This window comes from Anolis sagrei, chromosome 6, assembly GCF_037176765.1.
Source record: "Anolis sagrei isolate rAnoSag1 chromosome 6, rAnoSag1.mat, whole genome shotgun sequence".
In the NCBI taxonomy this organism is placed as follows: Eukaryota; Metazoa; Chordata; class Lepidosauria; order Squamata; family Dactyloidae; genus Anolis; species Anolis sagrei.
The window spans coordinates 134,323,283-134,442,311 of NC_090026.1; the positions used below are offsets into that span (position 1 = coordinate 134,323,283).

Here is a 119,029-nt window from a genome sequence, read left to right on the forward strand (position 1 = left end):
TCCTCCTAAAGACTGCCAGCGTTGGGGCATGCCTGATGTCCTTGGGGAGAGAGTTCAAGAGTCGAGGGGCCACCACCGAGAAGACCCTGTCCCTCGTCCCCACCAATCAAGCTTGCAATGCAGGTGGGATCGTGATCAGGGCTTCTCCAGATGATCGAAGAGATCGTGTGGGTTCGTAAACAGAAATGCGGTTGTGTGCTTCCAACTCATTTCAGACTTAGCCTGACCCTGAGCGAGGGCTGGGAATATGACCTTGGAGGGCCGTATCCGTCCCTCGGGCCTTAGTTTGAGGACCCCTGGTCTATAGAGACGAGGCAACTCCAAACTAAATAGACTTCAGGTTAGAAAACGACACACTCCCGAACCATCACCAAACAACATCAAGGAGGCTTCAGCAGGCGGCTTCCTTCCCGGTCTTTTCCTGTTAAATTAAAGCACTTAATAGCGTCCAAAGATTTATCCATTGAGGGGTGTGTGTGTGTGTCAGTCAATCTGCCAGAAGCCTCGGATCCTCGGGTGCGGAGGGGCCTCTCTCGCTCTTCCTTCCTTTCCTTCTGCCAGGAAGGCGGGCACCATTCAATCCCTCTCCACAGATCGTACAACCCTATTTATTTATTTATCTATTTACGACATTTATATGCCCGCCCTTCTTTCTCACCCCGAAGGAGACTCAGGGCGGCTTACAAGTAAAAAGGAAATACAATATATTATTGTTATCCTAGCACAATAAAAATATTATATATTACATTGTACTATAACATTATACTGTAATACTATTAGGAACATTACAATTAATATAAAATATAGAATCCTAGAATCAAAGAGTTGGAAGAGACCTCCTGGGCCATCATCCAGTCCAACCCCATTCTGCCAAGAAGCAGGAATATTGCATTCAAACCACCCCTGACAGATGGCCATCCAGCCTCTGCTTCAAAGCTTCCAAAGAAGGAGCCTCCACCACACTCCCTCCGGGGCAGAGAGTTCCACTGCTGAACGGCTCTCGCAGTCAGGAAGTTCTTCCTCATGTTCAGATGGAATCTCCTCTCTTGTAGTTTGAAGCCATTGTTCCGCTTCCTAGTCTCCAAGGAAGCAGAAAGGAAGCTTGCTCCCTTCTCCCTGTGGCTTCCTCTCTCATATTTATCCATGGCCCTCATCATATCTCCTCTCAGCCTTCTCTTCTTCAGGCTAAACATGCCCAGCTCCTTAAGCCGCTCCTCATAGGGCTTGCTCTCCAGACCTTTTATAATTTTAGTCACTCTCCTCTGGACACATTCCAGCTTGTCAATATCTCTCTTGAATTGTGGTGCCCAGAATTGGCCACAATATTCCAGGTGTGGTCTAACCGAAGCCGAATAGAGCATGGGGAGCATTACTTCCTTAGATCTAGACACTAGGCTCCTATTGATGCAGGCCAAAATCCCATTGGCTTTTTTTGCCGCCACATCACATTCCTGGCTCATGTTTAACTTGTTGTCCACGAGGACTCCAAGATCTTTTTCACACGTACTGCTCTCGAGCCAGGCATCGTCCCCCATTCTGTATCTTTGCATTTCATTTTTTCTGCCAAAGTGGAGTATCTTGCATTTGTCACTGTTGAACTTCATTTTGTTAGTTTTGGCCCATCTCTCTAATCTGTCAAGATCGTTTTGAATTCTGCTCCTATATTGTCTGATACCCAAACAGAGGATGGGCTAGAGAGGTCTCTGCCTTGATCCTTTCACTATTGCCTGCTACTTCCCAGCGGATGTCAGGTGGTGCAATGTCAGCTAAGCAGTGTAGTTTCTCCAGTGGTGTAGGGCGCAGACACCCTGTGATAATGCGGCATGTCTCATTAAGAGCCACACCCACTGTTTTAGCATGGTGAGATGTATTCTACACTGGGCATGCATACTCATCAGCAGAGTAGCCTAGCACAAGGGCAGATGTCTTCACTGTGTCTGGTTGTGATCCCCAGGTTGTGCCACTCAGCTTTCATATGATATTGTTTCTGTTGTTGTTCATTCGTTCAGTTGTCTCCGACTCTTCGTGACCTCATGGACCAGCCCACGACAAAGTTCCCTGTCGGCCGTCACCACTCCCAGCTCCTTCAAGGTCAATCCAGTCACTTCAGGGATGCCATCCATCCATCTTGCCCTTGGTCAGCCCCTCTTCCCTTTTCCTTCCACTTTCCCCAGCATAATTGTCTTCTCTAAGCTTTGCTGTCTCCTCATGATATGGACAAAGGACTTCTACTTTGTCTCTAATATCCTTCCCTTCAATGAGCAGAAGTATGGACTGGTTGGATCTTCTCGCTGTCCAAGGCACTCTCAGAAATTTCCTCCAACACCAAAATGTGTTTCTAGCACCCACTTTTTGCTTGATATTCAGGCAGTGCTTCTTGTAGTGCTTCATGGTCCAGAGTGACTCCAGGTATTTGGGTGCGCTGCCATGCTCCAGTGGGATTCCTTCCCAGGTAGTCCTCAGAGCTCGGGATGCGTGTCTGTTCTTAAGGTGAAAGGAACATGTCTGCGTTTTAGATGGATTAGGGATCAGCTGGTTTTCCCTGTAATAGGCAGTAAGAGCGCCTAAAGCTTCGGAGAGCTTCTGTGCATCTCAAAGCTCCCTGCTTAAGCAGTGATGGCACGATCATCAGCATAGATGAAACTATCTGTCCCTTCTGGCAGTGGCTGGTCATTTGTGTAGATGTTGAACATGGATGGAGCAAGCACACTTCCGTGAGGCAGGCCGTTCTTCTGTTTCCGCCATCTACTTCTCTGGCCCTGGAACTCAACAAAGAAGCTCCTGTTCTGTAGCAGGTTTCCTATGAAGCGGGTGAGTTGGTCGTCCTTTGTGATATTATACATTTTTCTCAGGAGGAGGCAGTGGTGGTTCACAGTCTCATAGGCTGCTGACAGGTCTATGAAGACAGCTCCTGTGATCTGCTGCTTTTCAAAGCCATCTTCTATGTGCTGAGTCAGGTTCAGCACTTGCGATGTGCAGCTTTTGCCTTTCCTGTAGCCAGCTTGCTGTGGGATCAGACAGGGGTCTATTTTTTCCATAATTCTATGCAGAATAAGTCTCTCCAGAACTTTGTAGAGGTGGCACAACAACAGGGAGATTGGTCTGTAGCTTTTTGGGTCGTTACGGTCTTTGCCTGGCTTCAAGATGGCGATGACTCTGGCTTTCCTCCAGATTTTGGGGATCTGACAGGATGCAGAGCAGTTGTTCATCAGCTCCAGCAGCCAGCGCCTTGCTTTTGGGCCAAAGTTCTTGACTTGTTCCATCCGTAGATCATCCAGGCCATCCCTCCCTCCCTCCTTCCTTCCTTCCTTCCTTCCTTCCTTCCTTTCTTCCTTCCTTCCTTCCTTCCTTCTGTTTGTTGAGTCACCTTTGAACCACAGAAAGTTTTTGTTTCTGTAACGTTCACTCAAAGCATCTGAATTCTTCCTTTGTTTTCATGAATCTGTGACTGCTTTGGCTGGTTTCCGTGTATGTCCTTGAGATACTTTATGCCTCTGTGTCTTGGATAATGTTGGAGGTAAAGGGGGTTTGGGGCTTCGTGTTTAACCTGTTGCTTCTCCTTTCTTGAGCAGGGCCTCATCCAGCCTCTGTTTAAAAGCCTCCAAAGAATCCTCCACTACACTTTGATGCAGAGAGTTCCAGTGCTGAACAACTCTTCTTCCTAATGTTGAGATGGAATCTCCTTTCCTGTAATTTGACCCCATTGCTGCGAGTAATCAGAAAGAGGAAAACAAAGGTGTCAGGTGTCCATATTAGAATTAAATGTGTATGACACTGTCAACATGGAGGAGAAAGCCTATACATGTATTAAATGTGGAAAGAGCTTTGCTCGGAATCAAAATCTACGTTTACATCAAAGGACTCACATTGGGGAGAAACCCTATAACTGCCTGGAGTGTGGAAAGAGCTTCAGTCTGAGTGGACACTTACGTTCACATCAAAGGACTCACACTGGGGAGAAACCCTATAACTGCCTGGAGTGTGGGAAGAGCTTTGCTCGGAGTGGAGCCCTTCGTTCACATCAAAGGATTCACACTGGAGAAAAACCCTTTAAATGCCTGGAGTGTGGACAGAGCTTCACTGAGGGAGGAAATCTACGTAGACATCAAAGAACTCACACTGGGGAGAAACCCTATACATGCCTGGAATGTGGACAGAGCTTTGTTCATAGTGCAAGTCTAATTTTACATGAAAGGATTCACACTGGGGAGAAACCCTACAAATGCTGGGAGTGTGGACAGAGCTTCACTCATAGTACAGACCTAAAAAGACATCAAAGGACGCACACTGGGGAGAAACCCTATAAATGCCTGGAGTGTGGACAAAGCTTCATTCGTAGTTCACGTCTACGATCACATCAAAGGACTCACACTGGGGAGAAACCCTATAAATGCCAGGAGTGTGGACAGAGCTTCGCTGAAAGTGGAAGTCTAGGTGTTCATCAAAGGATTCACACTGGGCAAAAACTCTATAAATGCCTAGAGTGTGGACAGAGCTTCACTTATAGATCACGTCTACATAAACATCAAAGGACTCACACTGCTCCCCAGTGTGGACAGAGCTTCACTTATAGATCACGTCTACAATCACATAAAAGGACACACACTGGAGAGAAGCCCTATAAATGCCTGGAGTGTGGACAGAGCTTCACTCAGAGTGCAAATCTACGTGTCCATCAAAGGACTCACACTGGGGAGAAACCCTATAAATGCCTGGAGTGTGGACAGAGCTTCACTCAGAGTGGAAGTCTACATAAACATCAAAGGACTCACACTGGGGAGAAGCCCTATAAATGCCTAGAGTGTGGACAGAGCTTCACTCGGAAGGGAAATCTACATTCACATCAAAAGATTCACACTGGGGAGAAACCCTATAAATGCCTAGAGTGTGGACAGAGCTTCACTTATAGATCAAGTCTACGATCACATCAAAGGACTCACACTGGGGAGAAGCCCTATAAATGCCTGGAGTGTGGACAGAGCTTCACTCAGAGTGGAAGTCTACATAAACATCAAAGGACTCACACTGGGGAGAAGCCTTATAAATGCCTAGAGTGTGGACAGAGCTTCACTCAGAGTGGAAGTCTACATAAACATCAAAGGACTCACACTGGGGAGTAACCCTACAAGTGCCTGGAGCGGTCGTTCTCAACTTGTGGGTCCCCGGATGTTTTGGCCTTACTCCCAGAAGTCCTTTCAGATGTAGGCCAAAACACCTGGGCACCCACAGGTTGAGAATCACTGGTCCTGAGTGTGGACATAGCTTCTCACAGAGTTCATATCTACATTGACATAGAATTCACACTGGAGGGAGTGGTGATAATTGAGATCAGAAAGTCTTTCTAACAAGTACAAAAGCAACACTTGAGGCTTGTGGAAGTGACTAATTGTTGGGAGGAGAAAGCCGCCTTGAGTCACTTTCATGTTCGAGAAAGGCAAGATAGAAATATCGTAAATAAATACATTTGTTTGTTAGTTAGTTCTCTTTGTGTGTCTATGTCGGTGTCTGTTTCATTGGCTTGTTTGTTTCTAATTTAGTATTGGACTTTATGTATTAGTTCGTTTGCTGTGTAGTTCAAGCATTCTATACAATTTCTGCTTTTTTTGAATTGTTGTTTTTGATGTCATCTGGGATTTATAGTTCACCTACAATTAAAAAGCATTCTGAACTCCACCAACTATGGAATTGAATCAAACTTGGTACACAGAACTCCCATGACCATCTGGGAGTTCTGGAGGGGTTTGGTGGGCATTGACCTTGAGTTTGGGAGTTGTAGTTCACCTACGTCCTGGCTAACGTGGTCCAAGTGTGGACTCTTTCTGTAACCATAAAGCATTGAACCAATAAACTGCAACCGTTCAGCGGATACTGCCTGTTCAGTAAATAAACCTCTTTCCCTGTTTGAATAACAAAACGTTTCCGTGTGCCTCACACACGTTCCGTGCATTACAGGAGAGAGCCTGTTGAAGTCAATTAAGTGGTGGCAGCGCTCGTGTATAAACATTATTAAAGACAAAGGGGCCAGCGCCCTCCCCATTTTGGGACCCCTGTAATGGTGGGATCCCCCAAGCTGCCAGGTCAGTCTTCCCTTGCTCGTCATAGGCTCCCTTTTGTATTTTTAGGATCTCTGTATACATTGGCCGTTTCCTCTGCCCCATTCTCTTCTTTGGGCGGCTTCCAAGGGCGAGACCCATAATGGAGTTTTTTGGTAGAATTTCGATTTGTAGCTTTCCCATATCTTGAGTAGGGACAATCGTAGAAAATGATTCCCAGTTTTTTTCTATTTTCTTTTTGTCGTACCACATGTACGCATGCCTTCCCCTTCTTAGGTCGAATCCCTCAAGTGACAGATTCTTATTATTGCTTTGGTTGGACCAATCTTTTATCCAGATGAGACCGCAAGCTTCATTGTACAACCTTTGTTGGGGAGTCCGCGTCTGGGTGCTCACCTCCATGGCCTCATTGCGCCCTAGTCTCCAGGGCAGCAGAAAGGAAGCTTGCCCCCTCCTCCTCCCTGTGACTTCCCCTCACATATTTATACATGGCCCTCATCCTGTCTCCTCTCAGCCTTCTCTTCTGCAGGCTAAACATGCCCAGCTCTTCAAGCCGCTCCTCATAGGGATTGTTCTCCAGACCCTTGGTCCTTTGAGTCGTCCTCCTCTGGACACATTCCAGCGTAGGGTCAACATCTCTCTTCGTTTGTGGTGCCTAGAATTGGACACAATATTCCAGGTGTGATGAATGTGATGAATGACTTTTCAATGACTTTGAAGCCTAAGTTCTTTTTATTGCAATTTCCAGTGTGGGAGGGTATATCAGATCACAGAAAAACATTTAGACAAAGAATGACATTGGACAGACAGACAGACAGATCCTATGCAACTACATTGGATTTACAATTACATTGGTTAACAAACATACAAAGGGGAACTACATTTTCTCTCACCATTCACACACATGTACACACATGCATGGGGAGCATGACTTCTCTGGATCTAGGCACTAGGCTCAATATTCACACACATGTGCACACATTCATCCACATGCGTCCAAATACTACCATATCCTTTTCTCCCTCCTTGGAGAAGCACCTGTTAGGCCAGACCCTGCTTTCGTGTATCCTGCAAAATGCATAGTTCCAAAACTTCCATAACGCCAAAAATTCAAACCATTTAAGTGCCGAAACCTCTTCCCTAAGAACAGTGCCAAGGACCAGATCTCTGTTTTCCATACAGCAGAATCCGAGTCCCTGCACATAATCCAAGACTCCAAAAGCGCACTTCTTCTTCCTCTTCCCTTGAGAAAGAAGCCCCAAAGGGACCAGACGGCTCCCCGTGAAGATCTGCCACTCTCCGAATACACCACCTCTCTCTCTCTCTCTCCTTCCCGTGGAGCAGAGCATGGCGGGTGAACCAGACTCCTCAGGTCGGTCACACTTTGAGCCCAATTAGACTTTTATAGGAATATTCTGCTGATGCCATCCCAAAGTTGTAAATGAATGATAGATGTCTTCCATCCTGGATCCACCTCAGTTTCCTGGCCAGATGTTGACTTCTTGATTGGTGTTGACAAACACAAGGCTTGTGTTGACTTCCTTCTTAACATAAGGAATGTTGCAAACATTTCCTTTATCACTCTCCCAGTTCGTATCACAGCTTCTCGTGAGCAAATCTAGCACGCAGGGGGACTCCTGTTCAACACCACAGCCTTTGACCTGTGGGGTTCCACAGGGCTCTATATTGTCCCCCATGTTGTTTAATATCTACATGAAGCCGCTGGGGGAGATCATCCGGAGTTTCGGGGTGCGGTGTCACCTGTACGCAGATGACGTCCAACTCTGTCACTCCTTCCCACCTGCTACTAAGGAGGCCGTCGAAGTCCTGAACCGGTGCCTGGCCGCTGTAATGGTCTGGATGAGGGCGAACAAACTGAAACTAAATCCAGACAAGACAGAGGTCCTCCTGGTCAGTCGCAAGGCCGAGCAGGGTATAGGGTTACAGCCTGTGCTGGACGGGGTCGCACTCCCCTTGAAGGCGCAGGTTCGCAGCTTGGGTGTGACCCTGGATTCATCGCTGAGCCTGGACCCCCAGGTTTCAGCGGTGACCAGGGGAGCATTTGCACAGCTTAGGCTCGTGCGCCAGCTGCGCCCGTACCTCGGGAAGTCTGACTTGGCCACGGTGGTACACGCTCTGGTCACATCCCACCTTGACTACTGCAACGCTCTCTACGTGGGGCTGCCCTTGAAGACGGCCCGGAAGCTTCAGCTAGTCCAGCGTGCGGCAGCCATGCTACTAACAGGAGCGGGACGCAGGGAGCATACAACGCCCTTGTTGTTCCAGCTCCACTGGCTGCCGATCTGCTACCGGGCCCAATTTAAGGTGCTGGTGTTATCCTACAAAGCCCTAAACGGTTCCGGCCCAAAATACCTTTCGGACCGCATCTCGGCCTATGAGCTCACGAGGGCCTTGAGATCGTCTGGGGAGGCCCTTCTCTCGATCCCGCCTGCTTCACAGGCACGTCTGGCGGGGACGAGAGAGAGGGCCTTCTCGGTGGTGGCCCCCCGGCTGTGGAACACCCTCCCTGTTGACATCAGACAGGCGCCCTCCCTTATGTCGTTTCGTAAGAGCCTAAAGACATGGCTATTTGAGAAGGCATTTAACTGAGTGTACATCATCTGGTAATGACAACTGGAACGGAATATGGATTACGAGTTTGGTTATGATTCTACGATAAGACGGAGCGGATTATTTTAATGTAATTATATTAGTGTGTATTAGTGATATGTTGATTTTTCGTCGTGCTTTATTGTAAACTGTCTTTTATATGTTGTACACCGCCGTGAGTCGCCCTAGGGCTGAGAACGGCGGTCAACAAATGCAGCAAATAAATAAATAAATAAATAAATAGTCCTTGCCGGCCTTAATATTATACTGGTGTTTCCAACATTATTAACTCCAGCCACACATCCTTCCATTCTTCCATTCATTCCCACACATCATATTAAATTCATATTTGCCAAATCTGCACATTTTCACAATTACAATGATAAATAACCATATCATCATCATTACAATTGAATGAACCATTATCCCCCGCAAACTTTGAAAACACTTCAAAGCGAAGGACTAAGGCTGGAAAAGGGTTTTTTTTTTTGGAAGAGACGGAGCTGGAGAGGGTTTAAGACCAGAACCTTCTGGGGGTGGGCTTTGGCTGTCGGTCAAAATCTGAGGCATTAACACTCCCGAAAAAGCTTAGTCCTGAAGCCAAAAGGAGACTATCTCTGGAGAACAGGTCGGAGAGGGCTTCCCCCCGGTCAAGGGAAGGTAGGAGCCTTGAGACATTTCCCACTAAAGACATGACACATTTTCCTGAGGAGCGTCTAGTGAGACGCCTTGGTGAAGCAACATTTACACCTGCTTCGCGACTGCTTGAAGGCCTTGCGCATGAAGGTCTGGCCTTGAGGTCCTCTAGTTCACCCCCCCCCCCCATCCAAAATACTGGCCAGGTGTTCTGGCCTTTACACCTGCTCCTCACCTCGCTGAGGGCTCCATCTATGACTACTTGTCAATTGGCCATGCCCCATCTTTTTTTCAGATGGCCAATTGAACACAGGGCACCTAATCTGTGCTGCAGAGCCTCTAAGAGAAGTAGGTCTGTGTTTGGGGATTCCTACGATCTCTGGGAGGGGGAGGTACGACGGTAGGCGCAGACCGAATACTAGAGGGAGGCTGAGTTGGCGGGAGACTCGGCCCCCCTCTGACCTGCGGCCAATCCCCAGGCACACCTGTGACAGGTGACCAGTTTCCTCCCCTCCTACTCTGGTGTTGGTGAATGCTAGGTCCATAAGGAACAAAACTGCTACCATCAGGGATTTTCTTAATGATCAGGGAGCTGACCTAGTGTGTATCACAGAAACTTGGATCCAAGAGGGGGATGAGATCCTACTCCAGGAAATAACATGCTTCCCTTCGGGAAGGCAAGATTCCAGCGAGCTTAAAACAAGCTATAATAAAACCGCTGTTGAAGAAACCATCACTGGACCCCACTAAATTCGACAACTATCGGCCAGTTTCCAATCTCCCTTTCTTGATCAAAGTCTTGGAACGTGTGGTGGCCTCACAACTCCAGGTATTCTTGGTAGACACGGATTATCTAGACCCGGCACAGTCTGGCTTTAGGCCGGGGCATGGTACCGAGACAGCCTTGGTCGCCTTAGTGGATGATCTGCGTCGGGAGCTCGACAGGGGGAGTGTGTCCCTGTTGGTGCTGCTGGACCTCTCAGCGGCCTTCGATACCGTCGACCACGGTATCCTTCTGGGACGCCTCGCAGGGATGGGTCTTGGAGGTACTGTTTTGCAGTGGCTCCGGTCATTCCTAGAGGGTCTATCTCAGAAGGTGTTGTTGGGGGACACCTGTTCAACCCCACAACCATTGTCTTGTGGGGTTCCTCAGGGCTCAATATTGTCTCCCATGTTTAACATCTACATGAAGCCGCTGGGGGAGATCATCCGGAGTTTCGGGGTACGGTGTCATCTGTACGCGGATGATGTCCAACTCTGGTACGGTGTCATCTGTACGCAGATGATGTCCAACTCTGTCACTCCTTCCCACCTGCTACTAAGGAGGCTGTCCAGGTCCTGAACCGGTGCTTGGCCGCTGTGACGGTCTGGATGAGGGCAAACAAATTGAAATTGAATCCAAACAAGACAGAGGTACTCCTGGTCAGTCGCAAGACCGAACAGGGCATAGGGTTACAGCCTGTGTTGGATGGGGCCGCACTCCCCCTGAAGACGCAGGTTCACAGCTTGGGTGTGACCCTGGACTCATCACTGAGCCTGGAAACCCAGGTTTCGGTGGTGACCAGGGGAACATTTGCACAGCTAAAGCTTGTGCGCCAGCTGCGCCCGTACCTTGGGAAGTCTGACTTGGCCACGGTAGTCCACGCTCTGGTTACATCCCGTTTAGACTACTGCAACGCTCTCTACGTGGGGTTGCCTTTGAAGACAGCTCGGAAGCTCCAACTAGTCAAACGCTCGGCAGCCATGATTTTAACAGGAGCGGAGCGCAGGGAGCATACAACCCCCCTGTTGCGCCAACTCCACTGGCTACCGATCTGCTACCGGGCTGAATTCAAAGTGCTGGCGTTGGCCTTTAAAGCCCTAAACGGTTCCGGCCCAAGCTACCTATCTGACCGCATCTCTGCCATCTCTGCGGTATGATGGCGGAGAGGTAACAGCTGACTTGCGGAGCGGTCTGGTGAGATTCTTGAATCCAACCTTAATCCCTTCCATCCAGAGCTCCCCCAACTACCAACTATCACCATTGGCAACCGAGGGTTCGAAGGAGCCCTCGGGGGGTCTTTTGGTGGGCTTCTACTTGAAAAAGGGGAGCTAAGAGGGAGAAAGAGAACGAGGAGAGGTAGAACGCTGAGGCCACTTCCATCTTGGCCTGGCAAGAGCGTTCCCCCCTGCCGCCTAACTGCTGACCGCTGACCGCTGACCGTTGATGCCTGACTGGTCTTAAAACCTACCGGTGGGCTGCTTCAGTGGGCTGCTTCGCCTACTCCATTTGCTCCCTTGCTGCTGTTCCGGCCCTGTTTCCAGCTGGCTAGGGCCCGTTGCCTGCTGCCGCGGGCCTCCGCCTCCGTCACCGCGCTGCCGCTGCCGCGCGCGTCGGTCGCTGTGCTGCTGCTGCTGTTGCTCCTGGCTGGGGGCTGCTCTTCTCGCGCCGGTGGACGCTTCGTCGGCGTCCCTTCGCTGGCGCTTGGTCGTCCCTTCGGCCCAGGAGCCGGCGTCCTCCTGGGTCTCCTGGCGGCGGCGCCATTGTTTGGAGGACCGTGGCCGCCATTGCCTGGAGGACTCGGGCGGCCACGGAGTGAGGACTTCCTGCTGAGCGCCGGCTCTCCGGCGCGCTGGCCATCAGGCGCGCCAGCTGTTTTTTCGGCGTTTTTCGGCGTGCCGGCCTCAGCGAAAACCGGTGCGCTGCTGCTCCTTGGCCCCCACGGCCCTGGGTCTTGCTGGGCGGGCCGCTGCGCCTGCTGCGAGCGCCACTTGGCTGGGCCCGGTCGCCCCGGACCGCTGCCATCTGGGCCTTTCATCGGGCGTGCTGTTGCCGAGGCCCATCCCCTCCGAGCTGAGGAACGAGCTGGGGCCTTCTGCTGCGGCTGAGGCCATTGCCGCTAACGCAGTGAGCGCGGCCTACCTATCCCAGCTAGGCCTACCACCTGGGCCCTTCAAGCAGGCCGCTGCGCCGTGAGCGCTGCTCCGGCCGGGCCCACACCATCGGGACCGCCACCACCGGGCCTGTACCAAACGCCTTGGCCGCTGGGCCCAACATCGTCCGTGTTGACCAACTCCGTGGACCATCCGCTGTGCAGATCGACCCTTGTGCCATCCGATTGCGCAACGCAAGCCGTGTGTAGACCTTTCTGTGTTGACCTCCTTTGTGTTGACCGATTCTGTGCTGCTCGATTGTGCAAGCAAGTGGATGTGCGACGCAAGCCGTGTGTAGACCTGTTTGTGTTGACCTCTTCTGTATTGACCGATTTTGTGCTGCCCGACTGTACAAGCAAGTGGATGTGCAGACCAACCTGTGCTGACTAACCGCCGTGTGTACCATCTCTGGAAAGACTGAGAGTTCCATCCGCTATCTTACACCAGTCGTCCATAGATTACATCTTGAATCACAACAATTTTTACTAACTGATACTGTTTGCCAATCTCCCTAACGCTGTGTTTATATATTGCTCTATGTTTACATACTGCTTAATGTACCACGCCTTGGTCACCTCTAGAATGGACTACTGCAATGCGCTCTACGTGGGGCTGCCCCTGAAGACGGCACGGAAACTTCAATTGGTCCAGCGGGCAGCAGCCAGGATGCTAACCGGGGCTCATTATCAAGAGAGGTCTACCCCTCTGTTTAAGGAGCTCCACTGGCTGCCATTTATTTTCCGAGCCCAATTCAAGGTGCAGGTGCTCACCTACAAAGCCCTAAACGGTTTGGGACCACCCTACTTGCGTGACCGCATCTCCATCTACGAACCCACACGCTCGCTCCGGTCATCTGGGGAGGCCCTACTCGTGATCCCGCCCACATCGCAAGCGCGCTTGGTAGGGACACGGGATAGGGCCTTCTCTGTGGTGGCCCCCCGACTTTGGAACACCCTTCCAAAAGATCTCTGACAGGCCCCTTCTCTAGCTGTTTTCAGAAGGAATTTAAAAACTTGGCTGTTCTGTTGTGCCTTCTCAGACTAGGAATCCCCACCCCAAGGCCTAATAGCACCTTAGCATAACTAATCGTCGCTGTACACCGCACTTTTAATCCTACGTGCCTCCTGCCATTTCAGCACTTTTAACCCTGTACCCCATTGCGCCGGCCGAACCAGTTTTTAATAATGTCTTGATGTACTGCCATTGTTGTTACTCTGCTTATTGTTTTGATTTGCTTTGCTATTGTTGTGTTATGTTTTTCTATTGTATTGTGTTTTGAGGCTTCGGCCTGTGTAAGCCGCATCGAGTCCTTCGGGAGATGCTAGCGGGGGACAAATAAAGTTAATAATAATAATAATAATAATAATAATAATGTAGCACTTTACTGTTCCTGGTCTAATTTGCTGCTAATTAGTACTAAGAACTCAGTTTAGCACTTTAAGGCGCCTGCCTCTTCTGCTGCTTAGTTGAGCTGGCATTTGTCTCCCTCTCCCTATCCCTCCATGCCGCACATAGATAGCACTTAGAGCTAGACTCAGGTACCTTGTTGCACTTTAGATCTTGCACTTTAGGAATCACCCAGTAGTACGCAGCTGGGACGCTATTGTACTTGCACCTTAAGACTCTTGCACTTTACGAACTACCAACTGCCGCAGCTGTGACACTGACTGCACTGTGCTACTATCAGTCTCACTGAAGTGTACTACCACTACCACCCATGTGGTTCCCTATTCCCCTATTTGTTTTGTCCTTGATATTAGTGACTTGCGGAAAGGGCAAGGGACGAAGCGAGCTGGAGGCCGGGGGTAACAATGAGGTGGGGAGGAGGGAGAAGGGGAATGTAGGAAGTTGGCAAGAAAAAACTCCAACAATCCAGACAACCATAAATGGAACAGATATTAAGACCTTGGATTCAGACTGCGGCATGGAGGAGGGGAAGTGTTCCACTAGCCGAGGGGTCCCCATAGAGGTTGTGGTGGGGAGGAGGAGATGCGGGAAAAGGAGACCACAAATTCGGCTTAATTCGGACCGCTTATCTACATTAATAACCCCAAACCGGTCTCCTAAGGTAAATTGGTGTAACCAGGTGAGCGGGCCTTCTGGATTGAAGGTGGTGCTGTTGAACGCCAGATCTGTCAACGGAAAAACGACCTTTATCCAGGATCTATCCTGGATGAGCGGGCAGATCTGGCGTGCATCACGGAGACCTGGCTGGATGAAGCTGGAGGTGTAAATCTTACCCAGCTTTGTCCTCCAGGCTTCTCCGTACAGCACCAACCGAGATCCGGAGGACGGGGAGGCGGGGTCGCAGTGGTCTATAAAGATTCCATCCATCTGACCAGGAGCCCCATCCCGCAGACCACAAATTTTGAATGTGTCCACCTGAGGGTGGGTGACCGGGACAGAATAGGGATTCTGCTAGTGTACCGTCCACCTCGCTGCACTATAGTCTCCCTACCTGAGCTAGCGGGGGTGGTCTCGAGCCTGGCGTTGGAGTCTCAATGGCTTCTTGTGCTGGGAGACTTCAATATCCATGCCGAGGCGACCCTCACAGGTGCGGCTCAGGACTTCATGTCTGCCATGGCAACCATGGGGCTGTCCCAACAAATATCTGGCCCCACCCACTGTGCTGGACATACATTGGACTTGGTCTTTTGCCAGGGATGGGAGCAGGGTGGCGGTGTGGAGGAGTTGTCCATCTCTCCGTTGCCATGGACTGACCACTTCCTGATCAGATTTAGGCTCACTGCGCCCCCTAACCTCTGCAAAGGTGGAGGACCCATTAAGATGGTCCGCCCCAAGAGACTTATGGATCCGAATGGATTCCTGACGGCTCTTGGGGATTTTCCCGCCACCTCGGCAGGTGACCATGTCGAGGCCTTGGTCACTCTCTGGAATGGGGAGATGGCTAGGGCAATTGACATGATCGCTCCGGAACGTCCCCTCTCAAGTAGCCGAGCTAAACCAGCTCCTTGGTTCACTGAGGAGCTGGCAGTGATGAAGCGAAGGAAGAGGGAACTAGAGAGCGTGTGGCGTTCGGATCCGAGCAAGTCAAATCGAGCACGGTTTGTGTCCTTTCTAAGGGCATATGCCGCGGCAATAAAAGCCGCAAAGAAAACTTTCTTTGCGGCTACTATTGCGTCTGCAAGGAACCGTCCAGCGGAGTTGTTTCGGATTGTCAGAGGTCTTTTAACTCCCGCCACCTCAGGTGGGAGCCCTGACAATTCGATCACGCGCTGTGAAGCATTTGCTCGGTTCTTTGCAGACAAAGTCGCCTTGATCCGTTCTGGGCTGGACACCATGTTAAATGCAGTCTCTGAGGATGTGACACGAGCACCTGCTTGTCCCATTTTGATGGATTCTTTTTAGTTTGTGAAGCCCAAGGATGTGGACAAGATACTTGGAGGAATGAGGCCCACCACGTCCATCCTAGACCCCTGCCCATCCTGGCTTCTGAAGGAGGCCAGAGGGGGATTGGCTGAGTGGGTAACGGTGGTGGTTAATGCCTCCCTTCGGGAAGGCAAGATTCCAGCGAGCTTAAAACAAGCTATTATAAAACCGCTGTTGAAGAAACCATCATTGGACCCCACTAAATTTGACAACTTTCGGCCTGTTTCCAATCTCCCCTTTTTGGGCAAAGTCATGGAAAGCGTGGTGGCCTCACAACTCCAGGTATTCTTGAGAGACACGGATTATCTGGATTCGGCACAGTCTGGTTTCAGACCGGGACATGGAACCGAGACGGTCTTGGTCGCCTTAGTGGATGATCTGCGCCGGGAGCTAGACAGGGGGAGTGTGTCCCTGTTGGTGCTCCTGGACCTCTCAGCGGCCTTCAATACCGTCGACCACGGTATCCTTCTGGGGCGCCTTGCGGAAATGGGCCTTGGAGGCACTGCTCTGCAGTGGCTCCAGTCATTTCTGGAGGGTCGCACCCAGAAGGTGTTATTGGGGGACTCCTGTTCAACACCACAGCCTTTGACCTGTGGGGTTCCACAGGGCTCTATACTGTCCCCCATGCTGTTTAATATCTACATGAAGCCGCTGGGTGAGATCATCCGGAGTTTCGGGGTGCGGTGTCATCTGTACGCAGATGATGTCCAACTCTGTCACTCCTTCCCACCTGCTACTAAGGAGGCCGTCGAAGTCCTGAACCGGTGCCTGGCCGCTGTAATGGTCTGGATGAGGGCGAACAAACTGAAATTAAATCCAGACAAGACAGAGGTCCTCCTGGTCAGTCGCAAGGCCGAACAGGGTATAGGGTTACAGCCTGTGCTGGACGGGGTCGCACTCCCCTTGAAGGCGCAGGTTCGCAGCTTGGGTGTGACCCTGGACTCATCGTTGAGCCTGGATCCCCAGGTTTCAGCGGTGACCAGGGGAGCATTTGCACAGCTTAGGCTCGTGCGCCAGCTGCGCCCGTACCTTGGGAAGTCTGACTTGGCCACGGTGGTACACGCTCTGGTCACATCCCGCCTCGACTACTGCAACGCTCTCTACGTGGGGCTGCCCTTGAAGACGGCCCGGAAGCTTCAGCTAGTCCAGCGCGCGGCAGCCATGTTACTAACAGGAGCGGGACGCAGGGAGCACACAACGCCCTTGTTGTTCCAGCTCCACTGGCTGCCGATCTGCTACCGGGCCCAATTTAAGGTGCTGGTGTTGGCCTACAAAGCCCTAAACGGTTCCGCCCCAAAATACCTTTCTGACCGCATCTTGGCCTATGAGCCCACGAGGGCCTTGAGATCGTCTGGGGAGGCCCTTCTCTCGATCCCGCCCGCCTCACAGGCACGCCTGGCGGGGACGAGAGAGAGGGCCTTCTCGGTGGTGGCCCCCCGGCTGTGGAACTCCCTCCCTGCTGACATCAGACAGGCGCCCTCCCTCATGGCCTTTCGTAAGGGCCTGAAGACATGGCTATTTGAGAAGGCATTCAACTGAGTGCTATGTTACTGGAAATGACAACCGGAATGAATTACGACTACGAGATTGATTATGATTCCACGATATGACGGAGCGGATTATTTTAGTGTAATTTAGATGTTGTGTATTAGTGATGTTAGTTTGCTGTCCTGATTTCTCTGTAAAGTGTCTTTTATGTACTGTACACCGCCACGAGTCGCCCTAGGGCTGAGAGCGGCGGTTAATAAATGCAAGAAATAAATAATAATAATAAATAAGATCGTGAGCAGGACCGGGCCCAGGAGGGAGCCCTGCTGATGGCACTCTGCTCATCGTGTCTTTCCAGGAAGAGGAGGAGGAAGCCTTGGGGAGAATCACCCTCTGGGTTCGTTCGCTTGACCAATCACAGATCCACCTCACTGTAGTTTTGGCTTGTCCACATTGGACTAGTTTCTTTGCCAGGAGGTTATTGGGGACCTTGTTGAAGGGAGGAAGGCCTGACTGAAATCCAGGTACGCTCCATCCACGGCATTCCCCGCATCTACCCAGCTTGTAGCTCTATCGATAAATCCGTGTTGAATATTAGCGATGACCACATTTGTTTCTAAGTGTTTGCAGACCACTTCCTTGACCATCTTTTCCAGAATCTTGCCTGGTATTGACGTGAGGCTGACCGGACATTGGTCATTGTTTGGGTCATCCTTTTTCCCCTTCTTGAAGATTGGGACCACATTGGCCCTCCTCCAATCTGCTGGAACTTCTCCCGTTCTCCAAGAACTCTCAAAGATGATTGCCAATGGTTCCGAAATGACTTCCGCTAGTTCCTTCAGTACTCTTGGGTGTAGTTGATCCGGCCCTGAAAGGGGACTTGGACTCGTTTAGAGCGGCCAGGTATTCCTGGATGACTTGTTTCCCAATTTGGGGTTGGATGTCCTCTAATCCCTTACCCTCTCCATGTTGCTGAAGTTGAGGATGGCTTTCTTTTTGTGAGAAGACCGAGGCAAAGAAGGCATTATATTGATTAATCCTTTTTAGTGATGAGTGTCATCTTGTTGATTTAATTCATTTCTGTTGTTATTTATTGACCTTGTTTATTGTTTTCACTGTTGGAAGGAAGGAAGATGCATCGTCTAAGTCAGGGATCCTCAAACTTTTTAAACAGAGGGCCAGGTCACAGTCCCTCAAACTCTTGGAGGGCCGGATTATAATTTGAAAAAAAACCCACGAATGAATACACTTAAAAACAACACAATAATTATAATGCAGAACAATTTTAGCAAATATGAACTTATTAGTATTTCAATGGTAAGCGTGTGCCTGCTTTTAGCTGATGAGATAGGATTGTTGTTGTATTGTCGAAGGTTTTTGTGGCCGGAATCACTGGGTGGTTGTAGGTTTTTCTGGGTTATATGGCCATCTTCTAGAGCAGTGGTTCTCACCCTGGGGTCCCCAGATGATTTTGGCCTTCAACTCCCAGCAGGCATGTAGCCGGGGGGGGGGGGACTTGGGGGGCTTCAGCCCCCCCCCCCCGAAATTTTCATGGTGGTTCGCGAAAAGGCCTTACTGGTGCATTATTTAAACTGTTATGTTTATTCATATCATGATCTGATCACCATACTCAATATATCCCATATGCATGATGGGGGTATTATTGGGATAATGATACAAAAGGTTTGCTAGGCTAGACCCTCTTTCACTCAGACTCAGCCCCCCCCCCCGAAACTCAGCCACCCCCGAAACCCCCCCTGAAAAAAAATCAGCCCCCCCCCTCCCCAAAACGAAATCCTGGCTATGGGCCTGACTCCCAGAAACCTGACAGCTGGTAAACTGGCTGGGATTTCTGGGAGTTGTAGGCCAAAAACATCTGGGGACCCCAACTTGAGAACCACTGTTCTAGAGGCATTTTCTCCTGATGTTTCGCCTACATCTATGGCAGTCTTGCATCTTGCCATAAATGCAGGCGAAGCGTCGGGAGGAAATGCCTCTAGAACATGGCCAGATAACCCTGAAAAGGCTACAACAACCCAGGATTGTTGTTGCTGTTGTGTGCTTTGAAGTCATTTCAGACTGAGGTTGACCCTGAGTGAGAGCCGGGTAAATGACCTTGGAGGGCCGCATCCTGTCCCCAGGGCATAGTTTGAGGACCCCTGGTCTAAGTAGACTGAAGACCGACAGGTTATAGGTTCGAATCTGGGGAGAGGCAGATGAGCTCCCTCTATCAGCTCCAGCTCCTCATGTGAAGGGGGCATGAGAGAAGCCTCCCTCCCATAAGGATGGTGGGGACGCGGGACAGGGCCTTTTCGGTGGTGGCCCCCCAACTCTGGAACACCCTCCCCAAAGACCTTAGACAGGCCCCCTCATTGGCTGCCTTCAGAAAGAACTTGAAGACCTGGCTTTTCCGATGCGCCTTCCCAGATTAGGAAACCTCCACCACCAAGTCCCAGAAGCACTTTACCAGAACCAAGGATTGTTGCGCTCTGCACATCGCACTTGCCCTGGAAGCCCCATAGACACTTCCTGTCACATCAGCACTTTTAATCTCTGCACCCGTTCTTTGGCTCGGCCCAGTTTTATTGTGTTTACTGTATTGTGCCTGTTGTTTATTTTGCTTTATTCTGTTTTTAATTGTCTGATTTGCTTAGATTGTATTGCTGTGTTGTGTGTTGAGGCCTCGGCCTGTGTAAGCCGCATCGAATCCTTCGGGAGAGGCTAGCGGGGGACAAATAAAGTTTAATAATAATAATGATGGTGATGATAAAAATATCGAAATCATCCGGGCCATGTCCCCTGGGCAATGCCCTTGCAGACGGCCAATTTTCTCACAACAGGAGCGACTTGCAGTTTAGGTTCTTGTGGGTTTTTCCGGGCTATAGAGCCATGTTCTAGAGGCATTCTCTCCTGACGTTTCGCCTGCATCTATGGCAACCAGACCTCACAACCTCTGAGGATGCTTGCCATAGATGCAGGCGAAACGTCAGGAGAAATGCCTCTAGCACATGGCTCTATAGCCCGAAAAAACCCACAAGAACTGAGTGATTCCAGCCATGAAAGCCTTCGACAAGACATTGACATGCAGTTTCTCAGGCCGAGCTGGAGAGCGGGGGGCGGGGCTTCACGGACGCAGCCAATGGGAGGAGGTCGAAGGCCGGCTGGAGGGAGGGAGGGAGGGGGGGAGGAGGGTGCTCCTTCGCGGGCGGGGCGCGCGGTGACGTCACTCCCTCCCCTCCTTCCTTCCCTCAGAGGCCGCCTTCTTTCTGGCCCCGCCCCCTCCTTGCAACCCGTGGATCAAAGCCGGAGAGCGGCAGCCAGCCGGCCAATGGGGGGCCTCCATTGGGCGGTGGAGCGTCACGGGCTCGGCCAATGGGAGGCGGGGGCGGGAGGGAGGGAGGGGCTTCTTCCGGGCGGGCCTTAGCAGAGCCGGGAGGGAGGGGGTCGCCTGATGCCGAGAGAGAGAGAGAGAGCGAGGTGTGTATAATATCTCTCTCTCTTCACAATCCGGGCCTTGCTTCCGGCACTCTCCCTCCCCCCCTCCCTTCCTCAGCGCCACGGGCTCAGCCAATGGGAGGGCGCAGGCCGGGAAGGGGCGGGGCTTCTGAGCGGGCGGCTCTCCTCACTCAGCAGAGCCCGCTCTTGGCGGGAAGGCGAGAGAGAGAGAGAGGCTGTCAATCACCCTGGCCTGACTCCTCCCTCCCTCCCTCCCTCCCTTCCCCTCAGTCGGGGGCTGACTGACTGACTCTCCTCGGCGGCGGAACTGAGGAACTTCCTTGCCCGCCTGCCCGGCCTCGGCGCTCTGGCTGGCTTCTCTCTCTCCCTCACGCCCCCCCCCCCCCCGTATTTTGAACTACAGCTCCCAGCATTCCCCGCAGCACCCGCCCCCCCCCCGGCTCTGAGGAGAATTGAGGGAGCTCAAGTCCGAAAGACCTCCTCAGGGAGGGAGAGAGGGGGGGCCCACGCCTGTCCCAAAGAGTCCTGAAATGAGTTGGCCTGTCCCCCCCCCGTCCCCCCCCCCCCCCCCGCTGGAAGTCTCTAGAGAGAGGAGCCAACTCCAGAATGAATAGAATGTATTGTTGAAGGCTTGGGTTGCTGTAGGTTTTGTCGGGCTATAAGGCCATGTTCTTAGAGGCATTCTCTCCTGACGTTTCGCCTGCATCTATGGCAAGCATCCTCAGAGGGAGTGAGGTCTGTTGGAACTAGGAAAATGGGTTTATCTATCTGTGGAATAATGTCTAAGGTGGGACAAAGGACTCTTGTCTGCTGGAGCTAGGTGTGAATGTTTCAACTCACCACCTTAATTAGTGGGTTGTTGTAGGTTTTTTCGGGCTGTATGGCCATGTTCTAGAGGCATTCTCTCCTGACGTTTCGCCTGCATCTATGGCAAGCATCCTCAGAGGTGGTGAGGTCTCTTGGAACTAGGAAAAAGGGTTTATATGTCTGTGGAATGACTTGGTGGGGCAAAGGACTCCTGTCTGCTGGAGCTAGGTGGGAATGTTTCAACTGACCACCTTGATTAGCACATAATGGCCTGACAGTGCCTGGAGCACACTTTTGTTGAGAGGCGATGAGATGTCCTTGTCTGCTTCCTGATCCTGAAGATGGCCACAGGATTGTATGGCCAAAGGCTTTCGTGGCTGGAATCACTGGGTTGTTGCAGGTTTTGTCGGGCTATAAGGCCATGTTCTAGAGGCATTCTCTCCTGACGTTTCGCCTGCATCTATGGCAAGCATCCTCAGAGGGAGTGAGGTCTGTTGGAACTAGGAAAAATGGGTTTATATATCTGTGGAATAATGACCAGGGTGGGGCAAAGGACTCCTGTCTGCTGGAGCTAGGTATGAATGTTTCAACTCACCACCTGCATTAGCATTGAAAGGCCTGGCTGAGCCTGGGGGAATCTTTTGTTGAGAGGTGTTAATCTGTGCCTGGTTGTTTCCTCTCTGCTGTTTTGCTGTTGTAATTTTAGAGTTTTTTAATACTGGGAGCCAGATTTTGTTCATTTTCATGGTCTCCTCCTTTCTGTTGAAATTGTCCGCATGCTTTTTGTGTATTTCAATGGCTCTCTCCTGACGTTTCGCCTGCATCTATGGGAAGCATCCTCAGAGGGAGTGAGGTCTCTTGGAACTAGGAAAAAGGGTTTATATATCTGTGGAATGATGTCCAGGGTGAGGGAAAGAACTCTTGTCTGCTGGAGCCAGGTGGGAATGTTTCAACTGATCACCTTCATTAGCATACAATGGCTTGACAGTGCCTGGAGCACTTCACTTCACTTCGGTGATCCCTCATTGGACGAGTAAGATGGTCTTCCATTATTTATTTGTTTGTTTGTTATCTAGACTTGTATGCGGCCCCTCCCTTCCCTGGGGCTCAGAGCAGCTTACAACAATAGCTAAAATCTAACAAAATTTAAAAACAATTTAAAACAATTTAAAAACAGCAATATCAAACATCAAAAGCCTGTCGAAACAGGTCTGTCTTCCATGCCCTGCGTTTCCTTGTGGGTTCGTAGGTGGCTGTGGGGCCCTATTCTTGACCCGCATCTTCTCCCACAGTGAGGAGGGCATCGGTTTCCAGGTGGAAGGTGATCTCGGTCAGGGTTGGCTTGACGCACCTTCCTCCTGGCACGTTTCTCTCTTTCACCCTCCACTCGTGCCTCCTCGATTCTGCAGCACTGCTGGTCACAGCTGACCTCCAGCTGGAGCGCTCAAGGGCCAGGGCTTCCCAGTTCTCAGTGTCTATGCCAGAGATTTTAAGGTTGGCTTTGAGCCCATCTTTAAATCTCTTTTCCTGCCCACCAACGTTCCGTTTTCCGTTCTTAAGTTCGGAGTAGAGCAACTGCTTTGGGAGACGGTGGTCAGGCATCCGGACAACGTGGCCGGCCCAGCGGAGTTGATGGCGGAGGACCATCGCTTCAATGCTGGTGGTCTTTGCTTCTTCCAGCACGCTGACGTTTCCCTGCTTGTCTTCCCAGGAGATTTGCAGGATTTTCCGGAGGCAGCGCTGATGGAATCGTTCCAGGAGTTGCATGTGACGTCTGTAGACAGTAGCCCCTCCCCCTGCTGGAGGTCTATAGACCAGCGGTCATCAAACTTTGTAAACAGAGGGCCAGCTGGTCACAGTCCCTCAAACTTTTGGAGGGCCGGATTATAATTTGAAAAAAAAAAGAATAAATTCCTATTTGTAGTGCAAAAGACATTTAAGAACAATACTAGAGGGGACGTGGTTTTAAGAAGGGGATTTTCAGGGGTGTTCCCCATGCCCATACGTCCTGATTTACTGCCATCTTGGCCTATTTCTGCAGTAGGCCTCGGTTTACAGGAAATGCGGATTGCTTGAGAAATCAGCGCTCCAGAAAAAGAAGTTACTATTTTCATTTTAATTATTGTGTTGTAGGGGCAAAGAAACCAAAATATTTCCCAAAAAAGGCAGAAGCCCCCTTTCCAATGGGAAGGTGGCTTCTGCCTCTTTTGGGAAATATTGTGGTTTCTTTGCCCCTACAACACAATAATTAAAATGAAGTACAATTTAAACAAACATACTCTTATTAGTATTTCAATGGGAAATGTGGGCCTGCTTTTGGCTGATGAGATAAGGTGGTTGTTGTTAATAATAATAATAATAATAATAATAATAATCCTTTATTTATACCCGACTACCATCTCCCAAAGGACTCGGTGCAGCTTACAAGAGGCCGAGCGCAAGCACATAAGTAAAAACAACAACAATAAATAAATTCATAAACAAAGCAGTAAACATTAACAAAACACCACGAAGCATTCAAACCTATGGCAGGGCCAAATGTAATTATTAAAATTTTAAAAATATGCTGGGCGTGACCAGGTGACATACGATAGGTGTTTGGAGAGGGGTGGGGCGTGCAGACAATCCCGGATCTCTAGTAAAGTGCATTTAGGGACATATTGCTTGGAGTTTCCTTATTCTGGGAAGGCACACTGGAACAACCACGTTTTCAGGCTCCTCCTAAAGACTGCCAGCGTTGGGGCATGCCTGATGTCCTTGGGGAGAGAGTTCAAGAGTCGAGGGGCCACCACCGAGAAGACCCTGTCTCTCGTCCCCACCAATCAAGCTTGCAATGCAGGTGGGATCGTGATCAGGGCTTCTCCAGATGATCGAAGAGATCGTGTGGGTTCGTAAACAGAAATGCGGTTGTGTGCTTCCAACTCATTTCAGACTTAGCCTGACCCTGAGCGAGGGCTGGGAATATGACCTTGGAGGGCCGTATCCGTCCCTCGGGCCTTAGTTTGAGGACCCCTGGTCTATAGAGACGAGGCAACTCCAAACTAAATAGACTTCAGGTTAGAAAACGACACACTCCCGAACCATCACCAAACAACATCAAGGAGGCTTCAGAAAGCGGCTTCCTTCCCGGTCTTTTCCTGTTAAATTAAAGCACTTAATAGCGTCCAAAGATTTATCCATTGAGGGGTGTGTGTGTGTGTGTGTGTGTGTGTGTGTGTCAGTCAATCTGTCAGAAGCCTCGGATCCTCGGGTGCGGAGGGGCCTCTTTCGCTCTTCCTTCCTTTCCTTCTGCCAGGAAGGCGGGCACCATTCAATCCCTCTCCACAGATCGTACAACCCTATTTATTTATTTATCTATTTACGACATTTATATGCCCGCCCTTCTCTCTCACCCCGAAGGAGACTCAGGGCGGCTTACAAGTAAAAAGGAAATTCAATATATTATTATTATCATAGCACAATAAAAATATTATATATTACATTGTACTATAACATTATACTGTAATACTATTAGGAACATTACAATTAATATAAAATATATTGGCTGATACCCAATCAGAGGATGGGCTGGAGAGGTCTCTGCCTTGGTCCTTTCACTATTGGCTGCCACTTCCCGGCGGATGTCAGGTGGTGCAGTGTAATTTCCCCCGTTGTGTAGGGCGCAGACACCCCATGATAATGCGGCATGTCTCATTAAGAGCCACACCCACTGTTTTAGCGTGGTGAGATGTGTTCCATATTGGGCATGCATACTCAGCAGCAGAGTAACATAGCACTAGGGGAGATGTCTTCACTGTGTCTGGTTGTGATCCCCAGGTTGTGCCACTCAGCTTTCGTATGATATTGTTTCTGTTGTTGTTCATTCGTTCAGTTGTCTCCGACTCTTCGTGACCTCATGGACCAGCCCACGCCAGAGCTCCCTGTCGGCCATCACCACCCCCAGCTCCTTCAAGGTCAGTCCAGTCACTTCAAGGATGCCATCCATCCATCTTGCCCTTGGTCGGCCCCTCTTCCTTTTTCCTTCCACTTTCCCCAGCAAAATTGTCTTCTCTAAGCTTTGCTGTCTCCTCATGATATGGACAAAGGACTTCTACTTTGTCTCTAATATCCTTCCCTCCAATGAGCAGAAGTATGGACTGGTTGGATCTTCTCGCTGTCCAAGGCACTCTCAGAAATTTCCTCCAACACCAAAATGTGTTTCTAGCACCCACTTTTTGCTTGATGTTCAGGCAGTGCTTCTTGTAGTGCTTCATGGTCCAGAGTGACTCCAGGTATTTGGGTGCGCTGCCATGCTCCAGTGGGATTCCTTCCTTCCCAGGTAATAATCCTCAGAGCTCGGGATGCTTGTCTGTTCTTAAGGTGAAAGGAACATGTCTGTGTTTTAGATGGATTAGGGATCAGCTGGTTTTCCCTGTAATAGGCAGTAAGAGCACCTAGAGCTTTGGAGAGCTTCTTTTCAACCATCTCAAAGCTCCCTGCTTGAGCGGTGATGGCACGATCTTCAGCATAGATGAAACTCTCTGTCCCTTCTGGCAGTGGCTGGTCATTTGTGTCGATGTTGAACATGGATGGAGCAAGCACACTTCCCTGAGGCAGGCCGTTCTTCTGTTTCCGCCCTCTGCTTCTCTGGCCCTGGAACTCAACAAAAAGCTCCTGTTCTCTAGCAGGTTTCCTATGAGGCGGGTGAGGTGGTCGTCCTTTGTGATATTGTACATTTTTCTCAGGAGGAGGCAGCGGTGGTTCACAGTCTCATAGGCTGCTGACAGGTCTATGAAGACATCTCCTGTGATCTGCTGCCTTTCAAAGCCATCTTCTATGTGCTGAGTCAGGTTCAGCACTTGCGATGTGCAGCTTTTGCCTTTCCTGTAGCCAGCTTGCTGTGGGATCAGACAGGGGTCTATTTTTTCCATAATTCTATGCAGAATAAGTCTCTCCAGAACTTTGTAGAGGTGGCACAACAGGGAGATTGGTCTGTAGCTTTTTGGGTCGTTACGGTCTTTGCCTGGCTTCAAGATGGCGATGACTCTGGCTTTCCTCCAGATTTTGGGGATCTGACAGGATGCAGAGCAGTTGTTCATCAGCTCCAGCAGCCAGCGCCTTGCTTTTGGGCCAAAGTTCTTGACTTGTTCCATCCGTAGATCATCCAGGCCATCCCTCCCTCCCTCCTTCCTTCCTTCCTTCCTTCCTTCCTTCCTTCCTTCCTTCCTTCCTTCCTTCCTTCTGTTTGTTGAGTCACCTTTGAACCACAGAAAGTTTTTGTTTCTGTAACGTTCACTCAAAGCATCTGAATTCTTCCTTTGTTTTCATGAATCTGTGACTGCTTTGGCTGGTTTCCGTGTATGTCCTTGAGATACTTTATGCCTCTGTGTCTTGGATAATGTTGGAGGTAAAGGGGGTTTGGGGCTTCGTGTTTAACCTGTTGCTTCTCCTTTCTTGAGCAGGGCCTCATCCAGCCTCTGTTTAAAAGCCTCCAAAGAATCCTCCACTACACTTTGATGCAGAGAGTTCCAGTGCTGAACAACTCTTCTTCCTAATGTTGAGATGGAATCTCCTTTCCTGTAATTTGAACCCATTGCTGCGAGTAATCAGAAAGAGGAAAACAAGTGTCAGGTGTCCATATTAGAATTAAATGTGTATGACACTGTCAACATGGAGGAGAAAGCATATAAATGTATGAAATGTGGAAAGAGCTTTGCTCGGAATGAAAATCTACGTCTACATCAAAGGACTCACACTGGGGAGAAACCCTATAAATGTCTAGAGTGTGGAAAGAGCTTCACTCGTAGTTCAGGTCTACTATTGCATCAAAGGACTCACACTGGGGAGAAACCCTATAACTGCCTGGAGTGTGGGAAGAGCTTTGCTCACAGTGGAGCCCTTCGTTCACATCAAAGGATTCACACTGGAGAAAAACCCTTTAAATGCCTGGAGTGTGGACAGAGCTTCACTGAGGGAGGAAATCTACGTAGACATCAAAGAACTCACACTGGGGAGAAACCCTATACATGCCTGGAATGTGGACAGAGCTTTGTTCATAGTGCAAGTCTAATTTTACATGAAAGGATTCACACTGGGGAGAAACCCTATAAATGCTGGGAGTGTGGACAGAGCTTCACTCATAGTACAGACCTAAAAAGACATCAAAGGACGCACACTGGGGAGAAACCCTATAAATGCCTGGAGTGTGGGCAAAGCTTCATTCGTAGTTCACGTCTACGACAACATCAAAGGGCTCATACTGGGGAGAAACCCTATAACTGCCTGGAGTGTGGGAAGAGCTTTGCTGAAAGTGGAGAGCTACGTGTCCATCAAAGGACTCACACTGGGGAGAAACCCTATAAATGCCTAGAGTGTGGACAGAGTTTCACTCAGAGTTCAAATCTACATTCACATCAAAGGACTCACACTGGGGAGAAACCCTATAAATGCCTAGAGTGTGGACAGAGCTTCACTCATAGTACAGACCTAAAAAGACATCAAAGGACGCACACTGGGGAGAAACCCTATAAATGCCTGGAGTGTGGGCAAAGCTTCATTCGTAGTTCACGTCTACGACAACATCAAAGGGCTCATACTGGGGAGAAACCCTATAACTGCCTGGAGTGTGGGAAGAGCTTTGCTGAAAGTGGAGAGCTACGTGTCCATCAAAGGACTCACACTGGGGAGAAACCCTATAAATGCCTAGAGTGTGGACAGAGTTTCACTCAGAATTCAAATCTACATTCACATCAAAGGACTCACACTGGGGAGAAACCCTATAAATGCCTAGAGTGTGGACAGAGCTTCACTCAGAGTGGAAGTCTATGTGTCCATCAAAGGATTCACACTGGGGAGAAACCGTATAAATGCCTAGAGTGTGAACAGAGCTTCACTCGGAAGGGACATCTACATTCACATCAAAGGACTCACACTGGAGATAAACCCTATAAATGCTGGGAGTGTGGACAGAGCTTCATTGAGAGTTCAGGTCTACGATCACATCAAAGGACTCACACTGGGGAGAAGCCCTATAAATGCCTGGAGTGTGGACAGAGCTTCACTCAGAGTAGAAGTCTACATAAACATCAAAGGACTCACACTGGGGAGTAACCCTACAAGTGTCTGGAGTAATCGTTCTCAACCTGTGGGTCCCCGGATGTTTTGGCCTTCAACTCCCAGAAGTCCTTTCAGATGTAGGCCAAAACACCTGGGCACCCACAGGTTGAGAATCACTGGTCCTGAGTGTGGATAGAGCTTCTCACAGAGTTCATATCTACATTGACATAGAATTCACACTGGAGGGAGTGGTGATAATTGGGATCAGAAAGTCTTTCTAAGAAGTACAAAAGCAACACTTGGATGTCAGAAATGCAAGCACAAAGTTGGGACATTTGATCAGATGTGGTGTATTGTAGACATTTTGAACTAAAATGCATTCCATCATGGAAACAATTAAGGCTAAATGAAAGCATCGTTGTATTTGTTCAGAATGCTGGACGATTGAGTAGAAAGAAACCGTGGGTGGTTACTATGATGATATTCCACAGTGCGAATTGACTCTGCGCGCAGAGAGGGAAGGGACGTCTTATTCCAACGGGAAAAGAATGGCTTTTGAAGATCCGCAAATTAGCAAACTGACAACAATGTGGGCAAATGTCAGCTGTAAGATGTATTAATTGGGAAAGCAGAAGTGTCATTACATTGCGTTATATAAAGGGAGTAGAATAATAAGGGATAAGGAGAGGGAATGAGGCTTGTGGAAGTGACTAATTGTTGGGAGGAGAAAGCCGCCTTGAGTCACTTTCGGGTTCGAGAAAGGCGAGATAGAAATATCGTAAATAGATACAATTGTTTGTTAGTTAGTTCTCTTTGTGTGTCTATGTCGATGTCTGTTTCACTGCTGTTTGTTTCTAATTTAGTATTGAACTTTATGTATTAGTTCGTTTGCTGTGTAGTTCAAGCATTCTATACGATTTCTGCCTTTTTTGAATTGATGTTTTTAATGTCATTTGGGATTTATAGTTCACCTACAATTAAAAAGCATTCTGAACTCCACCAATGATGGAATTCAACCAAACTTGGCACACAGAACTCCCATGACCATCTGGGAGTTCTGGAGGGGTTTGGTGGGCATTGACCTTGAGTTTGGGAGTTGTGGTTCATCTACATCCAGAGAACACTATGGACTCAAACAATGATGGATCTGGACCAAAGTTGGCACGAATACTCAATATGCCCAAATGTGTATACTGGTGGAGTTTGGGGGAAATAGATCAGAGTTGTCACATGCTGAATTCAGAATAACATTCTGAATTCCTCCAACAATAGACTTGGTCCAAACTTCCCACGCAGAACCCCCATGACGCAGACAATACTGTGTTTTGTGATGGTCTTTGGTGACCCCCCCCCCCCAGGGGTCCTGACCCCCAAGTTCAGAATGGCTGCCCTAGGGTGAGAGGGCTACTTGTGTATTAGGAACTTTTAAGACCGTTGATTCAAAGATTCCCGTGGGAAGGTGAAGGGTGTGTAACCTGGCTAACGTGGTCCAAGTGTGGATTCCTCCTGTAACCATAAAGCAGTAAATGGTAACCGTTCAGCGGATACTGCCCGTTCAGTAAATAAACCTCTTTCCCTGTTTGAATAACAAAACGTCTCCGTGTGCCTCACACACATTCCGTGCATTATAGGAGGGAGCCTGTTGAAGTCAATTAAGTGGTGGCAGCGCTCGTATATAAGAGTTACTAGAGACAAAGGGGCCAGCGCCCTCCCCGTTTTGGGACCCCTGTAATGGGTGGGGTCCCCCAAGCTGCCAGGTCAACCTCCCCTTGTTCGTCATAGGCTCCCTTTTGTATTTTTAGGATCTCTGTATACGTTGGCCGTTTCCTCTGCCCCATTCTTCTCTTTGGGCGGCTTCCAAGGGTGGGACCCATACTGGAGTTTTTTGGTGGAATTTCGATTTGTAGCTTTCCCATATCTTGAGTAAGGACGATCGTAGAAAATAATTCCCAGGTTTTTTTAATTTTCTTTTTGTCGTACCACATGTACGCATACCTTCCCCTTCTTAGGTCGAATCCCTCAAGTGACAGATTCTTATTATTGCTTTGGTTGGACCAATCTTTTATCCAGATGAGACCGCAAGCTTCATTGTACAACCTTTGTTGGGGAGTCTGAGTCTGGGTGCTCACCTCCATGGCCTCATTGCGCCCTAGTCTCCAGGGCAGCAGAAAGGAAGCTTGCCCCCTCCTCCTCCCTGTGACTTCCTCTCACGTATTTATACACGGCCCTCATCCTGTCTCCTCTCAGCCTTCTCTTCTGCAGGCTAAACAGGCCCAGCTCTTTAGGCCGCTCCTCATAGGGATTGTTCCCCAGACCCTTGGTCCTTTGAGTCGTCCTCCTCTGGACACATTCCAGCTTAGGGTCAACATCTCTCTTCGTTTGTGGTGCCTAGAATTGGACACAATATTCCAGGTGTGATGAATGTGATGAATGACTTTTCAATGACTTTGAAGCCTAAGTTCTTTTTATTGCAATTTCCAGTGTGGGAGGGTATATCAGATCACAGAAAAACATTTAGACAAAGAATGACATTGGACAGACAGACAGACAGATCCTATGCAACTACATCGGATTTACAATTACATTGGTTAACAAACAAACAAAGGGGAACTACATTTTCTCTCACCATTCACACACATGTACACACATGCATGGGGAGCATGACTTCTCTGGATCTAGGCACTAGGCTCAATATTCACACACATGTGCACACATTCATCCACATGCATCCAAATACTACCATATCCTTTTCTCCCTCCTTGGAGAAGCACCTGTTAGGCCAGACCCTGTTTTCGTGTATCCTGCAAAATGCATAGTTCCCAAACTTCCATAACGCCAAAAATTCAAACCGTTTAAGTGCCAAAACCTCTTCCCTAAGAACAGTGCCAAGGACCAGATCTCTGTTTTCCATACAGCAGAATCCGAGTCCCTGCACATAATCCAAGACTCCAAAAGCGCACTTCTTCCTCCTCTTCCCTTGAGAAAGAAGCCCCAAAGGGACCAGACGGCTCCCTTGCAAATCTGCCACTCCATAGTACACTATCTGTCTCCTTCCCATGGAGCAGAGCATGGCGGGTGAACCAGACTCCTCAGGTCTGCCACTTTGAGCATTATTAGACTTGAGTCTTTTATAGGAATATTCTGCTGATGTCGTCCCAAAGTTGTAAATGAATGGTAGACGTCCTCCATCCTGGATCCATCTCAGTTTCCTGGCCAGATGTTGATTTTCTTGATTGGTGTTGATCTTACGTTGACTTCCTTCTTAACATAAGGAACGTTGCAAACATTTCTGTTGTCACTTATCAGGGTTTCTCGTTAGCAAGTCCAGCAAGCAGGGAGTTAGTCACTGCAGGCCTTAATATTATACTGGTGTTTCCAAAATTATTAACTCCAGCCACACTTCCTTCCATTCATTCCCACACATCATATTAAATTCATATTTGCCAAATCTGCACATTGAATTTCTTATTACATATTCCCCCTCTTGCATATGGATTCCATTTTTAAATCTGTATGCAACATATAGCAAGGTAACTTCTAAATTTCAGTTGTACAAATCTCAGTTTCTTTAAACCAGAAATACATTTTCACAATTACAATGATAAATAACCATATCATCATCATTACAATTGAATGAACCATTATCCCATGCAAACTTTGAAAACATTTCAAAGCGAAGGACTAAGGCTGGAAAAGGGGTTTTTTTGGAAGAGACGGAGCTGGAGAAGGTTTAAGACCAGAACCTTCTGGGGGTGGGTTTTGGCTGTCGGTCAAAATCTGAGGCATTAACACTCCCGAAAAAGCTTAGTCCTGAAGCCAAAAGGAGACTATCTCTGGAGAACAGGTCGGAGAGTACTCCCCCCCCCCCCCCCCCCGGTCAAGGGAAGGTAGGAGCCTTGAGACATTTCCCACTAAAGACATGACACATTTTCCTGAGGAGCGTCTAGTGAGACGCCTTGGTGAAGCAGCATTTACACCTGCTTCGCGACTGCTTGAAGGCCTTGCGCATGAAGGTCTGGCCTTGACGTCCTCTAGTTCACCCCCCCCCCCCCATCCAAAATACTGGCCAGGTGCTCTGGCCTTTACACCTGCTCCTCACCTCGCTGAGGGCTCCATCTACGACTACTTGTCAATTGGCCATGCCCCATCTTTTTTTCAGATGGCCAATCGAACACAGGGCACCTAATCCGTGCTGCAGAGCCTCTAAGAGAAGTAGGTCTGTGTATGGGGATTCCTACAATCTCTGGCATTGCTAACAACAAGGCAGCAGGAGATGATGGGATCCCAGCTGAACTGTTTAAAATCTTAAAAGATGATGCTGTCAAGGTGATGCATGCCATTTGCCAGCAAATATGGAAAACACAAAAATGGCCATCAGACTGGAAAAAATCAACTTATATCCCCATACCAAAAAAGGGAGATGCGAAAGACTGCTCCAACTTCCGTACAGTGGCCCTTATTTCTCATGCCAGTAAGGTAATGCTCAAGATCCTGCAAGGAAGACTCCAGCAAGACATGGAGAGAGAGTGGCCAGATGTTCAAGCTGGGTTTAGAAAAGGCAGAGGAACGAGAGACCAAATTGCCAATATCCGCTGGATAATGGAGAAAGGCAGGGAGTTTCAGAAAAACATCTACTTCTGCTTCATTGACTATTCTAAAGCCTTTGACTGTGTGGATCATAATAAACTGTGGCAAGTTCTTAGTGGGATGGGCATCCCAAGCCACCTTGTCTCTCTCCTGAGGAATCTGTACCAGGACCAAGTAGCAACAGTCAGAACTGACCACGGAACAACAGACTGGTTCAAGATTGGGAAAGGCGTACGGCAAGGCTGCATCCTCTCACCCAACCTTTTTAACTTGTATGCAGAACACATCATGCGAGGATGTGCGGGGCTTGAAGAATGCAAACCTGGGGTGAAAATTGCTGGAAGAAACATTAACAACCTCAGATATGCAGATGACACCACTCTGATGGCCGAAAGCGAGGAGGAGCTGAGGAGCCTTCTAATCAAGGTGAAAGAAGAAAGCGCAAAAGCCGGGTTGCAGCTAAACGTCAAAAAAACCAAGATTATGGCAACAAGAATGATTGACAACTGGGAAATAGAGGGAGAAACCGTGGAGGCCGTGACAGACTTTGTATTTCTAGGTGCAAAGATGAGTGCAGATGCAGACTGTGGCCAGGAAATCAGAAGACGCTTCCTTCTTGGGAGGAGAGCAATGTCCAGTCTCGATCAAATAGTAAAGAGTAGAGACATCAGACTGGCAACCAAGATCCGCCTAGTCAAAGCCATGGTCTTCCCTGTAGTAACCTACGGATGTGAGAGCTGGACCTTAGGGAAGGCTGAGCGAAGGAAGATCGATGCTTTTGAGCTGTGGTGTTGGAGGAAAGTTCTGAGAGTGCCTTGGACTGCGAGAAGATCCAACCAGTCCATCCTCCAGGAAATAAAGCCTGATTGCTCACTGGAGGGAAAGATACTAGAGACAAAGTTGAAGTACTTTGGCCACATCATGAGGAGACAGGAAAGCCTAGAGAAGACAATTATGCTGGGGAAAGTGGAAGGCAAAAGGAAGAGGGGCCGACCAAGGGCAAGATGGATGGATGGCATCCTTGAAGTGACTGGACTGACCTTGAGGGAGCTGGGGGTGGTAACAGCTGACAGGGAGCTCTGGCGTGGGCTGGTCCATGAGGTCATGAAGAGTCGGAGACGACTGAACGAATGAACAACAACAACAACAATCTCTGGGAGGGGGAGGTACGACGGTAGGCGCAGACCGAATACTAGAGGGAGGCTGAGTCGGCGGGAGACTCGGCCCCCCTCTGACCTGCGGACCATCCCCAGGCACACCTGTGACAGGCAACCAGTTTCCTCCCCTCCTACTCTGGTGTTGGTGAATGCTAGGTCCATAAAGAACAAAACTGCTACTATCAGGGATTTTCTTAATGATCAGGGAGCTGACCTAGTGTGTATCACAGAAACGTGGATCCAAGAGGGGGATGAGATCCTACTCCAGGAAATAACATCTCCAGGTTATGTAATCACTCACCAGATGCGGACTGGGAGGCAGGGTGGGGGGTGGGGTGGGGTGGCTATGCTCTCCCAAGAAAGCTTCTCTCTTAGGGCAGTTCCTGTGCTGAACATTTCTGGCATTGAAAGTGTTGGCCTGGTGTGGGATTCCTCTGAGAGTATGGCCTTTCTGCTGGCGTACCATGCGCCTAGCGCACCAGCAGACAGCCTATCCCAGCTGCTGGAGACTGTGTCGGAGTGGTCCTTGAGGTTCCCCAGACTTATCGTCTTGGGGGATTTCAACATCCACGCTGATGCAGACTCTTGTTCATTAGCGGCTATGGACCTAGTGTCTACCATGGAGACACTAGGACTCTCGCTTTGTAGTACTGGGCCCACGCATCAGGCGGGACACACGCTAGATCTGATTTTCAGCGCAGGAATTCAAGTGACCCAAGCCTCCATGATAGAGGTTCCATGGTCGGATCACTGTGCCCTGAGAGTCTGGTTGGAGCATACCTACCCATCCTGCAAGGGCGCTGAGCTGATTTGGGCTCGCCCAAGGAGACTTATAAAACCCAGTAGGTTCCGGAATGCTCTGAGGGATCTGGAGCCTGCCAGCGACTCAATCGATGTGCAGGTGGACACATGGAACACCAAGCTATCCAATGCACTCGACGAGATCGCCCCTAGATGCCCTCTCCGACCCCACGGAAATCACTCTCCCTGGTTCACCGAGGAACTTCGACGATGAAGCGGGAAAAGAGACGGCTGGAGGGCGTGTGGCGAGAACTCCGTGACGGAGCATCGAGATCAGCTTATGAGGCATTCTGGGAGTCCTATGAGCATGCTATTGATATCGAGCTCTTTTGGGTCTCCCCAGTGGAGGAGATCCCTGAGGACCGCTCAAAAGGGCCCTTGAACCTTGGTGAGGCCAGCGGGAGCCAATCAGAGCCGCGAGGAATATTAAAATAATAAGACCTCAGCAAAGCGGAAGAAGTTCAGCGACCAAGGCGTTTATTTAGCGATTCAGCTGATATCGGATGCATTGCAGGAATCATTCCACCGCAAGCATGGTGTTACAGAATTTCCAAGCATTTTTATAGCATACAGACAAAGGAAGACAGTTTTGAAATTCCCGCCCGCCCTCTGCCGGCCGGCTTCGCGCTGATTGGCTGGCGGCGGAACAGCTGGGAGGAGGCTTGGCGGCCCGCCTTGCCTCTGGACCAATCAGCGAGCTCCGCCGCCTCTGGGAGGCCAATCAGTGCCTTTCTAGCGCTTCCGAAGATGGACCAATCAGAGGCTAGGAGTTGGGACAAAGCTTGACAATGGCTGAGGAAATGATAGGTTTTGGGGGCATCCGCCAGCTGGAATGCGAGGCTTTTGTCCTCGCTGGCGGGGTGTGATTGAGAAGGACAAAAAGGGTCTTCCTGTCCTTGATGAGCTTTGGGGGAAAATATGAATGGCTATTTCGGCATCGGACCTCAGGGGGGATCAACGATGCCTTATGCAAATACAATCTTTTTATTCCGAGTGTGCACAAGTCCCCTGATCCCATCAGACATGCTCAGAGAATGGGCAGGGTCCATTATGACTATTGGTTCCATGCAGGGTGAATTGATCAAGGGTGATTGAGGGAGAGGCTGGAGCCCTCCCTCGGGCAATTCCTGGTCACAGCATTTTTGTGGGGCAAGGGTCAAAGGGACGAGGATACAGAGGAAATTCATAAGGTTACATACATATAGATCAAAATCATAGGTAATAGGCATCACATGGACCTATACAAAGCTGCTTCATAATATCATACACAGCCCATACCCGCCCTGCACCCAGATCATTTTTATTAGAATATTTCTTCATTTTATTGGAAAGAACTAGGAATCCCAAAACTCCCAGTCGAGGATCGTGGAGGCAAAGGTCAGCCTGCAGTTCTGGCTGACCAGTAGAAAGTCCATTCTCCTGGGCAGAAGCTGGGACTGAAGAGGAAACAAGGTCCCATTGTCTTGTCCTTGGGAGACTAGAACTCCCACCTGAGGACCGGGCCTCCTGCCCGGCCCCTTCCCCAAGGCTTCCCGGGGGCAGCGGCGGTGGATCCCCAATGGCGGGGGCCATCCAGGAGCGAGCAGCAGCAAGCAGAATGAATCGGCTCAGTGGAGCCGACTGAGTTTGACAATCAGCTGTTTCCCTGTTCGAATTTATTACTTAAAATAAAACAATTATTCCTCGGGTGTGTGTGTCCAAATTGAGAAAAGTGAGATGGCAGTTAGTCTTAGAATTAGGTGTAGAAAAATATAAAATTTAAACGGGGCCGATCCGCCATGTTGTTGTTTTGGCGGATAAGGGGGCCCATTAGGAAAACCTCCATATCCGCGGTTTGAACTGACGCAGATTCGGTGGCCCGGGGGTGCCGGGAAGGCATCCCCGGTGGGCTCACGGATCTCCGGAGCCCAGAAAATGGTTAATTTTATGTTTTGTGAGGCTTCAGGCAAAGGAGGATACAAAGTATCAAGCGGAAAGGCTAAAAGTTGCGAGTTTCAAGTGCCTCTATTAAAGATTTGATACAGAGTCAGGACTAGAGGGAAAGTAATAGAGGCTGAGTGCCACCTTATTTTTGAGCTGCTTGCTGGGACACATTTCCCTAGTTTTGTCCAATTGTGACAACTAGGAACTGCGGAACTCCCTGCCGCAGTGCAGACCAATCAAAGGCGGAGGGGCCTCGGCACCGCTATCACCGAAGCAAAGCGAGTATATTATGCCTCTTTGATAGCGTCTGCTAGCTCACGCCCGGCAAAATTGTTCAAAATAATTCGATCTCTAACGACGGTTCCTACCGTCCCACAAAGTGGTGATCAGGCCCCTCCAGCCGAGGTTTTTCAGAGCTATTTTGCAGACAAGATCTTGCTACTTCGCCGGGACCTCCCCGCCACAATTGAGACAGTGAGAGAACTTGAGACTCCGTGGCCACTTGCTGGGCCCGTTCTCGACCAGTTCATCCCGCTGGACGCAGGGGCTGTCAATAGGCTCATAGCTGCAGCTAGACCGACCACTTGCTCCCTCGATCCGTGTCCCTCTTGGTTGGTGAAATCCTGCTTGGAGATATTACGTGACCCTCTGTTGAAGATCATAAACAGCTCCCTTGAGCAAGGAGTCTTTCCAGAGGGTTTAAAAGAGGCGGTGGTCTCTCTCCCCCCTGCTGAAGAAGCCAGACTTAGATTGTTTGGTTCCCTCCAGTTACCGCCCAGTTTCAAATCTCTCGTTCCTGGGCAAGGTGATGGAGAGGGCAGCAGTGAAGCAGTTGCAGCAATTCCTAGACGACACAGGTGGAGTAGATCCCTTCCAATCCGGCTTCCGTGCAGGGCACGGGACAGAGACTGTGCTGGTCTCCATCACGGATCACCTTCGATGCCAGCTTGACCAGGGCGGGTCAGCGCTGCTTGTGTTATTGGATCTCACAGCAGCATTGGACACAGTCGACCACAATCTCTTGACCCACCGCCTTGCTGTTGCTGGAATCAGGGGGAGAGCTTTAAACTGGCTCCCCTCCTTCCTTCACAACCGTGGACAGTGAGTGGAGAGGGGAGGCCTGGTCTCTGAGAGGTCCCCCCCCCCTCTCTCTCTCTCTCTCTCTCTTGTGGGGTTCCTCCTCAGGGGGCCATCCTCTCCCCTCTGTTGTTTAACATCTCTATGCGACCACTTGCTCAGCTGGTTCGAGGTTTTGGGCTTGAGTGTGACCAGTACGCTGATGACACTCAGCTGGTGCTGAAGATGGAAGGCCGACCAGACTCTGCACCCGATAGTTTCCATCAGTGCCTCATTGAGGCCGTGACTGGGTGGCTGCGTGCCTACTTCCTGAGTTTTTCCAGGCCTAAAATATTTATTTATTTATTTATTGATTGATTGATTGATTATTCCAACTTCTATGCGGCCACTCCTTTCCCTGGGGCTCGGAGCGGCTTACAAGAATGGCTAAAATCTAACAAAATTTAAAAGCAATTTTAAACAATTTAAAAACAAGAGTATCAAACATTAAAAGCCGGTCGAAACAGGTATGTCTGACATGCCCTGCGGAAAGCTGGTAAGTCCCGCAAGGCATGGACTTCAGGTGGCAGAGTATTCCAGACTGATGGCGCCACTGCTGTGAAGGCTCTGCGCCTCTGTGCCAGCAGGTTGAGGGTGAATCCGGCAAAGACGAAGATCCTATGGCTGGGTCGACTGGGCAGTGGGGACATCCATCTGCCCACCCTGGATGGCGAGGCGCTACGCCCGTCCTCGTTGGTCAAGAGTCTGGGAGTCCTTTTGGACCCTCTCTTTCTGAGGATGGAGGCCCAGGTCTCTCTCCGCCGTGAGCAGAACCGCCTTCTTTCTTTCACCTGAGGCAGGCTAGACGGCCGACCCCCTCCCCGTCCAGGGACGACCTAGGTACGGTGATCCAGGCCACGGTCATCTCAAGACTGGACTACTGCAACGCCCTCTCCATTGGCCTTCCTCTGTTGGTGATCCGGAAGCTCAAGTTGGTACAAATCACAGCTGCCCGGCTTCTTGCGGGAATTCCGATGAGATGCCACATCACCCCAATCTTCCTGCAGCTGCATTGGTTCCCCATTGAGCACCGGATCTCTTTCAAAGGGATGGGACTCACCTTGAAGGCCTTGCATGGTCTGGGGCCAATGGACCTGAGGGATCGTCTCACCCCCGTCCCAACCCCAGAGATCCCTCCGTTCTGAGGACCAAGATCTATTGGAAGTCCCCAGTGTCAAGACCTTGCGTCTAACCGCAACCAGGCGCAGAGCCTTCACAGCAGTGGCGCCATCAGTCTGGAATGCTCTGCCACCTGAAGTCCGTGCCTTGCGGGACTTACCAGCTTTCCGCAGGGCATGTCAGACATACCTGTTTCGACCGGCTTTTAATGTTTGATACTGCTGTTTTTAAATTGTTTTAAATTGCTTTTAAATTTTGTTAGATTTTAGCCATTCTTGTAAGCCGCTCTGAGCCCCAGGGAAGGGAGTGGCCGCAGAGAAGTTGGAATAATAAATAAATAAATAAATAAATAAATAAATATTTTAGGCCTGGAAAAACTCAGGAAATAGGCCCAAATATTTTGGCAGTCATTTTGTGAGATGGTGCATGGAGGCAGCCATCTTATTTATTATTTATTTATTTACAGTATTTATATACCACTTTTCTCACCCTAGGTGAAGATGGGAGGATTGGTGGGGGGGTGGGAGGATGGGGTTTGGTGGGCGTTGACCTTCAGTTTGGGAGTTGTAGTTCAACTACATCCAGAGAGCACTGTGGGCTCAAACAATGATGGGTCTCTACCAAACTTGGCACAAATACTCAATATGCCCAAATATGTACAGTGGTGAAGTTTGGGGGGAATACACCTTGACATTTGGGAGTTGTAGTTGCTGGGATTTATAGTTCACCTACATTCAAAGAGCATTCTGAACTACAGCAACAATGGACTTGAACCAAACCTGGCACACAGAACTCCCATGACCAACAGAAAATACTGGAAGGGGTTGGTGGGCATTGACCTTGGGTTTTAGAGTTGTAGTTTGCCTACATCCAGAGAGCACTGTGGACTCAAACAATGATGGATCTGGATCAAACTTGAGACGAATACTTAATATGCCCAAATGTGAACACTGGTGAAGTTCGAGGGAAACAGACCTTGACATTGGGGAGTTGTAGTTGCTGGGATTTATATTGCACCTACTACCAAAGAGCATTCTGAAGCCCACCAACGATAGAATTGGACCAAACTTCCCACACAGAACTCCCATGATCAACAGAAAATACTATCTGTGATGGTCTTTGGTGACCCCTTTGTCACCCCCTCGGGACCCCTTCAGGTTGAGAACACTGACCGAGGTAAGAGACTACGAAGGGTAACAGGCATGTTTCATCATGCCATAACATACAATACTTTCAATTATATGGTTTCAATTATATTTTATATAGACTTCATTAAATGAAATTTCCATTTTAGTTAAAGTTTCAAGTCTTAAAATAACTGAAAATGATTGCTAACCGATAATTTAGAGTTACAAAAGAATACCACAACGTTTGTTAGAAACACTTGAAAACTGTGTCCATACAATGTATTGTCGAAGGCTTTCATGCCTGGAATCACTAGGTTCTTGTGGGTTTTTTTCGGGCTATAGGGCCATGTTCTGGAGGCAATTTTTCTCCTGACGTTTCGCCTGCATCTATGGCAAGCTTCCTCAGAGGTAGTGAGGTCTGTTGGAAATAGGAAAATGGGTTTATATACCTGTGGAATGGCTGGGGTGGGGCAAGGAGCTCTTCCCTGCTGCAGTTAGGTGTGAATGTTTCAGCTGACCACCTTCATTAGCATTTGAAGGCCTGCCTGAGCCTGGGAAAATCTCTTGCTGGGAGGTGTTAATCTGTGCCTGGTTTTTTCCTCTCTGTTGTTTAGCTGTTATAATTTTAGAGTTTTTTTAATACTGGTAGCCAGATTTTGTTCATTTTCATGGTCTCTTCCTTTCTGTTGAAACTGATGAGGAAACACAACATACAAACAATCTACAAACCCACCAAGAAAATCCACAAATGCTCCGTTCAGCAAAGGACAAGAGGGATCCTCTCACCTCTGCAGGAGTCTACCATTGTATCCCATGCAGCTGTGGACAAGAAGTCTCCAGAGGGACCACCAAACGCAGCATTGCCCAGACACGCATCAAGGAACATGAAAGGCACTGCAGACTCCTTCAACCAGAGAAGTCAGCCAGAGCAGGGCACCAGAGGAACCAGCCTGGACACAGCAGATTATTGGAGAACACAGAAGTGCTGGACCACTCTCACAACCACCATGTCAGGCGACACAGAGAAGCCATTGAAATACACAAGAAGCATGTGGACAATTTCAGCAGAAAGGAAGAGACCATGAAAATGAACAAAATCTGGCTTCCAGTATTAAAAAACTCTAAAATTATAACAGCTAAACAACAGAGAGGAAAAAACCAGGCACAGATTAACACCTCCCAGCAACAGATTTTCCCAGGCGCAGGCAGGCCTTCAAATGCTAATGAAGGTGATCAGCTGAAACATTCACACCTAACTGCAGCAGAGAAGAGTTCTTTGCCCCACCCCAGCCGTTCCACAGATATATAAACCCATTGTCCTACTTCCAACAGACCTCACTCCCTCTGAGGATGCTTGCCATAGATGCAGGCGAAACGTCAGGAGAAAATATGCCTCTAGAACATGGCCCTATAGCCTGAAAAAACCCACAAGAACCTTGTGTCCATACGCTTTGACAGAAACCAGGCTCTCTTGATCAACCTGGGTGGACGCTCCAGAGCGCCGGTAGTCCAGCCCGCCTTCCTTGCCTCGTTGTGCGTCTTGTGTGTGTTTTCAAGCGTTTCAGGGTGGAAAGCCACCTTTCATTTGCAGCTCTTGACTCTGGCAATGTTGCAGAAATCGGAAGATGTTTCTTCACATTCGGAATAAAGTGTCCATCACAGACAAGATAGTTATTTATTTATTTGCTTCATTTATATACCGCTTTTCTTAGCCCTTGGGCGACTCAAAGCAGTTAACAATCGCAAAATGAAATGCTCAACATCATAAAAAGTAAAAAAAAAAAACACCAGTTAAAATAATAACATAATAAACAGTTAAACATCAATATTATTTACTTACTTACTTACTTACTTCATTTATATACCGCTTTTCTCAGCCCTTAGGCGACTCAAAGCGGTTAACGACAACAGTTTCAATACACACATTACAAAATCATGGGAACATTTAAAAGCAAGAGCATAACAACAATTAAGCATCAATATAACATCTCATTCGCGTCTCAAGTAGAATCAAGACCCAATCTCATCATCCGTTGTTCCGTACTTACTTTACTCAGAGTCCGAGGGTGATGGTCCTCCAAGCTTGGTGTCCTGGCGGTGGGTCCGTAGGTGGCTGTGGAGCCCTCTTCTTGACCTGCATCTTCTCCCTTCTGCAGTGAGGAGGGCATCCGTTTCCAGGTGGAAGGCGGTCCCGGTCAGGGTAGGCTTGACGTGCCTTCCTCTTGGCACATTTCTCTCTTTCGCCCTCCATTCATACCTCTTCAAATTCTGCAGCACTGCTGGTCACAGCTGACCTACAACTGGAGCACTCAAGGGTCAAGGCTTCCCAGTTCTCAGTGTCTATGCCAGAGTTTTCAAGGTTGGCTTTGAGCCCATCTTTCAATCTCTTTTCCTGTCCACCAACATTCCACTTTCCACCTCTGAGGATGCTTGCCATAGATGCAGGTGAAACGTCAGGAGAAATGCCTCTAGAACATGGCTCTATAGCCCGAAAAAACCCACAAGAACCTATTCCATTTTCCGCTCTTGAGTTCAGAGTAGCGCAACTGCTTTGGGAGACGGTGGTCTTTGGGCATCCGGACAACGTGGCTGGTCCAGCAGAGTTGATGGCGGAGGATCATCGCTTCAATGCTGGTGGTCTTTGCCTCATCTAGCACGCTGACGTTTGTCTGCCTGTCTTCCCAAGAGATTGGCAGGATTTTCCAGAGGCAGCGCTGATGGAATCATTCCAGGAGTTGATTGTGACATCTGTAGACTGTCCACATTTCACAGGCATAGAGCAGGGTTGGGAGGACAATAGCTCTATAAACATGCACCTTGGTCTCCCTACGGATGTCCCGGTCCTCAAACACTCTCTGCTTCATTCGGAAAAATGCTGCACTCGCAGAGCTCAGGCGGTGTTGGATTTCGGTGTCGATGTTGACTTTGGTGGAGAGGCGGCTGCCAAGGGAGCGGAAATGGTCCACATTTTCTAATGTTGTGTGTTTTTTACGTGTGAAAAAGATTTTGGAGTCCTCGTGGACAACAAGTTAAACATGAGCCAGGAATGTGATGTGGCGGCAAAAAAAGCCAATGGGATTTTGGCCTGATTCAAGAGGAGCCTAGTGTCTAGATCCAGGGAAGTCATGCCCCCCATGCTCTATTCCGCCTTGGTTAGACCACTTTACCTGGAATATTGTGTCCAATTCTGGGCACCACAATTCAAGAGAGATATTGACTCTAAGCTGGAATGTATCCAGAGGAAGAGGGCGACTCAAATGATCCAGGGTCTGGAGAACAAGCCCTATGAGGAGCGGCTTAAGGAGCTGGGCATGTTTAGTCCGAAGAAGAGAAGGCTGAGAGGAGATATGATAGCTATGTATAAATATGTGAGAGGAAGCCACAGGGAGGAGGAGGAGGGAGCAAGCTTCCTTTCTGCTTCCTTGGAGACTAGGACGCAATGGAACAATGGCTTCAAACTACAAGAGAGGAGATTCCATCTGAACATTAGGAAGAACTTCCTGACTGTGAGAGCCGTTCAGCAGTGGAACTCTCTGCCCCGGAGTGTGGTGGAAGCTCCTTCTTTGGAAGCTTTCAAACAGAGGCTGGATGGCCATCTGTCAGGGGTGATTTGAATGCAATATTCCTGCTTCTTGGCAGAATGGGGTTGGACTGGATGATGGCCCAGGAGGTCTCTTCCAACTCTTTGAATCTATGATTCTATGAATGTTCCACCATTAAGCTGTATTTCTGGAATTGGGGAGGGGACGGCTGGTGACTGCTGGAACAGCACTTTGGTTTTCTCGATGTTCAATGACAGGCTGAACTTCTCGTATGCTTCTGCAAAGGTGTTTAGAGTGGCTTGTAGATCTTCTTCTGAATGCGCACAGATGACATTGTCATCAGCATACTGGAGTTCTATAACAAATGTTGTTGTAACTTTGGTTTTGGCTTTCAGTCTGCTGAGGTTGAATAGCTTGCCATCTGTCTGTCCGAGAGATGATTTCCACTCCGGTGGGAAGCTTCCCGTCAACAAGGTGAAGTATCACAGCGATGAAGATGGAGAATAGAGTTGGGGCAATAACACATCATCCCTGTTTGACACCCGATTCCACCTTAAATGGGTCACTTTGGGAGCCACTGCTGTCCAAGACTGTTGCCATCATGTCATCATGGCGGAGCCGCAGGATGTTCACAAATTTGCTTGGGCACCCGATTTTGTGGAGGATGGTCCAGAGAGTGCCTGTTGTTCCGTCTTCCTATATCCATTACACTGCCTCTCCAAATGCCTGCTCGAACAACCGAAATGCCAATAGGCAGGTGCGTGTGATGGTTTTTCTGCAGGTGCAATCTCATAGACTTAGCATGGGTGAAGTCGATAATGAACTTTAGGAGGGTCTCCCCAGTAAGAGAGACCCCTAGGACCGCACCAAAGAGGGTCCATGACCTTGGCGAGCCGTCAGGGAAGCCTGATTCCAGCAATTTTATTCATATTAATAATTGAAATGAGACTCTTGCCAAGGCGAAGAAGAAGAGACACCGAGGCTTAGTGAGCGATTCAGCTGAAGCGGATGCCATTGCAGTGATCATTCACATGCAAGCATACCACTACATTGATCAGAGGCATGTTGTTCATTCGTTCAGTCGTCTCCGACTCTTCGTGACCTCACGGACCAGCCCACGCCAGAGCTCCCTGTCGGCCATCCCCACCCCCAGCTCCTTCAAGGTCAGTCCAGTCACTTCAAGGATGCCATCCATCCATCTTGCCCTTGGTCGGCCCCTCTTCCTTTTGCCTTCCACTTTCCCAATGAGCATCATTCCCTTCTCTAGGCTTGGCTGTCTCCTCATGATGTGGCCAAAGGACTTCAGCTTTGTCTCTCGTCTCCTTCCCTCCAATGAGCTTTAGTCGGGCTTTCTTTCCTGGAGGATGGACTAGTTGGATCTTCTCGCAGTCCAAGGCACTCTCAGCACTTTCCTCCAACACCACAGCTCAAAAGCATCGATCTTCCTTGGCTCGGCCTTCCCGAAGGTCCAGTTTTCACATCCGTAGGTGACTTACTACAGGGAAGACCATGGCTTGGACTAGGCAATGGATCTTGGTTGCCAGTCTGATGTCTCTACTCTTCACTCTTTGATCGAGATTGGACATTGCTCTCCTCCCAAGAAGTAAGCGTCTCCTGATTTCCTGGCCACAGTCTGCGTCTGCAGTAATCTTTGCACCTAGAAATACAAAGTCTGTCACGGCCTCCACGGTTTCTCCCTCTATTTCCCAGTTGTCAATCATTCTTCTTGCCATAATCTTGGTTTTTTTGACGTTTAGCTGCAACCCGGCTTTTGCGCTTTCTTCTTCCACCTTGATTAGAAGGCTCCTCAGCTCCTCCTCGCTTTCGGCCATCAGAGTGGTGTCATCTGCATATCTGAGGTTGTTAATGTTTCTTCCAGCCATTTCCACCCCAGCTTTGCATTCCTCAAGCCCCGCACATCGCATGATGTGTTCTGCATACAAGTTAAAAAGGTTGGGTGAGAGGATGCAGCCTTGCCGGACACCTTTCCCAATCTGGAACCCGTCTCCTGTTCCGTGGTCAGTTCTGACTGTGGCTCCTTGGTCCTTGTACAGATTCCTCAGGAGAGAGGGAAGGGGGCTTGGGATGCCCATCCCACCAAGAACTTGCCACAATTTATGATGATCCACACAGTCAAAGGCTTTAGAATAGTCAATGAAGCAGAAGTAGATGTTTTTCTGAAACTCCCTGCCTTTCTCCATTCTCCAGCATCCGGATATTGGCAATCTGGTCTCTGGTTCCTCTGCCTTTTCTAAACCCAGTTTGAACATCTGGCCACTCTCGCTCCGTGTCTTGCTGGAGTCTTCTTCCTTGCAGGATCTTGAGCATTCCCTTCCTGGCATGATGAGAAATAAGGGCCACTGTGCGGAAGTTGGAGCAGTCTTTCTCATTTCGCATTTCCCATAAGTTGATTTTTTCCAGTCTGATGGCCATTCTTGTGTTTTCCATATTTGCTGGCAAACGGCATGCATCACCTTGACAGCATCATCTTTCAAGATTTTAAACAGTTCAGCTGGGAGGCATATTTATAGCAAAACACAGGTTTGAAAGTTTCACAACTCCCTCCCTCTTGGGCTCCTTAGCCAATCAGGGGGAGGGAGGCGGGACGGAGGAGGGACAGAGAGGAGGATGACCTCCCACTGTCCTGGATTTCCTGTGCCGGAGGGATCAGCCAGCCAAGGAAACTAGTTTGTTTTGTTCTTGTGATGGATCAGTGATTAGGGATCATCATTTGATTCAGGTTTTCCCCTTCCAGGATCAGATCAGGTGTGTTTTTTGATGGGTTCCTGGATGAAACAAACAGAGCTGGGCAAGAAGACCCCTGGGGCCAGTCTCGCCCTTTTGTGATTGAATTAAAATGCACCTAGAGAAATTCCCTGTTTACCAGACCATCTCGGAAAATAAACAAAGAATTTCCAGTTGCTCTTGTCCATGCAAATGTCTGTGATAAGGCTGGTTTCGAGGGGGACAGCAGCCCCTCTGGTCGCTTTTCTGGGGCAAGGAGTGAAGCAGAAGGGCCAATAATAGAATCATAGAATCATAGAATCCTAGAATCCAAGAGTTGGAAGAGACCCCCTCCTGGGCCATCATCCAGTCTAACCCCATTCTGCCAAGAAGCAGGAATATTGCATTCAAATCACCCCTGACAGATGGCCATCCAGCCTCTGTTTAAAAGCTTCCAAAGAAGGAGCCTCCACCACACTCCCTCCTGGGCAGAGAGTTCCACTGCTGAACGGCTCTCACAGTCAGGAAGTTCTTCCTAATGTTCAGATGGAATCTCCTCTCTTGTAGTTTGAAGCCATTCTTCCATTGCGTCCTAGTCTCCAAGGAAGCAGAAAGGAAGCTTGCTCCCTCCTCCCTGTGGCTTCCTCTCACATATTTATCCATGGCCCTCATCATATCTCCTCTCAGCCTTCTCTTCTTCAGGCTAAACATGCCCAGTTCCCTAAGCCGCTCCTCATAGGGCTTGTTCTCCAGACCCTTGATCATTTTAGTCGCCCTCCTCTGGACACATTCCAGCTTAGAGTCAATATCTCTCTTGAATTGTGGTGCCCAGAATTGGACACAATATTCCAGGTGTGGTCTAACCAAAGCAGAATAGAGCATGGGGAGCATTACTTCCTTAGATCTAGACACTATGCTCCTCTTGATGCCTGAGGCCAAAATCCCATTGGCTTTTTTTGCCGCCACATCACATTCCTGGCTCATGTTCAACTTCCTCCCCACGAGGACTCCAAGATCTTTTTCACACGCACTGCTCTCGAGCCAGGCATCGTCCCCCATTCTATATCTTTGCATTTCGTTTTTTCTGCCAAAGTGGAGTATCTTGCATTTGTCACTGTTGAACTTCATTGTGTTAGTTTTGGCCATTCATCTCTCTAATCTGTCAAGATCGTTTTGAATTCTGCTCCTGTCCTCTGGACTATTGGCTCTCCCTCCCAATTTGGTGTCATCTGCAAACGTGATGATCCTGCCTTCTAGCCCTTCATCTAAGTCATTAATAAAGATGTTGAACAGGACCGGGACCAGGACGGAACCCTGCTTGTGGCCCTCCACTCGTCACTTCTTTCCAGGATGAAGAGGAAGCATTCGTGAGAATCACCCTCTGTGTTCGTCCACTTAACCAATTCCAGATCCACCTCAGCGTAGTTTTGCCTCGCCCACCTTGGACTAGTTTCCTTGCCAGAAGGTCATGGGGGACCTTGTCAAAGAAGGCCTTCCTGAAATCCAGGTACGCTACATCCACGGCATCATTCCCCGCATCATAGAAAGACGCATATACATTGAAACCATGGGCATTACATCGTACAAAGATCCCATCCCTATCCCACCTCCCAAGTATATTTAATAAAAGATTTTGAGTCCAACGTTCCTGAAGAAAGTTCGTGAGAAATACATGTTTCATGAAGTCCAATGTTTTAAAAGGTCTTTGAGGAAAGTTCATGGGGGAGAGAGTATGTGCTGAAGTCCAAGACACGCAAGCAGAGAGTCCATGATCATTGGAAGGCTGGCAGGTGAAACCCCAGCTGTGCTGCAACTGAGTCACGCTTTGGTCCTTGGGAAACTACAACTCTCACGAAGGGCAGAAGTCCCAAGATCCAGCCGTTCCCCAAAAGCCTCGTGGGGTCCTTGTTGTTGCTAGTGCCTGGGCAATGTGACCAAGGCTTAACCCCTACTGTGCAGTCTGGTGCCCTTGCCCTTGGCAGGACTACAAGTCACCACCCCTCATTCTGGGGAGGGGGTGCTCGGTTTCATGGGGAGCCCAAAAGGAGCCCCCGGTGGTGCAGTGGGTTCAACCCCCCCCCCCCACCGTGCCAGCAGGACGCAGGTTCGAATCCGGGGAGAGGCGGATGAGCTCCCTCTGTCAGCTCCAGCTCCTCACACAAGGATGGTAAAACATCAAAACATCCGGACAACATCCTTGCAGACGACCAATTCTCTCACAGTTTCTCAAGTCGCTCCTGACACGACAATTTTTTTTGTCCAGGTGGAAGGCGGTCCTGGTCGGGGTTGGCTTGACGCGCCTACTTCCTCTTGGCATGTTCCTCTCTTTCACCCTCCATTTGGGCCTCTTCAAATTCTGCAGCACTGCTAGTCACAGCCGACCTCCAGCTGGAGCGCTCAAGGGCCAGGGCTGAACGCCGTGGGGATTTAGCTAACCAGTTAACATTCATGAGTAAACCAGGTTGTTTTAAAAAAAAACCCTGGAAAATTGAACCCCTAACACCCCCCCCCCCCCCACAACCTGGCGACAGGCCTGGTTCTTGTTATGGTTGAACTCCAGCCAAGCCATCCAATACTAATCAAGGAGGTCAGTTGAAACATTCTCCCCTAGCTCTAGCAGACAAGAGTCCTTTGTCCCACCCTGGTCATAATTCCACAGATATATCAACCCATTTTTCCTACTTCCAACAGACCTCACTACCTCTGAGGATGCTTGCCATGGATGCAGGTGAAACGTCAGGAGAAAATGCCTCTAGACCATGGCCATATAGCCCGAAAAAACCCTACAACAACTCATTATTATATACCTCTCAACAAAAGATTGCCTCAGGCACTGCCCGGCCATCATATGCTAATCAAGGTGGTCAGTTGAAACATTCCCACCTACCTCCAACCGACAAGAGTCCTTTGTCCCACCCTGGTCATTATTCCACAGATATATAAACCCACTTTCCTACTTCCAACAGACCTCACTCCCTCTGAGGATGCTTGCCATAGATGCAGGCGAAACGTCAGGAGAGAATGCCTCTAGACCATGGCCATATAGCCCCAAAAAACCCTACAACAACTCATTATTATATAACTCTCAACAAAAGATTGCCTCAGGCACTGCCCGGCCATCAAATGCTAATGAAGGTGGTCAGTTGAAACATTCCCACCTAGCTCCAGCAGACAAGAGTCCTTTGTCCCACCCTGGACATCATTCCAGAGATATATAAACCCTTTTCCCGAGTTCCAAGAGACCTCACTCCCTCTGAGGATGCTTGCCATAGATGCAGGCGAAACGTCAGGAGAGAATGCCTCTAGACCATGGCCATACAGCCCAAAAAAACCTACAACAACCCAGTGATTCCGGCCGTGAAAGCCTTCGACCATCTAATCCTGTGGCCGGCTTCCGGGCCTGAGGGGAAGGAGGAGGAGGAGGAGGAGGAGGACAACCAAGCCTCGGAAGGGGACGCTTCCCCTTTAAACATGCAAATGAGCTCCCGCCCCGCCCGCCAGTCAGAGTCCCCAGCGGGCGGCCAATCAGGGAGGGAGGGAGAGGGGTGACGTCACGCGGTCCCCGCCCCCTTTGGCAGCGGCCGCCATTTTGAGAGGAAGAGACGGAGCGGCGGCGAGTGAGGCGAGTGAGGCGAGTAGGTGAGGCGCCATTCTTGGCGGGGTGGAGTGGCCCCTCAGGCCCAGCCGGGGTTCCTCCTCCTCCTCCTCTTTGGCGGCCAAGGGCTCGCTCTGCCCGGAGGGCCAAAGAGGAGGAGGAGGAGGAACCCCGGCTGGGCCTGAGGAGAGAGAGAGAGAGAGAGAGAGAGGGGGGGGGAATCAGGCTAAACATGCCCAGCAGCTCCTTAAGCCGCTCCTCATAGGGCTTGTTCTCCAGACCCTGGATCCTTTGAGTCTTCCTCTCTCTCACCCCCCTCTCCCTCCACTTAGGCAGGAACAACGAAATGCAAAGAGACAGAATGGGGGGCGAGCGAGGAGGCCTGGCTCGAGAGAGAGCAGGACAATGTGGGGAAAAGACCTTGGAGTCTTCGTGGGGAGGAAGGGGAACATGAGCCAGGAATGTGATGTGGCGGCAAAAAAAGCCAATGGGATTTTGGCCTCAGGCATCAAGAGGAGGAGCATAGTGCCTAGATCTAAGGAAGTCATGCTCCCCATGTTCTATTCCGCCTTGGTTGGACCACTTTACCTGGAATATTGTGTCCAATTCTGGGCACCACAATTCAAGAGAGATATTGACTCTAAGCTGGAATGTGTCCAGAGGAAGGGGGCGACTAAAATGACCAAGGGTCTGGAGAACAAGCCCTATGAGGAGCGGCTTAAGGAGCCGGGCATGTTTAGCCTGGAGAAGAATCATAGAATCAAAGAGTTGGAAGAGACCTCGTGGACCATCATCCAGTCCACCCCCATTCTGCCAAGAAGCAGGAATATTGCATTCAAATCACCCCTGACAGATGGCCATCCAGCCTCTGCTTAAAAGCTTCCAAAGAAGGAGCCTCCACCACACTCCCTCCGGGGCAGAGAGTTCCACTGCTGAACGGCTCTCACAGTCAGGAAGTTCTTCCTCATGTTCATATGGAATCTCCTCTCTTGTAGTTTGAAGCCATTGTTCCATTGTGTCCTAGTCTCCCGGGAAGCAGAAAGGAAGCTCCCTCCCTCCTCCTCCCTGTGGCTTCCTCTCACATATTTATACATGGCTATCATCATATCTCCTCTCAGCCTTCTCTTCGGGCTAAACATGCCCTGCAGCTCCTTAAGCCACTCCTCATAGGGCTTGTTCTCCAGACCCTTGGTCATTTTAGTCGCCCTCTTTCTCTGGACACAGTATTCCAGCTTAGAGTCAATATCTCTCTTGAATTGTGGTGCCCAGAATTGGACACAATGTGATTCCAGGTAAAGTGGTCTAACCAAAGCGGAATAGAGCCAGGGGAGCAGGACTTCCTCCCTAGACCTAGGCACTCGGCTCCTCCTCCTCTTGATGCCTGAGGCCAGCATCCCATTGGCTTTGTTTGCCGCCACATCATCCCATTCCTGGCCCATGTCCCCCTTCTTCCTCCCCACGAGGAGGAGGACTCCAAGGTCTTTTCCCCACATTGTCCTCCTCTTTGTTTTTCCTGCCTACCGCTTTAGGACTGCTTGTATGTCTCTGTCAACGCCCCACCTCCTGTCTCTTCTTCATGCCTATTTGTCAAACTTTAATGACATTTGGCCCAGCCGTAGATTTTAAATGTGCACTGTATTCTGTTTAATGTTTATGCTTTTTGTGTTATGAGCTTTGTATTGTATTTGTTATTGCTCGTATTGCTCGTATTGCTCAGTTTCATAGTGTCTTGATGTATTGTTTATTGCTTGTGGTTTAATATTGCTTTAACCGTTTTTAATTTGCTTTAGGTGTTGTATTGTTGTGTTGTGTTTTCAGGCCTTGGCCTGTGTAAGCCACATTGAGTCCTTCAGGAGATGCTAGCGGGGTACAAATAAAGTTAATAATAATAATAATAATAATAATAATAATAATAATATTTTACTGACACAAAACACTAAAATAATAATAATAATAATAATAATAATAATAATAATAATAATAATAATAATAATAATAGCTTTATTTATATCTCATCACCATCTCCCAAAAGGACTTGGGGGCAGAATATTATTATTATTATTATTATTATTATTTAGGCATTGTTGTATTGTGTATTGAGGCCTTGGCCTTTGTAAGTCACATCGAGTCCTTCGGGAGATGCTAGCTGGGGACAAATAAATTTAATAATAATAATAATAATAATAATAGTATTGTGAGCTTGGCCTCATGTAAGCCGCGCCGAGTCCCCTGGGGAGATGGTAAAAAAGGTAAAGGTAGTCCCCTGACATTAAGTCCAGTCATGTCTGACTCTGGGACTCTGGTGCTCATCTCCATTTCTAAGCTGAAGAGCCAGCGTTGTCCGTAGACACCTCCAAGGTCATGTGGCCACTGGCATGACTGCATGGAGCGCCGTTACCTTCCCGCCAGAGCAGTACCTATTGATCTACTCACATTTGTATGTTTTCGAACTGCTAGGTTGGCAGAAGCTAGGGCTGACAGCAGAAGCTCACGCCGCTCCCCGGAATCGAACCTGCGACCTTTCGATCAACAAGCTCAGCAGCTCAGTGCTTTAACCCACTGCGCCACCGGGGGCTCCTTGGGGAGATGGTAGCGGGGTATAAATAAAGTTGTTGTCATTATTATTATCATTATCAATATTATTATTATTGTTATTATTATTATTATTATTATTATAGAGGCCAATATTCTGGGGGGAAATCCAGGTGAGAAAGCACCCTTGTTTATTATTATTGTTGTTGTTGTTGTTGTTGTTGTTGTTGTTGTATGATCATGATGCACAGACGCAAGTGTTCTCGGGGGGAAAAATAAATCCAAAGCCAATAAACACTATTTAAAAATAAAATAAGAAATGTTTGGGACTCTATTGAAGAGAAGGATAAATAGAAAAAAAGAAGGGATAGATAGATGGAGAGGGAAGGAAGAAGAGAGAAGGGGGAAAGATTAATGACCAGAAGGAAAAAGAAGGAAGGAGGGAAATATGAGTATAAAGAAGAGATGGAAAAGGGAGAACAAAGGGAGGGAGGAAGAGAGAGAGAAGGAAGGAAGGGACAGATTAAAACAGATTAATGTTGAAAAGACACTGGTTCTGGTGATTGAGCTTTGCTCTCATTCCTTTTAATGATATTTTGATATTCTACTGTTTTTAATTGTTTAATTAGATTGTTGATTGTTTTGTTCTAATAATAATAATAATTAGGTTCTTGTAGGTTTTTTCGGGCTGTATGCCCATGTTCTGGAGGCAATTTTTTCTCCTGACGTTTCGCCTGCATCTATGGCAAGCATCCTCAGAGGTAGTGAGGTCTGTTGGAAATAGGAAAATGGGTTTCTATATCTGTGGAATGACTGGGGTGGGGCAAGGAGCTCTTGTCTGCTGGAGCTAGGTGGGAATGTTTCAGCTGACCACCTTCATTAGCATTTGAAGGCCTGGCTGAGCCTGGGAAAATGTTTTGTTGAGAGGTGTTAAGATGTGCCTGGTTGTTTCCTCTCTGCTGTTTTGCTGTTGTAATTTTAGAGTTTTTTTTTTAATACTGGTAGCCAGATTTTGTTCATTTTCATGGTCTCCTCCTTTCTGTTGAAATTGTCCACATGCTTGTGGATTTCAATGGCTTCTTTGTGTAGCCTGACATGGTGGTTGTGAGAGCGGTCCAGCATTCCTGTGTTCTCTGATAATACGCTGTGTCCAGGTTGGTTCTTCAGGTGCTCTGCTCTGGCTGACTTCTCTGGTTGAAGGAGTCTGCAGTGCCTTTCATGTTCCTTGATTCATGTTTGGGCATTGCTGTGCTTGGTGGTCCCTCTGTAGACTTGTCCACAGCTGCATGGTATACAATGGTAGACTTCTGCAGAGGTGAGAAGATCCCTCTTGTCCTTTGCTGAACGGAGCATTTGTTGGATTTTCTTGGTGGGTTTGGAGATTCAGCAGACAAGAGCCCTTTGCCCCACCCCAGCCATTCCACAGATATATAAACCCTTTTTCCTAGTTCCAACAGACCTCACTACCTCTGAGGATGCTTGCCATAGATGCAGGCGAAACGTCAGGAGAGAATGCCTCCATAACATGGCCATACAGCCCGAAAAAACCTACAAGAACCTAGTGATTCCAGCCATGAAAGCCTTCGACAATACAATAATAATAATAATAATATACTTTATTTGTACCCCGCTACCATCTCTCCAAAGGACTCTGTGCAAATACAACAATAAACAATACCAACAGTAATACAAAACAATAAATAAACCCACAGGCAGAAAATAAGCAATAAACATTAACGATAACACGACGCATTTAAAAACCTATGGCTGGGCCAGATGTAATAATTAAAATTTTAAAAAAATAATGCTGGGCATGACAAGGTGACATATAACTAGGATAGAAGTTTTGGAGAGGGATGAAATGTGCAGACAAACTCAGGTTACTAATAAAGTGCATTTAGGGACACATTGCGGGGAGTTTTGAAGGTGTTTTTACCTGTTCTACTCTGTAGTTACTGGCTTGGTCCCACTTGCCAGCCACCCGAGTCCCTTCTGGAAGATGGTGGAGGGATGTAAATGTATTATTATTATTATAGGTTCTTCTGGGTTTTTTCGGGCTCTATGGCCATGGTCTAGAGGCATTTTCTCCTGACGTTTCCCCTGCATCTATGGCAAGCATCTTCAGAGGTAGTGAGGTCTGTTGGAAGTAGGACAAAGGGTTTACAATATATCTGTGGAAGACCAGGGTGGGGCCAAGAGCTCTTGTCTGCTGGAGCTAGGGGTGAATGTTTCAACTGACCAACTTCATTAGCATTTGAAGGCCTGGCTGAGCCTGGGAAAATGTTTTATTGAGAGGTGTTAAGCTACGCTTGTTTGTTTCCTCTCTGCTGTTTTGCTGTTGTAATTTTAGAGTTTTTTAATACTGGGAGCCAGATTTTGTTCATTTTCATGGTCTCCTCCTTTCTGTTGAAATTGTCCACATGCTTGTTATTATTATTATTATTATTATTATTATTATACTTTTCTACCCCGCCCTTCTCACCCCAGTGGGGGACTCAGGGCGACTTACAGTCCATATCATACAATACCGCATTACACGTATAATAATAAACATAACATATCAATTTAAACAATTAACATATCAATTTAAACATACAGTAAGAAAACATGAGATAATAATGTATTGTCGAAGGCTTTCATGGCCGGAATCACTGAGTTGTTGTAAGTTTTTTTCGGGCTATATGGCCATGTTCTAGAGGCATTCTCTCCTGACGTTTTGCCTGCATCTATGGCAAGCATCCTCAGAGGTTGTGAGGTCTGTTGGAAGTAGGAAGAAGGGGTTTATATATCTGTGGAATGACCAGGGTGAGACAAAGGACTCTTGTCTGTTGGAGCTAGGGGAGAATGTTTCAACTGACCTCCTTGATTAGCCCATAATGGCCTGACAGTGCCTGGAGAACACTTTTGTTGAGAGGCGATTAGATGTCCTTGTCTGTTTCCTGATCCTGAAGTGAGGTCCCTCTGAAAATGCTTACCATAGATGCAGGCGAAATGTCAGGAGAAAATGCTTCTGGAACATGGCCATAGAGCCCGGAAAAACCTACAACAACCCTGAGATAATAATTCAAGTAGAAATACAACAACAAGCTTAGAAGTAATTCAGATAAAAATACAATAAAAAGCTTAAAAGTAATAATACAATAATTCAAATATAAATATACAAAAAAGAGCTCAAAAGTAAACATTGAATCCCAGCCAAAGTGGGCTGATGGAAGAAGTGGTCAAAAGCAACAGGAGAGGCAGGGGAACCCCGAAAATGAGCGCCTGCACAGGTGTTCCAATGTCCAGATGAAGGTCAGCGTGGCCATGGAGGCACCTGGCGCAGGTATTCCGGCAGCCGGGCAATGGGTGGCGTGGCCATCAAAGTAGCAGCGCAGCGAGGTTGCGGGGGCCACGTTGTCTCCCTACTGGGTCATCTGGCTGGAATGAGGGTGTGGCTGCAGGTCTCCTCTCGTGGGTCAGCCAAGCTGGACGGCAGTACTCCGTCCCCTTGCAGGGTCCCTCTTGCAGCAGAGCCCAACCTTTGCTTTGAAGGCCATTCTCCTGCTTCTTGGCAGACTGGGGGTGGACTGGATGACCCACGAGGTATCTTCCCACTCTGGGATTCTATGAAGGAAGGATGGAAAGAAGGAAGGAAAGGATAGAGAGATGGAGAGGGAAGGAAGGAAGGAAGGAGGGGGGAAGTAGGAGGGAAAGATGAGTATAAGGAAAAGATTAAAAAGGGAGGACAGAAGGTGGCGGCAAAAAAAGCCAGTGGGATTTTGGCGTGCATCAATAGGAGCATAGTGTCTAGATCTAAGGAAGTCATGCTCCCCGTGCTCTATTCTGCCTTGGTTAGGCCACACCTGGAATATTATGTCCAATTCTGGGCACCACAATCAAGAGAGATATTGACTCTAAGCTGGAATGTGTCCAGAGGAGAGCGACTCAAATGATCAAGGGTCTGGAGAACAAGCCCTATGAGGAGCGGCTTAAGGAGCTGGGCATGTTTAGCCTGAAGAAGAGAAGGCTGAGAGGAGATATGATGAGGGCCATGTATAAATATGTGAGAGGAAGCCACAGGGAGGAGGAGGGAGCAAGCTTGTTTTCTGCTTCCTTGGAGACTAGGACGCAATGGAACAATGGCTTCAAACTACAAGAGAGGAGATTCCATCTGAACATGAGGAAGAACTTCCTGACTGTGAGAGCCGTTCAGCAGTGGAACTCTGCCCCAGAGTGTGGTGGAGACTCCTTCTTTGGAAGCTTTTAAGCAGAGGCTGGATGGCCATCTGTCAGCGGTGCTTTGAATGAAATATTCCTACTTGGCAGAATGGGGTTGGACTGGATGGCCCATGAGGTCTCTTCCAACTCTTTGATTCTATGATTCTAAGGAAGGAAGGTAGGAAGAGAGAGAGAAGGAAGGGAGGGACAGATTAAAATAGATCAATGCTGAAAAAACACTGGTTCCGGTGTTGTTTAATTAGATTGTTGATGGTGATGTTTTGAATGTGTTTTTACCCATTTTACCCAGTAGTTACTGGCTTGGTCCCACTTGCCAGCCGCCCGAGTCCCTTTGGGGAGATTTTTATTTATCGTGTCAGGAGCAAACAGACATTTGTATTACATTTTTAACAAAATAAACAAACAGACAAAACACAACGTTTGTGAGTTTGGTAGTTGATGAAATGTCCTTTGACCAGTCTCTGGCCCCTTGGAGGAGTGCCTCTGGTGTTGCTGCAAGAAGGTCCACCATTGTGCATCATGTGGCAGGGCTCAGGTTGCATTGCAGCAGGTGGTCTGTGGTTTGCTCTTCTCCACACTCGCATGTCGTGGACTCTACTTTGTGGCCCCATTTCTTGAGGTTGGCCCTGCATCTCGTGGTGCCAGAGTGCAGTCTGCTCAGCGCCTTCCAAGTCACCCAGTCTTCTGTGTGCCGGGGGGGGGGGGGGGAGTTTCTCATTTGGTATCAGCCACTGATTGAGGTTCTGGGTTTGAGCCTGCTACTTTTGGACTCTTGCTTGCTGAGGTGTTCCAGCGAGTGTCTCTGTAGATCTTAGAAAACTATTTCTTGATTTAAGTCGATGACATGCTGGCTGACACCCAAACAGGGGATGAGCTGGAGATGTCACTGTCTTGGTCCTTTCACTGTTGGCTGCCACTTCCCAGCGGATGTCAGGTGGTGCAAGATCGGCTAGACAGTGTAATTTCTCCAGTGGTGTAGGGCGCAGACACCCTGTGATAAGGCGGCATGTCTCATTAAGAGCCACACCCACTGTTTTAGCGTGGTGAGATGTGTTCCACACTGGGCATGCGTACTCAGCAGCAGAGTAGCATAGCGCAAGGGCAGATGTCTTCACTGTGTCTGGTTGTGATCCCCAGGTTGTGCCAGTCAGCTTTCGTATGATATTGTCTCCAGCACCCACCTTCGGGGAGATAGTGGAGGGATATAAACATAGGTATTTTTATTATCATTATTATTATTATTATTATTATTATTATTATTATTGTCGAAGGCTTTCATGGCCGGAATCACTGGGTTGTTGTAGTTTTTTCGGGCTATATGGCCATGGCCTAGAGGCATTCTCTCCTGACGTTTTGCCTGCATCTATTGCAAGCATCCTCACTACCATAGATGCAAGCGAAACGTCAGGAGAGAATGCCTCTAGGACATGGCCATATAGCCCAAAAAAACCTAGAACAACCCAGTGATTCTGGCCATGAAAGCCTTCGACAATACAGTACCTGTGTTGTCACTAGTGTAAACCTTATTATTTAACAATGAAAATTAATTGCATAATTAAACCTGAAATATTTTATGTATTTATTTATTTGCCATGCATGTGCCCCGCCCTTCTCTACCCCAAGGGGTGGGGGCCTCAAGGCGGCTTACAATGGCACCCTTTCAAACCAGGAACGGGCATTTTTTTCTTCAGTTTTTGTTCCCTAGTGTTAGCCTTAAACTTGCATGTGGTGACTTGAAGCCTTTCTCCCTCTTGGGAAGTCTGACTTGGCCACGGTGGTCCACGCTTTGGTTACATCCCGTTTAGACTACTGCAACGCTCTCTACCTGGGGCTGCCTCCGAAGACTGCCCGGAAGCTACAACTAGTCCAAAGTGCGGCGGCCAGATTACTAACAGGAGTGGGGTACAGGGAGCATACTTCTCTTCTGTTGCGCCAGCTCCAATCGGCTTCCGAGCACAATTCAAAGTGCTGGTGTTGACCTATAAATCCCTAAACGACTCCAGCCCAGTTTACCTGTCTGAACGGATTCTCCCCTACGAACCATCAAGGTTCGCAGGGGAGAATCTTCTGGAGGGGCCCTGCTCTCGGTCCCACCATCTTCACAATCACGTTTGGTGGGGATGAGAGACAGGGCCTTCTCGGTGGTGGCCCCTCAGCTATGGAACTCTGTCCCGATAGAGATCAGATCGGCCCCCTCCCTCCTGACTTTCAGAAAGATGGTAAAATCTTGGCTCTGGAACTTGGCATTCTCAGATCGATGATCGAATCAATAACTGTTGACCACAAGGCGGATGGTGATGAATTTGTGATTTACCTTGACGCATTGGCTTTATGTAATTCTTGATCTGTATTTTAATGTATTAATGTACTATGATGTTATTATGCTTTAGTTTATTTGTAAATTGGAGCCCCCGGTGACGCAGTGGGTTAAACCCTGTGCCGGCAGGACTGAAGACCGACAGGTCGCAGGTTCGAATCCGGGGAGAGGCGGATGAGCTCCCTCTATCAGCTCCAGCTCCTCATGCAAAGGGGACATGAGAGAAGCCTCCCACAAGGATGATAAAAACATCCAATCATCCGGGCAATGTCCCCTGGGCAACGTCCTTGCAGACGGCCAATTCTCTCACACCAGAAGCGACTTGCAGTTTCTTAAGTCGCTCCTGACACGACCAAAAAAAATTTGTAAATTGATTCTCTGTGGTTAGCCGGCCTGAGTCCCTCCTCGGGGGTCGAGAAGACCAGGTTATAAAAGCTCCAAATAAATAAATATGGTGTTTGTGGAGGACATTGTCTGGGCTCGCTCTCACCTGCAGTGTCATTGGAGGGAGGAGGAGGAGGGCCTTGGGCGTCTCCTGAGCTGTGAGAGCAACGGCTGTTTCTGGAGGCAGACACACACACACGCACACACACTTTTATTATGTGTATAGGGGTTTTTTTTCTAATATTCAGAGTGCCTAATTAGTCATAGAATCATAGAATCAAAGAGTTGGAAGAGACCTCCTGGGCCACCCTCCAGTCCAACCCCATTCTGCCAAGAAGCAGGAATATTGCATTCAAATCACCCCTGACAGATGGCCATCCAGCCTCTGTATCAAAGCTTCCAAAGAAGGAGCCTCCACCACACTCCCTCCGGGGCAGAGAGTTCCACTGCTGAACGGCTCTCACAGTCAGGAAGTTCTTCCTCATGTTCAGGTGGAATCTCCTCTCTTGTAGTTTGAAGCCATTGCTCCATTGCGTCCTAGTCTCCAGGGAAGCAGAAAACAAGCTTGCTCCCTTCCCCCTGTGGCTTCCTTTCACATATTTATACATGGCCCTCATCATATCTCCTCTCAGCCTTCTCTTCTTCAGGCTAAACATGCCCAGTTCCCTAAGCCGCTCCTCATAGGGCTTGTTCTCCAGACCCTTGATCATTTTAGTCGCCTTCTTCCTCTGGACACATTCCAGCTTGTCAATATCTCTCTTGAATTGTGGTGCCCAGAATTGGACACAATATTCCAGGTGTGGTCTAACCAAAGCAGAATAGAGGGGTAGCATTACTTCCTTAGATCTAGACACTAGGCTCCTCTTGATGCCTGAGGCCAAACTCCCATTGGCTTTTTTTGCCGCCACATCACATTGTTGGCTCATGTTTAACTTGTTGTCCACGAGGACTCCAAGATCTTTTTCACTCCCCTTCGTGCTCCCTTCCCCCGAGATCTCCTTTTTGGATCTCCTCTGCCCAGAATCCCAGTTCTCCTTCTGGAGGTGACTTTCCGTCTTTCTTTTTTCATCCCCCAGGCATCATCGGCATTGCTCCCCCCCCCCCCAAAATAATACCTCTCTTACCTGTCAACCTACCGCTTATTGCTAGTTTCCACAATTCCTTGTACCGCTCTTCAGTTTGTATATTTGTTCCCCCTTTCCAGTCCCTTGCTATAAGCCAGTGGTTCTCAACCTGTGGCTCCCCAGGCTGTGTTTGGGCCTCCAGCTCCCAGAAATCCCAGCCAGTTTGCCAGCTGTTAGGATTTCTGGGAGTGGAAGGCCAAAACACCGCCTGGGGACCCACAGGTTGAGAATCATGGCTACAAGCAGTCTTGCTACAGTTAATAGGTTAGTGGAGCCCTGGTGGCGCAGTGGGTTAAACCCTTGTGCCAGCTGGACTGCTGACCTGAAGGGTTCCGATTCAAATCTCTGATATGGGGTGAGCTCCAGCCTGTCAGCTCTAGTTTGCTGGGACGTGAGAGAAGCCTCTCAGGATGGTAACACAGCCGGTTGTCCCCTGAGCAACGTCTCTGTAGACAGCCAATTTTCTCACGCCAGAAGCAGCATGCAGTATGTTCTCAAGTCGCTTCTGACACGATTAAAAAGAACAAGTGTTAATGGCTTAGATATCGTGTCCTTTTCTTCTTCTTTTAACTAGAATCCTAGAATCAAAGAGTTGGAAGAGACCTCATGGGCCATCCAGTCCAACCCCACTCTGCCAAAAAGCAGGAATATTGCATTCAAATCACCCCTGACAGATGGCCATCCAGCCTCTGCTTAAAAGCTTCCAAAGAAGGAGCCTCCACCACACTCCGGGGCAGAGAGTTCCACTGCTGAACGGCTCTCACAGTCAGGAAGTTCTTCCTCATGTTCAGATGGAATCTCCTCTCTTTTAACTATTGTTATTATATAATGATAACAAAGCCATGCGAGGACTTATCTCCATTTTTATATTCATAATATCCTCTCTCTCTGAATACCTTTCCTCCAAAATCACTGACATGTTGACATTGCCACCACATATGTGTATATGTTCCCATTTCTTGGCACCCTCTCCAGCAGTTTTTGAGTAATTTTTATTGATATTTGCTATTTTTACTGGTGTTAGGTACCATTTCGATATCGATTTATAATAGTTTTCTTTAACTCGTATTGATAAGATTTTGAGGTGCTTTTGTCCCCATAGTTGTGACCACCGTATATCGTTTATTTTGATCCCCTTCCAAGTCTTCTTCCTAAATCTCCTTGAGGATGTTGTTCTTTGTTTCGCCTTCCTTTATTTCAATTATTATCTTACATATTTTACTAGTTATTATGTTCTTCCCTATCATTTCCATTCTGTACTGTTTGCTCAATTTGGTTGAGTTTACTTAGAATCATAGAATCCTAGAGTTGGAAGAGACCCCCTCCTGGGCCATCCTCCAGTCCACCCCCATTCTGCCAAGAAGCAGAAATATTGTATTCAAATCACCCCTGACAGATGGCCAGCCAGACTCTGTTTAAAAGCCTCCAAAGAAGGAGCCTCCACCACACTCCGAGGCAGAGAGTTCCACTGCTGAACGGCTCTCACAGTCAGGAAGTTCTTCCTAATGTTCAGATGGAATCCCCTCTCTTATAGTTTGAAGCCATGGCTCCATTGCGTCCTAGTCTCCAGGGAAGCAGAAAACAAGCTTGCTCCCTCCTCCCCCCCGTGGCTTCCTCTCACATATTTATACATGGCTCTCATCATATCTCCTCTCAGCCTTCTCTTCTTCAGGCTAAACATGCCCAGCTCCTTAAGCCGCTCCTCATAGGGCTTGTTCTCCAGACCCTTGATCCTTTGAGTCTCCCTCTTTCTCTGGACACATTCCAGCTTAGAGTCAAGATCTCTCTTGAATTGTGGTGCCCAGAATTGGACACACTATTCCAGTTGTGATGTAGCCAAAGCGGAATAGAGCATGGGGAGCATGACTTCCCTAGATCTAGACACTAGGCTCCTCTTGATGCAGGCCAAAATCCCACTGGCTTTTTTTTGCTGCCGCATCACATTGTGGGGTCATGTTCCCCTTCCTCCCCACGAGGACTCCAAGATCTTCTTCACACGTACTGCTCTTGAGCCAGGCATCGTCCTCCATTCTGTCTCTTTGCATTTCATTTTTTTCTGCCTAAGTGGAGTCTCTTGCATTTGTCCCTGTTGAACTTCATTTTGTTAGTTTTGGCCCAATTTGGTGTCATCTGCAAAGTTGATGATCCTGCCTTCTAGCCCTTCATTTAAGTCATTAATCAAGATCCTGATCAGGACCGGGCCCAGGGGGGAACCCTGCTTGTGGCACTCCACTTGTCACTTCTTTCCAAGATGAAGAGGAAGACTTGGGGAGGATCACCCTCTGGGTTCGTCCATTTAACCCATTCCAGATCCACTTCCATTTCTGTTATTATTTTTTTTACCCAATTCTTGAACCATTGCTCTAGTTGTCTACAGTGGAACCATTCTGTTTCCCCGAGTTCTTCCATCACCGTTTCCTTCTTCATATCCACCTTTATCCATTCCCCTGTTTTATCTAGGTTTTTCCCCTTAGTTTTTTATCCATAATATATATTTTTAATTGGGAGAGGGAATGTCCCAATTAAAAATATAATTGGGGTCATTAGTGAGACTTCTGTCATTAGCTTTTTCCTACATTTGATCCATATTTCTAACACGTTACTCAACACTGGGTTTCCCGTTTCTCTGATTTCTTTTCTAGCTAACACGTCACAAGATATTTTCTAGATTTCTTCCTCCATTTCCTCCAAATCCCATTTTAATTATTCTAAATCCTCCATATTTGTCATTCCTCCAATAACCAATCTCAACCCATTTGCTTTATAATATTTTTTTTATATTGGAAAGTACTAATCCTCCTACATTTTGGGATCTGTACCATAATTGTTGGTTTAATCTATTTCTTTTACTGCCATTACAATATTTATTGATCATTTGTTGCCATTTATTCAGCTCTTCCTCTGAATAAATGGCAGTGAGAGCATTCTAAATATAAAAGTTACCTTCAGAAGAATTTTCATTTTGACTCATGCTATCTTTCCAAACCAAGGTAAATGTATATTTTCATATTCCATTAATTTTTGAACTGCTTCTCATAACAACAACAACAACAACTTTATTGGGTTGTTGTAGGTTTTTTCGGGCTATAGGGCCATGTTCTAGAGGCATTCTCTCCTGACGTTTAGCCTGCATCTCTGGCAAGCATCCTCAGAGGTAGTGAGGTCTGTTGGAAGTAGGAAAATGGGTTTATATATCTGTGGAATGTCCAGGGTGGGACAAAGGACTCTTGTCTGCTGGAGCTAGGTGTGAATGTTTCAACTGACCCCCTTGATTAGCATTTGATGGCCTGACAGTGCCTGGAGCAAACTTTTTTCTTGTATCTCGCCACCATCTCTACTCAGAGGTAGTGAGGTCTGTTGGAACTAGGAAAAAGGATTTATATATCTGTGGAATGACCAGGGTGGGACAAAGAACTCTTGTCTGTTGGAGCTAGGTGTGAATGTTTCAACTGACCACCTTGATTAGCATTTGATGCCCTGGCAGTTGTTTGGTGTGGCTTGTTGGTGCCTGGGGCAATCTTTTGTTGAGAGGTGATTAGATGTGCCTGATTGTTTCCTCTCTGTTGTTTTGCTGTTGTAATTTTAGAGTCTTTTAAGACTGGTAGCCAGATTTTGTTCATTTTCATGGTTTCCTCCTTTCTGTTGGAATTGTCCACATGCTTCTTGTGGATGTCAATGGCTTCCCTGTGTAGTCTGACATGGTGGTTGTGAGAGTGGTCCACCATTTCTGTATCCAGGTAGGTTGGTTCACCAGGTGCTCTGCTATGGCTGATTTCTCTGGTTGAAGGAGTCTGCAGTGCCTTTCCTGTTCCTTGATTCATGTTTGGGCCATGCTGCTGCGTTTGGTGGTCCCTCTGGAGACTTCTTATCCACAGCTGCATGGTATACAATGGTAGACTGCTGCAGAAGTGAGAGGGTCCCTCTTGTCTTTTGCTGAACGGAGCATTTGATGGATTTTCTTGGTGGGTCTGTAGATAGTTTGTATGTTGTGTTTCCTCATCAGCTTCCCAATGCGGTCAGTGGTTCCCTTGGTGTCTGGCAAGAACACTTTTCCTCTGGGTGGATCTTGGCTTCTTCTCGGTGGTCTTGCAGCCCTTCTGATGCCTGAGGTGGAGTCTCCCTTGGCCTGGAGAGCCCAGTTGAGGGGGTTCCGTTCCTCTTGGAGGAGGAGGTGGGGTTCACAGATTCTTTTTGCACGGTCTGCCAAGGCTTTGATGGGGCTTCTTCTTTTTTGACTTGGGTGATGGTTGGAGTTTTGATGTAGATATCTATCTGTGTGTGTGGGTTTTCTGTAAACGGTGTGACCCAGTTGTTGATCTGGTTTGCGGATGACAAGGACATCTAGAAAAGGCAGTCTTCCTTCATTTTCTGTTTCCATGGTGAACTGGATGTTTGGGTGGATGCTGTTGAGATGGTCCAGGAACCTGTTTCACCGTGGCCTCACCACCAGCTACTTTCAGTGGGACAATGAATTCTACAAACAGAAAGATGGAGTAGCGATGGGGAGCCCTCTCAGCCCGGTCATAGCAAATTTCTACATGGAACACTTTGAAAAACATGCCCTGGAAACAGCAGCAAAAAAGCCCACTCTGTGGTTCAGATACGTGGAGGACACTTTCACCATTTGGAGCCATGGAGGAGAAGAACTCAACAGGTTCCTGGACTATCTCAACAGCATCCACCCAAACATCCAGTTCACCATGGAAAAAGAAAATGAAGGAAGACTGCCTTTTCGAGATGTCCTAGTCATCCGCAAACCAGATCAACAATTTTCCTAGTTCCAACAGACCTCACAACGTCTGAGGATGCTTGCCATAGATGCAGGCGAAACGTCAGGAGAGAATGCCTCTAGAACATGGCCATACCGCCCAAAAAAACCTACAACAACCCAGTGATTCCGGCCATGAAAGCCTTTGACAATACATCTGGATTCTGGAAAAGATTGTTAAGGAAGCGGTCTGCAAACACTTAGAAACAAATGCAGTCATCGCTAATAGTCAACATGATTTATCAAAAACAAGTCATGCCAGACTCATCTGATCTCTTTCTTCGATAGAGCTACAAGCTGGGTAGATGCGGGGAATGATGCCGTGGATGGAGCGTGTCTGGATGTCAGGAAGGCCTTCTTCGACAAGGTCCCCCATGACCTTCTGGCAAGGAAACTAGTCCAATGTGGGCGAGGCAAAACTACGGTGAGGTGGATCTGTAATTGGTTAAATGGACGAACCCAGAGGGTGATTCTCCCCAATGCTTCCTCTTCATCTTGGAAAGAAGTGACAAGTGGAGTGCCGCAGGGTTCCGTCCTGGGCCCGGTCCTGTTGAACATCTTTATTAATGACTTAGATGAAGGGCTAGAAGGCATGATCATCAAGTTTGCAGATGACACCAAATTGGGAGGGATAGCCAATAGTCCAGAGGACAGGAGCAGAATTCAAAACGATCTTGACAGGTTAGAGAGATGGGCCAAAACTAACAAAATGAAGTTCAACAGTGACAAATGCAAGATACTCCACTTTGGCAGGAAAAATGAAATGCAAAGATACAGAATGGGGGATGCCTGGCTCGAGAGCAGTACGTATGAAAAAGATCTTGGAGTCCTCGTGGGGAGGAAGGTGAACATGAGCCAGGAATGTGATGTGGCGGCAAAAAAAGCCAGTGGGATTTTGGCCTGCATCAAGAGGAGCATAGTGTCTAGATCTAAGGAAGTAATGCTACCCCTCTATTCTACTTTGGTTAGACCACATCTGGAATATTGTGTCCAATTCTGGGCACCACAATTCAAGAGAGATATTGACTCTAAGCTGGAATGTGTCCAGAGAAAGAGGGTGACTAAAATGATCAAGGGTCTGGAGAACAAGCCCTATGAGGAGCGGCTTGGGGAGCTGGGCATGTTTAGCCTGAAGAAGAGAAGGCTGAGAGGAGACATGATAGCCATGTATAAATATGTGAGAGGAAGCCACAGGGAGGAGGGAGCAAGCTTGTTTTCTGCTTCCCTGGAGACTAGGACGCAATGGAACAATGGCTTCAAACTACAAGAGAGGAACATTAGGAAGAGGAACATCTGGAGAGGAACATTAGGAGAGGAACATCTGAACATGAGGAAGAACTTCCTGACTGTGAGAGCCGTTCAGCAGTGGAACTCTCTGCCCCGGAGTGTGGTGGAGGCTCCTTCTTTGGAAGCTTTGAAACAGATGCTGGATGGCCATCTGTCAGGGGTGATTTGAATGCAATATTCCTGCCTCTTGCCGGGGGGTTGGACTGGATGGCCCATGAGGTCTCTTCCAACTCTTTGATTCTATGATTCTATGATCTTCCAAAGGGCACCCAGGGGACACTTTCCCCCCTCAGCCTTCAGTTTTCTGAGGCTTTCCTTTTGAGAGGCCAGGCTTCTTAAAGGCCCACGTTTTCATTGAATGCACGGAGGAAGCCTGGCTGACCTGCGTCCTCCTCTCCAGGCTGTCCTGCGTATGCTCAGCTAGGCATTTTGGAGGTGGCTTCTGTGGGAGGTTGGGATTCATTCCTGGGAAGGACCCTGTGTGAGGAGCCTGGGTTCCTCTCGCTCTCCTTCAGCTGCTGGAAACCTTCCCCTGGACGGAGGACAAGGAAGGAAAGGGGGGTTGGCAGGAAAAGGCCATGACGGGGGGGGAGCTGCGCCTGCCTGCCGTGGCATCCCAACCTGGGGCTCAGCTGAGAGTGAATGGCCCAAAGGGTATCATTATGGGAATGTCTCAAACCAGCCTCAGCGTGGTTTTGGATTAGCTGGGCGGAGAGGCAGAGTCTTGGTTGGAGAAGGCAGGAAACGTGGTGGCATCCGGCATCTACTTTGGGATGCTCAGAAAGCAGGCCTGGGACCCCTTGTGGGACGGGAGGCAGCCCAGTAGTAATCTTGGCGTCCCTCAGCATTAAGCCCATCCTGGTCATTCACTGACACACTTTACCCAGTGAACGATGATGCCCTTTAATATTGCAAAGAACCATTCCTGTCTGACTGCCTGCCTGGCATTCCTTTAGGAATTCCATTCGGCCTGCAGGAGCAGGAGAGGGTCGTCGTCCTGGCTGCCTCGCCTCCACACTGGTGAGATAAGCAAGCCAGGAAAGGAGGCTTTAAAACCTCTGCCTCCCAGCTGCACCTTACTATCATCCTGCCTGCTTCTTGAGAACTTGAGAACTCAGTGCTTGGAGCTACTCCTGCGAAGTTGCTCCTTCGATATCTATTGGTGTAGCTGCTTCTTGAGAACTCAGTGCTGGAGCTACTCCTTTAGACCTGAAGTCGCTCTCTTTATACCTATCTGTGAAGCTGCTCTTTGGATCTGGTCGGTGAAGCTGTTTATTGATACCTAATTGTGAAGCTACTCCTAACTGTGAAGCTGCGCCTTAATCCTTGTTAATATCTGTTAATATTTGTATCCAACCGTCAGTCATCAGCTGACACCATATACCCTCGGCTTGCCAAGGGTCAGTCGTCCTTCTTCCATCCAATAGGAAACCTCTGCGGCTAGGGAATTAGATCTATCTGACTCATTTGTTTGATTTTCAGTATTATCTCTGCGTTTTTAATTTGGTAGTGGATTTAATAGGGTGTAGTGTAATTGTAGACTGGGGCGGTTTTGACTCTTCTAACTACTGAAAGATTACCAGCAGCTGCAGGCTGTCTGAAGGCCATTAGTAGCGGCTAGTACCTCCCAAACTACTTTGTTTTTACAGTTTGCACCTCCACTGACCTTACCCTTTTTGGTTGCGGATTCAGTACTGTTAATTACCGAACTCTTGCCAATGTTATTGCACTGTAAATGAAGGCCTTTGTAACCTTACTCCTCCTCATGTTTTGGCGACGGACAACGGGCTAACACTTAATTAACAGAGGAACTCCTGTGGACTGCTAATTGCAATGTTATATGTGGACCGTCTTGTTAAGCTTGCATTTGCACTTTACATCACGCACTTTATAATCTTCTCCAATAATGGTCAAATGGCTGGGGAAAATTGGAGATGGTTCTATGAATCAGAGGAGTGGAACTATAAGAACAATGAAATTGATAGTTTGCCATTGGGCCAGGTTAATGATATGCTATATAACAGTGCAATACTAGAGTGTCATGATGTAGAGAAAGGGGGAGGGGGGAGGGGGAGAGTTCCGGTCCTCGGGGGGGCCCCATAGAAGTTATGATGGGGAGGGGGAGATACGGGAAAGGGAGAGATAAAAAACTAATTCGGCCAATTTGTGAACAAACGCTGAGGAAAATTCCAAAATGTGCTCCTGATCAGAGGCCCAGCCTTACAGTCGACCTTGTTTGAATGTGTCCACCTGAGGCTAGGAGACCGGGACAGAATAGGGCTGTTGTTGGTGTACCGACCACCCCGCTGCACCTCAACCGCCCTACCTGAGCTTGCAGAGTTGGTCTCAGGCCTGGCATTGGAGTCCCAGCGGCTTGTTGTGCTGGGGGACCTCAATGTACATGCGGAGTCCACTCTTTCAGGAGCGGCTCAGGACTTCATGGCCACCATGGCAACTATGGGGCTGTCCCAACTAGTATCTGGCCCTACCCACTGTGCTGGACACACACTTGACCTGGTCTTCTGTCAGGGCTGGGAAGAAGGTGGCGGTGTGGAGGAGCTGTCAATCTCTCCTTTGCCATGGACCGACCACCATCTGATCAGGTTTAGACTCGTTGCAACATCTAACCTCCGCAGGGGTGGTGGACCCATTAAGATGGTCCGCCCCAGGAGGCTTATGGATCCAGAAGGTTTCCTGATGGCTCTTGGGGATGTTTCTGCTGCCTTGGATGGTGATTCTGTCGATGCCCTGGTCGCTCACTGGAATAGGGAGTTGACTAGGGCAATAGACACGATTGCTCCGGAGCGCCCTCTCTTAAGTCACCGAGCGAAACCTGCCCCTTGGTTCAACGAGGAGCTGGTGGAGCTAAAGCGAACAAAGAGATGGCTAGAGAGCGTGTGGAGGAAAGAGCCCAGCGAGCCAAACCGAACACGGCTACGCCTTTATCTAAGGGCGTATGGCGCGGCAATAGAGGCCGCGCAAAATGCTTTCTATTCGGCCAATATTGTGTCCGCAAGGAACCGTCCGGCAGAGCTGTTTCGAGTAGTCAGAGGGTTGTTGAATTCCACCTCGAGTGGGTCCCCCGACGACTCGGCAGCGCGCTGTGAAGCATTTGCTCAGTACTTTGCGGACAAAGTCGCTTTGATCCGCGCGGGCTTTGACACCACATTATCTGCGGTCTCTGAGGATGTAACTCAAGCATCTGCTTGTCCAGTTTTATTGGATTCGTTTCAATCTGTTCAACTCGACGAGGTCATTAGGGTTCTGGGAGAGGCGAGACCTACCACATGCATCCTAGACCCCTGCCCTTCCTGGCTGGTAAAAGAAGCCAGAGGGGGTTTGGCAGAGTGGGTAAAGGTGGTGGTTAATGCCTCCCTTCGGGAAGGCAAGATTCCAGCCAGCTTAAAACAAGCTGTAATCAAACTGCTGTTGAAAAAACCATCACTAGACCCCACTCAATTCGTCAACTTTCGGCCAGTTTCCAATCTCCCCTACTTGGGCAAAGTCCTGGAACGTGTGGTGGCCTCGCAACTCCAGGAATTCCTGGTGGACACGGACTATCTAGATCCGGCACAGTCTGGCTTTAGGCTGGGACATGGTACTGAGACAGCCTTGGTCGCCTTAGTTGATGATCTGCGCCGGGAACTGGACAGGGGGAGTGTGTCCCTGTTGGTTCTACTGGACCTCTCTTCGGCCTTCGATACCGTCGACCACGGTATCCTTCTGGGACGCCTCGCGGGAATGGGTCTTGGGGGTACTGCCTTGCAGTGGCTCCGGTCCTTTCTCGAGGGTCGCTCCCAGAAGGTGTCACTAGGGGACTCCTGCTCGACTCCTCGGCCATTGCACTGTGGAGTCCCGCAGGGCTCAATACTGTCCCCTATGTTGTTTAACATATACATGAAGCCGTTAGGTGGGGGGAGAAAAGAAGAACAAGGTGAAATCTTTGAGGGGAAAAAGGTTTCCTGGCTCTCATCCTTGATCTTTTCTTTCTTTCTTGACCAGGGAAATGAGGATTCTATGGAGCCAACTCTTGGATGCAGCAAGGAAACCAACAATACAGAAAGAAGAAATCTTCTCAAGGTGATGATCTTGCTAAATTGTTGACCACACTTACAGAAAAGGGAAAGAGGAAGAGTCAACTATCTGTATTGCAATTAAACACCCAAATCACTGTTGGCGTGAAGGAGAAAGCGTCCAAATGGCTGAAACGTGGAAAGAGTTTTTCTCAGGGGATGATCTGCAGGAACCTGAAAGGCCTGACACTGGGGAGAAGCCCCCTGAATGCCTGGAGTGCGGAAAGAGCTTCGCTCATAATTCAGATCTACGTAAACACCAGAAGACCCACACTGGGGAGAAGCCCTATGAATGCCTGGAGTGTGGGCAGAGGTTCATTCAGAGTTCAGATCTACGTAGACATGAAAGGACCCACACTGGAGAGAAACCCTATATGTGCCTGGAGTGTGGGAAGAGCTTCACTCATACTTCAAGCCTGTGTTTACATCAAAGGACTCACACTGGGGAGAAACCCTATGAATGCCTGGAGTGTGGACAGAGCTTCACTCGTAGAACAGGGCTAAATTTACATCAAAGGACTCACACTGGGGAGAAACCCTATAAATGCCAGGAGTGTGGACAGAGCTTTACGCGAAGAACAGGGCTACATTTACATCAAAGGACTCACACTGGGGAGAAACCCTATGAATGTTTGGTGTGTGGGAGCAGCTTTTCTGATAGTTCAGCTCTTCGTAGACATCAAAGGACACACACTGGGGAGAAACCCTTCATATGCCCAGAGTGCGGACAGAGATTCGCCCAGAGTTCAGGTCTACGTGCACATCAAAAGACTCACACTGGGGAGAAACCCCATCAATGCCTGGAGTGTGGACAGAGCTTCACTCAGCTTGCATATCTACATAGACATCAAAGAACTCACACTGGAGAGAAACCATTTGCATGCCCAGAGTGCGGACAGAGATTTGCCCAGACTTCAGGTCTGCGTGCACATCAAAGGACTCACACTGGGGAGAAACCCTATAAATGCCTGGAATGTGGGCAGAGCTTCTCTCATAGTTCAGGTCTGTGTTCACATCAGAAGACTCATTCAGGGGAGAAACGCTATAAATGTCTGGAATGTGGACAGAGCTTCACTCAGAGTACAGGTCTACGTTCACACCAAAGGACTCACAGTGGGGAGAAGCCCTATAAATGCCTGGAGTGTGGACAGAGCTTTGCTAAGAGTTCAAATCTACGTACACATCAAATGACTCACACTGGGGAGAAACCCTATACATGCCTGGAGTGTGGAAAGACCTTCAGTCAGAGCTCAAATCTACGTTCACATCAAAGGACTCACACTGGGGAGAAACACTATAAAACAGGCACAGGGAAAATGTTTTGCCCTGATGCTACCCTGTGGGCCTGGCCACAAGGGCCGGGCCAGGAGGGAGTGTGGGTGGGGCCAGAAGGGGCGGGGCCAGGGCCAGAAGGGGCAGGGCCAAATGGGCTGGGGATGGGAGAGGGCAGGGTCCAGCCAGGAGAGGTTGGGGTTGGATGGGAAAGGGCGGGATTGTGGTGGGAGGGGGCCGGGTGGGATAAGGAGGAGGAGGAGGAGAAACACATCACTGGCGAGAGCATTCTCACCAGTGCCATGTTTCTCCCCTGGGCCTCTTCTGAGTCCGGGGAAGACAGGCCACCCATGCACGGCTCAGAGGAGAAGGAGAAACATGCCGCTGGTCACAGTGCTGTCACCAATGCCATGTTTCTCCCCTGGGTCTCCTCTGAGTCTGGGGAGGGCGGGACACCTACGCAAGGCTCAGAGGAGGAGGAGGAGGAGGAACACGCCGCTGCTGAGAGCGCTCTCGCCAGTGGCGTGTAACTTCCTCCTGGTTCTCCTCTGACTCTGGGCAAAGTGGGCTACCTTCTCGAGGCTCAGAGGAACAGGAGAAATACGCTGCTGGCGAGCGCTCTCTGGGTAGTGCTGCGCAGAGGTGTGTCTCTGACACCATGTCCACATTCTGAGAGGAGGGTTGAGGCAGGTGGGGGCCGGAGGGAAGGGGCCAAGAGTAGCCGGGGGCACCAGCTGGGGAGGCTTTACCGCTGCTCCCTCCCTCCCTCCCTCAGCCCATTGTTTCGGCCAAAGGACAGAGCCTTACTTGTGCTTTGGCCGAGAGAAGGGAAACGAAGAGGAAGGGAGCAACGGAAGCAGCTTTGCCGTGGTTTCTGTTGCTCCCTCCCTCCCTCCCTCGGACCGTGTTCTCGGCCAAAGCACGGAGCCTTGCCTGTGCTTTGCGTGAGGGAAGGTCACGGAAGAGAGGGAGCAACGGAAGTGGCTTCTCCCACACAAGGAGATCGACTGATGGAGATTGGCAAATTACCAGAGATGGACAACGTGCTGAGTAAAGAGACATCTTTGACCAATTTCAAGAAAGATTGGGACTTCTTTATCACTTTTTCACAACGACAACAATAGGGGCAAATACCAGCTGTCGGATTTATGAATGAGAAGAGTGTTGCCAGACGCAGAAGTGTCCTTCCATGGGATTGTCTCAGGGGAGGAGAATAATCGGGGACAGCATTGAGTCAGTGAGGAGTCTTAGCATTAGACCCAGGTCTGTTTGGCCTTTTGTTGGTATGCCTTGTGTGTCTCGAGAGGAGTGTTTTAGTGGTGTGTGGTTTTTTTTCCTGATTTTATTTTTGTAATTGTGGTAGCCACTCATAGAGCTGTATAGTTTTAGCATTCTGTATTACAGTGGTTCTCAACTTGGGGGTGGCGACCACCGGGGGGGGGGTAGGTGTCTTGCGGCCTTTTTTGAGGGGTCGTGTCACTTCCTCCTTTGGCCCCGCCCCCTCCACCATCCCGGTATGGCTGCCGGTCCCCGGGGACACTGCAGCACGCCGAGCCCGGATCTGGTGGGGAGGTGCTCCCTAACTCCATCCCCGCCACCAGAAATGCTCCTGTGGACATTGGGGTGCACCCTGCTACAATGCTCCCGGGGGGCAAACAGCCATTCCAGAGAGGCAGAAGGGGCGGGGCCGAATGAGGCGGAGGTGAGGAGGAAGAAGAGGAGGAGGCCGCGCTCCCGCCTCAAGGCCTGGACCCTGCTTTAGAGGCGCTGTTGGAAGAGAACAGGAAGGAGGAGGAGGAGGAGGAGGAGGAGGAGGAGGAGCAAAGCCTGCCCTCCTCCTCCTCCTCCTCCTCCTCTGGGTTCTTCTTCCTCTCCGTTCTCTTCCAGAGGCGCCTCCAAACGGAGAGGAGAAGGAAGAAGAGCCCGGAGGAAGAGGAGAAGGGCAGGCGTCTCTGCTGCTGCCCCACACCGTGCCTTGCTTGCCTGGAAGCCCCAAAGAGCGGGGGGAGGAGCGAAGGGCAGCAGCAAGTCTTGCCCTTCTCTTCCTCCTCCTCCTCCTCCTCCTCCTCCTCCTCTCTGTTTGGGGGGCCTCTGGAAGAGAACGGAGAGCAGGAGGAAGAAGAGGGCACTCCACTCTCCAAGGCTTCCAGCACAACTGCTCTACATTCCGGGTATTTCTGCCCAATTTCACCCAGATCCATAGCTGTTTGGGTTCACAGTGCTCTCCCGATGTAGGAGAAGTACATCTCCTGTAAATCACTGTCCATTTCTCCAAAAGCACTCCAGTATTTTCTGTTTTTTTATGGGAGTTCTGTGTGCCAAATTTGGGTTCCCTTCAATTGTTGGTGAGGTTCACAATGCTCTTTGATGCCATGTGAACTATAAATCCAAGCAACTGCAGCTCCCAAATGTCTGGGTCTATTTTCCCCAAACCTCTCCAGTATTCTCTGTTAGTCAAGGGAGTTCTGCGTGCCAAGTTGGTTCCAGGTCTGTAATTTGTGGGGGTCTCAGTAGTCTGTGGAAGTCTGAACTGAATTGGTTGAAGGTACTGCAAATCCCATCATGCGTTGTCCATATTCCCCAAACACATTGTTTTTGTGATTAATCACTATGTTTTAATTATGTTCAAAAGTGAAAACACATCCTGCCTTTCAGATATTTACATGACTATTAATCACAGTAGTAAAATCACAGTTATAAATAATGACAAAAATCATTTTAGAGTTGGGGGTCATCACAACATGAGGAACTGTACTTAGGGGTCGCAGCATTAGAAGGGTTGAGCACCGCTGCTGTGTGAGATTTGGAAGGGTCGAAACCTCTGACTGGAAAGGCCGATGGAGCTGGGGCTGAGCTCCTTTGGGATCTCTTTCCCCCACTTCTGTGGGTCGCATCTCTCTGGGCTGGAGTCTTATGCTTCCGTTATTCAAGATATACTGTGTCTTGATCCTCTGAATCCAGCATTTCAGGACAGCTGTCTGTGCTGGTACGGCTGTACCAGGAGCTCCAACTTTATTTCTGTTATCCATTTGCAGTCATAGGGCAGGCCTCCTGTCCATCATAATTAAGCTTTGGTTCCGCCCCTTGTTCAGGGCTCTGGGAGGGAAAGGAGCCATTTTTGGGCAGTCTCTCATAAGGAAGCTAAACTATAGGACGTAGACCAGCTCGTCCCGTAGAAACAGAAACAGAAATTCCAGGGAAAAGGTGCCAAGGCTTTGGCTGAGAGCTCACAGCCTCACAGCAATCAGAGGGAAAACAACCCTGAGGTTTTCAAAGAATTCTCTGAGGGAGGACAGCACTACAGATCCATGGAACTCCATCTGAAACATCTTCAAGCCTCGGCTGGTAGGTCTACTCGATACCCAGATGCATTTGGAATCGGTAGTAGGACCCACTCCGATGAGGCATAGATAGTAAACGGCCTGGGAGAGGCTAAATAGGGTTTTTCCTACAGAGAAAGTACACTTAATTAAAGTCCGGTACCAGTCCATTGAGGACTAGACTCAGAAAGCCTTGAAGTGTTGTTTGTTCCATAATAAAGACTGTTGTATCATCAAAGATTCTAAAGACCATCACTTCAGAAAAATCCCCGAGAACCTCTCTTTGAGGCGCTCTGGCTTCCTGCTGGGCTTAAAGTCTATGTCCTATAGAAAAGACAGCTGTTACAGGCCCAGCGCGCAACAGAACAGCTGCCCCTCCCTGTTTGCAGGTGTGGTTTTCATTGATGATGACGATGATGATGGCGATAATTTTGCTTTGTACCTTTGAGCCTCTCCTCGTGGCTCAAGGCCGCTCCTCACAACAGCTTCAAACATTATAATCATGAAGCGGCCGTGGGAAAGAGTTGGATTTGATGCGGATGGCTAGGATGGTTTTAAATCTTGTATTTTAATACTTTGATAAATGTTTGTTAATGTTTATGTTTATGTATGGTGTGTGAATTTGTGTCCCGGCATTGAATGTTTGCCGTGTATATGCTGTACCCTGAGTGCCCTGAGCTGGGGTGAGAAGAAGGGCGGGATATCAATGGTTTCAATCAATCAATCAATCAATCATCAGCCTTCACAAGCTCAGGGGATGCCTGCCATAGATGTGGGCATTTCAGTCGAGAATGTCTCCGGAACATGGCCAGACAGCCCTGAAAACACGCTGCAGCCCAGGGATTCAGGACATGAATCTTAGGATACTAGACCTCCTGGGCCACCATCCAGTCCAACCCCGTTCTGCCAAGAAGCAGGAATATTGCATTCAAAGCACCCCTGACAGATGGCCATCCAGCCTCTGCTTCAAAGCTTCCAAAGAAGGAGCCTCCACCACACTCCCTCCGGGGCAGAGAGTTCCACTGCTGAACGGCTCTCCTTACAGTCAGGAAGTTCTTCCTCATGTTCAGGTGGAATCTTCTTTCTTGTAGTTTGAAGCCATTTTTCCATTGCGTCCTAGTCTCCAGGGAAGCAAAAAGAAAGCTTGTTTGGAATGCGGCACTTATTCTATCTGCTGTACGAATCCACTTTAAATCTGGTTTCTGCCTCCTGCAGAATTCTGGGGTTTGTAGTGCAGTGGGGTTGTTAAAGGCTCCTCCCTAAACTACAAACCCCAGGATTCTGCAGGAGGCAGAAACCAGTGTGACCAGGTCCTAGATTGAAATGTCAGTATAGTAGGTTTTTACCTGTTATATCATAGAATCCAAGAGTTGGAAGAGACCAATTCCTGGGCCATCCTCCAGTCCAACCCCATTCTGCCAAGAAGCAGGAATATTGCATTCAAAGCACCCCTGACAGATGGCCATCCAACCTCTGTTTAAAAGCTTCCAAAGAAGGAGCCTCCACCACACTCCCTCTGGGGCAGAGAGTTCCACTGCTGAACGGCTCTCACAGTGTTTTATATATATATATATATGTTATATGCACGGAGCCCCCAGTGGTGCAGTGGTTTAAACCACTGAGCTGCTGAACCGCTGACTGAAAGGTCGCTGGTTCGAGTCCGGGGAGTAGGGCGAGCTGCTGCTGTAAGGCCCAGCCTCTGCCAACCTAGCAGTTTGAAAACATGCAAATGTGAGTAGATCAATAGGTACTGTTCCAGCAGGAAGGTCACATCGCTCCATGTGGTCCTGCCTGTGGCCACATGACCTTGGAGGCCGTGTCTTCAGCCTAGAAATGGAGATGAGCACCCACCCACCCCACCCCCCCCCCCCGAGTTGGACACGACTACACGTAATGCCCGGGGAAAACCATGACCTATGTTATCGCACCCGAATGTTATTCCATGTTATTCCCCTGACTTTTGGCGCTTGTTAGAGGAGAACAGGAATGCCAATGGGGCTGCGGTGAGAAGAGCCGCGCCAGCCCGTCCCCTTCTGCTTCACTGTCGGGACAAGCCAAGGCTGAGCATGGCCTGCGGACGGAGGGTACGCTTGCATTAATAAAAGAGCGGGGTTAAGAACTTGGCCCGCTGCTCCATGTGCTTTGGCCAGTAGCTGGCCCCTTGGAGCGCCTCTGGTGTCGCTGTGAGAAGGTCCCCCATTGTGTATGTGGCAGGGCTCAGGCTGCATCGTAGTCTGTGGTCTGTGGTTGGCTCTTCTCTGCCCTCGCATGTTGTGTCCTGTGTGCCTCGTGGTGCCGGAGCGCAGCCTGTCCAGCCCCTTCTAGGTCGCCAGTGCTCTGTGTGCCTGGGGGAGTCTCTCATTCGGTCTTAGCCATGGAGTGAGGTCTCAGCCTGCCACTTTTGGACTCTTGCTTGCTGAGGTGTTCCTGTGAGCATCCCTCTGGACCTTGGGAAGGTGTTTCATGCTGGCTGATACTGAATAGTGGACAGGCCGGAGATGCCCCTGCCTTGGTCCTTCCACTATTGGCTGCTACTGCCTGGTGGATGTCCGGTGGTGCGATGCCGGCTCAACAATGTGGTTTCTCCAGTGGCGCGGGGTGCAGGCACCCTGTGAGGATGCAGCATGTCTCATGAAGCACCACATCCACTCTTTTAGCATGAGTGGGTGTGCGTACTCAGCAACAGAGGGGCCAAGCACAAGGGCTGGTGGTATGTCTTTGCTGGGCCTGGTTGTGGTGCCCATCCAGGTGGTGCCAGTCTGATCTTCTGTGGGGCGTTCCTTCTGGCGCCACCCACTTTGGGCTGGATGCTCACATGGTGCTTCTTGTGGGTCAGAGCACGGCCCAGGGGGGCTACCAGCAGGATCCTAGCCGGAATTTTATTTTCGGGGGTGGGGGGTGGGGTTGAAACCTGCCTCCAATTGCGTGCAGCTCCGCCCCTGCCAACCACCTCCACCAAGTCTGGCCTCCTTAATGAAAGCATTCAACACCCCCCCCCCCACCCCCAACTTGGTTGTTTTTCTACATTGGCTATGGCTGCAAGTAATGACAGTGTGAATAAATTGTCAATATTTGCTTTATTTTTATTTATTTATTATTTGAACTTCGATGCCACCACTCCCCTGTCTAAAATATAACACAATTTAAAAACAGCAATATCAGAGATCAAAGGCCTGTCGAAACAGGTCTGTCTTCCATGCCCTGCGGAAAGCTGGTAAGTCCCGCAAGGCACGGGCTTCAGGTGGTAGAGTGTTCCAGAGCGATGGTGCCACTGCAGTGAAGGCCCTGTGCCTGGTTGCTGTGAGGCGCAAGGTCTTGACACTGGGGATTTCCAACAGATCTTGGTCCTCAGAACGGAGGGATCTCTGAGGGGGCTGGGAGGGGGAGAGACGGTCCCTCGGGGACATCGGCCCCAGACCAGGCCAGGCCTTCAAGGTGAGGACCATCACCAGCTTGAGGGAATCGTGCTTGCCGTTCTGGAGGGACTCTTCTTCCTTTTTTGTGCCTCATAGACTTAGCAGCATGGGGAGTGGGTTCACCATTTATTTTATTTGTGTATTTGGTTTACTTCTACCCCGCCTTTCTTTTTTTTTATTTAATTTTTTATTAATGTATCACATTTATTACATACTATTACATTTTGTACATCAACCTCTTTAACATGTTGTTTTGTTGTTTTGCTCTGACATTTCCCCCCCTTTTCTCTTTTTTTTCCCCCTTTTTTCACCACAGTGCTCCCCTCCACCCGTCTCAAGCCACCATTCTTACATTTCATCTGTCCAAAATTTCATTTCTTCTTGTGACGGTAATTTTCCTTCCTTGTTTTTTAATCCATTTACCACAAATCTTCCCCATACAGCATCAAAATCACTTTGTTTCCATGTACCTTTTTTAACCTTTAATATACATGTCAATTTATCATTTCTTGCTATTTTCCATGCTTCCTTATACCACTCCTCTATTTGTATATTCATTTCTTTTTTCCAATTCCTTGCTATAAGCAGTCTTGCTATAGTTAGTAAGTTTGTTATCGCTTCTTTATCCTCCTTTTTCAGTTGCTTATCGTTATATACTGATAGTAAGGCTATACTAGGACTTTTATCTAATTTTATATTCATTATAGTTTCTATTTCTCTAAATACTTTCTCCCAAAAATTATTTACATATTTACATTGCCACCACATGTGTATATATGTTCCTGGTTCTTGACACCCTCTCCAACAATTTATTGAGTTATTTTTATTCATATATGCTATTCTTACCGGTGTCAAGTACCACTTCCATATTAACTTGTAATAGTTTTCTTTAACTCGTATCAATAAATTTTTTAAATGTCTTTGTCCCCATAATTGTTGCCACTCTATTTCACTTATTTTTATCCCTAAATCCTCTTCCCAAATCTCTTTAAGGGTGCACTTTTTTGTTTTTTCATCCTTCATTTCAATTAGTATCTTATAGATTTTGCTAATTATACCTCTCAAGTTTTCGTGTTCTTCTACAGCCCTTCCCTTCTGTATTCTTTGTTCGAATTGATTGAGTTGGCTTCCATTTCTATTATTTTTTTTCCAGTTTATTAACCATTGTTCTAGTTGTATAAAATGAAACCATGATAATTTTATTTCTTTAAACTCTTCCAACATCCTTTCCCTCTTCGTTTCCACCTTCATCCAATCCCCTATCCTATCTAAGTTTATTTCCCTTACCTTTTTATCCATTACTTTTTAAAAATTTTTGGGGAATTTCTTTTCCATCACTATTGGGGTTATAATTGATCCCTCCTTTATTAACCTCCCCTTATATTTATTCCATACTTTCAGTATGTTGCTCAACATTGGGTTTCTAATTTCCCTCATTTCTTTTCTAGTAAACTGTTTAAAAAATATATTCCAAGTTTCATCTTCCACTTTTCCTGAATCATTGCTAAGCCAATCTATCCCCTTTTTTGACCATTCCTTCTATAACCAAACTTAATCTACTTGCTTCATAATATTTTTTTATATTAGGTAGTGCTAATCCACCCTCCTTTTGCGATCTGTACCATAATTGTTTATTTAGTCTGTTTCTTTTACTTCCATTACAGTACTTATTAATCATTTGTTGCCATCTAGTTAGTTCTTCTTCTGTAATTTGAAGTGGTAGCATCCTAAATATAAAATTTATTTTTGGAAGTATTTTCATTTTTACTAATGCTATTCTTCCAAACCAGGATAAGCGTATACCTTCGTACTCTATTAACTTTTTCTGGACTTCTTTCCTTAATGTTACTACATTTACTTCCTCTATCTCTTTTAAATCCTTAGTTATTATTACTCCCAAGTATTTTAGTTTGTTCTTAATTCTTATTCCCCTTTTGCTCTGTTCTATAAAATCTTTTTCTTCTTCTCTTGTATAATTAAGTAGCATCATTTCTGACTTGTTCCAATTAACTTGTAAACCCATTGCTTTCCCAAATATCTCCAAATGTTCTTTTATTCTATCCATTTTCTCCACTATATTTTCTATAAATAACAATGTATCGTCAGCGAATAAGCTCACCTTCTGTTTCTCCTTTTTTCCTAACCCTTCTAAGTTTTTATCGTTCCTTATGTTATTAGCAAACAGTTCTATCACCATAGCAAATAGTATCGGAGACAAAGGGCACCCTTGCCTGGTTCCTCTAGTCACTTTTATTTCGTTTGTCACTCCATCATTTATAGTTACCACTGCTGAGTTCCTTGAGTAAAATTGTTTTAGTACTCCTTTTATTCTATTTATTCTATTCTATTCTACCCCGCCTTTCTTCTCACCCGGGAGGGGACTCAGGGCGGCTTACATATATATCCAAGGCACAATTCGATGCCCATAACATACAACAGTAATAAAACAAATAGCATAAATTAGTAATCAACAGTAATACATTACATCTAAAACCAATAAAACCAGTAAAAATTTCATACAAACCAGTACAGACCAATTACTCCTTATTGCCGGTCAATGTTCGCCATCTCCTAGTTCGAAGTTTCCATTCCACCTTTATCAGTCCTGTCGGTCCTATTTGTCTGGCTATCCTCACCTAGTTAGCAGATTGCCCGAAGGCCTGGCCCCACAACCACGTCTTTACCTTCCTCCTGAAGGACAGGAGGGATGTCGACGCCCTGATATCCACTGGGGAGAGAGTTCCACAGGTGATGAGGGGCCACCACCGAGAAGGCCCTGCCCCTTGTCCCCACCAGCCTCACTTGGGAAAGCGGTGGGGTCGAGAGCAGGGCCCCCCCAGATGATCTAAAATTCCGGGGTGGGGTGTAGAGGGAGATCCGTTCGGACAGATACACTGGACCAGAAGGTCAAAACCAGCACCTTGAATTGGGCTTGGAACTGAACCGGCAGCCAGTGGAGCTGGCACAGCAGAGGGGTATGTTGCTCCAGTGAGCAGCCTGGCTGCACCTCGCTGGACCAGGGCGACTCAAATGATCAAGGGTCTGGAGAACAAGCCCTATGAGGAGCGGCTTAAGGAGCTGCCCATGTTTAGCCTGAAGAAGAGAAGGCTGAGAGGAGATATGATAGCCATGTATAAATATGTGAGAGGAAGCCACAGGGAGGAGGAGGAGGGAGCAAGCTTGTTTTCTGCTTCCTTGGAGACTAGGACGCAATGGAGGAATGGCTTCAAACTACAAGAGAGGAGATTCCATCTGAACATGAGGAAGAACTTCCTGACTGGGAGAGCCGTTCAGCAGTGGAACTCTCTGCCCCGGAGGGAGTGTGGTGGAGGCTCCTTCTTTGGAAGCTTTTAAGCAGAGGCTGGATGGCCATCTGTCAGGGGTGATTTGAATGCAATATTCCTGCTTCTTGGCAGAATGGGGTTGGACTGGATGGCCCACGAGGTCTCTTCCAACTCTGTGATTCTATGAGGCTGGATGGCCCTCTGTCAGGGGTGCTTTGAATGCAATATTCCTGCTTCTTGGCAGAATGGGGTTGGACTGGATGGCCCACGAGGTCTCTTCCAACTCTGTGATTCTATGAGGCTGGATGGCCATCTGTCAGGGGTGCTTTGAATGCAATATTCCTGCTTCTTGGCAGAATGGGGTTGGACTGGATGGCCCACGATGTCTCTTCCAACTCTTTGATTCTATGATTCTATGACTGCTTGTAGCCGAACCGTCTTCAAGGGCAACCCCGCGTAGAGTGTGTTGCAGTAGTCTATTCGGGGGATGTAACAAGAGCGTTAAAATTCATGAGGAAACCACGGGGTTTTTTTAACCTGAAAAACTGGGGGGGGGGGGGGGGTTGAACCCCTAACCCCCCCTCCCCCTACAGGCCTGTCTCCCAGGCGCATGCGCGGGGGTGCTGCAAGGAGGAAGAGGAGGGGGGAGCAGCAGCAGAGGGCGCTCTTCCTCCTCCCGCCAGGGGGCCTCCGCCTGGGCGCTGGGCGGCCTTTCCTCCCAGGCGGAAGAGCGCCACCTTCTGGCCGCAAAGAGGATGCCAGAGGGAGGGCGGGGCCAGGAGCAGCGCCCGCCTCCGCCGCCAATCAGCGCGCCGGGCCACGCCCCCTCCCCGCCCGCCCGCCCTTTCCTCTCTCCCTCTTGCCTTGCTTCCGGTGAAGCTCCATCTTCCGGTGAAGCAGGCCGCCTTCTTCTTCTTCTTCTTCCCGGTGAGGCGAAGGGCGGCGGGGGTGGGAAAGGGGGGTGGCCGGGAGAGTGAGGAGGAACTCTGTGGGCACATCTCCTTGGCCTCCGAAGCTCGGTCTGGGGGGGGGGGGGCGAGTTCCCTAAGCCGCTCCTCATAGGGCTTGTTCTCCCCTCCCCCTTCCCACAGCCCCCCCCCCAAGGGACGCCCCTCCTCCCCCTCCTCCTCCTCCGTAGGGGAGGGCTTGGCTCCCGCTCCACAGCCCAGCACCACCCAAGTTAAAATCACTCCCCCCCCCCCCCCCGTGGGATCCTATTTGCCTGCCTGGGCGCCCCGGGGGGGGGGGGGAGTCCGTGAGGGCGGGGAAGCCCTTCTTATTATTTATTTATTGATTGATGTATTGACTTTGCTTCTATCCCGCTGTATCTCAAGCCCGAAGGCGACTCACGGCGGTTCACAAACAGTAAAAACAGTAGAAACAGCAGTGGTTTATAAATCTCAGTTGGAAGGAAACCCCAAAGGCCATCAAGTCCAGCCCCCACCTTTCTGCCAGGCAGGAAGATAGAATTACTATTCTATTATTATACATCATCATCAAGCCGCATCGAGTCCCTCGGGAGATGCTAGCGGGGTACAAATAAAGTTTAATAATAATAATAATAATCATCTTCATGATGATGATGATGATGATGATTAGACTAAGGCAGTTGAAAGGGAACCCCAAAGGCCAACTAGTCCAGCCCCCTTCTTTCTGCCAGACAGGAAGATAGAATTATTATTATTATTATTATTATACATTGTTGTAAGACTTAGACAGTTGGAAGGGAACCCCGAAGGCCATCCAGTCCAGCCCCCTTCTTTCTGCCAGACAGGAAGATAGAACTATTATTATTATTATTATTATTATTATTATTATTATACATTGTTGTTGTTGTAAGACTCAGACAGTTGGAAGGGAACCCCGAAGGCCATCCAGTCCAGCACCCTTCTTTCTACCAGACAGGGAGATAGAATTACTGAAGGAGCAACAACAGTAATGATAATGATAATAATAATAACAGTAAGTAAAGCTTATGACAGGCTCTCCCATCCTTTCTGCTTGAAATAATGATAACAGCAATAATAATAATAATAATTATTATTATTATTATAGACACTTGGAAAATGTCCGACATGTGATCCAATACAACAGCCAGCATAGCGATTTTGTTTGCTATGTACTAATATGGTTGTGTTTCAAATAATAATAAGTAACGCTTATGGCAGGTTCTCCTTTCTGCCCCATAGAACAACAACAACAACAACAACAACAAGTCAAGGTTATAGCAGTTTCCCCCATCCTTTCTGCTCCATATAATAATAATAATAATAATAACAACAACAACAGTAAGTCAAGGTTATGACAGGTTCCCTCATCCTTTCAGTAAAAACAGTAGAAACAGCCGTGGTTCCATACAACATATAACAATTGACTTAACACATTATCCATAAATTACTAATAAGCAATTACAGTGCACAATTATTACAAAAAACAACCGCACCCAATCTTCTCCTCATCCAAGCGTAGTCCAGGTTCGTCGTCCATTGTTCCATTCCTATGTTCCATTACCAGATTGCACTAAATTACTCAAACGCCTGCACAAACATCCAGGTCTTCACCTTTTTGCGGAATACCATTAGAGATGGTGCTAGTCTAATGTCCGTAGGAAGGGCGTTCCACAGCCGAGGAGCCACCACCGAGAAGGCCCTCTCTCTCGTCCCCGCCAGCCGGGCTTGAGAAGCAGGCGGGATCGAGAGCAGGGCCTCCCCGGAAGATCTCAAAGTCCTGGTGGGCTGATAGGCCGAGATACGTTCGGATAGGTAGGTTGGGCCAGAACCGTTTAGGGCTTTAAAGGCCAACGCCAGCACTTTGAATTCAGCCCGGTAGCAGATCGGTAGCCAGTGGAGTTGGCTCAACAGGGGGGTTGTATGCTCCCTGCGCTCCGCTCCTGTTAACATCATGGCTGCCGAGCGTTGGACTAGTTGGAGCTTCCGAGCTGTCTTCAAAGGCAACCCCATGTAGAGAGCCTCCCGTGGCGCCTCTCTCTCTCTCTCTCTCTCTCCCCCCCCCCCCCCCCCCCGCGTGTCCAACCCCCACAAGGAGACAGGCGTTGCCCCCCCCCTTTGCCGGAAGCCCCGGCCCGCCTCCCTCTCTCTCGAGCTCTCCCCGGAAGGATCCATCTGAACATGAGGAAGAACTTCCTGACTGTGAGAGAGAACCGTTCAGCAGTGGAACTCTCTGCCCCAGAGGGAGTGTGGTGGAGGCTCCTTCTTTGGAAGCTTTGAAGCAGAGGCTGGGTGGCCATCTGTCAGGGGTGATTTGAATGCAATATTCCTGCTTCTTGGCAGAATGGGGTTGGACTGGATGATGGCCCAGGAGGTCTCTTCCCACTCTAGGATTCTAGGATTCTATGATACCTTCCTCCTCCCTCTGAGGATGCTCGCCCGCCATAGATGCAGGTGAAGTGTCAGGAGAAATGCCTTCCTCTATACATCTCTCTCTCAATATTTCCTGCAAATGAATCCATTGAACATCCTGTACATCATAAGCACATCTAAAGATACCTATAAGAGCACCGACAGAGTTATGAGCTTGATGCTTATCATAGACACCCGTGTTCGTTGTAGATGCTTCCATTCAGCATCCTATATTTCCACGTGTTTCAAGAGACTTACAAGGTTGCCAACTCGGTCCGTGTTCCCCTGGGAAATACAGGTTCCTGTGTTTAGTGGGATCTAGATCCAAGGGACAAAGGGAGCCTGCCGAAAGCGGTGGCTGACGACAGATTTATGTTCAGCTCGGCGGCGCAAGAACGTGTTGTGCGAATGCTGTGATTTGGAACTGAAGAATAAGTTTCACCAGTCACATGATGATTGGCTGAACTGATTTATTCTTCTTTTCGTGTACAAGGGGGCTGTTGTGTTGTGCGTAGGCGCTGCAGGGAATGCCATGGGTGTACCCAACCTGCATTTCCGCAAGGCCTGCCTTCCTTCCTATCCTTCCTTCCTTCCTTCCTTCCTTCCTATCCTTCCTTCCTTCCTTCCTATCCTTCCTAACCTTCCTTCCGCAAGGTCCTTTTATTTATTTATTTATTTATTTATTTGTGGTGTCAGAACAACCAGTGAAATTAGATTACATTTCTAACAGAAAACAAAGAAGACAAGCAAGTTACAAAATGTGTGAGTTTGGTAGTTGATTAAATGTCCTTTGACCAGTCTCTGTCCCCTTGGAGTGCTGCCTCTGGTGTTGCCGCAAGAAGAAGGTCCTCCCTTGTGCATCATGTGGAAGAAGGCCTCTGCTTGCATTGCAGCAGGTGGTCAGTGGTTTGCTCTTCTCCACACTCGCATGTCGAGGATTCCACCCTGTAGCCCCATTTCTGAAGGTTGGCTCTGCATCTCGTGGGGCCAGAGCACAGCCTGTTCAGCACCTTCCAAGTCACTTCCAGTCCTCTGTGTGCCCAGGGGGAGTCTCTCATTGGGTATCAGCCATGGGTTGAGGTGCTGGGTTTGAGCCTGCCACTTTTGGACTCTCGCTTGCTGAGGTGTTCCAGCGAGTGTCTCTGTAGATCTTAGAAAACTATGTCTGGATTGAAGTCGTTGACGTGCTGGCTGATACCCAAACAGGGGATGAGCTGGAGATGTCTCTGCCTTGGTCCTTTCACTATTGGCTGCCACTTCCCGGCGGATGCCAGGTGGTGCAATACCGGCTAAGCAGTGTAATTTCTCCAGTGGTGTGGGGCGCAGACACCCCGTGATGATGTGGCATGTTTCATTAAGAGCCACATCCACTGTTTGAGCGTGGTGAGATGTGTTCCACACTGGGCATGCGTACTCAGCAGCAGAGGAGCACAGCGCAAGGGCAGATGTCTTCACTGTGTCTGGTTGTGACCCCCAGGTTGTGCCAGTCAGCTTGCGTATGATGTTGTTTCTAGCGCCCACTTTTTGTTTGAAGCCTCCTCGCAGGATTGCAAGACATCCGGGCGTCCCCTGGGCAACGTCTTCATAGACGGCCGATTCTCTCGATCCAGAAGCAACCAGAGACCTGGACTAAACTTGGCATACAGAACTCCCATGACCAAAAGAAGATATTTGAGAAGTTTGGGTAAAATGAATCCAGACATTTGGGAGTTGCAGTTGGACTTACAATCAAAGGGCATTCTGAACTGCACATACAATAGAATCCAATCAAACTTAGCACCTACCTGGCAGGCTGTCACTCACCTTAGCACTAATCTGGGCCCCTGTCTCTTGCATCCGATGGGCTGTGGTGCATAAATATAGGATCCCACGAGGGAAAGCGATTTGAACTTGGGTCCCTGTCTCTAGCATCCTATGGGCTGTGGGGTAGATAGATAGGGAAACGTTTTTAATCTGTGCCACTGTACCTTGGCACATCAAGAGAGGGCGACTCCTTCCTATCTTCCTCTCTCCAGGAGGAGGAGGAGGAGGAGGAGCAGCAGCGTTGCCTCTTGGCCCTGCCTGCAGGAATCAGGCGCCAGCCCTGCTCAAGCACTTCTCTGGGAGTGAAACCCTGGAAGTGCAGGATCACTCTCACAACCCCCATGTCAGACTACACAGAGAAGCCACTGAAATCCACAAGAAGCAGGTGGAGAATTTCAAGAGAAAGGAAGAAACCATGAACATGAACAAAATCTAGCTACCAGTATTTAAAAAACCCTCTACAATCATAACAGTAAATAAAGAACACTCAAAAACAGGAGAACTCCAGACAAGAAACAATCAGGGACAGATAATCACTAGGGCTGGGCAATTCGTTTCGTTAATTCGTAATTCGTTAAAAAATTCGTTAATTTTTGAATTACGAAACGATTACAAAACTTATTTTTAAACCTGGAAGTGTTTTTAAATATCGAAACGGCAGGCGCCAAAATTTTTTGTATTTCCGTCCATTTCGGAAATACGTAAGATGGCCGCCTGGCTTGCTGGGAGCTCTCCTCTCTCGGCGCCGGCTGAGCAAGCGAGCGAGAGGGCGAGGGCGAGCGGCGAGCGAGAGGGCAAGGGTGAGCGGCGAGCGAGAGGGCAAGAGCGAGCGGCGAGCGAGAGGGTGAGTGAGAGGGCGAGCGGCGAGCGAGAGGGCGAGTGAGAGGGCGAGTGAGAGGGCAAGAGGGAGGTCTCCTTCTCTTTCTTTCATTGGCTCAATGCTGTAGCATCCTGGGAGTTGTAGTTTGGCAGCCTGGGAAAAAGAGCCCCTCCTGGAAGGAACCCATCCCAGTGAGAGGGCGAGCGAGAGGGCGAGCGGCGAGCGAGAGGGCCCGCCAGAGTGAGTGCCTGCCTTCCCTCAATAATAATTTCTCCTCCCTATTCTACTAAATTAATAATTAAATTTAAAAAATATTTTTAAAATATTGGGAAAAAAAGGGCGCCATCTTTACAAAATGTTTTGTAAATATTTACGAAATTTCGTAAATACCGAACTTTTTTTTTGGAAAATTTTGTAATTATTTTAAATATCGAAACAAAAAAACACCCCAATTACAAATCGATTTTAGAAACAAATTTTTGCGTTGTTACCCAGGCCTAATAATCACCCGTTAACAAAGGGCTCTCCCAGACAGTACCGCACCTGAAACTGCCAGGCCATTAAATGCTAATCAAGGTGGCCAATGGAAACATTCACAACTACCTCCAACAGACAAGAGTTTTTTTCTCCCACCCTGAACATGCCACACACACACACACACACACATATATATACACATGTATAACCCCATTTTCCTAGTTTCCAACAGACCTCACAACCTCTGAGGATGCCTGCCTTAGATGCAGTGAAATGATTAGGAGAGAATGCTTCTGGAACATGGCCGTACAGCCCAGAAAACACACAACAACCTAGCCCTTTTTATTGTTTTTAATGTCCTTGGCAAGCCTGAGCTCATTTTGCACTTTTGAACCTTTTCCCAACAGGAGTTGGTTATTCATTTGAATTCTTCTTTGGTGATTTCTCCCCTTTTCCACTTCTTGTGCATGTCTCTTTTGAGTCTTAGCCCATTTAGAAATTCTTTGGACATCCATTTTGGCTTCTTTGCACTTGTTTTATTTTTTTAGTTGAAATCGCCCATGACTACTGTGCCTCTTCTTTGTGCCTGTTTGGTCAACTGTTGACAGAAAGCTTCATCAAGTTTTTCATCCTGGCTCGGAGGTCTGTAGTAGACACCCACAACTAGATCTTTTTGAGTTCTGGTTCTCTTGATTCTTATCCCGGTGCTTTCAAGCTGGTTTCCCAGATTGCAGTCTTGCACCTCTTCTGCGTCTTAACTTTTTTAATTATAACGCTACTCCTCCTCCTCTCCTCTTTGTTCTGTTTCTGTGAAAGAGGTTATAATGTCTACATTCCAGCGGTAGGAGTCATCCCACCAGGTTTCAGTGATGCCTGTGACATCGTAAGTATGGTGTTGTGCTAAAAGTTGGAGTTCGTCTTGTTTATTTCCCATGCTCTGTGCATTAGTGTAAAGACATGTGAGCCCCTGAGATCTTCCCCTGAGCTGTTTATTGTGCTCTCGGTACTTGTTTGTCATTGTGTTTGTGCAGCCCTCCGTTTAGCCTTCTGGTGGTTCCCTGGCATTGTGGGTAAAGTAGTGTTCGCAAGGCTGTTGTCCCCCTCCCCTGGTGGACCTAGTTTAAAGTGCACCTGATGAGATTTGCGAGTCCGTGAGCAAAGAGGTGTTTTCCTACTTGTGTGAGATGCATCCCATCCCTTGCCAGTAGGCCATCCTCCTGGAAAAGCAGGCCATGGTCGAGGAAGCCAAAGCGTTGTGAAAGAAGCAGACAAATGCAGTACTGACTTTGTTAATAGCCCTATTAATAAAAATGAAAATAAAAAGCTCTGTCATTCAGCCCAGTTCCTGCCGGAGCCTTTGTTGTCTCAATGCTGCAGGATCCTGGCTTTGTCGATGAGCGGTCCCTGTTTTTGCATCTCACCGTGGGCTCAACCGAGGAAATTAATGGCCTGCATGGGATTAGTTCAGCATGGACTCATTTTGTGAGCATCCCAACAACCCTCAATTTGGTTTTGAATTAGCCGGGTGGGAAGGCAGGTTCTTCGTAGTTTGGAGGATTTGTGAGACATTTAGTGACCTTTTGGGATGCTCAGTCGGGAGTCCCTGTGGCCTGGGAGGTAATGAAATAATCAGTAAAGACATCCTTTTGTCTTTCTGCATATTTAGCACATGCTGGTAATTTCTCCTTTTTTGCCTCCATTCCCTCCTTTTCCTTCTATCCACCCTTTTGTCCTTCTTTTATTTCTTCCTTTCTTCTGTCCTTCCTATATACCTTCCTTCCACCCATCTATCTTTCCCTCCCTCCCTCCCTCCCTCCTTCCTTCCTTCCTTCCTAGAATCATAGAATCATAGAATCCAAGAGTTGGAAGAGACCTCCTTGGCCATCATCCAGTCCAACCCCATTCTGCCAAGAAGCAGGAATATTGCATTCAAAGCACCCCTGACAGATAGCCATCCAGCCCCTGCTTCAAAGCTTCCAAAGAAGGAGCTTCCACCACACTCCAGGGCAGAGAGTTCCGCTGCTGAACGGCTCTTACAGTCAGGAAGTTCTTCCTCATGTTCAAATGGAATCTCCTTCCTTCCTTCGTTCCTTCCTTCCTTGTTTGTGTTTGTTGAATCACCTTTGAACCACAGCAAGTTTTTGTTTCTGTTACTTTCACGTAAAGCATCTGAATTCATTCCTTGTGTTTATGAATCGGTGACCACTTTGGCTGGTTTCCGTGTATGTCCTTGAGATACTTCATGTTTCTGTGTCTTGGCATTGTCATTTTCAACATGGAGGGCTGGAGGACGTGTGGCGAGAACTCCGTGACGGAGCATCGAGATCAGCTTATGAGGCATTCAGGGAGTCCTATGAGCATGCTATCGCCGAGGCAAAGCGAGTATGTTATGCTTCTTTGATAGCGTCTGCTAGCTCACGCCCGGCAAAATTGTTCAAAATAATTCGATCTCTAACTACGGTTCCTACCGTCCCACAAAGTGGTGATCAGGCCCCTCCCGCCGAGGTTTTTCAGAGCTACTTTGCAGACAAGATCTCGCTACTTCGCTGGGACCTCCCTGCCACAATTGAGACAGTGAGAGAACTTGAGACTCCGTGGCCACTTGCTGGGCCCATCCTTGACCGGTTCATCCCGGTGGACGCAGGGGCTGTCGATAGGCTCATCGCTGCAGCTAGACCGACCACTTGCTCCCTCGATCTGTGTCCCTCTTGGTTGGTGAAATCCTGCTTGGAGGGATTACGTGACCCTCTGTTGAAGATCATAAACAGCTCCCTTGAGCAAGGAGTCTTTCCAGAGGGTTTAAAGGAGGTGGTGGTCTCTCCCTTGCTGAAGAAACCAGACTTAGATCCCTCGGTTCCCTCCAGTTACCGCCCAGTTTCGAATCTCTCGTTCCTGGTCAAGGTGATGGAGAGGGCAGCAGCGGAGCAGTTGCAGCAATTCCTAGACAACACAGCCGGACGAGATCCCTTCCAGTCCGGCTTCCGTGCGGGGAACGGGACAGAGACTGTGCTGGTCTCTATCACGGATCACCTTCGATGCCAGCTTGACCAGGGCGGGTCAGCGCTGCTTGTGTTATTGGATCTCACAGCAGCATTGGACACAGCCGACCACCATCTCTTGACCCACCGCCTTGCTGTTGCTGGAGTGAGTCAGGGGGAGAGCTTTAAACTGGCTCCCCTCCTTTCTTCACAACCGTGGACAGCGAGTGGAGAGGGGAGGCCTGGTCTCTGAGAGGTCCCCTCTCTCTCTCTCTTGTGGGGTTCCTCCTTAGGGGGCCATTTTCTCCCCTCTCTTGTTTAACATCTCTATGCGACCACTTTCTCAGCTGGTTCGAGGTTTTGGGCTTGAGTGTTATCAGTATGCCGATGACACTCAGCTGGTGCTGAAGATGGAAGGCCGACCGGACTCTGTCCCCGATTGTTTCCATCAGTGCCTCATTGAGGCCGTGACTGGATGGCTGCGAGCCAGCAGGTTGAGGGTGAATCCAGCAAAGACGGAGATCCTATGGCTGGGTCGACCGGGCAGTGGGGATATCCAGCTGCCTACTCTGGATGGCGAGGCACTACGCCCGTCCTCGTTGCTCAAGAGTCTGGGAGTCCTTTTGGACCCTCGGCTGACAATGGAGGCTCAGGTCTCCCATTGCCGTGAGCAGAACCGCCTTCTTTCTTTCCCCTGCGGCAGGCTAGACAAAGGCTGGCCCCCTCCCTGTCCAGGGATGACCTGGCTACGGTGATCCAGGCCACAGTCATCTCAAGGCTGGACTACTGCAACGCCCTCTACATTGGCCTCCCTCTGTCGGTGATTCGGAAGCTCAAGCTGGTACAAAACGCAGCTGCTTGGCTTCTTGCGGGAATTCCGATGAGATGCCGCATAACCCCAAATCTTACTACAGCTGCATTGGTGACCCATTGAGCACTGGATCACCTTCAAAGGGATGGGACTCACCTTGAAGGCCTTGCATGGTCTGGGGCCAATGTACCTGAGGAATCATCTCACCCCCTCCCAACCCCAGAGATCCCTCCGCTCTGAGGACCAAGATCTATTGGAAGTCCCCAGTGTCAAGACCTTGCGTCTAACGGCTACCAGGCGCAGAGCCTTCACAGCAGTGGCACCATCAGTCTGGAATGCTCTGCCACCTGAAGTTCGTGCCCTGCGGGACTTACCAGCTTTCCGCACGGCATGTCAGACATACCTGTTTCGACAGGTTTTTAATGTTTGATACTCTTGTTTTTAAATTGTTTTAAATTGCTTTTAAATTGTGTTAGATTTTAGCCATTCTTGTAAGCCGCTCCGAGCCCCAGGGAAGGGAGTGGCCGCATAGAAGTTGGAATAATAAATAAATAAATAAAAACATGATCCACATACGCAAAAGAGGATAATGTTGGAGGTAAAGGGGGTTTGGGGCCTCATGTTTAACTTTCTGTTCTTCTTTCTTGAACAGGTCCCCATCCAGCCTCTGTTTAAAAGCCTCCAAAAGAGCCTCCACTACACTTTGAGGCAGAGAGTTCCAGTGCTGAACAACTCTTACAGTCAGGAAGTTCTTCCTAATGTTGAGATGGAATCTCCTTTCCTGTAATTTGAACCCATTGCTGTGAGTAATCAGAAAGAGGAAAACAAGTGTCAGGTGTCCATATTAGAATTAAATGTGTATGACACTGTCAACATGGAGGAGAAAGCCTATAAATGTATTAAATCTGGAAAGGGCTTTAGTCAGCATGGAAAGCTGAAGATACATCAAAGGACTCACACTGGGGAGAAACCTTATAAATGCCTGGAGTGTGGACAGAGTTTCACTCAGAGTGGAAGTCTACATAGACATCAAAGGACTCACACTGGGGAGAAACCCTATAACTGCCTGGAGTGTGGGAAGAGCTTTGCTGAAAGTCGAGGCCTTCGTTCACATCAAAGGACTCACACTGGGGAGAAACCCTATAAATGCCTGGAGTGTGGACAGAGCTTCACTCAGAGTGGACATTTACGTTCACATCAAAGGACTCATACTGGGGAGAAACCCTATAACTGCCTGGAGTGTGGGAAGAGCTTTGCTGAAAGTCGAGGCCTTCGTTCACATCAAAGGACTCACACTGGGGAGAAACCCTATAACTGCCTGGAGTGTGGACAGAGCTTCACTGAGGGAGAAAATCTACGTAGACATCAAAGGACTCACACTGGGGAGAAACCCTATAAATGCCTAGAGTGTGCGAAGAGCTTCACTGGGAGAGGAAATCTACGTAAACATCAAAGGACTCACACTGGGGAGAAACCCTATAGCTGCCTGGAGTGTGGGAAGAGCTTCGCTCAGAATGCACATCTACTTAGACATCAAAGGACTCACACTGGGGAGAAACCCTATAAATGCCTGGAGTGTGGGAAGAGCTTTGCTCAAAGTCGAGACCTACATTCACATAAAAGAACTCACACTGGGGAGAAACCCTATAAATGCCTGGAGTGTGGGAATAGCTTTGCTCAAAGTGGAGCCCTACATTCACATCAAAGGACTCACACTGAGGAAAACCCCTATAAATGTCTAGAGTGTGGAAAGAGCTTCACTCAGAATGCAAATCTATTTAGACATCAAAAGATTCACACTGGGGATAAACCGTATAAATGCCTGGAGTGTGGACAGAGTTTCACTGAGGGAGGACATCTACGTAGACATCAAAGGACTCACACTGGGGAGAAACCCTATAACTGCCTGGAGTGTGGAAAGAGCTTTGCTGAAAGTGGAGTGCTACGTTCACATCAAAGGACTCACACTGGGGAGAAACCCTATAAATGTCTAGAGTGTGGAAGTAGCTTTGCTGAGAGAGGAACTCTACGTTCACATCAAAGAACTCACACTGGGGAAAAACCCTATAAATGCCTGGAGTGTGGCCAGAGCTTCACTCTGAGGGGACATCTACGTAGACATCAAAGAACTCACACTGGGGAAAAACCCTATACATGCCTGGAGTGCGGGAAGAGCTTCACTGGGGGAGGAAATCTACGTAGACATCAAAGGACTCACACTGGGGAGAAACCCTATAAATGCCTGGAGTGTGGGAAGAGCTTTGCTGAAAGTGGAGAGCTACGTTCACATCAAAGGACTCACACTGGGGAGAAACCCTATAACTGCCTGGAGTGTGGCCAGAGCTTCACTAGGGGAGGACATCTACGTAGACATCAAAAGATTCACAGTGGGGAGAAACCCTATAAATGCCTGGAGTGTGGGAAGAGCTTTGCTGAAAGTGGAGAGCTACGTTCACATCAATGGATTCACACTGGGGAGAAACCCTATAAATGCCTGGAGTGTGGGAATAGCTTTGCTCACAGTGGAGGCCTACGTTCACATCAAAGAACTCACACTGGGGAGAAACCCTATAAATGCCTGGAGTGTGGCCAGAGCTTCACTAGGGGAGGACATCTACGTAGACATCAAAAGATTCACACTGGGGAAAAACCCTATACATGTCTGGAGTGTGGGAAGAGCTTCATTCAGACGGGACATCTACATAGACATCAAAGGACTCACACTGGGGGAAAACCCCATAAATGCCTGGAGTGTGGAAAGAGCTTCACTCAGAGTTCACATCTACATTCACATCAAAGGACTCACACTGGGGAAAAACCCTATACATGCCTGGAGTGTGGAGAGAGCTTCACTCAGAGTGGCGCTCTACATAAACATCAAAGGACTCACACTGGAGAGTAACCCTACACGTGTCTGGAGCAGTGGTTCTCAACCTGTGTGTCCCCAGATATTTTGGCCTTCAACTCCCAGAAAGAGCTGGTAAACTGGCTGGGATTTCTGGGAGTTGTAGGCCAAAACACCTTGGGACCCACAGGTTTAGAACCACTGGGCTTGAGGGTGGACAGCTTCACATGAGTTCATATCTACATAGACATCATAGAATTCACACTGGAGGGAATGGTGATAATTGACATCAGAAAGTCTTTCTAACATGTACAAAAGCAACTCCTAGTTGTTAGAAATGCAAGCACAAAGTTGGGCACCGTCCAGCGGAGCTGTTTCAAGTTGTCAGAGGCCTATTAAATCTCGCCTCCAAGGACGGGAGCCCTGACAACTCTGCAGTTCACTGTGAAGCATTTGCTCGGTTCTTTGCAGACAAAGTTGCTTTGATCCGTTCTGGGCCGGACACCATGTTAACGGCAGTCTCCGAGGATGTAGCAAGAGGACCTGCTTGTCCGATTTTGGTGGATTCATTTCAATTGCTGAAACCCAAGGATGTGGACAAGGTACCTGGAGGGATGAGAGCAACCACATGCATCCTAGAACCTTACCCGTCCTTGCTTCTGTGAGAGGCCAGAGGGTGATTGGCTGAGTGGGTGAAGGTGGTGGTCAGTGCCTCTCTTTGGGAAGGCAATATTCCAGTGAGCTTAAAACAAACTGTAATAAAATTGCTGTTGAAAAAAACATCACAGGATCCCACTCTATTCGACAACTATTGGCCTGTTCCAATCTCCCCTTTTTGGGTAAAGTCCTGGAACGTGTGGTGGCCTCACAACTCCAGGTATTCTTGACCAGACATGGATTATCTGGATCCGGCGCAGTCTGGCCTTTGGCTGGGACATGGAACCGAGACAGCCTTGGTCGCCTTAGTTGATGATCTACGCCAGGAGCTGGACGCGGGAGTGTGTCCCTGTTGGTTCTCCTGGACCTCTCAGCGGCCTTTGATATCGTTGACCACAGTATCCTTCTGGGACGCCTCGTGGGAGTAGGCCTTGGAGGGACTGTTCTGCAGTGGCTCCAGTCCTTCCTGGAGGGTCTCTCCCAGAAGGTTTTGTTGGGAGACACCTGCTCAATCCCACAACCATTGTATTGTGGGGCTCCTCAGGGTTCAATATTGTTTCCCATGTTGTTTAACATCTACATGAAGCCGCTGGGGGAGGTCATCCGGAGTTTCAGGGTGCGGTGTCACCTGTTTGCAGTTGACGTCCAGCTCTTTCACTCCTTCCCACCTGCTACTAAGGAGGCTGTCCAAACCTTGAACCGGTGCTTGGCCGCTGTGATGGTCTGGATGAGGGCGAACAAATTGAAACTGAATCCAGACAAGACAGAGGTCCTCCTGGTCAGTCGCAAGGCCGAACGGGGCATAGGGTTACAGCCTGTGTTAGACGGGGTCACACTCCCCCTGAAGACGCAGGTTCGCAGCTTGGGAGTGACCCTGGACTCATCGCTGAGCCTGGAAGCCTAGGTTTCGGCAGTGACCAGGGGAGCATTTGCACAATTAAAACTTGTGCACCAGCTGCGCCCGTACCTTGGGAAGCCTGACTTGGCCACAGCAGTCCATGCTCTGGTTACATGCTATATAGACTACTGCAACGCGCTCTACGTGGGGCTGCCTTTGAAGACTGCCTGGAAGCTGCAATTAGTCCGATGCTTGGCGGGAACTTGGGACAGGGCCTTCTCAGCTGTGGCCCCTTGGCTATGGAACACCCTCCATAGGGATATTAGATCAGCCCCCTCCATCCTAACATTTTGAAAAAGAGTTAAAACCTGGCTTTTTGAGCAAGCATTTGCAAATGCAGTGTAACAGGCTAATTTAGATCCACGGAATAATTGGACGATGCGACTGGAAAATGATTTAAGTAATGAGACGCTGAAGACTTGTGTTTTTATTATTTCTACTGTTTTATATGGCTTATGTATTAGTTCATTGGCTGTGTAGTTCAAGCATTCTATACAATTTCTGCCTTTTTTACTGACAATTTTTATTCTGGAAAGTTATAGCGATACAATAAAAGAGGGGGAACATTATAAGTATATAGGAAAGTAGGAAGGTTAGAGACTTCTGGAAGCTAGAGGTTAATTGAAAGCATTGCTTTATTTGCTTTATTTGCTCAGAATGCGGGACGATTAAGTAGAAAGAAACCGTGGGAAGTTACTGTGATGGGATTCCACAGTGCGAGTGGACACTGCGCGCAGAGAGGGAAGAGGCGTCTTATTCCGACGGGAAAAGAATGGCCTTTGAAGATCCGCAAATTAGCAAACTGACAACAATGTGGGCAAATGTCAGATTTATTAATTGGAAGAGCTTTCTCAAAAGAAGACGTGTGATTATATCGCGTTGTTTTAAGGGAGTAGAATAATACACAGATAGAATAGGCTTGTAGAAATGTGCCCATGACTAATTATTTGGAGGAGAAAGCCACCTTGAGTCACCTTTGGGTTCGAGAAAGGCGAGATAGAAATATCGTAAAGAAATAAATTAGTTTGTTAGTTAGTTCTCTTTGGTGTCTATGTTGGTGTCTGTTTCATTGGCGTGTTTGTTTCTAATTTAGTATTGTATTTTATGTATTAATTCATTGGCTGTGTAGTTCAAGCATTTTATACGGTTTCTGCCTTTTTGTGCTGGTACGTCTGTACCAGGAGCTCCAACTTTATTTTCTTTCTATGAAGTGTTTGCATGCATTCCAGAGTTTCAGGGATTCTGCAAAAAGGTGGCTTCCTTTGGTTTGCAGTCATAGGGCAAGCCACCTGTCTATCATTGTTAAGTTTGGATCCACCCCTTCTCCCAGGGAGATGGGAAGGGAAGAGGGGGCCATTTTTAGTTAGTCTTAGTGAGGAAAGCTAAGTTAGAGGACGTGGACAAGCTTCACCTGCAGAAAAGCTTCATTTCTCAGGACATTCCGGGGGGAAATTCCCAAAGCTCTGGCCGGGAGCTTGCAGCCTCTCAGCCTTACAGCATCTGAGGGAAACAGCCCTAAAGTCTTAAAGAAATTCCAGAGGGAAAACAGCTTCACAGATCCAAAGAACTCCAGCTGATGAAGCTTTGTCTGGTAGGCTTACTCGGTACCAAGACGCAGTTTGGAATCGGTAGTAGATCCCACACCAACAAAACTTAGATAACAGACAGCCTGGGAGAGGTTAGAAAAGGGTTTTCCTCTCAAAGTAGAAGAACAATGAACGAAGACAGTTGCCTGTCCCTTGTGGACAAGATGAAGCCACCAGTTGAAGCCTTGAAGCATTGGTTTGACTCATTGAAGAGTTTAATTTGTTTAATTTGTTCTGTTTAATTTGTTCAATAATAAAGGATTTTGTTTAACCTTTCAAGCCATCTAAAGACCATTTCTTCAGGGAAATCCTTGAGGGCCTCTTTCGAGGCACCCTGGCTTCCCGCTGGGCACAAGGGGCACGTCCTGTTTCAAAGACAGTTATCACAGGCCCAGTGCGGGACAGAACACTTTTTTTTAACGGATAATTTTTATTTAGGAAAGTTATAGTGATACAATAAAAGAGGGGGAAGATTATAAGTATATAGGAAAGTAGGAAGGTCGGAGGATAAAACAGTAGTCCAAAAAAAAAAAAAGGGTAGGGGCAAGGAAGAAAAAACAAACAAACACCGAAACCGGGATGGACACACACACACACACACACACACACACACAAAGAATGAAAACGAAAAACATATTACTTTCTGTCTTCGCCTCGAAGAATCATTATCAAAAGAAAAAGAATTGATTTATACTTTGCTAGTCCTATTTGTATATAAATTCAATTGTTCCGTGTATTTAATCTATTAGTTCCTTTAATTTTATTTCCTGATTTTCATTTTTCAAAAAAACATTTTAGTAATGTCCAGTCTGTTTTCTTTTTAGGATTTGGAGAATGGCATGACATTTGATAAGTCCGTATGTCCATATTCATTACATCCAGTAATTTTCATAACCATGATATTCTAGTTGGAATCATTTCCTGTTTCCAAAGTTTTGCGTGAGTTAATCTTGCTGCTCTCATCATATAAGTCAAAATTTTATCTTGGTTTTGGTCTAGTGCAAAGTCAAACATACCTAATAAAAATATTCTGTCTTAAACTTGAACCTTATTTTCAAAATTTCTTGTATTGCTTTATAAATGTCTTTCCAGAAGTCTCTCGCTTGTACACGGTTCCACCACGTATGTAGGAAGGACCCTGCGTGTGCTTTACGTTTCCAGCACCTTCCGTCTCTGTTTTTGTTGGAATTTGGACAATTTTTGTGGAGTGAGATACCACGGATAAAACATTGATATCCAGTTTTCTTTTAAATCCATTAAATAAGCCTATTTCAATTTTTTGTTCCAAACTTATTCCCACTTGTCTAATTGTATGGCATGACCTATATCTGCCTTTTTTGAATTGTTGTTTTTAATGTTGTCTCTCTTTTTGGGTTTTTTCATTTTGCAAAAGGGCCGAAACTGCTGAAGCCGGAGAATCGGAAAGACCCGATCTTAGCCCTTTTAACATCATTTCCAGCTTCTGTGTTGGTGGCATTGTAAGGGCGGTCAGAACAATCTAATTTTAATTGTACAATGCAATTCAGATTCAAATTTAAAACAAAGATTTAATCTCCCTGATTTTGCTTGAAGCAGAAAGGCTCTTTCTTTTGTGGCCCAAAAGCTTTGGCCTGCTTGTTTATTCTGCCAGGATTTACAGAAGAACCCACCGGTCAGATGGTCAGATCGGCAGGGCAGTCAGCTTAAGAGCTGGAGGGATCCATTTATTGATTAGGCTCTGTCAATACAACTTAGAACCGTGATGGTGAACCTATGACACGCATGTCTATTTTTGATGACACGCAGACACATGCGGCCACATACAGAGAAATACACCTTATAAGAGCCAATCTAATTCCATCCTTAAATTTGTAAAAGGCTCTGCAAATTGAACACCTGCACGTTTGAGCATTTTTCACTCCATAACTCAGCATGGATTACACATTTTCTTATTTAAACTATAAATATTGCAAAATTATGGGGTTTTTTTCTTGAAGTGACACTTTACCCAAGATGTGCTCAGGTTTTTGGCAAATTTTGATACACAAAAGGTTGCCCATCACTGACTTAGAACATCTTTCGGCCACTTTGTGCAAATAGCAGGCACTTTCTGGTTTTGGAAACACAGTTATTTCTGAGTTATTTTCTTCTTTCACTTTAGAGACTAAGTTATGGTTAAGTTTTAAAGGCAATCGAGAGAAGCCGCCTGCTGCTCAAGGAACCCAGCCTGAGACTGCTTGGCTGACGCTCGCGCCTGTCTTCAGTCAGAGGGGCTTGAGAGGGAAAACAGGGAGCAGTGAGAAGAGAGGCAGTTTCAAAAGTTATAAGCGTTTCAGAAGGTGACAATCCCATTCGCAAATCACAACATTTAAACGCTGGGATCTCCTGAAGTCTGAATTGCATAACGCAAACTGTACAGTCGGGAGATGTAGAGCGTTGCGGCGTGTTTGCCTGACCTGATAGATGACTGAGGTCAGAACGCTTGAGGGCAGCTGGACACGTCCACACTTGTTTTTCACCTGATTAATAACTGTACTGAGTAAATGTCCAAACGTTGTGCTGTTGCAGCAGACGGGAGCCTGTCCGTTGGGACGCAAATGGGGTGGAAGAACGGCACCCGGCTCCAGCACAAGTCCCAAGTCCAAAGCTTTACTGTTCCAATGGAAAAGGGTGGGAAACCTTAGCCTGTAGCTGAATCAAGGGGTTTCCACACACCATGATTTAAACAGAGCACATACTTATATACAATTGCTTATATGAAGGGTATTTTTAAAGTAAGGTCCGTGTTGTTGTAGACACTAGTAGTTTGCGCGCATACCGCAGCAAGCACGTGCGTCGTGTACAGGCATGCCTCGGGAACAACTGGAGGGATCTGGAGGGATCCAGTTGTTCCGCTCTGTAGCTCACCTGTACGGTTCTGTTCTGTGCTTTAGAAATGTTTAAGACCATCAACTCACCCTCCACCGCACGTGAGGTTCGCTCGCTTCAACTGAAGCCACCAAATCGTCTGTAATCAAAGAAGGGCGACCGGAGCGGTCCTCATCATGGACGTTGTCACGGCCATCTTTGAATTGTCGTACCCACTTACGCACTTTGCTTTCACTCACAACAGTATCACCGTACACTTCACAAATCTGTCGATGGATTTCTGCAGCAGGCAGGTTCCTTGCTGACCAAAACCGTATCCCTGGGGCACTGGAGATGAAAGATTCCCAGCCTCGCACAGAAGAGGGGCTGGAGGCCAAAGAGACTCGCAGAACCCACGCAGAGGGAAAAGGACAAAGATCGGCCACTGTCCAGCCTCCCTTTCTGAGCAAGGCCTTGGAAACTGATTTAATCTCCAAAAAGGCAAAACCGATTTTCTGAAAGCTAAAAATAGCGATTAAAAGCTATTTTAAGAAGAACTGGGAGCAGAGAAAGTAATTCATCAAACAGCCAAATCCTTCAGCTTCAAGGCTGCAATCCGGAGGAGGCAGTCTCAGGAATTCAGGACCCTCAATCAGCGTTTCTCAACCTGGGGGTCAGGACCCCTGGGGGGGGGGTCGCGAGGGGCATCAGAGGGGTCACCAAAGACCATCAGAAAACACAGTATTTTCTGTAGGCCATGGGGGTTCTGTGCAGGGAGTTTGGCCCAATTCTATTGTTTGTGGGGTTCATTTGGGAGTTGTAGTTCCTGGGATTTACAGCCAACCTACAATCAAAGAGCATTCTGAACTCCACTGAACTCCACCAATGATGGAACTGAACCAAACTTGGCACACAGACCTCCCACGACCAACGAAAATACTGGAAGGGTGTGGTGGGCATTGACCTTGTGTTTTGAAGTTGTAGTTCACCTACATCCAGAGAGCACTGTGGACTCTATCAATGATGGATCTGGACCAACTTGGCATGAATACCCAAATGTGAACACTGGTGGAGTTTGGGGAAAATAGACCTTGACATGTGGGACTTGTAGTTGCTGGGATTTATAGTTCATCTGCAATCAAAGAGCCCCTTGAACCCCACCAATGAGAGAATTGGGCCAGACTTCCCACACAGAACCCCCATGATTTGGGAGGAATTGACAATGATTTAGAGGAGATGTAGGTCACCTACCTCCAGAGAGCACTGTGAACCCAAACAATGATGGATCTGGACCAAATTTGGCACAAATACCCAATACACCCAAATTGGAAAACTGGTGAGGTTGCGGAGGATTCATTGGGTCATTTAGGAGTTGTAGTTACTGGAATTTATAGTTAACCTACAATCAAAGAGCACTCTGAGACCAGCCTGCAATGGATCTGCACCAAACTTGGCACACTACCTACATCAGGGTCCTCAAACTACGGCCCGCGGGCCAAACCCGGCCCTTCGAGGGCATTTATCCAGCCTGCCGGATGCGCTGCCAGATGTGCTGCGCCCCTCCCAAGGGCAGCAAAGAAGGGTGCCAAAAACACCCTGAGAGGCCTCGGCCTTCTCCTGGTGCAGGGAGCGCACGTCCAGGGAACAGTGCAGGAAGGCGCGTGCTCCCTGCACCGGCCCGCATGTTTGCCAATGCCGTGAGAGGGACACTCTCCGGTGTTGGCAAGCAGGCGGGGGAAGAAGGCTAGTGCAGGGGGCACGCTCCCTCCACCAGCCCCCTTCCCCCATGCACTTCCCCTGTGTTTGAAGGTGCGTGGGGGAAGAGGGCAGGTGCAGGGAGCGTGCCCCCAGGGAGGGGCCAGTGGCGGGAATGCGCTCCCTGCACCAGCCCTCTTCCCTGGCGCACTTCCCAACACCGAGAGAGGGGCACTCTCCCGATTGGCAAGCACACGGGGGCAGTGGGGCGGTGCAGGGAGCGCACTCCCTCCACCGGCCCCTGGGCGTGTGCTCCCTACACCTGCTCTCTTCCTCTGTGCGCTTGCCAATGCCGGAGTGCGCCCCTCTCCTGGCATTGGCAAGCGCGCGGGAGAGGAGCCCAGCACCGGGGGTCCTCATGCGATGGGTCTCCTCTCCTGGAGGCCGTGCCTGCGCCCCTCTAAGGAGGCAAGGGGGCCTCCCCAAAAAGCTGTACCTGCAGGAAGGAGGAGACAAGAGCTGAAGCAGTTGAAGGTAGTACAAATCCCATCACTTGTTGTACATCCTCCCCAAACCTCTCCAGTATTTTCTGTTGCTCGGGGGGTTCTGTACGCCAAGTTTGGTTCAATTTCATTGTTGGTGCAGCTTCAAATGCTCTTTGATTGAAGGGAAACCATAAATCCACACAACTGCAACTCCCAAATGTCAGAGTCAAATTTCCCCAAACTCCACCAGTGTTCAGTTGCTTCTGTTGTGAGAGAGTTGGCCGTCTGCAAGGACGTTGCCCAGGGGACATTGCCCGGATGATTTTGATGTTTTATCATCCTTGTGGGAGGGAGGCTTCTCTCATGTCCCCTTTGCATGAGGAGCTGGAGCTGATAGAGGGAGCTCATCCGCCTCTCCCCGGATTCGAACCTGCGACCTGTCGGTCTTCAGTCCTGCCAGCACAGGGCTTTAACCCACTGCACCACCGGGGGCTCCAGTTTCTCAAGTCGCTCCTGACACGACCCCCCCCCCCCCCCAAAAAAAAAAACCAGTGTTCAAATTTGGGCATATTGAGTATTTGTGCCAAGTTTGGTCCAGATCCATCGTTGTTTGGGTTCACAGAGTTCTCTTGATGTAGGTGAACTACATCTCCTGTAAACCACTGTCAGTTTTTCCTAACCCCCCGCCAGTATTTTCTGTTGGTCATGTTGGGGTTCTGTGTGCCAAGTTTGGTCCCGGTCTGTAATGTGTGGGGCATCTCAGTGGTCTGTGGAAGCAGGGCTGCAATCCCGTTATCAGTTATCCATACTCACCCAAACATATTGTTTTTGTGATTAATCAGTATGCTTTGATTATGTTCAGTTTGCAACAATGAAAAAACACCCTGCATATCCGATATTTACATTATGATTCATAACAGTAGCAGTTATGAAGTTGCAACAAAAATATGGTTGGGGGTCCCCACAACATGAGGAACTTTATTTAGGGGTCACGGCTTTAGTAAGGCTGAGAACCACTGACTTAGAGTCACCCTAAGTCTGAAACAACTTTAGGTCACACAACAACAACAACAACAACAACCAGAATTAGCTTGACTCTCTGATCAGCCAAAAGCAGGCCCAACATTCCCATTGAGTTTATGTTGGTTAAAATTGCTCATCGTTCCAAACACTGTATTCTTCTCTCATGTTTTTTGCCGTAGTACGAATAGCATTTCTGCAGCGTGCCCAGGAAAAGTCTGAGGACCCCTGACCTACATGGCGCATGCGGTTTGGGGGTGGGGGCTTGAATTCTGGGAGTTGTAGTTCACCAACACTCAGAGAACACTCTGTACCAAACCGGTGATGGAACTAGTAAACTTGCCACACGTACCCAACATGCCCAACTTTGAATACTGGTGGGGTTGCAAGGGGACTGACCTCAGAGGTTGGGAGTTATAGTTCACCCACATCGACAGAGCAATGTGCACTCAACGCATGGACCTGGGCCAAACTTGGCACAAGTACCCGATATGCCCAACTTTGAATACTGGTGGGATTTGGGGGGAGGGGGGAGCGTAGCCCAGCATGATGGGCATTGCAGTTCTCCCGGCACCCAGGGAACCCTGTGGCGCTCTCCCTTGAGGGATCTGAACCAAACCGGCACACAGACCCCACGAGGCCAACTGTGAATACAGGCCGGGGTGGGTGGTGAGTGACCTGGGCATGTGGCAGCTGTAGTTCACCATGACCCAAGAAACAGAGTCCTTCTCGTGGGGCGGAAGGGGAGCATGAGCCAGGGATGTCCTGGGAGGTGGGCCTGCCTCAAAAGGACCCCCGGCCCCTCTGAATCCTGCCTGGGCCAGACCACGTCACCTGGAACCCCACGGTGTCCCGTTCTGGGCACCGCAATGGAAGGGAGGTGTTCTCTCTCCTAAGCTGGAAGACTCCTGTGTCCACAGGAAGAGGGCGACTCAAAGGATCGGGGGGGGGGGGGGCGTGGAACAAGCCCTATGAGGAGCCGCTTAAAGAGCTGGGCATGTTGAGCCTGCAGAGAGGGTGCCTCTGTCTTTTCTGCTCTCTTAAAAACAAATGCCCACCCAAGTCCCGTCCAGGGCTGGCCCTGCTTAGCTTCCAGGATCAGGAGGGAAAGGGGGCTTTCAGGGGGTTGGGGCCACGCTCCACGTTCCACCTGCATGGCTTCTTAATCCACGTACCATGGATACATATGTACCTATACTCATATGGTGTGTGTATGTGTGTGTGCATACATACACGCATATACATATGTACCCCCGTGCATGCACATATGGAGGGCGTGCAGTACGGGTGGGTGTATCCCCACTGTGTGCGGCAGAATGCTGTGGGGTGGGTCTTCCTGGGATGTGCGGTTCTGCGCGGCCTTCAGCCTTCCCTGCCAAACCAAACAGGGCCAGGCCGATCTCCCCAAGGGCCAAGGGCCAAGGGGGTGATGCCTGGCCCCCCCCTGGGCCACCCCCAGCAAGCCCAGCGGGACTCGCCTTTTGCCTGTCTCCCTCTCTCCCGGGGGGCGGGGGGGGCAGGGTCGTGGCTCTCCCTCTCCTCGGCGGGGGGGGGGGGGGGTCAAGCCGGGCTTCCTCCCGGGCAGCAGCCCCCCCCCCCCGCACTGTCCCCAGGAAGGGGGCTCCCGGCCTGGCCCCATCGGCACCTCGCCCCCCCCCCCCGCCTGGCATTCCTCCCCGCCCCCCTCCCCCCCCCCCCCGCAGGTGTTTTGCAATTCAACCCTTTCAATCCCTGGCACTGGAGTTGGAGTCCAAAGCACCTGCGGGGGGGGGGGAGGGGGGCCGAGGGGGACGGATCCCACCGGAGAGGCCAGCAAGGGGGGGGGGCGAGCAGGGGAGCCACTTTGGCCTGGGAGTCGCGGGGGGGGGGGTGGAGGGGGGCAGCTGAGAGGCCCCGGAATCACCCCAACACACCTGCAGGGAGGGGGGAGGGGGGGAGGGGCCCTCCTTGAGTCCGGCCAGGAATCCGCGGCGTGAAGGAGGCGGGGGAGGGGGAGGGGGAGGGGGAGGCCTCCCCAGGAAAGACTTGCGGGCGGAAGTGCCTGTTGTTGTTGTTAAACTCCAGCTGGGCCGGGGGGGGGAGGGGGAGAAGCCCCGCCCCCTCCCTCCCTCCCTCCCTCCCTCCCTCCCGGCAAGGGTTTAGAGGAGGAGGAGGAGAGAGAGAGAGAGAAGGGAGGCCAAGGAGCTCCGCGGGATACGCCTACCCGCTCGCCACTCAGATTGGCGGGCGAGCTGCCAATCAGGGTGGCGGCCCCGCCCCCTTCAGGGCCTCTTCTCCCGAGGGAGGGAGGGTGACGTCACTCGGACACGCCCCCTTGGCAGGCAGGCAGGCAGGCGCCGCCCTTTCGGGAGGAAGAGAGAGGCGGCGGAGGCGGAGGAGGAGGAGGAGGAGGAGGAGGAGAGCCCAGAGGGAGGGAGGGAGGGAGGGAGGGCCTCTTTCTCCCCCCCCCCCCACTCTCTGCCTCCCTCCCTCCCTCCCTCCCTCCAAGGGGAGGAGCCCCGCCCCCGCCCGCTCTCCCTCCTTCGTATTCCTCCTCCCCTCCAGCAGGGGGCGGGCAGGCAGGCAGGCAGGTTCCCCTCGGCGGCGCCATGCTTGCCTCGTTGGCTCTCAGCAGCATCACGTGGGAACGCTCCCCTGAGCCGAGAAGGCCTGCTCTTTCCGGGAGCAGCAGCGGCAGCAGCAGACCGGGCCCTGGCCACGGAGCTCCCCCCCCCTCGAGTCCCCCCAGCCCACCCGACCTCGCGCGTGGCAGGCAGCCCCTCCCTCCCTCCCTCCCTCAACAGGTACACGCAAACCCAGGGTGCGCCCCCCTTTCCTGGAGGCCAGAGCAGCCACGAGGGAGGAGGAGGAGGCCCCAGAGGAGGAGGAAGGTTTGGCCAGGGGCCCAGGAGCTTCACGCCCGCCTCCAGCTCCAGCTCGCCAAGGCCCGGGAGAGCACGAGGAGGAGGAGCCCCTCGCCTGCTGACAAGGAGAGAGAGGGCCCCCGAGGGAATACTGGGAATAATACTGGGAGGGGGAGCCCACATCTCCCCCCCCCCATGGGCACAGATCGCTCCCCCTCTGCCCCCCCCCCCCAAGAACTTCCTGGCCCCACTTCACTCACTCTTGGTGTTGTTGTTATTATATTATTATCCTCAATATTATTGTTATTTTATTATATGGGGCAGAAAGGAGGAGGAAACCTGCTATAACTTTGACTTAGTTGTTGTTGTTGTTGTTCTATGGGGCAGAAAGGAGAACCTGCCACAAGCTTTACTTATTATTATTTGAAACACAACCATATTAGTACACAGCAAACAAGATCACTATGCTGGCTCTTGTATTGGATCACGTGTCAGACACTTCCCAAGTGTCTATTATAATAATAATAATAATAATAATAATAATAATTACTATTATCATTATTTGGAGCAGAAAGGATGGGAGAACCTGTCATAAGCTTTACTTACTGTTATTATTATCATTATTGTTGTTGCTCCTGCAGTAATTCTATGTCCCTGTCTGGTAGAAAGACGGGGGCTGGACTGGATGGCCTTCGGGGTTCCCTTCCAACTTTCTGAGTCTTACAACAACAACAACAACAATAATAATGTATAATAATATAATAATAATTCTATCTTCCTGTCTGGCAGAAAGAAGGGGGCTGGACTAGTTGGCCTTTGGGGTTCCCTTTGAACTGCCTTAGTCTAATCATCATCATCATCATCTATAACAATGATGATGATGGTGATGATGATGTATAATAATAGAATAGTAATTCTATCTTCCTGCCTGGCAGAAAGATGGGGGTTGGATTTGATGTCCTTTGGGGTTTCCTTCCAACTGAGTTTTATAATAATAATAATAATAACAATAATAATAATAGTCTCCTGGAGTGACTGTAGGAGCAAAAAAACAAACCTCTTTCAGTATTTTCTGTGTGTCACGGGAGTTTTGTGTGCCAAGTTTGGTTCAATTCCATCATTGGTGGAATTCCGAAGGCTCTGATTGTAGGTGAACTTTCAATCCAAGCACTACAACTCCCAAATGTCAAGGTCTGTTTTCCCCAAACTCCACCAGTGTTCAAATTTGGGCATATTGAGTATTTGTGCCAAGTTTGGTCCAGATCCATAGTGGTTTGGGTTCACAGTTCTCTCCGGATGTAGGTGAACTACATCTCCCCTCAATCCCTGTGAATTCCTCTCAAACCCCTCCAGCATTTTCTGCTTGTCACGGCCATTCTGTGTGCCAGGTTTGGCCCAGGTCTGTCATTTGTGGAGGTCTTAGTGGTCGGTGGAAGTCTGAGCTGAATCAGTTGAAAGTACTGCAAATCCCATCATCCATTGTCCATACTCCCCCAAACATATTGCTTTTGTGATTAATCACCATGCTTTAATTATGTATAGATATATATACACACAAAGAGAATAGGAAAAGGGCAGGGAAAAGGGTGAGAAGGAAGGAAGGAGTGTGTGTGTGTGTGTGTGTAAATGCTCTGTTCGTTTTGAGTGACATAACTCAAAATCCACTGGACGACTGGCCACCAAATTTGGCCACAAGACACCTGCTAACCCAAGGAGTGACCATCACTAAAAACATTAAATTTGTTACTTGGGAATTGTAGTTGCTGGGATTTATAGTTAACTACAATCAAAGAGCATTCTGAACTCCACCAATGATGGAATTGAACCAAATATGGCACACAGAAGTCCCACGATGAACAGAAAATACTGGAAGGGTTTGGTGGGCATTGACCTTGAGTTTTGGAGTTGTAGTTCACCTACACCCAGAGTGCACTGTGGACTCAAACAATGAAGACCAAACTTGGCACAAATACACCATGTGCCCAAATATGAACACAGATGGAGTTTGGGAAAATAGACCTTGACATTTGGGAGTTGTAGCTACTGGGATTTATAGTTCACTTACAATCAAAGAACATTGGGCCATAGAATTGGGCCAAACTTCCCACATTAAATCCCCCATGACCAACAGAAAACACTGTTTTCCAGTGGTCTTTGGCGACCCTTCTGACCCCCCCTCATGATTCCCCCAGGGGTGAGAAATGCTGCCTTGTGGCCACCCAGGCCCACTCCCTTCCCTGGGGCAAGAAGACATCATCAAAGCCCTCCTGACAAAGAGCCATCCTGCCATAGAGAGAGATGGATCTATATGATTCACACACACACACACATATGAAAGATATAATATCATTGTAGATTTGAAAGGGACCCCTAAAGAAGGACAATGATATGTGGCATGTTCCAGAGGAGGCAAACTAAACATTATCTCCACATCCACACTCACAAAGAAACAACAAGGAATACTGTTTACCCACAAGAAGCATCAAGACAGGGCAGAGAATAGAAACCATCTTTCTCATTACTTTCTTTTCAAGATCACCAGGCTGGGCCACAGCAATGCATGGCAGGGGATGGCTAGTGTGTGTGTGTGTGTATATGTGTGTGTATGTGTGTATATATATATATATAGAGAGAGAGAGAGAGAATGAGAGAGAGATGGCATAGGCCAACTTCGGCCCTCCATGTGTTTTGTTTTGGACTTCAACTCCCACCATTCCAAACAGTAGGAAGTCCAAAATACCTGGAGGGCCAAAATGTGTCCATGCCCGTTATATATTGCTGTTTTTAAATTGTTTTAAATTGTGTTCAATTTTAGCCTGATCTTGTAAGCCGCTCCGAGCTCCAGGGGAGTGGCCGCATAGAAGTTCCAATAATATATTCAATAATATAAATTATTAACTCCAACCACACATCCTTCCATTCTTCCAATCATTCCCACACATCATATTAAATTCATATTTGTGAAATCTGTACATTGAATTTTTTGTGACACCTTTGCTGGTATTTGTGTGTGTGCTTGAGCCCTGATGTCTGCATCTCTTGGTATTTCCATTTCCTGCATGACCCAGGAAGGGAAAAGGGGGAAATCTTTGAGGGGAAAAAAGGTTTCCTGGCTCTCATCCTTGATCTTTTCTTTCTTTCTTGACCAGGGAAATGAGGATTCTATGGAACCAAATCTTGGATGCAGCAAGGAAACCAACAATACAGAAAGAAGAAATATTACTGAATTGTTGACCTCACTTACAGAAAAGAAAGGGAAAAAAGGAAGAGTCAACTCTCTGCATTGCAATTAAACACCCAAATCACTGTTGGCGTGAAGGAGAAAGCGTCCAAATGGCTGAAACGTGGAAAGAGTTATTCTCAGGGGATCACCTGCAGGAACCTGAAAGGCCTGACACTGGGGAGAAGCCCCCTGAATGCCTGGAGTGCGGAAAGAGCTTCGCTCATAATTCAGATCTACGTAAACACCAGAAGACCCACACTGGGGAGAAACCCTATGAATGCCTGGAGTGTGGGCAGAGGTTCATTCAGAGTTCAGATCTACGTAGACATGAAAGGACCCACACTGGAGAGAAACCCTATATGTGCCTGGAGTGTGGAAAGAGCTTCACTCATACTTCAAGCCTGTGTTTGCATCAAAGGACTCACACTGGGGAGAAACCCTATGAATGCCTGCAGTGTGGACAGAGCTTCACTTACAGTTCAACTCTACGTTCACATCAAAGGACTCACACTGGGGAGAAACCCTATAAATGCCAGGAGTGTGGACAGAGTTTTGCTCGTAGCTCAAGTCTACATAAACATCAAAGGACTCACACTGGGGAGAGACCCTATGAATGTTTGCTGTGTGGGAACAACTTCTCTGACAGTTCAGCTCTTCGTAGACATCAAAGGACACACACTGGGGAGAAACCCTTCATATGCCCAGAGTGTGGACAGAGATTCGCCCAGAGCTCAGGTCTACGTGCACATCAGAAGACTCACACATCAAAAGACTCACAGGAGAAACCCCATAAATGCCTGGAGTGTGGACAGAGCTTCACTCAGCCTTCATATCTACACAGACATCAAAGAACTCACACTGGAGAGAAACCCTTCACATGCCCGGAGTGCGGACAGAGATTTGCCCAGACTTCAGGTCTGCGTGCACATCAAAGGACTCACACTGGGGAGAAACCCTATAAATGCCTGGAATGTGGGCAGAGCTTCTCTCATAGTTCAGGACTATGTTCACATCAGAAGATTCATTCTGGGGAGAAACGCTATAAATGCCTGGAATGTGGACAGAGCTTCACTCAGAGTACAGGTCTGCGTTCACACCAAAGGACTCACAGTGGGGAGAAACCCTATAAATGCCTGGAGTGTGGACAGAGCTTTGCTAAGAGTACAAATCTACGTACACATCAGATGACGCACACTGGGGAGAAACCCTATACATGCCTGGAGTGTGGAAAGACCTTCAGGCAGAGTTCAAATCTACGTTCACATCAAAGGACCCACACTGGGGAGAAACACTATGGAACAGGCACAGGGAAAATGTTTTGTCCTGATGCTACCCTGTGGGCCTGGCCGCAAGGACCGGGCCAGGAGGGAGTGTGGGTGGGGCTGGAAGGGATGGGCCCGGGACCGGAAGGAGCGTGGCCAGATGGGCTGGAGGTGGGAGAGAGCAGGGTCCAGCCAGGAGAGGTTGGGGTTGGATGGGAAGAGACAGGGTTGTGGTGGAAGGGGGGCGCATGGAAGGAGGACGAGGAGACACACATCACTGGTGAAAGCATTCTCACTAGTGCCACGTGTCTCCCCTGTGTCTCCTCTGAGTCTGTGGAAGGCGGGACACCTACGCAAGGCTCAGAGGAGAAGGAGGAACACACCGCTGCTGAGAGCGCTCTCGCTGGCGACGTGTAACTTCCCCCTGATTCTCCTCTGAGTCTGGGAAAAGCAGGCTACCTTCCTGAGGCTCAAACGAACAGGAGAAACACGCTATTGGCAAGTGCTCTCAGGACTGCGCTTGGCAGAAGTGTGTCTCTGACACTGTGACCGCAGACTGAGAGGAGGGCTGAGGTAGGCGGGGGCCGGAGGGAAGAGGCCAAGAGTGGCCGGGGGCACCAGGTGGAGTGGCCTTACCGCTGCCCCTGCCCCTCCCTCCCTCCCTCGACCTGTTCTCATGGCCAAAGGACAGATCCTTGCCCATGCTTTGGCTGGGAGAAGGGAACCGACGAGAGGGAGCCACAGAAGGAGATTGACTGATAAAGATTGGCAAGTTATCCGAGATGGACAAAGTGCACTCTGCCGAGGAAAGAGAAATCTTTGACTAATTTCAAGAAAGATTGGGACTTCTTTATCACTTTTCCCACAACAACAACAACAACAACAACAGGGGCAAATACCAGCTGTCAGGTGTATGAATTAGAAGACTGTTGCCAAACGCAGAAGTGTCCTTCCATGGGATTGTCTAAGGGAGGAGAATAATAATCAGGGACCGAATCGACTCGGCGAGAAGTTCTTAGCCTTAGGCCCAGGTCTGTTTGTTCTTTTGTCAGTGTTCCTTGTGCGTCTCTATAGGAGTGTTTTAGTGGTGTGTGGTTTTTTCTGATTTTATTTTTGTAGTTGTGGCAGCCACTTGTAGATCTGTATAGTTTTAGCATTCTGTATTGTAAACTTACTAATAAACTTTATTATTTACACCTCGCTACCATCTCCCGAGGGACTCAGTCTGGCTTATATGAGGCCGAGCCCACAATACATCAACGATAAAAGCAATAACAACAATTAATACAACAATAAGATAAAACTCATAACAAAACAATAAACATTAACAGTAACACAACGACGTTTAAAAACCCATGGCTGGGCCAAATGTAATAATTAAAATGTAAGGATAATGCTGAGCAAGACCAGGTGAAATATGTAACTAGGATAGAATTTCGGAGAGGAAAGGGGTGTGCAGACAATCCTAGATCATTGATCAAGTGCATTTAGGGACATATTGGTGGGAGTTTCCTTATTCTGGGAACGCACACTGGAACAACCATGTTTTCAGGCTCCTCCTAAAGACTGCCAGGGTTGGGGCATGTCTGATGTCCTTGGGAAGCGAGTTCCAGAGTTGAGGGGCCACCACCGAGAAGGCCCTGTCCCTCGTTCCCTCCAATTGTGCCTGTGATGGAGGTGGGAGCGTGAGCAAGGCCTCTCCAGATGATCGAAGGGGTCGTGTGGGTTCGTACACAGAAATGCAGTCACGCAGGTAGGAGGGTCCCAAACCGTTCAGGGCTTTGTAGGTAAGCACCTGCACCTTGGATTGGGACCGGAAAATGAATGGCAGCCAGTGGAGCTCCTTAAACAGGAGGGTTGACCTCTCCCTGTAAGGAGCACCTTTTAACAACCTGGCCGCCGTCCTTTGAACCAATTGAAATTTCTGGGCCGTTTTCAAGGGCAGCCCCACCTAGAGTGCATTACAATAATCCAATCTGGAGGTGACAAAGGCATGGACCACCCTGGCCAGATCCGCCTTCATGAGGTAAGGTAGCAGTTGGCGCACAAGTCTTAATTGTGCAAAGGCCCTCCCGGCCACTACCAACGCCTGAGCCTCAAGCGTCAGTGATGAGTCCAGGAGGACACCCAGACTTCAGGGGGAGTGTAACCCCGTCCAACACAGGTTGCCACCCTATACCTGATCCAGTTTACGATCGACCAGGAGGACCTCTGTCTTGTCGGGATTAATCTTCCTCATCCAGACAGACACAGCGGCCAGGCACTCGTCCAGCACCCGAGGGGCTTCCTTGAAATTGGGTGTAAAAGAGTAGTAGAGTTGGGTGTCATCTGCGTAGAGGTGGCACCCAACTCCAAAACTCCAGATGACTTCTCTCAGCGGTTTCATGTAGATGTTAAAAAGCATGGGAGACAGAACGGAGCCTTGCAGGACCCTACAGGGATTGTCTGTGCCAAGTTTGGTCCATTGTTGGTGGAGTTCGGAGTGGTGTTTGTTTGTAGGTGCACTATAAATCCCAGTACCTACAACTAACAAATGTCAATAATAATAATAATAATAATAATAATAATAATAATAATAATAATAATCTTTATTTATATTCCGCTTTGTCTCCCCGAAGGTACGCAGGGTGGATTCCAAACATAAAAGGCAAACACTCAATGCCCGAATGCAACAATACATCCATACTAACAAAATTCAAACAACCCAACATATAAACACAAATTAAGACTTAACAACTAATATTAAATTTAAAAAAACGCAGCCTGTTATATAACAGACATAAGTCAAAACATCAAACATTGAATAGAAACAGTAATTTCCCAGTTTCTTGGGGAAAATAGATTAATTGTTGTTCAAGATGTCTATTGAGCTGGTGGGACGAGTTGGGCACGGATACGGATGACAACTATTAATCAGGTGTATAATGGTAGTCTTCCCAACTCCTCCTCCTCTTCTGGTTGTCCAGTGCGCAAAGGTACGTCTTCAGCTGTTTCTTGAAAGCGAGGAGGGAGGGAGGGGGGGGTCGTCTTTAACTCCTTAGGAAGGGAGGTCCAGAGGTGGGGGGGGGGGGTATCCACGGAGAAGGCCCTTCCTCTTGTTCCCACCAGCCATGCTTGGGACGGGGGTGGAACTGAGAGGAGGGCCTCCTCCGATGGCCGCAGTTGGTCTCTAGAGGGAGATGCGGCTTGTCCAATCGTCTGGGCCTAAGAAGCCATTCAGGGCTTTAAAGGTAAGAGCCAGCACTTTGTATTTAGGCCGGAAGCAGACCGGCGGCTGTAAAGAACCCTTATTAGAAGCCAGGGTGCAGGGCCTGGAAAAGCCTGTAGGTCTCAAAGGATAAGTAATGGGCAAGGCGAAGCATCAGCGGCCATTTTAGAGTAGGGAAGACGCCATCTTAGAGAGTTTCAGAGAGGGGGGCGTGTCTTAGGCTTTAGGCAGCAGGGAATGGCCGGGATTGGTGGAGAAAAAGGGGGCGGAGTTTAGGAAGAGAAACTGAGAGGGAAAAGGAGCGTTTTAAGTTAGAGAGATTGAACTGGGGGTTTGAAGAGAAAGGGTGTTTAGGAGTTTGGTGTCAAGGGTTAGAAGAGAAAGGCAAGGGCCTAGCCAGAAGTTTGCCAGCAGGGTAGCTAAAGCAAACTGACCGCTATTAGGAGTATAGCTGGGTAGTAGCAGGATAGAACCAGGATTAAGTTTATCTGGGCTACTGAAGAATTTCTGACAGAGATTCAGTCCTGTTAGGATTCTTGTTTTGTTTGAGAGGGTTAGAGAGAGAGAAGCCTGTGCTGGACGGGGCCGCACTCCCCCTGAAGACGCAGGTTCGCAGCTTGGGTGTGATCCTGGACTCATCGCTGAGCCTGGACTGAGGAGCATTTGCACAGCTAAAGCTTGTGTGCCAGCTGCGCCCGTACCTTGGGAAGTCTGACTTGACCACGGTAGTCCACGCTCTGGTTACATCCCATCTAGACTACTGCAACGCTCTCTACGTGGGGTTGCCTTTGAAGACAGCTCGGAAGCTCCAACTAGTCCAACGCTCGGCAGCCATGATTTTAACAGGAGCGGAGCGCAGGGAGCATACAACCCCCCTGTTGCGCCAACTCCACTGGCTACCGATCTGCTACCGGGCTGAATTCAAAGTGCTGGCGTTGGCCTTTAAAGCCCTAAACGGTTCCGGCCCAAGCTACCTATCCGACCGCATCTCTGCCTATGAACCCACCAGGAGTTTGAGATCTTCCGGGGAGACCCTGCTCTCGATCCCGCCTGCTTCTCAAGCTCGGCTGGCGGGGACGAGAGATAGGGCCTTCTCAGTGGTGGCTCCTCGGCTGTGGAACGCCCTTCCTACGGACATTAGACTAGCACCATCTCTAATGGTATTCCGCAAAAAGGTGAAGACCTGGATGTTTGTGCAGGCGTTTGAGTAATTTAGTGCAATCTGGTAATGGAACATAGGAATGGAACAATGGACGACGAACCTGGACTACGCTTGGATGAGGAGAAGATTGGGTACGGTTGTTTTTCGTAATAATTGTGCATTGTAATTGCTTATTGGTAATTTATGGATAATGTGTTAAGTCAATTGTTATATGTTGTATGGAACCACTGCTGTTTCTACTGTTTTTACTGTTTGTGAACCGCTGTGAGTCGCCTTCGGGCTTGAGATACAGCGGTATAGAAGCAAAGTAAATAATAAATAAATAAAGGCCTGAGTTTGGCCAGAGTTACTAGCGGGGATAGCTAGTAGTAAGCTAACAGCTATTCGGAAGATAGCTGGGAAGTAGAAAGATAGATCCAAGTTAGGACTGTCTGCACTGCTTTAAGAATTACTGTCAGACAAACTATCCTGTCAGTATTCTTGTTGTTGAAGGGAGAGAAGAATCTCTTAAGTAACAAAAACAGAACTATTCATGTAACCGACACGCTTTTAAGGCACAACTTTCTGAAACAGCCTAAATTTTAACTGCATTTGTTCCTGTTCTAATTAATAAACTTTGTTGATTATTGTTCATCAAAACCTGACTCAAGTGTGCCTCTATGCTTGAAGATTTCCAAAGCAACTTTAATCAGTTTTGAAGAAACTAATGGTGGCAGCATTGATTAGTGATCTGAATAGATCTTCATTATTATTTGGTCTCCAGCGAATGAGATCGATTTGCTAGATTCTTTATAATTTGGTGGCAGCGAGTGAGATCTGATTTATTTGATTTGGATAGATTCTTTATTATTTGGTTCCAGTGATGCGGGATTGATTTATCCGATCGTTATAGCGGCCCCTGGAGCTGCTGCAACTTGGGAGCGGTTCTCTCCCTGAATGGCGCTCCAGTTAGTAGCCTGGCTGCCGATCTCCGGACCATTTGAAGCTTCCGAACGACCTTCAAAGGCAGCCCCAAGTAGAGAGCGTTGTAGTAGTCCAAACGGGATGTGACGAAGGCATGGACTACCGTGGCCAAGTCAGATGTCTCAAGGGACGGGCGCAGCTGGCGCGCAAGTGCTGACTGTGTGAAGGCGCTCCTGGCCACCGCTGACACCTGGGGTTCTGGGTCAGTGATGGGTCCAGGATCTCCCCAGGCTGTGGACCTGTGTCTTCAGGGGGAGCGCGGCCCCGTCCAGCACAGGCTGTAATCCCACACCCTGATCCGCCTTACGACCGGCCAGGAGGGCCTCTGCTTTGTCTGGATTTGGTTTCCGCTTGTCGGCTCTCATCCTGTCCATGACTGGCGGCAGGCTCTGGCTCGGGAGCAGCAGGGCCTCCTCAGTGTCGGCACCCGGGGCACACGCGGGTGGCGTTCAGGGCCTCATTTCACGGGTGCCGCTCTCATGGACGCCACACTTTTTTCCTTTGTCAATAAATCAAGCCAGAAGGCAGGAAGGAAGCGTCAGGATTGGTCTCTGCCCCCCTCCCCCCTTCAAAGAAGGGAATGGCTCAGGCAGCAAGCCCCTCCTCCCCTCTCCAGTACACTGCATGACATAGAATGTATGTGTGTGTGTGCGTGTACACATATCAGTCCCGATCCAACGTAAGCTTGAGTATTCCAATGGAAGCCCCACCCCCAGCGCCACACAGCCCCGCCCCCTTCAGTCTGCCATGCAGGAGGGGGGAGGGGAGGGGAGGGGGGTGGGAGCAAGCGGGGTGCGGTGGGGGGTGAGGGCGGGGAGCAGAGGCGGCCCAAGGTAATTTTCAACGGTAAGCAAACAGTATCCCCCCCCCCCCAACCAATCACTGATATATATTCTGTTTGTCGTGGGAATTCTGTGTGCCATATTTGGTTCAATTCCATCCTTGGTGGAGTTCAGAATGCTCTTTGATTGTAGGTGAACTATAAATCCCAGTGACTACAACTCGCATATGTCAAGGTCTATGTCAATGACCAGTGTGGGACAAAGGACTCTTGTCTGCTGGAGCTAGGGGGGAATGTTTCAACTGACCACCTTGATTAGCATTGGATGGCCTGGCAGTGCCTGGAGCAATCCGTTGTTGAGAGGTGATTAGATGTCCTTGTTTGTTTCCTCTCTGTTGTTGTGCTGTAATTTTAGAGGTTTTTTTTTAAATACTGTTAGCCAGATTTTGTTCATTTTCATGGTTTCCTCCTTTCTGTTGAAATTGTCCACATGCTTGTGGATTACAAGGTGGTCACTTGAAACATTCCCCCCTAGCGCCAGCAGACAAGAGTCCTTTGTCCCACCCTGGTCCTTCCACAGATATATAAACCCTTTTCCTAGTTCCAACAGACCTCACGACCTCTGAGGATGCTTGCCATAGATGCAGGAGAAACGTCAGGAAAAATGCCTCTAGACCATGGCCATATAGCCCGGAAAAAACTTCAACAACCCAGTGATTCCGGCCATGAAAGCCTTCGACAATAATAATAATAATAATAATAATAATATAAATAAATATATAACTTTATATTCCACCTTCTCTCTCCTGGGGATCTCAGGGCAGATCCCAACAAACAAGAGGCAAACCTTCAATGCCTCAATGACAATAAGTACAAATATAATGCCCCACATAAAATAAATCTTAAGCTTAACTTTAATTTAAATCAAACGTAATCCATCAAGAATTATGCATGTTATGTATTTCTTCACACCCGTCAGACTCACAAAAATTGTTGGTGAAAAAGGATTCCATGATATCATACCATAATTGCCTGTTTTGCGAGCATATTGCTGTGCAATCCATACGTGGAAAAGAGGTTGGCGTGGACAAATCAAATCCTTGTTGGAATTCCACAGAATACTGTCGATCCTGACCAACAACGTGCATGTCTTATGATTTCAAGAAAACAGTATTAGCAAAATTTCCAAAAAGTGACCATATATACACTCATGAATGAGTCAACTCCGTGTATAAGTGCCATTACCAAAC

At 48.6% G+C, this 119,029-nt stretch overlaps 4 protein-coding genes across 5 annotated transcripts; all 4 read left to right on the top strand.

Annotated features, from left to right (window-relative positions):
* Positions 1 to 1,583: 1,583 nt before the first annotated feature.
* LOC137097414 (zinc finger protein 135-like) lies at positions 1,584 to 5,914 on the top strand. The gene is made up of 2 exons (XM_067470487.1): positions 1,584 to 2,811; positions 3,573 to 5,914. The coding sequence occupies exon 2, from the start codon at positions 3,783 to 3,785 to the stop codon at positions 5,118 to 5,120; it is 1,338 nt and encodes a 445-aa protein (XP_067326588.1). The 5' UTR covers positions 1,584 to 2,811; positions 3,573 to 3,782; the 3' UTR covers positions 5,121 to 5,914.
* A 15,222-nt stretch (positions 5,915 to 21,136) lies between these two features.
* LOC137097413 (zinc finger protein 420-like) lies at positions 21,137 to 29,608 on the top strand. The gene is made up of 2 exons (XM_067470486.1): positions 21,137 to 22,386; positions 26,795 to 29,608. Exon 2 carries the CDS (start codon positions 27,003 to 27,005, stop codon positions 28,440 to 28,442), a length of 1,440 nt encoding a protein of 479 aa, XP_067326587.1. The 5' UTR covers positions 21,137 to 22,386; positions 26,795 to 27,002; the 3' UTR covers positions 28,443 to 29,608.
* A 21,688-nt stretch (positions 29,609 to 51,296) lies between these two features.
* LOC132779106 (zinc finger protein 850-like) lies at positions 51,297 to 98,590 on the top strand. Of its 2 annotated transcripts, none has more exons than XM_067470471.1 (2): positions 51,297 to 51,371; positions 70,715 to 73,129. In XM_067470471.1, the coding sequence occupies exon 2, from the start codon at positions 70,911 to 70,913 to the stop codon at positions 72,585 to 72,587; it is 1,677 nt and encodes a 558-aa protein (XP_067326572.1). In that variant the 5' UTR covers positions 51,297 to 51,371; positions 70,715 to 70,910; the 3' UTR covers positions 72,588 to 73,129. The 2 variants fall into 2 exon arrangements, with proteins under 2 accessions (XP_067326572.1, XP_067326571.1); XM_067470470.1 differs by lacking the exons at positions 51,297 to 51,371; positions 70,715 to 73,129 and adding exons at positions 82,942 to 83,004; positions 92,978 to 98,590.
* An 11,534-nt stretch (positions 98,591 to 110,124) lies between these two features.
* On the top strand, positions 110,125 to 112,866 carry LOC132779737 (zinc finger protein ZFP2-like). The gene has a single exon (XM_060783410.2). The coding sequence runs from the start codon at positions 110,514 to 110,516 to the stop codon at positions 112,080 to 112,082; it is 1,569 nt and encodes a 522-aa protein (XP_060639393.2). The 5' UTR covers positions 110,125 to 110,513; the 3' UTR covers positions 112,083 to 112,866.
* Positions 112,867 to 119,029: the final 6,163 nt, after the last annotated feature.

Bases quoted from the DNA above. Each gene is read 5' to 3' on its own strand.
- LOC137097414 (XM_067470487.1), top strand. From the start codon at position 3,783: ATGGAGGAGAAAGCCTATACATGTATTAAATGTGGAAAGAGCTTTGCT.
- LOC137097413 (XM_067470486.1), top strand. From the start codon at position 27,003: ATGGAGGAGAAAGCATATAAATGTATGAAATGTGGAAAGAGCTTTGCT.
- LOC132779106 (XM_067470470.1), top strand. From the start codon at position 93,200: ATGGAGGAGAAAGCCTATAAATGTATTAAATCTGGAAAGGGCTTTAGT.
- LOC132779737 (XM_060783410.2), top strand. From the start codon at position 110,514: ATGGCTGAAACGTGGAAAGAGTTATTCTCAGGGGATCACCTGCAGGAA.